Below are 144,179 nucleotides of genomic sequence, written 5' to 3'. Positions count from 1 at the left end.
TGTTTTGTTGGACAGTTGATGTTAGGAATCCAGTTTGCGTGGGTTGTGTTTTTGTCTGTCTTCCTTCCACCACCAGGTGGTGCCTTGTTCTGGTTGGCCTCCTGCGGATGGTTACCTCATTACCGGAGGACTCTTAAGCTGCTGACTGCCACTACCTCGATGCCAGAGTGTTTGCCAGTTCTAGCCAAGCTGAGTTTTGCTGAGTTTTGCTGAGTTTTTGTCTACCTGAGTTTTAACTTTGCTATTTCTGTCTTTGCCTTTCGGCAGGAAGTCATCCTGCAAACTGGGTGTTTTGGACATTTTCCCCCAGAAGGATTCTCTGAGCACCAAATTGAGCTGATGATTCAAGTTTGTGGTTTGGATCTACTTTTCCCCAAAGGGATTGTTTGAGCTTCACACTGAGCAAGGGATTCATCTCCACAAGAAACTGTTCAAGTTCCGCAGGAAATCTAAGTGGCAGTCAGCTCCTCCGTTCACCAAGGAAAAACCGCAATCTGGGTAAACCCTGTCCGCTCCCCAACGAGCAAGACATTCTCTGGAACAACCCACACCTACGGAATTTTACAGGAGACACCTTTTACTGGAAACGTGAGTCCGCAACATAAATTCCCTTCTTCAAATCAAAGATACAAATTTCCCACTGAGCCTGAACTAACCACAGGATCTTCCCCTTCACTTTCCAGCTCCGGTTCGACAGTGTTCAGAGCAGCACTGGACTCATCTCATTAATTCTCAATAAAACCTGTTAAACTTTTCCCTGGTCTCTCTGTTTGGTCTTCTGCATGTGGGTCAGAGCTTTAGATGAAATCATGACAGTTGATACATTTCACCAATTTAATATTAATAACATTATGCCAATGTCAAGAGATCTGTCTGCAGTTATCAAAATGAATGCAAGACCTAGGTAACTTATTATTATGTATTATTTTGTAGTTTCCTGCAAAGTGGATGTGTTTTGCTTTGTAACCGCATCTCTTTTTAGACCCATAAAAGTACCTCTGAATTATTGTGTAGTCTGACTTAAATAGATCTGGGGTTTATCTCACTCAACGCTGCGCAGGCTGTCTTGCAGAAAATCATGTATAACACAGGTATAACCCCCTGTTGTTCACTATCAGCAACAGAAATACACACAAATCCTACATCCCGTCTCTGCACAGGTGGGTTAACTAGATTTACTGTGTTGTTTGACTCTTAACTTTCTGCTTCTGAATGCAGACAAAACAGAAGTTATAGTCTTTGGACCAGAGTCTCTGAAAAAGAAACTGATTAGCCAGTCACTTCATTTGGATGGGATTAAACTGATTTCAGATAATAAAGTAAAAAATCTTGGTGTTATTTTTGATCAGGACCTGTCATTTAAATCCCATATCAAAGAGGTTTCTAGAATATCTTTCTTTCATCTGAGGAACATTGCAAAAATTAGAAATATCCTGTCCAGGGGTGATGCTGAGAAACTAGTCCATGCATTTGTTACTTCAAGGCTGGACTATTGTAATTCTTTACTATCAGGAAGTCCACAAACTGTAGTTAAAAGCCTTCAGCTGATCCAAAATGCTGCAGCCAGAGTTCTAATGAAAATTAAAAAGAAAGATCATATCTCTCCTATCCTGGCTTCTCTTCATTGGCTTCCTGTTAAATCCAGAATAGAATTTAAAATCCTCCTTCTCACATATAAAGCCTTAAATGGCCAAGCTCCATCTGATATCAGAGATCTGATTGTTCCTTATGTTCCTAACAGAGCACTTCGCTCTCAATCTGCAGGTTTACTAGTGGTTCCTAGAATTTCTAAAAGTAGAATGGGAGGCAGATCTTTTAGTCATCAGGCTCCTCTCCTGTGGAACCAACTACCAGTTTTAGTCCGTGAGGCAGACACCCTGTCTACTTTTAAGGCTAGGCTTAAAACTTTCCTTTTTGATAAAGCTTATAGTTAGAGTGGCTCAGGTTATCCTGAGCTATCTCTATAGTTATGCTGCTATAGGCTTAGATTTCTGGAGGACATAGGGACCCCCATTTCATCGTTCTGCTTCATTCTCTCTCTGTTCTCCTATTCTGCAGAATCTGTTAGTTCAATCTCTAACCTTCTGCTCTCTCTGCTTTTCCTCAGAGTAGCTTTGCCTCGTCTGTTCCTGTTTGGCTGTGACGTCATCCTGGAAAGAAACATCAGCTGTGCTGCTTCCATGAACACCCTTGTTTATAGATGTTGGAGATCGGCCTGTTTTCCAGTGTGGTCCTGTTTCTCTGACTGTGACTGAGTGGATGTGCTCTCTTCGTCCTCTGGAATGGGAGTTGGCTCGGAGCTCGTCTGCCTGGCTGTGTGTTTCCTGGACGGGGCCGCCTTTTACAGCTGCTTTTTATGTCTCTGCTTCCGTCTCCTTGAACCCCAGTCGGCCTCGGCAGATGACCGCTCACACTGAGCCTGGTTCTGCTGGAGGTTTCTTCCTGTTAAAAGGGAGTTTTTCCTCTCCACTGTCGCTACAAGCATGCTTAGTGTGAGGGATTGTATTTGAGTCAATGAGTCAATGCAATCAACTGGTTTTGCTTAGAAAGAAAACTTTGTATCAATTTGACTGTATAATCTGGTTGAACTGTAAAGTGCCTTGAGATGACATGTGTTGTGAATTTGGTGCTATGTGAATAAACTGAATTGAAATTGAATTGAATTGTTTTACTCTATTCCTGTGGACAACAATAAAGCAGAGAAGAAGGATTTATTATTCATCAAGACTTAAATTTTTTGTTTAATGAGCATAATCTCCATAAAATATATTTTGCTTCTATATTTTTTGCTTACATTATGTTACGCTCTTATTTTGGCTTTAATTTTGAAATATTAACCCACACTTCTGGACCATCTGTGAACCTCTCTTCGTCTTCAGGCTCTAAGGAAGGAAAACAATTGTCCGTAATTGTTCTGCATGAACAGTTTTGGCACTTGCACAGAATGGAGGCTTGCACCGAACCTCCTACTGCAGCCATAGTACTATGATCCAACTGTTGCTGTCTAACTAATTGGAAAGCTGCCTACATGCGAAGAGCAGCTGTAATTAGTTTAATTATGTTTTTGGTGTGCTCAAGGTACAGAAAGGTCAGAAAAAAAAGTAAATACAAAAATAAAAACCATTAGGACAATGTTCAGGCTCAGAAGGGTCACGGAAAAGGTAAATGGTGTGGTTAATGCATAAAGAAACTGCAAATTCAAAAATGATTTGAAAATGCAAGTGTAAAGGTTGAGTGGAGGTTTTTGAGGACCCAAATGTAGAGATCAGGAGGCAGAGGTGAGTTTTATAGAGCCCAGGTAGCCCAAGGCAACAGAGGCAAAAATCCAAAAATACTGAGAACCAAAATACAGATAACCAAAACGTCAGGGAAAACTCACGTGGGGAACCAGAGATTAGGAAGCCACAAAACAACTAACCAGCCAGGACAGGCTGATCAGCAGATTGGGAGCAGGTGTGGGCAAGACTGACTAGGACAAAGCCAAGGGGAAATGGAACAAGCACAAGGGGGCAACAGAGAGTGACTAAAGAACTCAGCACTGGTAGAAATTACCAACAAAAACACTGAACACAACGAAACTAAAAATAAACCTAAGCAGAGGGCAGAACCCTGACAGCAAGTTGAAAAAAAATGGAATAGGGAATAACAATTTTAAATGTGTGATTAGTTTTCAAATCTTCATTTAGAAGTAGGATTTAAAAATATATTTTTAAATTCCAGTATTTAGTAACGGCTTAATATTCCACTTTAATAATTTTATTAAGAGCAATTAGAAAATGCTTTTCAAATTGAATTTCAAATTGCATGATTTAAATATCAAATTTGAAATGGCTATTTTTCATTTTTAGGTGAGTCTCTAGATCCTCCACAGCTTACAGAACATTTACCAGTAGTTTTCACTACTGATTACTTGTGCCAGCACACCTCTACTATTGAAAGTCTTCTGTTAAATCTAAAGAGATCAAGTCTAAGAAATGCTACTGTTCCCTTTCTTTCTGTAGCATTCTGACAGCGACAGACACCCTGTAGGGCTGCCTGTGATGGCAGCCAACATGATGTGCAGAGCAGTTGGATTGACAGGCACAAGACCCAAGATGCTGATCACATTTGTCAGGCTACAATGGTAAAACTTGGCAGCGACCCATAAATATGTAACCTGCCCAGAGGCCTGTGACCTGCATCGACTATTAGTGGCCTTTCTAGGGAGTCAACTACAGGTGCTGGTCATAAAATTAGAATATCATGAAAAAGTAGATTGATTTCAGTAATTCCATTTAAAAAGTGAAACTTGTATATTATATTCATACATTACATACAAACTCATATATTTCAGATGTTTATTTTGTTTAATTTTGATGATTACAAATGACAACAAATGAAAATCTCAAATTCATCATATCAGAAAATTAGAATATTGTGAAAAGGTTCAAAATTGATGGCCCCTGGTGCCACACTCTAATCAGCTAATTAACTCAAACCACCTGCAAAAGCCTTTAAATGGTCTTTCAGTCTAGTTCTATAGGCTACACAATCATGGGGAAGACTGCTGACTTGACAGTTGTCCAAAAGACGACCATCGACACCTTGCACAAGGAGGGCAAGACACAAAAGGTCATCGCTAAAGAGGCTGGCTGTTCACAGAGCTCAGTGTCCAAGCACATTAATAGAGAGGCGAAGGGAAGGAAAAGATGTGGTCGAAAAAAGTGTACAAGCAAGAGAGATAACCGCACCCTGGAGAGGATTGTGAAACAAAACCCCTTCAAAAATGTGGGGGAGATTCACAAAGAGTGGACTGCAGCTGGAGTGAGTGCTTCAAGAACCACCACACACAGACGTATGAAAGACATGGGTTTCTGCTGTCGCATTCCTTGTGTCAAGCCACTCTTGAACCACAGACAGCGTCAGAAGCGTCTTGCCTGGGCTAAAGAGAAACAGGACTGGACTGCTGGTGAGTGGTCCAAAGTCATGTTCTCTGATGAAAGTAAATTTTGCATTTCCTTTGGAAATCAAGGTCCCAGAGTCTGGAGGAAAAGAAGAGAGGCACTTCATCCACGTTGCTTGAAGTCCAGTGTAAAGTTTCCACAGTCAGTGATGGTTTGGGGTGCCATGTCATCTGCTGGTGTTGGTCCATTGTGTTTTCTGAGGTCCAGGGTCAACGCAGCCACATACCAGGAAGTTTTAGAGCACTTCATGCTTCCTGCAGCTGACCAACTTTTTGGAGATGCAGATTTCATTTTCCAACAGGACTTGGCACCTGCACACAGTGCCAAAGCTACCAGTACCTGGTTGAAGGACCATGGTATCCCTGTTCTTAATTGGCCAGCAAACTCTCCAGACCTTAACCTCATAGAAAATCTATGGGGTATTGTGAAGAAGAAGATGCAATACACCAGACCCAACAATTCAGAAGAGCTAAAAGCCACTATTAGAGCAACCTGGGCTATCATAACACCTGAGCAGTGCCACAGACTGATCGACTCCATGCCACGCCGCATTGCTGCAGTAATACAGGCCAAAGGAGGCCCAACTAAATACTGAGTGCTGTACATGCTCATACTTTTCATGTTCATACTTTTCAGTTGGCCAACATTTCTATAAATCCTTTGTTTTTATTGGTCTTCAGTAATATTCTAATTTTCTGATATGATGAATTTGAGATTTTCATTTGTTGTCATTTGTAATCATCAAAATTAAACAAAATAAACATCTGAAATATATGAGTTTGTATGTAATGTATGAATATAATATACAAGTTTCACTTTTTAAATGGAATTACTGAAATCAATCTACTTTTTCATGATATTCTAATTTTATGACCAGCACCTGTATGTGTGTTTAAGTGTGCATAAGAAAAAAAAAAGGTCAAGTCGGCTGCATTTGATGAAATGTTGCCTATAGTAGGTGGAATAATGTAAAAATAAGTATCTTTTCTCCTCAATTTTTCTCATACATAAATAACCAATTCTAATCCACTGAGGATTTTAAATATATGTTATTTTCAGCAATCTGTGTCCATGATATGGTCACTGTAAACACTCTTGATATAAGAGGAGCTGCAGAAAGAGAAATGCTTTAGGCCTTTAATAACGGGCTGATAAAAATCTGATAAAAAAAGGACATTTTTAAAACAATAAATCCAATTTCAACAATGAACTTTTGCAACCATACTCACAGCTTTTCCCTAATAAACAGAATGACAATTTGTTTAAAAAGATAAAAACTCATCATTCACTCATCACTCTTTCCATTTTGTTATTGATGGTTAGACAAATTTTAAGAATTAAAGCTATAGTGAGTAATTTTCAGCAACATCTAATGGTCAGACAGCGACCGCTCCCAAAGACTGAGATTGTGCTGGTTGGAAGCATAAATATTCCCTGTTTACAGAGGCCAAGTCTTGGCTGTGGATTGGGGGTTATTAGACTAAGAAGAGGGAGAATCTCTACATCACTAGTTTACCAGCTCTGCACTGCTGTAGTGTAAAGATGTCTGCCCCCATAAATGCGAGACACACTCCTATGTCATTATAAATAGCAATCTCTAAGGCAACAAAACATAACGATTGACACGTTCAGTTCGTGGAGGATATAAAATAACATATTTATGGGTAATATATTACATTTCTGTCAGTAAATCCCTGTAATTATTCCACATTGTAGCTTTAAGATTAAAATAAAAATTAACATTTCTATTTTTTATTAACATAATATTTATTAACCTGCAGATGAGCAATTTCGATGGGACAGTTACAATAACAAGTAAACCGAAAATGCACCGAATTTAAAAAAATGTTAACCCCAAAAAAACACTGTCAAAGCAAAGAGTGCGAACCTTTCCACTTCCAGATTTGCAAATGAAATGTGGAAAGCTGCTTCTAATCCTGCCCTAGATTTCAAAATTGAAACATGAAAATAATTTTTAACTGACATCTGTCACACAAATTAACTGCATTTTTCATCTACAGGCTCATTCTTCATCTTCCCTCATCTTTATTTTTTTAGCTTTTTTTTTTTTTTAGCCAGATGGCAAACAACTAATGTTGCATTTATGTCTCCAATTGCTAGGTGCACAATATGGTGGCAATCAACTTTGTGTCACTTGCTTGGAACTTTCTGTTGCTTCCCGGTCCTGCCGACAAACCTGGAATGTTCGCAGAAAAACCTAGCGAGCGGAGACAAAATTAGTTTGTTCAGTGTCAAAAAAAGAAAAGATTTGTCATAAAACGAGACACATGGACCCAGTATTCAAGGTGAGCCAGACAATAGGGAAGTTTCAAAACGTTTAATGACAGAAATGATACAGAATGACCTGAAACGTTGCTGAGGATAAACGGACTGCAATGGCTGCAGGAAAGGGGTGCCCAATCAGTGACACTCTGGAGGGAGAAACACAGGTAAGTGGCAATGATCATCTGACAGGAGAACATTTTCTGAGTGAGTCACTTACCTGGTTCAACAGTTCAGTCCATCATCTCTGAGGAAGGCAAGGTCCAGCTGATGGACTGCCAAACGAGTCCGTCCAAAGCCGTCCAAAGTGTCAATAATGCAGCATTCCCAGTGAGCAGGCAGGACTCCGATTCAGGTCAGAACAGACAGATCCAGGCTTCCACGAATCGTCAGAGAGTGAAGGCAGGGTCAGAGTTCTATGAGTCCAGCAGCATGCTCAGACAGAAATTCTCAGATGGAGACAGGCAGGCTCAGTGGTTGAAGGATAGAGACAAGACATGCTATTTGAATCACTTTAAACTGGTTTCCACATTGGAGCCAGGATTAGGGGAATTAAAACTGACCTAAAACCCTGAGGGCTCCGCAGAATAGGACCAGAACCAGTGCTCTTCCCCCACACTGAGCCAAAGCCCTGAGGGCTCAGCGGAGAAGAGCCGGAACATGATCAGGAGACAGGAGTGTGAATTTAGGATAAAGAGTTGGAATATTCCATTTTATTTAACGTCCTTTGGATGACTGACTGAGGCATTTCAGCACCAGCATAGGGTCTGACAATGGGTGCAAGAATGTCATCCCGATACCTAATGGCAGTCAGGGTGCCGTTGTTCAGCCTGTATAGATATGTCTCCCCACCATCACTGACCCACCACCAAACCGGTCATGCTGAACGATATTACAGGCAGCATAATGTTCTCCCCGGCTTCTCCAGACCCTTTCACGTCTGTCACATGTGCTCAGGGTGAACCTGCTCTTATCTGCGAAAAGCACAGGGCTCCTGTGGCGGACTTGCCAATTCCAGTGTTCTATGGCAAATGCCAGTCGAGCTCCATGGTGCCGGGCAGTGAGCACATGGCCCACTAGATGACGTCGGGTCCTCAGGCCACCCTCGTGAAGTCTGTTGCTGATTGCTTGGTCAGATTTCAAACCAGTGCCCTGCTTGAGGTCATTTTGTAGGTTATGCTAACAGTAGTGACAGTGACCCTAGCCAGATGCAAAACTGGTGGGAAAAGAGCCAGAAAAGATGAGGAGGGGAAAAAATGTCAGTGGCCTCCACCTGTAAAACCATTCCTGTTTTGATGGTTGTCTCGTTGTTGCCCTTCAGTGCACCTGTTGTTAATTTCATTAACACCAAAGCAGCTGAAACTGATTAACCACCCCCTCTGCTACTGACCTGACCCAATCAATATCCCAGAAGTTTAATTAAATTGATCCTATACTCCAATTACAAAGAGTTCCTTTATTTTTTTTGAGTAGTGTATTTCCCCCTCTTCTAAATCAGGGATGAATCTGCTTCTTATCGCACCTGATTCAATTTCCTACATTTCAGCAGGGGCGGATTTAGGAAATTTGGGGCCCTAGGCAAAGACAGCCATGGGGTCCTCTGAATTGAGAAGACAACATATAGAACAGACCCATTATACAGAGTGATAGGGTGCGCCAAGCGTCTGCAGTGTGCTCAGCTGACTTTTCATGCTGTCTCAAAAGGGAAAAGCAAAAAACACAGTCATTTCTTTCACTGTAGACAAGCCAAGATCTGCTTATTTGTTCACCATTTTTCATTTGAATGAAATAATAGTTTGAAGTAAATCTCCGCCCGTCTCCATTTTTTGGAAAGATCCTGTCCTTCACCTGGAGTGGTCCTCTCTGTACTATCGAGCAGCATGCTCGATCAGACAGCTGCTTTGGCCAGCGTGCTGGGTCATCTTCGAGAAGTACAGTGCTTACTAGCTGAGTGGTTGATGCTGGACTCTCTGGTTGAACAACATAATCATGAAAGTCTGGCTGGATAATATTGGAATTCTCTCCATCACAGTCCATCCCCGTCTCATGCTGCAAACAAACACACATAAAACACAGTATAAGCCTTTTACCCAGTGGTTAAATATAAGTATATTTACTCAATTGCTAAAGTAGAAATTTGAGGATGTCATGTTTTTTCAAGTTTGTCTATGTCACTGTAACTCGGAGGAAAGAATCTCTCTCTCATATATATATATATATATATATATATATATATATAAGGTGCATGTCATAGGAAAGACTAGTGATGTTACAAATATGACAATTGCTTAAACTACAGAACAGTAAATTATTTAATCTATAATTAACATGACCCTTAACATCCCCAGCTGTACACAATAACACAGATTAAAGCAATGTTAATACAAAGCTGTAAAGCCGAGTGAGATGTTGGTAATAACTTCCTTATGGTATTTGGATGTATAACTTAAATTATTAAGGACTAAAACACCTAAAACTTATGGGTGATTTTACAACATTTAACACTAGAAGTCCCAGAGAATTTCCGTTTTCCTGCAAGCCCCCCCTCCGCTCTTCAAGTTTGTGTATTCACTCTACCTTCCTAAATGTCCCTATTGTAATGCAAATAACCTATGATATGACCAGCCCTTCTACATGAGACTGGATGAAGGCTGAGGCCCTGTCCACACGAAGCAGAACCCTGGCCTAAACGCACATATTTTTCACCAGACCAGCCTCTCATCCATACGAAGCCTGCGTTTCGGGGGTCTGTAAACGATCTTTTTTTTATTAAGCCTTCAGAGTGGGAAGATTTTGAAACGCCGTTTTCGCGTTTCCATCGTTAAGCTCTAACCGCATTTTTTTTCTTACATGCATGCGTCATGGCGTCACCTCCAAACACGCATGCGCGACACAGTATCACAACAACAATGGCGCCGTCCTGTGTTGAATGGTTGCTGCTCATGCTACTCACCCTGCTGTCGGGCTTACAACAGAATCTTCTTCTTCTGGAATATCTCCAGGAAGAACAGAGCAATATCGACGACATAGTTCAGCACCGGAATTTGACTGAACCACGAAAATGGACCCGCAGGGCAACCATGTATAAATATTAGTGCGCATGCCCAACATTTCTTCGCCTATTTTCTCTTTGGCACCAAAGCGCCACTTACAGGCCTGGCATACATTTTGCAGCGTTTTCATGCATTCGTGTGGACGATCACATTTATTTTACGTCTCCGTCTTTACAACAAACGTTCTGGAAAATATTAGCGTTTCGTGTTCGTTTTGACTTCGTGTGGACGGGGCCTGAAACAAACTGGCATCAGAACAAGAGCATGCTCCAAGCACTCATTACCTTCCCCTGCAACATCAGAACTTTTTGCAGGAATAACTTGATAATTCATATCTAAATCTTTTATTTAGTCAAACCTATGGAACAACCAGGTATCATACGGGCCCTAGTTCCTGAGCTGAGAACAGGTCATAACCATGCTTTTCCAACAAGGCAAGGTAAGACATAGCCTATTTATTGTTGGGAGCTGGAGAAAATACCATTTTTCTCCAGCAGAGTCCGCCGTGGATCCTCTGAGGGAGCCTCCTGCACAGGTGCAGCTCATCAAGACCATCAGAGGATCCACTACTTAAGCTGCCTTCAGACCTTACCTCAACGCCGCAGTGTTGTTCCAGTTGGTCAGCGCTAAAGCCTTGATCTCAGTGATTTTTCCATGTCCTTAATCCCGAGTCAGATTCTAACGTTTGTCTCTGTGCCTCTAGGTGACTCGTGCTTCCTCCGTGAAAGCTCTGGAAGAGCTAACCTGCCGAGCCGACCCTCCGAGCCAAACCCTGAAGATTCTCAGTCAACCTCTAAGCAGCTCTGGGCAAGAGCTAGGAAACCCAAGCCAAGGTCTGTTCTTATAAGACGTGAGACGCTGAAGCAGCTAACGGACTCTGCTAACACATCCTTCTCCAGAACCAACAGTGACTCTCCCAAGGAGAACCTCAAGAACCCTCAAGGTACTATCAGAGCACCATTGGAAACCAAACCCCGTCAACAGTCCTTAACTGTGTTGTCTCTCACGCAGACTCCGGTGAAACCAGATTCCAGGCCCGAACCAGTCTTCTGCATATTATGTGCTTGTGCAAATAAACTTGTTAAACTTTTCATCCTGTGTCCGTCAGTGGTGTTCTGCATCTTTGGGTCTCCATTAGAGAACCGATCATGACAGAACACTGCGGCCAAACTCAAGGCCCAGCAGATCACCTCACCCGTCGTTTGGACGAGCAGGAAGCTCTTCTCCAAGGACAAACCCAAACGCTTCGTGAGTTATACCATCTTGTTGGTTCACATAATCAAATGCTACAGAGTTGCTCTAACTTTCTGAATGGAGCTAACGCTACTTCTGCACAGCAACCATTTCCGGGTCCAGTTCCTCCTCCCAGAAAAATTCTCTGGTAACATGAAAGATTGTAAGGGTTTTTTATTCCAGTGCCGGCTGATTTTTCTGAACTCTCCTAGTTGTTTTTCTTCTGACCACAAGAAGATATCGTTCATTCTCTCTCAGTTAACAGGAAGAGCTTTAGATTGGGCTCAGGCTAGATTTGCCATCGACGACGGTGTAAATTGCCGTTTTTCTGACTTCATTGCTGAATTTTCCCAGGTATTTAACCAGGAGACGGAACCAAACGATCGATTCCAGAGCTCTTTTCAACCTTAAACAAGGAAATTTCTCAATTAACTTCCGGGTTAAAGCGGCAGCTTCCGGATGGAACCAGAGCGCTCTAAAGGGGGCATTTTTCATGGCTCTAAATGAACAAATCAAGGATGAACTTGCTACCCTCGATGAACCAGCTTCCCTTGACGATTTTATTCGTCTCGCCATCAGATTAGATAACAGAATCCGAGCCAGAAACAGCTCCAAGAAGCAAAGTAAATTTTCCTCTGCCACTCATAACATGGCTGTTCTCTCTCCCTCTACAGAGCAGATGCCCACACAGAGTTCTAAGCCACAGACTCTATCGTTGCCTGTTCAGGCCTCTCATTCAGGCGAAAGGGACAATGAGCCTATGCAGGTGGAACACACTAGGCTTTCTCCTGAGGAGAGACAGAGGCGTTTTCTTGGAAAACTTTGCATATACTGTGGTGAGAGTGGTCACTTTATCGCCTCCTGCCCGGCAAAATCAAAAGCCGGGGCCCGCCAGAGGATATGAGGAGTCTGGCGGGCCATATAAATTCAAGTAAATCTCCTCGACTTTTCCTGCCAGCTACTTTGTTCTGTAATAACCAGAGTCTCTCTTTCTCCGCCTTCATCGACTCAGGCTGTGAGCGCAATCTAATCGACTCTGAGCTCGTCCAGCAGCTTCAGATTAAAACCATTCCCCTGTCTCAGCCTCTCAGTGTGTCTGCCATAGACGGAAAGAGACTCCATCGTGTTACCCACCAAACCCAGTCCCTCGAGCTACTTCTGTCAGGTAACCACCGAGAAACTATCACCTTTTTTGTGTTTCCTTCTGCATGTTCCCCCCTGGTCCTCGGATTCGAGTGGTTGGAGAAGCATAACCCTCACATAAATTGGACCAAACGTCTCCTGGAATCTTGGTCTACTACGTGCCACGAAACATGCCTTCGTTCTGCTGCCCCGATGGCGGGGCCTCCTAGAGGTGGGGGGGAGATGGACTCTCCTGACCTTTCTTCCGTTCCCTCTGAGTATCACGACTTAGCCCCCGTTTTCAGTAAGGTCAGTGCGACATCCCTACCTCCACATAGACCCTACGATTGTGCCATAGAACTTTTACCCGGTGCTCCTCTTCCAAGCAGCAGACTGTATAATATTTCCAAACCAGAAAGAGAGACTATGGAGAAATACATCAACGAATCATTGGCTGCTGGAATAATCCGTCCTTCATCCTCTCCTCTGGGCGCCGGTTTTTTCTTCGTGGGCAAGAAGGATGGTTCTCTGAGGCCATGCATTGACTATCGAGGTTTGAACCAAATAACTATTAAAAACAAATACCCACTGCCTCTTCTCGCCTCAGCTTTTGAACCAGTGCAGGGTGCAACTGTCTTTACTAAGCTGGATTTAAGAAATGCTTATCACCTCCTCAGAATTCGAGAGGGTGATGAATGGAAGACAGCCTTTAAGACACCCTTGGGCCAGTTTGAGTACCTGGGGATGCCCTTTGGTTTGACTAACGCCCCAGCCCGTTTCCAAGCCCTTGTGAATGATGTTCTCAGAGATTTCCTCAACGTATTTGTGTTTGTTTACATTGATGACATTCTCATTTATTCCAAGGATCTCCATGAACACAAGAGACACGTCCGTCTCGTTCTACAGAGACTACTGGAGAATAAGCTGTTCGTGAAAGCCGAGAAATGTGAATTTCATCAGTCTTCAGTCACCTTTCTGGGGTTTGTGCTCGAGGGCGGCCAGGTAAAACCTTCAGAGGACAAGATCAAGGCAGTCCTAGATTGGCCAGTACCTGAGAATCGAAAGCAATTACAGAGGTTTTTAGGGTTTGCTAACTTCTATCGCCGCTTCATCAGGAACTATAGCCAAACCACCCTGCCATTAACCTCACTAACTTCTTCCAAACGAGTTTTTCAGTGGACTCCCGAGGCCCAAGCTGCATTCGAGAAATTGAAATCCATGTTTTCCAGAGCACCCGTACTAATTCAACCTGATCCTTCGAGACAATTCATCCTTGAGGTGGACGCTTCAGATTCCGGTGTTGGAGCTGTTCTCTCCCAAAAGGACGACTCAGATCAAAGAATACACCCTTGTGCCTATTTTTCCCGTAAGCTCTCCTCTGCTGAACAAAATTACGATCTGGGTGATCGTGAGCTCCTGGCAATCAAACTGGCGTTGGAGGAATGGAGGCATTGGCTGGAAGGAGCTGAGCATCCGGTCCTTGTGTGGACTGATCACAAAAATCTGGCTCATATCCAGTCAATCAAACAAGCTAACCCTCGCCAATCCAGGTGGTCCATCTTTTTCTCCAGATTCAACCTCATTATCACCTACAGACCCGGATCCAAGAACGTGAAGCCCGATTCTCTCTCTCGTCTCTACTCTGCCGATCATCCAGAGACACCTGAACCTGTCCTCCCAGCCTCATGCACCGTTGGAGTGGTCAACTGGGAAATAACGGACCTAATCAACTCAGCCCTAGCCACCGAACCAGATCCAGGTACCGGTCCGTCTAACCGCACATATGTTCCTTCTTCTGTCAGGTCCCGTCTGATCCAGTGGATGCACGCCGCAAAATTCTCCGCCCATCCAGGAGTGAGTAGGACTGTCGCTCTAATCTCCAGGTGCTTCTGGTGGCCCACGCTCCATCGTGATGTTAGAGAGTATGTGTTGGCCTGTCCCACATGTGCTCGCAACAAGGCTTCACATCAACCTCCTTCTGGTCTCCTTCAACCTCTACCTGTTCCCTCGCGTCCATGGTCCCACATAGCCATTGATTTCGTCACCGGTCTCCCTGTCTCCCGAGGTATGTCCACCATACTAACCATTGTCGACCGTTTCTCTAAGTCTTGCCATCTAGTCCCCCTGAGAAAACTTCCCACGGCCTTCCAGACAGCCCAGCTTCTTATCAAACATGTGTTCCGGCTTCATGGCATTCCCCAGGAGATTCTATCGGACAGAGGTCCCCAATTCATATCCCAGGTATGGAAGGCTTTTTGTTCTGCGCTCGGCTGCAAACCATCTCTCACCTCAGGTTACCATCCCCAAACGAATGGCCAGACCGAGCGTATGAACCAGCATCTGGAATCCACTCTCCGCTGTCTAACGTCCAATAACCCGGTGGATTGGAGCCTATACCTTCCCTGGATAGAGTATGCCCACAACTCTCTCCGTTCTGCATCCACTGGACAGTCGCCCTTCCAGGTCAGTCTTGGATATCAACCACCTCTCTTCCCCGCAGATGAGAGAGAGATATCGGTGCTGTCCGTTAATCATCACATCCGTCGCTGTCGAAGGATTTGGAGGGAGACCATTGCCACACTCAACCAGTCAGCTGAATCAACCAAGCGTTTCGCTGACGCCAAGATACGCCCCGCCCCTGAGTATTCTGTGGGCCAGGAAGTGTGGCTTTCCCCTCAAGGGGATGTCTCGAAAACTTTCCCCGAGATTCATAGGCCCATTCAAAATCTCCCGTGTCATCAACCCATCAGCTGTCTGTCTCCAACTTCCTCCTTCCCTCCGAATCCATCCGACCTTCCATGTCTCCCAGATCAAGCCTGTTTCCTCGAGCCCCCAAGGGGCGGTCGTTGAGGGGGGGGTACTGTTGGGAGCTGGAGAAAATACCATTTTTCTCCAGCAGAGTCCGCCGTGGATCCTCTGAGGGAGCCTCCTGCACAGGTGCAGCTCATCAAGACCATCAGAGGATCCACTACTTAAGCTGCCTTCAGACCTTACCTCAACGCCGCAGTGTTGTTCCAGTTGGTCAGCGCTAAAGCCTTGATCTCAGTGATTTTTCCATGTCCTTAATCCCGAGTCAGATTCTAACGTTTGTCTCTGTGCCTCTAGGTGACTCGTGCTTCCTCCGTGAAAGCTCTGGAAGAGCTAACCTGCCGAGCCGACCCTCCGAGCCAAACCCTGAAGATTCTCAGTCAACCTCTAAGCAGCTCTGGGCAAGAGCTAGGAAACCCAAGCCAAGGTCTGTTCTTATAAGACGTGAGACGCTGAAGCAGTTAACGGACTCTGCTAACACATCCTTCTCCAGAACCAACAGTGACTCTCCCAAGGAGAACCTCAAGAACCCTCAAGGTACTATCAGAGCACCATTGGAAACCAAACCCCGTCAACAGTCCTTAACTGTGTTGTCTCTCACGCAGACTCCGGTGAAACCAGATTCCAGGCCCGAACCAGTGTTCTGCATATTATGTGCTTGTGCAAATAAACTTGTTAAACTTTTCATCCTGTGTCCGTCAGTGGTGTTCTGCATCTTTGGGTCTCCATTAGAGAACCGATCATGACATTTATATTGTCCATTCACCAACAGACTCATTTATATTGCAAAGTTCACTATGTGAAAGAAAGAACAACTTAAAGAATAATTGTATTTTGTCTTGTCTCGCCTTTTCATGTCATTCAACATTTCGACTTAGAGAATGACAAACAGTACTTCAGTATTGGAGTAACATTATTTCACCCAACGAAAAGCACTATATATGAATCTACAATTGTCCCATTTAGCAGTTTGCACAAACCCAAGGTGAGTTCTTCCTGCATTTGAAACAGGTATACTTTGTGCAGTGCACACAGATATCAGAGAGAAGGCACCAAACGCAGTTTAGACGTCATAGTTACCTCAGTCGCTGCCTCAACCTTCCAGAGATAAACCAGTTACTAACCCAACACTATCATCTGTAACCCCAAGTGTGGATGGCTGCAGGCCAGCTGATATTTATCTACAGGATGTTGTGTGAAGTTAGAAAACTTAGTGGGAAGCATTTCTTGCGAGAGATAATGTTCAAATTTATTTAAAATCCTTAGGTGAGACGGAGAGTATGTAAAAGCTCTGACTTAACCATCCTAAACACATACATTTATACTTTTCAGAAATCCCAGCACACTCTCTCTCTCTCCCATGAAACTAAACCCACCTCTGCCCAAAAGAGCTTTGTAACACACTTGAAGAAAAGAAGGAAAACAACTTATATTCACCAAAGACATAAATCTATCCAGATAAACATTTCTAAACAACTGTTTTCCCTTCATGACATCAACTGTCTTGAGCTCACAACAGAAGGAAGATCTGAGAACCTTGAACACATTAAGGACATGTGTTACGCCCACCAACGACACAACATATTTGAGGACACGAGACAAAAATGAGGGTTCAAAAAAAGATATTTTATTAATAAATTCTCTTCGTTTTAGTTGTTCTTGGTTCGGCTTCTTCAGATGTTCTGCGAAGAGAAAAATAGTTAACGGCCCTCAAATCCCGTGCCCCAAAAAAATAAAAAAAGAAACCCAAAGTAACAACAGAAAGTTGGACCTGGCAGGCCGATCAAACAGAATAAAACGGTACAGCAGGGGGCCAACCCTATACAGGGCCGTCGAAGCCCCTACTGGTACCGGACTAAAGGCAAAAAATAACCTAAGCGAAAGAAAAATCGAAAACAGGACTACCGGTCCCGCCAGGCCAAAAACCTCAAGAAAAAAGTAAGAAAAAGTTAACAAAAATACCACATGGCAGGCTGGAACGTCCGCTGCAGGCCGCAGCGACAAGACAAGTGCGCACCGCGCACGATGGAGCAAATGAAGCAGGTGGGAAGTGGCGTCCAAACGAGGTTGGAAAGGAACGCGCAAGGAACGCGCTAACGTGCTGAAGGCCAGCCTATTTATAGGCGGACGACAGCACCACAAATTAACATAATTGATTTACTAAAAGAATCCTAAAATATATTAACAAAAGATCCTTCAACTAAAGTTTATAAGAAAACAAAGAAAAGAAATGAACAAAAATCATAATGTGCCTGGGGCACATAACAACATGTTTATCCTTGTCTAGAGTAGACGGGCAACTGCTTTTTATCACCCCTGCTTCAACTGCCTACATTGCAGCAGAGACTGGAACGTTACTTTTATTTAGGCAAGGAAAACAGTCAAAGAGATGAGATAAAGCTAGAGAGAACATGCAGATTTATGTATTTATTTATTCATTTATTTATCTTTTTTTAAAAGCACATTCCTAGGCAGACACAGCCCAATTTAACCTGACAACAGCCAGATGCATGTCTCGCTCCGCCTAGCTCCACTCACATACATCTGGGAAACCGCCTTAGGAATTGCCTTTACTGAAGGCTGGGCCTTATCAAAACTCCTTGCATATGATTGGATAAGCCACTTGTCTGTCATCTTTATAGACGTGCTATTTCAACCACTGACACCGAAGCTAACCGGGACGCTGTGAGAGCGACGCAGGAAAAAAACAAAACAGAACAGCCGACATCTTGGAGATAGCAACAGTGGAATCAGCGCAATGTCGGTAAATGATCAATGTTGTTTGTGCCATGAAAATGTGCAGATAAAAGGCAACATTGTGCACGCTTCTCCACTACGTCACATCCAGGAAACACCCGCCCTGCGTCCTGATTGGCCAGACCATAAATTTGGTTGGGGAACGTGCTATTTCAACCACTCACAGCGAAGCTAACCGGGACGCTGTGAGAGCGACGCAGGAAAAAAAAAAAAAAAACAGAACAGCCGACATCTTGGATATAGCAACAGTGGAATCAGCGCAATGTCGGCAAATGATCAATGTTGTTTGTGCCATAAAAATGCGCGGATAAAAGGCAACATTGTGAACGCTTCTCCACTACGTCACATCCAGGAAACACCCGCCCTGCGTCCTGATTGGCCAGACCATAAATTTGGTTGGGGAACTCACTTTCAATGAGCGGTGTTGGAAGCCAAACAAATAGAAGGCTGGCTGTTGTCAGGTTAAGCCCAATTAGCCACCCAGAAGAACAAGGGATGGCTATTTGCTTGGAATGATCCTAGTAGGATGGTCCCTTCATGCTGCTTAAATACATTAGCAGTCCAACTACTGATTGCTCTGTTGCAAGCCGACCAAAATGACTAAAGCCGGGCATACACTGTGGGATTTTCGGGGCGATTTTCCAGTCGTGCGAGAATCTTTCGATCGGGCAGACTTTCAGCTTCATCGTGTGTCGTGAGTTGGTAGTGTACAGGGGGTAACGAGGGGCGATAAGCCTCTCACAACCATCAGATCAGGAATCGCGAGGTCAGGGGAAAATCAAACATGTTGGATTTTCTCCCGACCGTCGTGGGCGAATCGCTCAGTGCGCATGCGCAAACATGGATTCTTCTGTAAACACAGAAACATGGCAGGGATGCAATGAGTGAAATGCAGTTATGTCTGTAAAATTGACAGACCATAGTAGCCACGTTTGCTCAGTCATGTCTTTTTCCCAAATATTTCGCCGTCTTTTCTTTTTAGGGCTTTCAGCACAAAATTGCACAATTTGCTAAGGCAGCGCGTTTCACAATGGTGGCCTTCATATTCCCCTTCTATTTGTTTGGCTTCCAGATAGACGAGTCAGAGCAGCTCCATGTCACTGCGGAGCTGAGTCCGACGTGCTTTTTAGTCGTGCAGCATGAGCAGGTAGATCGTATGAGAGGGTCATGCTGCACATACATCGTGAGCTGTGAACTCAGATTGTATTGTTGCTGTCTGATTTAAGCTTGCTTTGTAATTCAGCACTTAGCTTTACTCATTAACAGCTACCCAATCATTTATACTGGAAAATTCATATATGGAATGTTAAGAAGCCTTTTGTGTAATTTTATATTATTTTTAGAGAGATTACTAAAAATAAAACTAATGTAAAGGACCACTCTTTACCTCAAGATGTTAAAAAAATGTTACATCAGTATGAATATTATCTGGATAACTGAAACCAAATTCTCTTCTTGACATAACCCTCTCCTTTTATCTGGGCTTGGGACCAGCACCAGGAGCACATTAGGACTGTGGGCCCCTTGTGGCAGGATTATAGTGTGTGTGTGTGTGTGTGTGTGTGGGGGTATGTGCGTGTGTGTGTATATGAAGTGTAATTGAGGTATGAGTAAAGGTGTTTTGGATTTTATCATCAATAAATGTTTATATTTATAATAAATATATATGTTTTGTATAAATACATTTGAGTGTGACGTAAGAAGACAAAGTAAGGGTGGGCTAGCCGGAGCACCCGGAGAGAACCCACACAGGCACAGGAGAGTATGGCAGCTCCATGCAGAAAGGTCTCCTCCTTCTACAAGGGAACAGCACTGATCACTGCTCCACCGTGCAGCCCCACTCTGTTTACCAGGATCTAATCAATACCAAGGTAGGAATCTACCTCAGAAAAAGACCCTGGTATGGAGGCAGTACTTTTTTATTTAAAGGGAACCATAGAGTTTTATGGAGGGTGAGGGCTAAATATTGTGGACTGGATTATGGATTTAGTGAATGGGTCTGGGGAGTTAAGGGTTAAAGGAAGGGTTAAGGGTAACGGTTATAGGGGAGGGGGGTAATTGTAAAGCATGTAGGTGATAAAGGTTTGAGTTTTAAGTTTGTTTGGAGGACAGTTTCTTGAGGTTTAGCAGAAATTAATTAATTAATTTTAAATATTTTATATTCACTGATTCTGAAAAAAGGTGGAAAATACTTGCTCCATAAATGTTTCGTGACCATCAAAATGCGTCAGTGTTTTTCTATGGGTCAAATAGTTAAGTAAAAGCATTTGGCACAATTGGCACATTTGGAGAGATTTGGAGATGCTGGTGACACCAAAAGTTGAAAGCCCCACAGCTCTGGAACTGTTGTAGCTATAGGTCTGAAATTTTCTGCATTTGTTATTGCCATGATGTAGAACAAATGTAATATAGAGAGACACTCCTATTCTCAAGCCTGTCTTTATTTCTGCTGTTCAAAAAATACCTATTATTTTCGAGAATTAAAAAAACAACTTTGAGTCATCTTTGAACTGATGCAGCTTAGACTGTGTTTTACTCACTCAATTTTCATTTATATTTTAAGCAACTAGAAGGTTTTAGCCTTCAAATCATGTATCACACATGTTATTTGGGCTTACAGTTCCTTAGTTATATGCTTTTCAATTTGGGTACGCAAAATAGGTGAGGATTACTTCAAAATGCCGGCTGCTCAGTGACGCTGTGGGTAGCACTGCTGTCTTGCAGCAAGAAGGTTCTGGGTTTGATTACCAGCCCAGGGTCTTTCTGCATGGAGTTTGCCTCTTCTCCCTGAGCATGCGTGGGTTCTCTCTGGGTACACCGGCTTCCTCCCACAGTCCAAAAACATGACTGTTAGGTTAAATGACTTGTCTAAATTCTCCTTAGGTCTGAATGGTTGTGTGTCTCTGTGTTGCCCTGTGATGGACTGGCGACCTGTCCAGGTTGTACCCTGCCTCTCGTCTATTGACTGCTTGTGATAGGCACCAGCACCCCTCTTGCCTCAGATAATGGATTAATGGATGCTTCGAAATAAGCTTACTTCAAGAAGGTTAGGGTAAATGTCAGGGTTAAGCATAAATGCAATGACAAAAATGTATTGAGTCAATTTAAAGTCTGAGATGGATAGAAATACTAACTAGGTGTGTGTATTTCTTTATGTTGTTATGCAACATACCACAGAGTGGTGTATTTTAAGTTTTCTTTAGTTTTAATTTTATACATACAGGTTGTTTTTTTAAGCCATGCAGTCTCAATGTCATAAACAACCTGCTTTAAAGACGAAAGACAACACAAAAAGAAACAGAAAGAGTCATCCAGTGATGCTTTCTTGACTGACACAAACGTTGACCGAAGCACTCAATTTCCACTGAGCTGCACAGCTATCTTTTGTTGTGGTTGTTTACAAGTAAAATGAGCACTGTAATATACCATTTCCCATTTTTGTGAGTATCAATTGAACACTGAATAAGATAAAGACCTGTCAGTAGAGCCTATAGTTGCTCTGTTTCGATGAATAGTAAAATTCAACAAAATCATGTGTCAAAAATTTCTTCAGCTCAATAAAGACAAAACTAAAGTTATTATTTCTGAGGCAAAGGATGAGTGACCAATAACACAAAGCTTAATTTACTAGAAACACTTATCAGTGTGCAGAGATGGACTAACAGCTAAACCTTCAAAGACACACATGTAGATTAACAATGTTGCCCGTCTGTGGCTGGGAGAACATTTCTGGAGTTTTAAAAAAACAAAAATCTTCACAGTATTTTATAAAACTCATTCATGAATTTAGCTCAGGTAGGATTAATTACCACAACAGTATCTTTGCACGTCTGTCTATAAGCTGGATCAGATCAGCTGCATTTGAGAAAACATGACCCCGGTTTTAGTCTTCCACTGCCTCACTGGATCTCAGATAACAGATTTAAAAATATCTCTGTTAGTCTGTAAATCAATGAATGGCTTAATGCCAAATGACATGACAGACTTGTTGTCACTGTGTCAACCGACCATATCATTTAGGTCTTCTGGTTCAAGTTTACTCTGAAGCAGCATTTAGTTCTTGTGCTCTGATCATCTGAAACATACTCAAAGAAGAAGGTGAAGCACAGATACTTCTAGTCTAAAATCCTGTTTTTAAGAGTTGGCAATGGTTGTTATAAAGATTTTTTTTATTGCAAAAGTTTGTTTCCATTGGTTTGTAATCTTTTATTTGCCTGCCTTTGTTATGCCACCTTAATATATCACTCTTGGTTTTCTTTTCTTATGTTCTGTTCAATTAAGGCCCTTTGCACTGACCAGATACTAATGTGCTATACAAATAAACTCTTTGACCCACTCAGATGACTCATATTAATCTGGAGAAACTTCTTTTAAGCAGCATCTACCCTATGTCATTGTTTAGGACATGACGTCGATTTTGTGACTTTAGATGAGGGTAGGAATGAAGGCCAACCAGTAAATCGAGAGCTTCAACTTGTGTCTCAGCTCTCTTGTCAACACGACAGACAAGTGAAGTGCCTAAATTGTAGTAGAAGCCGCACTTATCTCACTGTCACTGTCATTATACCACTCCATTCTCCTCTGGTTCATCAACAAGACCCCAAGTTATTACTTTATTTAAGGTAGGAATTCCCCTCTGACCCGGAGAGGGCAATCCCCACTTTTCCTGTTGAAAACCATGGCATTATATTTAGTAAACTGACCTTTATCCCCTCCACATAACACTTACCTACTAACCACCCCTGTGTAATGATCTTGGCACCTTTATGCCGGGTTTTCTCCCTGTTGCTCTCCTCTGCTTTGCTCTGCCCTACATTCATTAGCTCTTATTATGTCCGCTGCAGCAGATGAGCAGCCGCATGCAAAACTAATAAACAACCTTTTGAATATGTCACTGACACCCGCAAGACTTTGTATTGTAGGTCTTGGTGAGATGACCAAAGTCTCGGCCAAATGAAACGGCCAAAGTCCAATATGTACCAGGATCTTATGTACCAGGATCTTGTCACAATATTTTACCTAGATGTAAATTGAATATTGTTAGAAATCCAGTTTGTGTGGGTTGTGCTTTTGTTTGTCTTCCCTCCACCACCAGGCGGCATTGGTTCTCGTTGGCCTCCTCACACACCTGCGGATGGTTACGTCATTACTGGAGGACTCTTAAGCTGCTGAACTGCCACTACCTCGATGCGAGAGTGTTTGCCAGTTTTGGGTACTCTATCCAAGCTGAGTTTTGCTAAGTCAAACTGAGTTTTTGTCTATCTGAGTTTTAACCTTGCTTTTTTGTCTTTGCCTCTCGGCAGGAAGTCATCCTGCAAACTTGATGTTTTGGACCTTCTCCCCCCTGGAAGGATTCTCTGAGCATCAAACTGAGTGGATGATTCAAGCTTGTGGTTTGAATCTACTTTTCCCCCAAGGATTGTTTGGGTGTCTCTCTGAGCAGGGGATTCATCTCCACAAGAAACCGTTCAAGTACTGCAGGAAAACTAAGTGGCAGTCAGCTCCTCCGTTCCTCAAGGAAGAACCACAATTTGGGTAAACCCTTTCTGCCCTCCAACGAGCAAGTCATTCACTGGAACAACCCACACTGACCGGATTCAACAACAGACACCTTTTTCTGGAAACTCCAGGTTCGACAGTGTTCAGAGCAGCACTGGTCTCCTCTCCACCTACTCTGAATAAAACCTGTTAAACGTTTCCCTGGTCTCTCTGTTTGGTCTTCTGCATGTGGGTCAGATCTTTTAAAAAATCATGACAAATATAACTATAAAAGCATTGAACTTTTAATCAGCAACTGATATATTACAATATTCTTCTTGTAAAGCCTCTCTTTTAGGTCTAATCTATTTTAAGAAAGCGAGGGGAAGTTTTCCTTGATAAAAAGCAATATCTCTGCATCACCTGCACTTACTGTAATCTGTTCCTGTTCTCATTTACAGTATGATGTGTGAAACTGAGTGAAAAAGTCTCTCACTTTCCATACTGGTATGTGGAGCTGAGAAATACCTCTCAGATAATTTAGCCAAAGCGGGAAACCGCATTTTATCAACACCCCAGAACTGCAGGGAGTTTTCTTCTCAAGCAATTGTAATCTCCCTAAGGTAGGTCTCTAACTGAATGGCAGCACCCATTGGGGGATGGCTTTGTGAAGAGGACTTTTGTTCCTCTACTATCTCTTCAAACACTCTGTCCAGACTGCTGCTAACTTGAGCCATACAAAGCTTTCTGGCAGGGGGCTCCTCCAGATTCTTCTTTTGCTTTCCTGTATCCATACACTGCAGCTCCACCTTTAGCATTTCTGAGGCCTTCATGGCAATGTTGAAGTCTGAGAAAAAATAATCTTTGTAGCCAAAACAGAAAAACACAATAAATTTACTGTTTACAAATAAGCTAGACTTGGAAATTTAGGTCAAAATTAGGACAACATCTCATCAAGTAATTTAAGTTAAGCTTATTGTGTATTATGTTAAATGCAATAAGTGTAATTGCATTATTCTAAATAAAATGTTTAACTATTTTTTAAGGTTTTAGCTTAATTGGTTCTGTTTTGATCATAAAAAAAAAATGGGCAGACTTTTACCTTTGATCCAGTACTGTTGCAATGCAGTAGAGGGGGATCTTTCCCACATCAGTGAAGCGCCTCTTTACAGATGCAGCTAAGGTCAACTTCATTGTTTTGATACCCAGATCTTCAGTTTCTCTGTTAAGGAGTCTCAGAAGCATGGTCATAGCAGAGATAACATCTGATGCCAATGCATCAGAGCAGCTTGCCTTTTTTGTTAGCTCTTCAAATGCAGCCAAAACAGCAAAAAAAGTGCTGACTGGTGAGCGGCAAGAGTCTCTGGAAGCTCGTGTTCTGATCCATATATTCCAAGGGCCTGCCTCTGCTCAGTGTGAGACTGTTACATGTAAAATGTGCTGTTCCAGCAGGTCTGTACATCCTGTTGCAATCGTTTTGGTTGGTTGAGTCACAGCTGAGTTTCTTCCAGCTGGAACTAGTCTAATGTGGAGTTTTTACAATGCCTTACGACTCTCTGATCAAAAGCGACAGCATCAGTTTCAAATTCTCTGGACCATGAGCCCCTTGTTAACCATCAGCTGGAGTGTGTGTATCATGTATCACTACATGAATAAAAGATTTTGGAACCCCTCACTTCTGGAGCATCTCATCAAACACACCAATGAAGGCTTGGCTTGTGTTTGATCCCCAAAACAGTTTTGCATGCAAAACAGCCCTCTGCAGGGGGAAATCTTTGTCAATCCATTGTGCAAATAGGCTAAAGAGTGACACCAGGCTAGCGTTGCTTGTCCAGATATAAGTGGTTAAGTTTATCGCTGAAATATCTTGCAAAAATCTATGAATGTGTCTTTTCTTAGGACTCCAGTCTGTGTGGTCTGTGTGTTTGTCTTCCTTCCTCCACCAGGCAGCGCCTGGTTCTGATTCTCCTCCTCACACAACTGCAAGGGGTTACCTTGTTAATGGAGTGTTCTTAAGCTGCTGACTGCCACTACCTCGACGCCAGAGTGTTTGCCAGTTTTGGGAACTCTAGCCAAGCTGAGTTTTGCTGAGTCAAACTGAGTTTTTTCAACCTGCGTCTTAACATTGCTTTTTGTCTTTGCCTCTCAGCAGTAAGTCATTCTGTAAACTTTATTTTTCGGACCTTCTCTCCCTGGAAGGATCAACTGAGCTGAGGAAACAAACTGGAGGTTTGGATCCACTTTTCCCAGAGGAAACGTTTGAGCTTCACACTGAGCAAGGGATTCATCTGCACAACAGTCCGTTCAAGTACCGCAGGAAATCTGAGTAGCAGTCAGTCTTTCTCCGTTCATCTACAAGCAACCGCATTCTGGGTAACCCTGTCCGCCCTCAACCGTATGAGACAAACACCAGAACACATTCCTCACCTACTGGAGTCTAAGAGTCAACCAATTCTCTGGAAAGTTGAGTCTGTCAACCTTTTCTCCTCTTCAAGTTCAAGAATCTATTCTCCCACTGAACCTGAACTAACCGGAGTGTCTTCCCCTCACCTTTCAGTTCCGGTTGAGCAGTGTTAAGAGCAACACTGGAATCTCCACCAAACTTCTCAATAAACCTGTTAAACTTTTTCCCTTGTCTCTTTGGACTGGGTTATATGCATGTGGGACCGAGCTCTTTATAAAATCATTACATATAGTTTCTGTAACCCCTTGTCAGTGATGTATTGATGACTAGGAATTTCATACCTCTGCTCCAGGACTCTGAGAAGACGACGGCATCCAATATTATCAACAATGGGTAATGGCTTATTATCCAAGGCAATGTGTTGAGTAAGAGCCTCTGTAATCTTCATTGCATGTGGGTTTTCTCTGTACATCTCCCGCTTCTTCAGTGTTTTGGGGTAACATTATTGAATCTTATAATGTTTATGACACAATTTTGAAATTCTTTTGTATATTTTGTAGACCAAAAAGTTATTACCGATGATCATGTAATAATTTGAAGGGTGCTTTTCAAAACATGCTGCATTCAGAGAACACTTGCATGGTTTAGTGAATGAAAGAGAAAGTAGGGGCGAAGTATACAGTAGAAATAGAATGAGTTCAAACAGGGGTTTTGTTATAGCAGCTGAAGTTTTAATGGATACAGCGATGCCTTTCACTTTATATCACAGATTTTTCTTTCCACCCCCATAAGGATTTCTACTGGCTTATTTTAAGTGTCTTAAGGATCCTGAGCTCCATTCAGAGAGGGTGAAGCAGGTCAGCCAAGGTCAGTTGTTTCTTTTTGTTTTTTAAAACTTACGTGAGATGCTGCCTACAGTCATGTTTAAAAATCATGTCAATTCAAATTTAGTACAAATAGTAAATACTATTATATTTTAATCTAAACTAAACTAGGGGGAGTGTTAGCCTAGTGGTTAGAGCAGTGCACTTGTGCTCTGAGAAGGTTGCAAGTACCTGGTTCGATCCAAACAGCCTCCACTCTGGGTCCCTGAGCAAAACCCTTAACCAAACACTGCATCCTGGGAGCCACACAATGGCAACCCACTGCTCCCCAAGAGGACAGTTTAAATGCAGAGGTGAATTTCTCCAAAGTGTGGTCAATAAAGTTCAATTATTATTATTAAAACCTGGTTATACTATCTGTACCAAAGATGTAGCAAGCCTTGTTTCAACATTGTGTGTTTTCTACTTGGGCTGCTGTAGTCATATTAACTGTAACTCACTGGCTCATAGTCTGCCTCTGTAGGCTAGAGGTCCGCTCTGGATGGTTCTGACCTATAAGGAGTGATTCCTCCATATTCCTCAGCATCATTACCCTCTCCTGAGTTTGAATTGGCTGATGGCTGAACAACACAAACCAATTCAATACCAAATGTTCTGGAACATTCAGTGTTTCCATCTATGTCCATTATCACATAATGAACTAGCTTCTGTTAAAGTTTTCCTTTGTTCAGATCCTAACTCTAGGACATTAGTAAATTGCAGAATTCTCTTAAAGGAATAGTACACCCAAAACATGATTAGCCTTCATTTTCTACTCACCCCCATGCTGAACAACACTCTGGAGTACTTTTTTGATATCTCAAATGCATCTGGAGATCTGGGAGGCTTCTTGCTGTCTGCTGACATTCAAATAATGGAGGTCTATGGCGCCCGAGACAGAAAGGTCCATAAAAGTCCACAAAAACATGTCAATATTCCTCCATACTGCTCGTCCAATGTAATCCAAGTGTCCTGAGTGGGTAGCATCCAGAATTTACTCGAAACGAAGTCATTTAGAACGTTTTAGAGCCTAAATAGTAGTGTATAGGATTTCCTAATAGCGCCCCCATGCGCGCTCACGATTCTACGGAAGCCGGCAGACCAAACCGGAAGAAAGTGCGCATTCAACGTCTGCTCTGCCGATAATGCAAGCGTAGAAGAAGAAATGTGCTGTTTACCTGTGCAAAGAAAGAAACAACGAAAGAAAAATGTCTGAGGACTTCAGTGTCGAGGAAGAGCATGAGTTCTTTGCCGAGCTGAATGCGCTGGTTTGGTCTGCCGGCTTCCGTAGAATCGTGAGCGCGCATGGGGGCGCTATTAGGAAATCCTATACACTACTGTTTAGGCTCTAAAACGTTCTAAATGACTTCGTTTCGAGTAAATTCTGGATGCTACCCACTCAGGACACTTGGATTACATTGGACGAGCAGTATGGAGGAATATTGACACGTTTTTGTGGACTTTTATGGACCTTTCTGTCTCGGGCGCCATAGACCTCCATTATTTGAATGTCAGCAGACAGCAAGAAGCCTCCCAGATCTCCAGATGCATTTGAGATATCAAAAAAGTACTCCAGAGTTTTGTTCAGCATGGGGGTGAGTAGAAAATGAAGGCTAATCATGTTTTGGGTGTACTATTCCTTTAAACAAACATATTGATACTTTGGAGCGGACATCGCAGACATTTGAATGTAGCCGGGGCCATATTGAGTGTCAGCTGTGGTCCCCTGCGCATAAAAGATGCCGCCCGTATGCTCTACCATCAGGTGTCACAATAAATAACCTGACTGATATACACTATATTGCCAAAAGTATTTGCTCACCTGCCTTGACTCACATATGAGCTTAAGTGACATCCCGTTCCTAATCCATAGGGTTCAATATGACGTCGGTCCACCCTTTGCAGCTAGAACAGCTTCAACTCTTCTGGGAAGGCTGTCCACAAGGTTTAGGAGTGTGTTTATGGGAATTTTTGACCATTCTTCCAGAAGCGCATTTGTGAGGTCGCACACTGATGTTGGACGAGAAGGCCTGGCTCTCAGTCTCCGCTCTAATTCATCCCAAAGGTGTTCTATCGGGTTGAGGTCAGGACTCTGTGCAGGCCAGTCAAGTTCATCCACACCAGACTCTGTCATCCATGTCTTTATGGACCTTGCTTTGTGCACTGGTGCACAGTCATGTTGGAAGAGGAAGGGGCCAGCTCCAAACTGTTCCCACAAAGTTGGGAGCATGGAATTGTCCAAAATGTCTTGGTATGCTGAAGCATTCAGAGTTCCTTTCACTGGAACTAAGGGGCCAAGCCCAGCTCCTGAAAAACAACCCCACACCATAATCCCCCCTCCACCAAACTTTACACTTGGCACAATGCAGTCAGACAAGTACCGTTCTCCTGGCAACCGCCAAACCCAGACCCGTCCATCAGATTGCCAGATGGAGAAGCGCGATTCGTCACTCCAGAGAACGCGTCTCCACTGCTCTAGAGTCCAGTGGCGGCGTGCTTTACACCACCGCATCCGACGCTTTGCATTGCACTTGGTGATGTATGGCTTGGATGCAGCTGCTCGACCATGGAAACCCATTCCATGAAGCTCTCTGCGCACTGTTCTTGAGCTAATCTGAAGGCCACATGAAGTTTGGAGGTCTGTAGTGATTGACTCTGCAGAAAGTTGGCGACCTCTTCGCACTATGCGCGTCAGCATCCGCTGACCCCGCTCCGTCAGTTTACGTGGCCTACCACTTCGTGGCTGAGTTGCTGTCGTTCCCAAACACTTCCATTTTCTTATAATACAGCTGACAGTTGACTGTGGAATATTTAGGAGCGAGGAAATTTCACGACTGGATTTGTTGCACAGGTGGCATCCTATCACAGTTCCACGCTGGAATTCACTGAGCTCCTGAGAGCGACCCATTCTTTCACAAATGTTTGTAAAAACAGTCTGCATGCCTAGGTGCTTGAATTTATACACCTGTGGCCATGGAAGTGATTGGAACACCTGATTCCAATAATTTGGATGGGTGAGCAAATACTTTTGGCAATATAGTGTATAAAGTTCCACATTAAATCGAGGAACAATCTTCCCCTTCTCAATCTTCCTCTCCTTTGTAGCTGTAGTGCTGTTTCTCTGTCTTTTAAAGACATTCACCTTTTTGTTATTTTGTATTTTTTACATTGCTGCATTAAAATCTCTAGTTCCAGTGCGGTGAAATAGGTGACTTGTCGAATTGTTGCTCCACTGATAATGGCTTTTTATACTTTTTGCACAAGCGCTTAACTCTGAGTGGACATAGTTCAAATTGATTGAACTAATTAATAGCAGCCATTGGGAAACCGAACACTCAGAGTTCCATACTTTCAACTAGATAAATCTAGAGTTGTGGATTTGAATCTGAATTTGTTAAACATGTTTGGTGAAACGGACTCCAGCTGTCTGATGGAGGTGGAGAAGAAGCTGTTTTCGGAATCTGCTGGACCTCCATTGGATGCTGCACAGCCTCTTCCTAGAGGGCGGCAGGGAGAACAGTCCATGTTGGGGGGGTGTGGGGTCATTGATGATGTTACGTGCCCGGAACAGGCAGCTCTAGGATGAAATGTCTTTTATGGAGGAAAAAGGAGCCCAAAGATCTTCTCTGCTGTTATCACCACTCTTCTCACTTTCTTCCACTCTTCCACAGTGAGAAGATAAAACACATCCACACACTGCCTCTTTAGAAGGCAGGCAAAACATGCCTTTTTGTGCCTTTTTTGACCAGTGAGTTGTTGTTTCCAGTCCAGGTGAGATTGTCTGTGATGTGCACCCCGAGGAATTTGGTTCTGCTGACCACCTCTACAGCTGAGCCATTGATGAGCAGTGAAACGTGGTTAGGTTATTCCTGAAGTTGGCGATGATCTCATTCGTCTTCTTTATGTTCAGGATCAGGCCGTTGTCTCTGCACCAGCTCACCAGCTGCTCCACCTCCTCTCTGTAGTCCTGGTTGTTGTCATCTCTGTTGAGGCCCACCACCCTAGTGTCTTCTACAAACTTCACAATGTGATTGGTGGCCCTGAGAGGAGCTTGTGCTTAGGGTGATGACATTAGAGGTGTTCTGTCCGGATTGACTGAGGTCTGTTTGTGAGAAAGTCCAGCAGCCAATTGCAGAGGGGTGTATTAAAGCCCAGCTGTTTCAGTTTTTCCCATCAGATGCTGTGGGATGGTGGTGTTGAAAGCTGAATTGAAGTCCAGGAACAGCATCCGCACGTGGGTGTACGTCCCCCCCAGGTGTGCAAGGATCAGGTTGTCATGAAGCGGGACAGATGGACCCAGTATTAAAGGTGAGACAGCCAGTAGCAAAGTTAGAAACGTTTATTATATAAAAACAAACAAAACTGACACTAAAGTGGAGCTGCTAGGATCTGCGGCTCGCGGATGCTGCAGGAGGGGGCGGGGCGATCTCTGACACTCTGGTTTAACAGTTCAGTCCGTCTCCCTGGAAAGGGGCGCAATCCAGCCGCTGGACTGAAGGCTGACGCAGCGCGCATCACCCAGAGTGTCCCCTGTGCTGCAAGAGAGCTTGCAGGAGGCTGATCCCGGTCAGAGATTCAGAACAGACAGGAACAGCCAGAACAGGCAGGCTCAGAGTCCAAACAGACCCACAATTCAGAAGAAGATGTCGAAATGTCTGAAAGGTCGGACACAGGCGAGAGCGTAACGGGAGATGGAGACCGAGACCAACCAAACCTCCCTCATCCTTGGCTCTATCTCAAAGAACTTTTCAAAATAGTCTAAAAATTGAGCTTTCAGTTCATATAGTGGCATCTAGCAGTTTTTTTTACTTTATACTTTTATACTTTAAGTAGTTTTTGGAGCACATACTTTTTCACTTTTACTTAAGTAAAGAGGTCAAGTTGATACTTCAACTTTTACCAGAGTGTTTTTAAACTGCAGTATCTATACTTCTACTTAAGTAACAAATGTGTGTACGTTTGACACCACTGCAGGCATGTGAGCAAAACTAGCAGCAGCTCAGCGGACAGGATGAATGAATGGTAGCCGGCGCGCGTGGATGACGTCATACACACTCCTGTTTGTTTAAAAAAAATATAAATATAAAAAACATAACAGCGGATGTCTGGGGGACATTGATTCGCCTACATGTAATAATACAATTAATAGATTAATCCCGCCTGTGTCTCTGGCTCTGGCCTTGCACTTATTAAAAACCTCCCTGAGGTCATAGTACTCCTCAGGAACCTTACACAAATCGCGGTAATAGTATTCCTCAGCACTAGTGACCGGGGTTTCTGACTTAGCAGAAGGGGATCCTCCACTTTCTGCTAGTCAGTATGTGGATTGTGCTTCTTTAACCACGGGGACCTGAGGCGAATCTATGATCAGAAAATATATTAGTTCGACATGTTTTCCACCCACACTAGTTAAACAGGTTCCATCATGAGGGAGGATCTGTTTGGTTGATGACCATCCAAGGCTAGATCCTTGTGGGAATCCAGTGAAGGCAGAAGCTTGATGCACAATAGTCTAGTAAAACCTCTGTCAATAAACTCAGTATCTGCCCCAGAGTCTGCAAGGCTGACAGGCTATGACAACCTGAATGATTGGACAATGAGTGCCAGAATAATCTGGCACTGGTGACTGGAAAACAGGCAGCATAAATAGGAGCTGGAAACCTCATGGATCAGACAAGGGGTAATGAGCAACCAGGCAGAGTTAGACAGGTGAATGGTATGAGCAATCAAGCCAGCCACCAGCACCAAGATCATGACAGAGTGGGAGCTATAAAAATGGTTCTGTCATGATTTTATCTAAAGCTCTGACCCACATGCAGAAGACCAAACAGAGAGACCAGGGAAAAGTTTAACAGGTTTTACTGTAGGTTGAGAGGAGTCCAGTGCTGCTCTAAACACTGTTGAACCGGGACTGAAAAGTGAAGGGGAAGATTCTGTGGTTAGTTCAGACTCAGCGGGAAATTAGTGTCTTAAATTTGAAGAAGGGAATTAAGGCAACAGGACTCACATTTCCAGAAAAAGGTGTCCCTTGTTGAATCCAGTCGGTCTGGGTTGTTCCAGTGAATGACTTGCTCGTTGGAGGGCGGACAGGGTTTACCCAGGCTGTGGTTTTTCCTTGAGGAACAGAGGAGCTGACTGCCACTTAGTTTTCCTGCGGTACTTGAACGGTTTTTTGTGGAGATTAAACCCCTGCTCAGAGAGACGCCCAAACAATCCTTGGGGAAAAGTAGATCCAAACCACCAGTTTGAATCCTCAGCTCAGCTTGATGGTCAGAGAATCCTTCCAGGGGGGAGAAGGTCCAAAACATCCAGTTTGCAGGATGACTTCCCAAAACTGGCAAACACTCTGGCGTCGAGGTAGTGGCAGTCAGCAGCTTAAGAGTCCTCTGGTAATGAGGTAACCATCCGCAGGTGTGTGAGGAGGCCAACGAGAACCAGGCGCCGCCTGGTGGTGGAGGGAAGACAAACAAAAGCACAAACCACACAAACTGGAATCCTAACAGGTTCAGCATAGTCTGACCACTACCAATGAATACAATAAATGGAAATGTATAATAGAGATTGTGAAGGTCAGACTTGGATTTTAATACTACAAATAATTCAAACAAAAGTAGTCTGTGCACCAAGACAGCAACAACAACAACAACAAAATTCATGAACATACAGTATGTTGGACAAAATATTAAAGAAAGGGAATATGTAGATTTTTTTTTCTTCAAAACAAAGCAGAGAAACAAGAATACAGAGAACTCTTCTCAAAATACCAGAGCAACACAGTGTTCTTGCCTCCATGTCTCATCTGGTTTATGTACACAGATATGGTGGTTTTAGAGCAGCTGTAAGAAAAAAAAAGAAACTCCATAATTACAGTGGAAACCTTGAAAAGCAAAAGATATGCTGCAAACACTGAAGTAGACAGTAGTACACCCTTGATCTCCAGTTAACGCCCACTCAGCCTGGCAGTATTTGATATAAACATTCATTAGTGTGAGCTCCAGAGCTGTGTGTGTACACTATAGGTTAACTGAAGCGCCCTCACTATCCAGTGGATGTTTAGTTTAAGGCCATCTTACTCATTTTTAAAGGCAAAATCAAAAGCCAAGATGTTACCCAGAATTGAATTTAAACTCAATGTCATCTAAAGGAGCATCCCACAGTAGTATCACCATAGATGACCCAAACACAGAAGAATAAAATCCCTAGGTCAAGGATCAACGGCTCATTTACATCCCAAGAACACTCAAGAAAGCTTGTTTGAAGACTGTAATGTAGACATTCTGGAGAGGGAAGACAGATGGTTTGAGACAGTAAAAACCTAAACATAATAAACAACACTAAACTGATTGGATGGCATCAGATCCTATCTTTCTTAGACCTACTCTGGCTCTGCTTTGCATCCTCTGGTGTGTTTTTTTTTTTTTGGAGCATTTAACACCTTGGGAAACGTGACTAAAACTACTCACATGGCATTACTGATGACATGAGTGTCAAGTAGCAATGACCCAGTGTTCTCATTGACCCATTATTAACATTATTGGCCCATTTGTAGGAATTTTTCTGGCGATCCATAAATAGTTTTTGAAAATTGACCTGTGTGTGGTCGGATTTTGTCCCACTCCAAAAAATGACATTTAAAAGATATTGTAAACCCAGTTTTAAGCGTCTTTTTAACAATCTAAAAATTACAGCTTTTTGCTTTTCAACCAAAATGTAGACGTCATTTGGACATAAATCATGTTGTCTTTTTAATGTCTTTTTTAACCAATTTTTGCTCGGTGGGAACATATTCTCAAGTAAACAAAAAGAAATCTCAGTCTCCCTATGCATAAGCATTTAGTGTTATTATGCATTTGCAGATTTATAATCTGCACCAGCGTAGAATTTAATACATTAAACAATAAAATGGATGGTCAAGATTGTGTATATAGATAGTGTATATTTTTTGGGAATCCATATAAACATGGAATGTCCTCCCCAGGATATAATCTAAAATCAACTGAATGGTTAACTACCTTGTCTTTTTCGAGTTGTTTGAGGTAGTTTTGGTTTTTTTTTTTTTTTTTGCAGGATTGTTTGTTGGATCTGTTTTCAAAGAATCCTACGTGTGGGTGTCACTCAGTAGACTGAGAATTTTGTCCTGGTAGTCCAAAATGTTGAGTACCAGGGTGCTTTGGTTCAGGCTAAGGGATTATATGGCTTTCCTTTTCTGTGGTGTGAGATTGGAAGGAGGTGGTTTGGCGCTGGACAGGTTAGCTGTTACTTTCATTCTGAGCTGCTCTGCCTCTGTTTCAGCCAGCTTGATGGCAGATTCAGTGGCAGTGATCAGCTTTACAATGGGTATTTCTTGTGGAGAAGTTGCAAAATTAAAGCCTTTACTCAGAACATCCATCTCTGGTTTGTCAGCGGTCTGCGAGACAACTTTTTAATACACTTGCCCTGGACACTGATGTTGGTGGCTTCCTCCTGTGGTATGTTGTCTTGTCTGTTATCTTGTTTAAATGCTGCTTTCTGTTTATTGAATTTAGCTTTTTGTCTTTCGTTTTCTGGTGCTGTGAAAGCTGGACCTTATCAACAAACATGACAACTTCTTCAAACAAAGTTTCAGGGAGAAGTTTGGACAGCTTCTGCCTTGCCGGATCAATATGTGAGAGTTTCTATTGTGAAGTGAGTATGTCTTATCTATTCTCAAGCTGTTGGGAAAAAGTTTTTTGCTGTCTACATCTTAAATTGAAATGAAGATTGTAGGAACCATCTTCATTTCAATTTAAAATGTTTGATATTTTACGATATTCATGTGTAAAACAAAGGTAAGTATAAGCGAGGTTCTGCTGATCTTTATGCTTACTTTATTTAAACAGCTAAAAACAACTATAATGTCTGCAGCAAAATCTTTAGATCTTAATATCAAATTATTTTCTCCACAAGGTGTCTAATCAGTGTAATCTAGTTATTTAGGCATCCGAGAAAAAAAGAAAAATGTTAAATACATTAAATCCAGTAGACAGCAGCCTAAGCTAGCTCTCCCAACTTGTTTTGAAACTCACCATATAGGAAATGTACACAGCTCAGACAGCTACTTGCAGTCGGTCCTTCTGATCCCTGACAGCCATGTCTGACAAATGTTCATTCTCTTTTGGAAAGCGGCATAGGCGGATCTACTGGGGTGGCATAGGGTGGCAACTGCCACCCTAAATGACAGCCTTGCCACCCCTGCTGCCACCCCAGTTGGCAGTAGGGGTGGCGAGGCTTATAAATTATGGATCATTTGAGAATTGCGACCGCTAATTTCCAATGTCGGACTGCAGTGAATGCAGCACGAGATGACGCGAGAGCGACTGAGACTGATTGTTTTGAAAACCGATTGGGGCAAAGCGAGGGAGCCAGGGGTGATGGGGAGAGGAGAAACGGGATGAAACAGGTAAAAACTGATTAACTATCTATCGAGAAATGAAATCATAATGAAAGTACAATGTTGCTAGCATAGCTGCAACGCTGATTTTGAGATGATAAAAATCAGGTTGCAGAACGTTATTTCTCTAACTATGATGTTAGTTAGGCCTGACGTCTCAGGCTCATAAAGACATATTTGCGGTCAACTATGACAGAAAAGAGACTATATAGTTTGGTTGCACTCAAATCAAAACGCACAAAGGCATTGGATCTAAATAAAGTTGTGAAGCGTTTTGCTGAGCAACATGGAAATCACTGCATTCAGCTGTTATAGTCATGTTAACTTTATGTTATGCTCTCTGGTGAGCCTTTACAGAGCTGTTACATTTTGTTTTGGCACCTGAGAAAATCTGATATTTCCTTAAATAAAGTCAAAAGTGTTAAAAGTTAAAAATGTGATACTGGTGTGAATCCTGCTTAATATGAAGCAGAGTTGTTGTTTCTTTTTTTGTATATATAATATGAAACTATCCAGAAATGACCTGTATGAACCTACTCACAAGCAAAATGTATTTTTATGTTGCTTCTTTTCAGATTTGTGGAGATTTTGATGTAACATACAGAACCCGCCTTTTTGTTGATTTGTTGATACAGCAGTATGGAGGACCAACTCTGCCATATTTAAAAATAAATACATAAATAAATAAATGCTTAATAAATAAATAAGCATACAATTAATTGCCACCAAAAATACAAACAACAAATAAATGTAAGTAGAAATTAAATTATACAGCTAGTCATAAAGGTATATAACTCTTTTAATTGGCTTCTTTATTTCTTTGCCTTTTTAAAATTTACCTTATTTTTTTTTTTTGTCATTTATTATCTTCAACTTCATTTTTTCATTACTTATATTTTTAAGTGTTTATTTATGTGCATGTTATCATATTTTTGTCTGTTTTATTCTTCCTTTGTATTTTTTTACCCTAGTTATTTCTTGGCCGCTATTTCTTTCTGCCTGCCCTTTTAACATTTCTGCCTGCCATTATAATATAATTTCTAATTACATTTATTTGTTGGTTGTACTTTTGGTGGCAATTAATTGTATGTTTATTTATTTATTGAGCATTTATTTATTTCTGTATTTATTTTTAAATATGGCAGAGTTGGTCCTCCATATCCAGCTCTATCTACAGCATATTTACATGCACGAAATGTCCCTTTCATGTTGCCTTAACTGCTGTATGTCAAGTTACTGAGGGACAAATGGGGTAAATGTGTGTTCAGAGTAAACAATACATAGATGTCCAGTACCTTGTTCGGGTGCCTTGACCCATTTATTTCTACTGTGTAGTTCTGCTCACTTTAGTACAGCTCAGTCCATAGATCTCTGATGGGTAACTTTTTCTTTCTATAGTTTCTTCTTGTGCAAATGCTGCAAAGCTGCCTCTCTGACAGTCAATCTGTCTCATCTGCGACTCAGCACCTGTGTCTTACCTTAATACCTTTCCTGTGATAATGCCCCTCTAGAAGTAGTGTTATCATTCTTCTATCTCCTATTAAGTGAGATCTCATTGTATGATGTATTTCTAATATGAACTGTTTCACATGAAAAACTAGTACTGTACATACTATTCTCACCAAACTGTGATAACTGTGAATAAATTCAGTGTAAACAAATGCCATATGTTGCCACCCCTAAAAAATTCCTGCCCCCCTCTTGCCACCCCATAAATATTTTTCTAGATCCGCCCCTGGAAAGCGGTAAAAAATATATACACTATATTGCCAAAAGTATTTGCTCACCCATCCAAATTATTGGAATCAGGTGTTCCAATCACTTCCATGGCCACAGGTGTATAAATTCAAGCACCTAGGCATGCAGACTGTTTTTACAAACATTTGTGAAAGAATGGGTCGCTCTCAGGAGCTCAGTGAATTCCAGCGTGGAACTGTGATAGGATGCCACCTGTGCAACAAATCCAGTCGTGAAATTTCCTCGCTCCTAAATATTCCACAGTCAACTGTCAGCTGTATTATAAGAAAATGGAAGTGTTTGGGAACGACAGCAACTCAGCCACGAAGTGGTAGGCCACGTAAACTGACGGAGCGGGGTCAGCGGATGCTGACGCGCATAGTGCGAAGAGGTCGCCAACTTTCTGCAGAGTCAATCACTACAGACCTCCAAACTTCATGTGGCCTTCAGATTAGCTCAAGAACAGTGCGCAGAGAGCTTCATGGAATGGGTTTCCATGGGCGAGCAGCTGCATCCAAGCCATACATCACCAAGTGCAATGCAAAGCGTGGGATGCGGTGGTGTAAAGCACGCCGCCACTGGACTCTAGAGCAGTGTAGACGCGTTCTCTGGAGTGACGAATCGCGCTTCTCCATCTGGCAATCTGATGGACGGGTCTGGGTTTGGCGGTTGCCAGGAGAACAGTACTTGTCTGACTGCATTGTGCCAAGTGTAAAGTTTGGTGGAGGGGGGATTATGGTGTGGGGTTGTTTTTCAGGAGCTGGGCTTGGCCCCTTAGTTCCAGTGAAAGGAACTCTGAATGCTTCAGCATACCAAGACATTTTGGACAATTCCATGCTCCCAACTTTGTGGGAACAGTTTGGAGCTGGCCCCTTCCTCTTCCAACATGACTGTGCACCAGTGCACAAAGCAAGGTCCATAAAGACATGGATGACAGAGTCTGGTGTGGATGAACTTGACTGGCCTGCACAGAGTCCTGACCTCAACCCGATAGAACACCTTTGGGATGAATTAGAGCGGAGACTGAGAGCCAGGCCTTCTCGTCCAACATCAGTGTGCGACCTCACAAATGCGCTTCTGGAAGAATGGTCAAGAATTCCCATAAACACACTCCTAAACCTTGTGGACAGCCTTCCCAGAAGAGTTGAAGCTGTTCTAGCTGCAAAGGGTGGACCGACGTCATATTGAACCCTATGGATTAGGAACGGGATGTCACTTAAGCTCATATGTGAGTCAAGGCAGGTGAGCAAATACTTTTGGCAATATAGTGTATGAAGTGTGCTATTGAAGGCCCTTTTACATTTATTAAAAGCACTCCTCTCTTTTGTTCCAGTTGTAGATCACTAAAATACCATTATTCCTGATCAAGAACACACTCCTAGACATAATTGTAATAATATATGTTCTAAATTAAATTTTTGTAGCAGAAACTGAATTTTAGAAAGTAAAAAAAACATAATTATACTAGTAAGAATGAAGTATAATATATATAAATTTTTTTAGACATTTTAATTGCCATTCTGACATTTATAAGCTTGACTGAACATGTATTTATGATATCTAAAAAAACATTTTTCATAGTTAAAATAAGGCAAATGTTGACCAGTAATATTAGGAATAAGGAGAAATTAAATGAATTTATAGACATCCAGAATGTTTATTCTAGATGTGGAGAATGTCATTTAGACAAAGAAAAAAATTTTTTTTTCTGATATCAGTATAACTAGCACATATCAAAGATCAAAGCCCTAGTGTTTTTACCGTGAAAATATTACGAAATATTTTCTGGAACGGTAGTAGATCAATGTATCTATTAAGTTGAAATCTTCTGGCAGGAGGTGAAAAAGTCTAAAAATGTTCTAATATATAGAACCTGTGCATCATCATGTGTTCCTCCTCATGTCGATTCAGTCTTCTTTTACACAGTAAAGTGGCTGTTTGCAGCCGCATATGGCTTCAGGTTGTGCCAGTAGGCTCATTAGGTTGTTATCATCAAGTGAATCCTAATCCTAACGCTAAAGTAATTACTTTTCCCCTGCGGAATTAATTAATCTATTTATGTGTAATCTGAAAATAATTTCAGTAGTTCTTCATGTACTGTAAATATAACTAAATAAGAAAACAATGATCTGCACCACACTCACATTAAACAAACCAAAAACAAGCAATCTCATGCCCTGTCAAATGAGTTGTAGAATCCTCTCCCTATCATATTTAATTCTCTGTGAAAACCTGCAGATCATTCTTAAATAGATCCTCATCAAACGGACATGCAATGTTTGCTTTTAAAACCTAATGTCTGTAACGGAGCTATTGAATGATATATAGATGTATATTTATGCACAAAACTACGACCAAAAACTGACTTAATAAGGAAACAACACATGATTGGCTGTAAGGAGAGTGGAGACAGAGGACACTCTGAGTTTAATGATGAAAACATGCTACAAACCAGGTTAGCTCTGGCGGGGAATGTTACTATAGTGACTAAAACAGTTCAGGAAACAACCGGAAAAGTCAGAGTTTCCCATATTTCAGCTTTAGACAACTTAGAATTTTCAGTAAACCTGCTTTGTGAAACGAACCCCAGAACTGTTAAAAAAAACTCTAAATTATGTCACAGACTCTGCTGACAGTGACAACACCAAACCAAAACACTGCATATTTGCACCATGTTTTTCCCCTCCCATACTGTTTAAATTTGATCACTGCAGCACTTTAAGGAATGATAATGTCATGAAAGCTGTACAAAAACAAAATTTCATTTTGTATACATTCTGTGTATACAAAACGAAATAAATAAAAGTTGTGTAAGTCTCAGTTTAAGATGAGTAAGCAGCATACCAAGGCTGCCTAATAACATTCTCGACAGCGTTCTCACACAGCTGAAGGCCAGGTTGAAGTATCATAAGAAAAACTGGTCTTCTTGCTCTCCTGGACCCCAAAAAGTTTACAGAATATAGAGAAAACTTCCCCAACTAAGAGTTTCAAAGCCTTACTGAAAACTACGAACTGACTTTTGACCTCTGCAGGCTAAATACAGAATGAAAAGTCATGTTCAACTGACACGTAGACAACATATGATTAGCACATGTTTTGCGCACTGTTTGCTCATTGTCAACAGCTGTCTTCGACTTTCAATCTGTCACATGTAGTTGACATGTTGAGAGCACGTTGAGTCAACTACACATTAAGGACACATTAAACACGTCGACTGCAAGTTAATTTCATGTGATTATTAGCCATTCAGCCACTTGTCCAATTTGAGCTGGAAGTCATTGGTCATTTCCCTTTGGCTGCTGAGTGGTACAGTATGGTAGTGGTAGTTTAACACACGTCTCTGCAGCTTCTCTACTGTTACCCACTCTTTACTTCATCCAGTGTCTTGCCCACAAAACAAAATCTATTAAATTAGAAAAGGTAATCTTATTAAAATAAAATAACTCCAATTGGGGAAAAAGTTAAAACGATTAAATATGTTTATTTAACATAAGATCTCTTGCCTCAAGAAGTGACTTAGTTTATGACTTGATTTGTGATAAGATCCTTATGTTGCCTTACAGAAACCTGGCTGCAGGAAGAGGATTATGTGAGCATAAATGAGGCAACTCCTTCAAGCTATTTAAATTTTCACATACCCAGAATTTCTGGGCGAGGAGGAAGAGTAGCAACAATCTTTCAGTCTGACTTACTGATTACTCCAAATGCATTTAATAATTACAACTCTTTTGAAAATTTAACCCTTAGTTTCCCTTGTCCAAATTGCAAAGCAAGAAAACATTTTCTTTTTTTTTCCTTTGTATGGTCCACCAGGTCCTTACTCTATGAATTTTTAGATTAATTTTATGAGTTCGTCTCTTATTTGGTGTTAAATTCTGACAGGGTCATCATAGTGGGGGATTTTAAAATCCATGCTTAAGAGCAGCCTTTAATGCTATCTTAGACGCTATTGGCTTTGTTCAAAATGTGAATAGTCCCACACATTCTCATCTTCATACTTTGGACCTTGTGCAGACTTATGGCATACAATGTGAAGAAATAACACTATTTCCTCACAACCCTGTCCTCTCTGACCACTTTCTAATAACCTTCAGGATTACTTTAACAGAGTTCTCCTCCCCCAAAAGAAGGTTCACTTTAGCAGATCTTTATCAGAGAGTGCAGTTATACATTTTAAACAACCCGTTTCACTCCCTTTCTCCTCTATGTTGCTGAGCAGTGCTGCAGAGTGCAAAAGCTTAGTTTATTCCCCTTCACAGGCTGATGATTTGTTGATGGTTTGCTACTTCTCTGCAGACTATCTTAGACAACACAGCCCCTTTGAAAAATGCAAAACATTAAAATAGAAAACTGGCACTTGGTTTAACACAGACCTGCGCACTCTGAAGCAAAATGCCAGGAAACTGTAGAGAAAATGGTGCTCCTATGGGAATCCTACCTAGTCTGGAAAAATAGTTTACTGCTGTATAAGAGGACCCTTTGCAATGCAAGAGCAGTATATTTCTGCTCATTAATAAAGGAGAATAAGAATAATCCTAGATATCTTTTTAATTCAGTTGCCAAACTCACCCAGAGCCATAGCTCTGTTGAACCGTCCATTCTACCTGCTCTTAGGTGTAATGATTTTATGGGATTCTTTATACATACGATTAATCTTATAAAAAATAAGATAATTAGCACTCCTCTAACTATGATTAGTTTATCTATGGAAAGTGAAACAGCATCTAAGGTAGCCACAGAATCTGAACCAGGTTTAGACTGCTTTGATCCAGTTGAACTTTCAGAGTTAGCAAAAGTATTATCTTCATCTAAGCCTTCAACTTGTATTTTAGCTCCAGTTCCAACCAGTTTATTTAAGTATTTCCTCCGATTTCCTCTTCCATTTTACATGTGATTAATCTATCTCTGTTACAGGGACATGTACCTCCGGCATTTAAAGTTGCTGTAATTAAACCTTTACTGAAGAAACAGTCTCTTGACCCAGATGACTTGGTCAAGTATAGACCTATATCCAATCATCCTTTGTTATCTGAAATTCTTGAGAAAAAGTTGCCAAAGAAGTGTGCGACGACTTACACCATAATGAACCTTTTGAAGAGTTTCAGTCTGACTTTAGTGGATTTAAACCACCGATGTTCCCACTTCCAAATTTCACTATTGGTGCAGTGTTTTTGGTGTGATGTCAGTGCCATTTGACCTCCAAACATGAAGTGTTTTATGGCATCCAATGAGTTCAATTTTGATCTAAATGTTGTGCAGCAAACTTTAAATGAGCTTCAACATGCTTTTTCTACAGCAATGGTGTCTTGCATGGTGAACCTGCATATAGGCCATGGCAGTTAACTGCATTACTTGTTTACTTTGAAACAATTGTACCTGCTAATTCCAGATCTGTCTGAAGCCCACCAAAGGTGGTCTTTGGCTCTTGGACAAGGCTTCTGATAATTCTTTTCAATCTTCTGTCAGAAATCTTGTGAGGAGTACTGTACCTGGTCGGTTTACGGTGAAATCATGTTCTTTCCACCTCTGGATTATGACCCCAACAGTGCTCACTGGAACATTCAAAAGTTTAGAAATCCTTCTGGAACCAATGCCATCATTAAGTTTGCGAAGGTGTTGAGAAAGCTCCTTACTTTTACCCATCATGAGATGTTTCTTGTGTGATACCACAGACACATTTTTAAACGCCTTTACTTGGCACTGAATCAGCTGATATTAATGTATAATGACAAGAGGCAGGATTTCTTTGTAATTACTGAGAGATTTCAATTGGTGCACCTCCCTTTCTTCACCTAATAAATACTTTTTCCCTGTGCCATTTCACATTATTACACCCCAGATGATCACCACCTGTGAACCCTTTACTGTAGGCTACTTAAAGCAAGATACTTCTTGCTTTAGAATAATTATTTCCGATTTGATTAAGTATACAATTTAATGCTGATATTTGTTGTTTATTGTGATTTCCTGCAAACATGAATTAAAAAACATCATCTTGTAGTAGTATTTGTCTGCTTAGTATGAATGTTTAATTGTATACTGCCCCCTTGTTTCCATGAACGTCACTGGCGCAGCAGCGGGTTGATAAATTTATGAAATCTGCAATTATTGAAGGACAATTAAAATTTATTATTCAACATAGGCAACAAAAAGATCCTTCATCATTTAATCTTGACAAACAACTTTATTTCTGATAATGCATCTATACACTGTACATTCAGTCACTGTAGTATATAAGCATGGCTATTTTCAAACATATTTTTCATAAAGTCCTTTACTTTACAATATAGTCCAAGTTGTTAGAGAAGGGAGTGGTGCTGTTGAAGGAGGGGAGAAGATGTCAAAACAAGGTGAAGAAAAGGACATTGATGAATAAGCCAAGCTTTTTTTCACACTATATATTTCTGTGGCATTAATACATGAGTAAGCTTGCTTCTTACATAAAAAATGCTTCTAAAACTGTATATGTATCAGCAGCAGCAGCGCAGAGCTAAAACAATATAGTTGGGGGTGGTCACATGGGGCGAATATATGATGCCTAAAATCTACATGGAGTGATGGAAAACATTCATTCAATAGACTATGTAGTAATAAAAAAAAAGAGGAGAGGTGTTTTTAAAGGTAATATCCTCTGCATCAACTTTTCCTGAAACACTTTCATCCAAACACAACAAAAAAGGAAAGACAAACTGCTGCTGTAAGAAAAGATATTTTTTCGAAAACCGACACAAAAAAAAATGTACATTTATGATACAAACATCGTAAATGAAAAGCAGATATTTACACATGTAATTTTGTATTTCAAATCTTTACCATGACCAGTAGCTGGCCTATTAATAAGGACTGTTATTGCTGCTTTGCTGCCCATTTCTTAGATTAAAAAAAACAATATTTTCCTTTAGAAAACAAGACATCATTAAATTGCTTTTCTTTCCTTTCAAACAGGATAGAAAAAAAGCCGAATATAAGCTCCTCCCCACATCGTAGAAAACCGTAACTCAGATTATGTGAAGTCTGAGGTGTAAAATCGACTAGAAAAATGTACCGACTGAGTTTTGCTGGAGCAGGCGGTGACGTTAGGGGACGCCTGTAATGTTCACCATCCTCTGCTTCCATCAGTCCTTACTCATAGTGACAATTTACCGAAACGAGCGGCTTTTTAACAATCTTTTTAAGTATAAAATGATCCGAGAATAAACATGACTAAGAAAAAAGAAAAATTTCAAGCTTCTTAGCATTTGTTCGATGGCTCCCCACATTTAGGCGTCTGTAAACGGCTGATTCAAGCAAATACTGATTAAAGCGCCGCATATCACAGAAGGGCCTTTTTACTCTGAAGTGAAAACGGAAAATTGATGCCAGCACCACCATCAGCTTTCTGACTCTGGAAACCTTTAGCACAACTTTAGGCACTTAAGGTTGCCCAGCATTGCACTCCTTTTTTTTTTTACTCTTTGAACCCTTTATTTTATTTTTACTGCTCCTGAAGTGTGAAGTTGATTAAAAACCTCATTTGGCTTTCATTTAATACGGTTTTGTTTCTTCTGCTGAGATGACAAGTTGCTATATTGCATAACATAATCAAACTTTTACATGTACAGTATCAATGCCCAACAAGTGACTATACGAATGGCAGACTTTGTCATTTTTCATGCATAAACAAAATATGAGATATCTATTCAAATAAAATGTGAACGTAAGAAACAACAACAAAAGTATCTCCATTTAAGAAAAAGCAACATCAGCGCCTATACTTTTGTTCATGCTGCTGTAACAGGAATATGAGCCACGCCAAACTTCCTGAAACGACTGCGGGACATTTCTCCCATTTGCTTTTATTTACAAAACTCTGCAGAGGGAAAGCAGAGCAGCAGTCGGTTTATCGGCGTGTTTCGACAAAAAGCTGACCTCATTCCGGGGGCGTCTGGCGTGGAAACGACGTGTGACGATACGGGGAGGATAATGCAGGATTTTGTTCTAACAAAGTGCGATACATTACTGTAAAAGTACAAAACAAGAAGAACTGATTCCTATGTACAAACCTTAATTTATTAAACAGACAGTTTGTGGTTATTAAGAAGAGTGTCCGTCCAGCGCAAAGAGACAAGCAGGTGTCGGTCATTAAAATGTTACAAGGCCTCTCTCCCATTGGAGAAACATGGAGGGAAAACGATGGAGGCCAGTGAAGACGTGTTCCAGACTGACCGTTCAACACAAGTGCTCAGTAAAACCAGAAAAGGTGCCTTTAAACGTTCCCTAATCAAAGATTTGTTTGAATGACAGGAAGCTTAAGGAGTCGGCCTCCTGAAGATAAAACCACTCTGGAATCTGTTGCTTCTCATTCGGATTATTTTCCACAAACAGACGATGTCCTGTACATGGCGCTATGTAGTCTCTAAACTAGCTTCCTCTTCCCGCTTTCATGGTCGGATCGATTATACTGTTTAGGGGGGTGGCCCCATCCTCTGGGCTGATCCGCTCTCTAACAACGCTGCAGCTGTAATGTCATACCGCGGCCTCAAAGCCGCTATTAGTGCGGAATGAGAGTCCGCTCTCATTTCCTGCTCAGACGCAGCTGTGCTCTGAGCTCCATCTTCTTGTCTGTTGTTCACTGGGATCCAGTTTGCAGTTCTAAGGGTGTGAAGGGGGTGAGTTTGGTTTAAAGAGGATCTCTCCCCTCATAGGTCTGGATGAGGAAACACTGATCTGGACGTTTTGGGGGGTGGAGCCATGGGTCCGGTTTCTGGTGGGATGAGAGCGATGATGGGGTGGGTGGGGGGGAATAGTTGAGTGCTGAGCTCGTCTCCACGTTACTTGTTAGGAGGGACCTCTTTGTTGTTGGATTTGGGCCAGAGCTGCTGCTGCAGCTCCTTTACCACCCTTTCCAGGTGCTCCCTGGCCTCCCGCTCCTGGAGCAGGTCGGCTCTGAGCTGCTCGCGGTCGGCCTCGGCATGCTGCAGCTTCATCTGGAGGTCCTCAATCTGAAAAACATGACAGGTCAGTTGCAGGAGGACTCGGAAATAAAACTTTGATCGTATTTGAGTTGAAATCAAACAGCTTTAATCAGAAGTTTACTGCAGAAAAGAGACACAACATCCCTGAAGCAGCTTCAGACTTTAGCTAACATCCATCTATTCATCCATTTTCTGGATGCTGGTGCCTATCTCCAGCCATCTGCAGACAAGAGGCAGGGTCCACCCTGGAGTCCAGGGTGGCCATTTCTATAGCACCAAAAAGGAGGACATTGTGCGGCATATCAATAAATTACTAAGGTGTACATAAGAATCGGGTAAAGTCACATTTATAGCACAATTCTTAGTAGTTTAAAGAGGATGCTTGTGTAGCTGAATAGAACAAAATATTAAAGAAATGTAAAAAAGAATTGGTTCCCAGCATTTGTATTTATTTAATACATTGTGGTGTTTAAAAAGTGACCATTTTTTTAACACAATTAATTTGCGCAGAACTCCTGCAATTGATCATAAAGCAGTTGTTTGGAAAAGAAGCTCGAGAAAGAGCTAGAGAATAGGACGATGCAAACTGCAAAAAGTGGCTGGAAAAGAGGAATTCATGACATGGCTGCAGCCTGTCGAGAGTAAAGATGATTTCACCATGTTCTCTATCTATCCATATCTATCTATATATCTATCTATCCATATCTATCTATCTATATATCTATCTATATATATATATATATATATATATATATATATATATATATATATATATATATATATATAAACTTGAGTCATGGAACTGTGCTTACAGCTCCTTATTTCATGTAAACTAATAACTTGTGTACATGATACTTGTTGATGGCATTAAAATTATTTCTAATAGCATTAAAAGAGCATTAAATTAGAGCTCCTCATTCCTGTATAAAACCTGTGAACGCTTAATTGAATCTGACATATTAAAAAAATCCCCATCATCATCCAGCAGATGTTCAGTTTCTGCCCAAATATTTTCTTTCTGTTGTGGATTTTTGTAACAAGGATAACTAGGATCATACATAGTTTGTATGAACTCTGTTTATTCTCTGCTTCCAAACTCATCATCTCTTCATCCATTCCTGCAATAAGAATTTTCTTTTAAAGTTGTGAGATTCACTCTAGAATCTCACAACTTCTTCCTGGTCTGTTGAAGCACCAATAGTCTGCATCCAATTATTTAATTAATTGCTCTTAGTTTTTGGGAATATATACAAACTATGCTCTAATTTCTAGATACCGATCTGTTTTTACTATAATTTAATTTGACAAACCGGGTCTTCTCTACATTCTTTTTTCTGTTTGGTGCGATTGCAATAGCGGGTCTTGATCTGGACGGACCGGAGGGGAGCAAAAAATAGCTCAGCTCCGTATTTTGACGGTGAAGGACGGAGAAGACGTACGTGGGCGGTGACGAGCGGAGGATGTGGAACAGCTCTCATTGATTTACATGACAGACAAGTACTCCGTACGCGAGCGGGGCGGAGCGCTGACGGAGTATGTGGAATCTGGGAGTAAAGGAGGACAAATACACGTCCGGCTGGGTGCAGCGCCGGACGCCGGACAGTGCAATGAAAATCCGGACTGTCCGCCCTAAAGCCGGACATCTGGCCACCCTACCCTGGACAGGTCACCAGTCCATCACAGGGCAACACAGAGACAATAAGGACAAACACCTTGTTTGTCTAAAAACCTCATTTGGCTTTCATTTAAAACAGTTTTGTTTCTTCTGCTAAGTAGACAAGTTGCTATATTGCACAGGGTTCCTACAGCATAAGGCAAGTTAAATTCAAGACTATAATGCCACTTGAAATAAAAATTTAAGACCAAATTCACAAGAAACACAAGAAAAACCTGTTTGCGACAACTTAACGCAAAGGTTTATTTTAACATAAACCACTGCACTAATGTTTCAAATTTTGAAAAGCTTCCCATACAGGAAGAAAGCTAAAAACACACAAATGACAGATATATTTTAGAAATTATTTAACTGAATTCACAAACTTTGTTTTAGCAGGAAACAAAACAAATCAGTTTTAAAGCCACAACATAACCAGTGCTAAGTATTTTTTGCAGCTATTTTTCTTTGTATGGTTTTCTTAGTATGTTTGATTTGGTGATAAGTGGAGGCGTTGCAGAGACAAGGGTGGAACAAAACTGAGAAATACCGGCTGTTTCTCGGTAACTCCATTTTGACGCTTTGTGTTTCGTGTTTCGCATGTGCGACTCCACTGCCTTAATTCCCATCGTTCCGAGCTTTAATCGCTTCTTGCACAAAATCCACTGAGTCTCATGTATGTTCCCTGGTTTTAGTCATGGAGAAAACTCTTGGCTGGAGACAATTTTGGTTACATTTATACATGCTCATATTTTCCAGACAAAAAGTAAATGGCGCATCTCCCAAATGTCCCGCCGAAAAAACGCTTTTATTGGTTCCGCTATCGGGACGGAACCAATAATGGCGAGCCGTTATTTATTTATTGTTTTTATTAAAAAAAACAAAATTGGCAATTTTAACATTTTATTTAGATTACAAAAATAAATCATAATAAAAATAAACCTATTTATGATGTTTTAAAAATTCAGACCTACGAAAGACTAATTTAAGACATTTTAATACCAATTAAGGCCTTAGTTTTATTTTGAAGAATTCAATGCCTTTTAAGGCTTTTTAAGGACCCGCTGGAACCCTGTTGCATAAAATAATCAAGCTTTTACTTGTACAGTATCAATGCCCAACAAGTTACAAGCCAATCACTATAACAGTCACATTTTTGGACTGTGGCAAGGAAGCCGGAGTACCCGGAGAGAACCCACACATGCTCATGGAGAACATGCAAACTCCATGCAGAAAGACCCCAGGCCAGGAATCGAACCCAGAACCTTCTTGCTGCAAGGCAGCAGTGCTACCCACTGCACAGCCAACTTCAGCTAACATAAACCAGACAAATGTCAGAGTGACGCTGAAGTGACACAAAGATCCTGCCAGTGTGTTATTTATGGGAGGAAAAGAGCTTGAATGAAGGTGTTCTTCATAATAGAAGGATGAACGGCTGGACTGTTTAACTGTGCCAAAACAACAGGGCTTTATCATCACATGGACCAAAGCTGCTGCATTTCCTGGATGATGGAAAACAAAGCCGTATGGGTCACATCTCCCAGCTCAGTAGAAAGGTTTCAGCCCCATCAGGCGCTCTTCGCTGCAGCCTCATTAACTCCAACCTAAATATTTAGGAGTTGTGAACTTTGATACAACTGCGTTCCTTCCTATGTTTCAGTGGAACGGTGACCAGGATGAACTCCCTGGCTCCATTTGTGCTGCAGCTCAGATCAAAGACGAAGAGCTTGGGCCTCACTTCCAGCCCAAACATCTTGCTGGTCTAACTTCCTAATCCGCTTCTTTTTCCTGGCTGCAAAGAAATCCTCTCATCTCTGGGACCGCTGCTGTCTCTGCTCTGTTTTGTCTAAAGCTGCCTTAGGGAAGCTGACGTCTCTTCCTGTTTCCTCTTCAAGGAGCAGTGATCTCGCGCTGCGTTCTGGGCTCCACCCGTTTATTTCTGACAGGGAGGAAGAGAAAGATCTTTTCTTGCCTCCCTGTTGCCCTGAAGTGAATCTATTTCACTGCCATTTACAGCATGTTGAGGCACCTTCATTTCTTAGATAAAGGTTTTCCATAGTATCTGCCATCCCAGAAGCTCTGTGAGCGAGCTCTGACTGACCTGTGCGGAATACTTGGCGCGGAGCCGACCGGCCTCGCAGCCTTTGTCGCAGACCCTCAGCTGCCTCGCCTGCTCCAGCTCCCTCTTCAGACGAATGCGGGACTCGTTCGCCTCCTTCATCTTCTTCTCGCTCTCGGCTCGAAGACGTTCGATTTCCTTCCTTAGGCTCCGCTTCGCCTCGGTTGCCTCTCGGAGCTTCTCCTTCTTCGCCACTCTCAAGAACTCCAACTCCTGTGAAGAAGAGATGACAGCGATCAAACAAGAATGCCAGTGCACCTGACAGATAACGGCAAATTCTTCAACCTCGGCTACAAATGAGCTTCCTCAAAAAAAATGAAAATATGAAATAAACCCAATACAACAAGGAAAACACTCAAATTAAACAATAAAAACAAAGAATCCCTGTCCGGAGCAGAACTGCTTCTGTTTCAGGTGGAGGGGCGGCCTCACCAGAATAGACCAATCAAAGGCTTTATCAGAGGAATCAGGTGAGCTGCAGCACATCTGGAGCAATATGACTGATGTTTGATTATTCTCAAACAAATGGCAAAGCCTGTGCATGTTACCAGAGATGGAAGTTCACCAGTTTAAAGTCAAAGGAATAGCACCTGGGCCGCCTGCTGGCCAGAAGAGAAACAACAAACTGCAGTGAGACTTGGTGGCAGCAGGTTCCACAGACAGGACCTAAAGGCCGAGGGGCTGAAATCCAGCATGTGGACAACTACTGAGCCAGAACAAGACAAAACTCACCACCATGAGCCAAATGGGTTAGAGGATTTGCCTTGAGCCATGGATCTAACTGGATCTGCTTAGGTTTTCGTGGTGTGCGTGGGGAGGAAAGAACAAAGTCTCTCCTAAACAGAGTAGCTTCCCCTACAGTGTAGCATGGCAGTGGCCCCATGAGGCACTGAGGCGGCTTTCCTTCAAACCTCACAGGGAACAATTACAAGATGGTTCAATTATGTCCGTCAGGAAGCTTAGAGATGGTTGTACTATTAACTATTGGCAGTAGGGGTGGAACGGTTCACAAAATCCACGGTTCGGTTCGGTATATGTTTATTGTTATACCGAAAAATAAAAAAATTAATATAAATAATAAAAGTCAATGAAAAAATAAAAATTAATGAAATTAATGAAAAAAATCCCAAATAATTAATGAATTGTAATTATTTTTAATGATTCGCGGAAACCCTGCATCATTTCCGCATGTTTTGCTGCTCTGAACTTAATCATCTGGCGCATGCCCTCTACGATCTCCAAGGAACTCAGAGCGGAGCGGACGGGAGCCACAGTGGAGGCTGTAGGCTTTGCTTTGAGCAGGCAGTCGTTAGCATGACATGTTGGTCATGTTGCTGTTAGCATAAACAAAACGTGTTGCACAACGCTTGCACACCACACACTTTTATCCACAGCTTTCTTCCCGCCGTCATCGTAGGTCACTCTAAATGCAAAGTGGTCCCATACAGCAGACCTATAAAGTGCTGCTGGCGCGTCTTCCAACTCCTGTTCTTTCCCACTCGCCATACCCACACAATTCTCCACAACAACTGATTTTTTTCTGCTACACCCGGCTAAGCCTCTTCGCTTCTTCCTCTTGTTTACTACTGGTGGTTGGCTTTGGTCGCAGTACCGCCACCTTCTGCTCTGGAGTGTAATCGCTTCGCCTATGAGAAAAAGGAGCAGCGCATGAACCGAACGCAACACACGCGAATCGAACCGAGACAGTCGAACCGAACGGTTCGGGCGGTTTTCATAAACCGTTCCATCTCTAGTTGACAGCCTAGTAGCGGCGTCAAACAGGACGGGACGATATGCCCACAGCCTCATTCCAAATAGGAAGATATAAAGTTGTTCCCAACGAACATTTTTGCCTTTACTGACATCAAATGGTGCAAAAGGTTGAATTGGAACAGCTTGGTTAAATTCTTCAGTGACTGAAAATGGCAAATGGTAAAAAAAGAGTTCTTAGTTCTGTTTCCATCACATACAATAGAAATAAAGTTTGAAACAACTACCCATAGTTTACAATGCATTCAGCTTTTATTTAGTGAAAGGTTTTTTATATATGTTATACAAAAAAAGAAAAAAAAAGAAAGGTCCGTATGGGCTTGACAGGAGGGCTGTTTTCCACATCGTCACGTCTCTGTGTGCAGCAGGTACACCTACCACTTTATTCCACATATATTTCTGTGTAACACCTATTATTCTTCAATAATAATCATTCTTAAACAATACTGCTCTAGGGCGTTTTGGAAGTGGAACGTCAACTGTTTCTTTTCTTTTTTTTATATATGTTGATCACTGCCCCTCAGTGGTCATTGCAAGTACTGCACCTACATCCACGTCAACTATAAAGCTGTAGAGCGCTTCTATGAGCTTGCGCACGGCATGCACAGACAGACGTGAAAACCTGACACGAGAGTACATATCAGCCTTTAAACTGGAGGCTCGCATTCACAAGGAGGCATGAGAAGAAAGATCATCTTAAACTCTCACTGCTAATATTTATGAAAGGTGATTCTAGTTCCTAGACCCAGGAGAGTAAAGAACTGGACGTCTGGGACTCGAAGAGTCAGGAAGGTTGAAAGGTCACAGTACCAAAGGGAGTTCTAACTTTAAAAGTGTGATTAAGGGAGAGAATATGTTTGACTAGTTAGTTATGTAGAGTTCCTGATTGTGCACATTTTACCCACTGACTAATGATCTCTCCCCCAGTGGGGGTTTAATTGTCTTCACTGCAGTCCCAGCCACCTGAGAGCATGGTGATGAGGTAGGGTGGACGTGTGGGCTGACAGAAGGCTTCCTTCCTCTGAATCATTGACAGAGTGTGAAGGTGTTGATTTAACACACCCATCTCTTCTCATGGGAAACTACAACTGGGACAAAACATCTGTCATCTGGTCTTTGTTGGCTCTGAAGAAAAGACAGAGGAGGAACAAGCTCCACCTCGCCCTTAACAAGAATAACTCTGTCTCCTGTCGGCCTCACGTCCACAGAGGAACTCGGACGAGGATGTGCTGCTATTTTGGTAAAAGTGGGACGAACACAGACTCGACCCGTCAGCATTTTCTTTACCTCTCATGTTAACTCGATGGAAATAAGACTGAAGCTCTACCTGCTGAAGGCTCCGTTTGGCCTGAAGGGCTGTTCCCAGCTTCTCCTCCTGCTTCACTCTCATCTTAACAATCTCGTGCAGAAACTTCTCCTTTGACTCTTTGGAGTCCAATCCGCTGTCCAGCGCCTGTCTGAGGCTCTCCAGCTCCGACTCGAGGCCCAGCTCTGAAGGTGCCGCCATGGCGGCGGGGGTTGCAACAGGCACAGCCGCTGAGGCGGAGCATTCCGCCGATGTGACGGTGCAGACTGGCCCCAGGGTGCCGGGTGAGCTCAGGTCCTTGGCTGAGCTGCTGGAGGAAGTGAAGGACGGCGATGACAGGGACGATATGGACGAATTGACTGTGGACAAGATCAGGAACGTTAATGTCTAGCAGCATTCTGGGACATGTCGGTCATCAGAGATACGGGAAATTCCCCTTACCATCATCGCGACTCTCCACCTCGATCTCCACCTCAGAATCCTTGTCCTCCTCTGGCGGGGGCCTGCAAGCAGTTGCGGGTGGCGGGCAGGGGGCCTCTGGTGCCAGCAGCTCCTCAGTGGCCCTTCTCTTTTGAGGCCTAGAATTGGGTTTGGTGCCCTCTTCTGAAGCTTCAGCCACCCTGAGGTGGGAAGAGGTGGGCACAGATGGGGACATGGGCCCCACCTTCCCCATGGGGAGAGGTGTAAGGGCCACGTTGGGGGCCACGGCATCCTCCAGGCTTTTGTAGTTGTAGAAGCTGAAAGACAATGATTCAGTTGATCTTTAAGTCTCACAGTCATGGACGAAGTACTCATCAGTAGTATTTCAGTAAAAGGATGATACTGATAGTCAATTCTCTACTACAAGTAAAAGTGACTTGGTCAAATATCTACTCAAGTAAAAGAACTGAAGTACTCACTTAAGCATTTAAAAGTAAATGGATTTAAAATGACTCATGTACTCAAAAATACAAATTATTTTTTTTAATATAGAACATTTCTGTACAATTTTCTGAGTAATTTTAAATAACCTTTGAACTTTCAGAAAAGCACTTGATGAATTGATGCATAAAACCACCTGCTCCTCCACCTCCTCCTGATTCTACACCACCTCTAAAGAACTTCAGCATAAAAATGCCACAAATGACTCGATTCTCTTGACACTTTTTCTGTGAAATAGAGGCTTGGGGTTAAATCTAGTACCACAAAGAAACTAAAACTGCTCTGAAAACTCACCATCCTGAACAACCTGGCAAAAACTAACACCTTAATAAAATGCATAAACTACTAATAATATCTGACAGGAGTTTCTCACATTTGTACAATGTCATTCAAATCTGTAAAACAATGGTGTCCAAATTCAGTTCTAATGGCTGCAATCCTGCATCTTTAAATTGGATTTCAAGAAATAAAAACAGCAACAGCAGAATACAAAGCTAAGCTGACCCAAAAGGAACAAATAACTGAAAAACGAAACGTAGTAGAGTACAGTTATAAGTAGCCGACCTCCCATAAAAAAGTACTCAAGTAAGGCAAAGATACTTAAAAATAGTAATTAAGTACAGTAATCGAGTAAATGAACTTTGTTACTTTGCACCACTGAATTCTCCTAATCTCACATGCAGAGTTCTACAGCTGTTCTTAGAGAAACTGGGCCAGATGCAGCAGGTTCAGTCGAACCAAAGCTCGTTCATCTGCCACTTCAAAAGCTTTACTAAAGAGTCCCACATAATTCTGGTACACTGACCCAACATCAAGGCTAAGAGCTGCATTCAGTGCTGGATGTTAAACAGCAGATTCTATCATTTCTCACTCCTGGTCCTGAGCGGGACTCACCTGTCTCTCAGCAGAGCCAGAGGATGGGGCGAAGGTTCTTTATCCCCAGCGGAGATGTGAGGAGACCATGGCCTGAAAGCTGAAGGTCTCTGCCTGGGCTGAAGACAGTTCATCCCCTGAGAGACAAGAATCACGTTTGACTTTAAACCAGAAGCACCATGCAGCTACAGCATCAACAGCACATTAGAGTGAAAGAAGGAAGCAAATACCAGTTCTAGTCGGTGAGGAAATTACCCTGTCTAATTTTAAGGCTAGGCCTAAAACTTTAGTATTTAAAAAAGCTTCTAGTTAGAGTGGCTCAGGTTATCCTGAGCTATCTCTATAGTTATGCTGCTATAGGCTTAGACTGCTGGAGGACATAGGGACCCCCATTTCATCATTCTGCTTCATTCTATCTCTATTCTCCCACTCTGCAGAATCTGTTAGTTCAATGAATCCATCCTGGAGAAAAATATCAGCTGTACTGCTGCCGTCAATACCTTTATTTTATAGATGTTGGAGATTAGCCTGTTTTTCAGTGTAGCCCTGTTTCTCTGCCTGTGACTAACTGGATGTGTGTTTACAGGACGGGGCCGCCTTTTACAGTTGCCTTTTGTGTATCTCTGCTTCTGTCTCCTTGAACCCCAGTCGGCCTCAGCAGATGGCCGCTCACACTGAGCCTGGTTCTGCTGGAGGTTTCTTCCTGTTAAAAGGGAGTTTTTCCTCTCCACTGTCGCTACAAGCATGCTTAGTGTGAGGGATTGCTGAAGAGTCAATGATTCGATGCAATCAACTGGTTTTCCTTAGATAGAAAACTTTGAATCAATCTGACTGGGTGATCTGGTGAACTGTAACGTGCCTTACATGACATGTGTTGTGAATTGGTGCTATAGAAATAAAGTTAATTGAAATAAATTAAAGGGTCATGGTTTGATGTAAACAACCGTCTATCCTTTTGAGGATCGGACTTCCCCATCAGGACTCTATGAACCCCCCTACATCTAAAACTCTAAAACTAAGCAACTTTAATTTAAAAGCTGGAGCTAAAAACTCGACTTTCGTGTCTCACCGACCTTATTAGAGGAGGACAGCGACTGCAGCCAGTCGTGCTGCTTCTCTTTGTCGCCAAGCGGGGTTCTGGATGGGATGTCTTCCAGTTTGGACCTTTTCAAAGGGATGCCATCGGATGCCTAAAAGAAAGGCAGATTGTTTAGGTAATGAACTTGAACCGTAATCCTCATGAATTTCACTTTATCAGGGTTGTTTTCTTTTGGAAAAGCAGAATTCTCTTCGTAGCCCGACTTTTCTTTCCGCTTCACAAAAAAATAACTATTTCAAGAACAAAGGTAAAAAGTAACAGAGAAGAAAAAGTGAAAGAGAAAGGTAGGAGAATAAAATTGATTATAAAGAACACTGCAAGCGTACACGTTTACTGCACTTTGTGCAGAGGATTGCTGTGCGTCACATCCAAAGTGACACGGTCAGTCTTTGGAAAGCAGCTCAAAGCACCAGGTGCAACATTTAAGAAGTAGTCAACGAAAAAATTTGTCTGCTTATTTCCTCAAAGATGCTGCATAATAATAATAGAACGTATTAAGGATCAAGCTCTTGTTCCTCCATTAAGGAAGCTTAAACCGGCTCTTTATGGTCATGTTTTACCTAAACAGCTCAGACTGTTATAGATGGAGGGAATATGGTGACGCCCCTTCCTGATTCTCCAAACCTGATATCAGCCTGACTGCTTTAACTACATTCTATAATAAAGCATACCCTACCAAGGGGAACACATGGGGAGCGCCATTTTGACGCTGATGCTTCTGAACGGAGAGGATCAGCAGGCGCCACACCTTAGAAGCCTGCAGGAACAGTGATATTTCGTACCAAATAAAAGAGGCGCGTTGTTATTTCTGATGCCCTTAAAGTGGAAAGGAAACGTTCAACCAAAATAACTTAATTCACGAGATTGTGTCTTGCTATAATTAATAATTATATAACAAATGTGAAAAATATAAAAGTAAAAGAAAAAACAAAGCTTTGTTTTATACTTTTTTGGTAAGGGCGCCGCCATGTTGCCAGTGACGTCACCGGGTTGGTCAATGATAGCACTAGTAATTGTATCCATTGGTTATACAGGCGATACATCACAACCATAAAACACTTAAAACATTTGGTCAGATGGAAGACGTAGCTGAAAGGACACTGAAGTGTTTAAATCACATCGCTTATGCTTTGGAGCTCATTCTGTGTGTGACTCAAGATGTAGGAAGGAGAGAAGAGGCGGTTTCTGACTACGGCTGAATGATTTAGCCAAAATTCTAAATTGAGATTATTTTTTACCAAAATTGAGATTGCGATTGGAATTCGATTTTCCTTTGCCTTAACCGCAAACTTTAAAAACCCCAGCTTTCTTGCTTGCCCAGAGTCCATTGTTCTAGGACTTTACTGTGGTCCCCCACACAACATTCCCCCCTCCAGCCCTTTAGGTGGCTGGAGGGGGGAATGTTGTGTGTTAACCTCGATAAATGTAGTGTGATTAAAACTGAGTACCATTGTGAGTAGAAAATTGGGTTTTGTTAAATTGCGATTATACCAGTCCTTGAACAGCCACCTTAACGTGGTGGAGGGGTTTCAGTGCCTGGGTGATCCCAGAGGCTATGTTGTCGGGGGCTAAATGCCCCTGGTAGGGTCTCCCAAGGCAAACAGGCTCTGGGTGACAGGTCAGACGAAGAGCGGTTCAAAAACCCTAATGACGAGGACCACATCGAGGCACGTGACGTCGCCCGGTACGGCGGAGCCGGGACCCCATCCTGGAACCAGGCCTGGGGTTGGGGTTCGTCGGCGAGCGCCTGGTGGTCTGGTTCTTCCTCGCGGGACCCGGCGGGGCCCAGCCCAAAGGAGCCATGCGAGGCCATCCCCCAGTGGGCCCACCACCTGCAGGGGGAACCATGAGGGACCGGTGCAAAGAGGATTGGGCGGCAGCCAGAGGCGGAGACCTCGGCGACCTGATCCGCGGGCGCTTAAACTGGCTCTGGGGACGTGGACCTGGACCTGGACGCCTCCCTCGGGAGGTGTTCCAGGCACGTCCCACCAGGAGGCCCAGGGGACGACCCAGGACACGCTGGAGAGACTATGCCTGGGAGTTCCCCCAACAGAGCTGGAGGAGGTGTCAATGAGGAGGGAAGTCTGGGAGTCTCTGCTTAGTCTGGTGCCCCTGGTACCCGGTTCTGGATGAAGCGGGAGACGATTAGTACGAGTACGAGTAAATTGCGATTATATTGCAAATGCAATTAAGTGCCCAGCTCTAGTTTTGACCATCTCTGCTTCCCCACAGAATACCTGCTGTGGAAATTATTTAAAGCAGAAGACTTTTGAGTCAGCCTGAAGCTGCTCTGATTGTTTTTGATTTCACCGTTTATAAGTTGGACTCTACTGACCGGCCATCTTTATGAGAAGACATGTAGCCTTTGTGCGATCCAGCATTTAGCAGGCAGACCTGAAGCCAAAGGCTCAATTATTGGTAGCAAAGTGGGATTTCCAGACACCTGGAACAGTGACTAAGCAGCATTTCTAGAACTTGGTGCACCTTTGTGGAGAATGACGCTCTACCAGAGTCTCTGCAGGTTGGATTCTGCTGATTAATCTACAGTCATATGTCTCTGAATATATAAATGCGTCACTGGCGGCACAGCGGGTCAAAGGTCACTGCACTACATGTCCATTAAGAGCAGTAAACAGCCCCATGTGTTGTCATGGGGGGGTCAGTCTGCTAGCTGTGTGTTGTTGACTGAGTGGATCTTTCTATTTATGGGGAACTTCAGACACACCGCCAGGCTCTGCGTCAACCCAGAGCAGCTAGGGTGTGTTTGCACATGGGCAGCCAAGAGAGAAGGCGAGAGGTGACTGGGTCAGTGTGTACATGTGTGTGTGTCACACACCAATACACCAATGTAGGCAGACAAGCAGGGCTTTGTCACTATGACCTCAGTCTGTCCCAGCTGTGGCTGTCACTAGCTGCCACAGGCACACGCACACACACACCACCCACATTTGTTCTGCTATACGTAGTGAGGACCGTGTGTTGACTTCCATTGATTTTCAGTCATTTCCAACCCTTTCTATGCCCTAAAGCTAACCATAAACCTAACCATTACCAATGCCTAACCCTAACCCAACTGACACCTTAGTTATAAACAGAACCGTTAGCAAATTAGCTTATGAGGACCAGCAAAATGTCCTAACTTGTCCTCATTGTGATGGTGAAATTGGAAAAATGGTCCTCACTCTGTCTGTCTATACAGGTGGACACCCCCACCCACACACACACACACTCAGAGGTGCTGCAGAAACAGAACAGAAAGTGTGCTGCTGTCTAAAATAATAAGAAAGTATTTCTTAAAGGAAGCATTAGCTACATCATGCAATGTTCAATTTATCATCCAAGCATGTTGAAAAGGGACGAAAAGCCAAAACTCTAATCTTCCTTACAGCTCAAAACGTAGAACCGAAAAGTTTCCCATCATGCAGTTCTCAAGGTTTAAAATCTTTAATGAGACTCCAAAAAAAAGACTTTGATTGAGCCGAGTCTTTCCATGGAGAAAGAGGAGGCGTGAGTTTTTTGGTTTAGAAGCTGCATGTCCTGCGCCGCTGTGGAGGCCAGCATGAAAAAAAGCTGCAGTGAAGCGTTTTCAAATGAGACACAGCTGTCCACTAAAAACAAGGCATGACTGTAGAAAAACCCGCAAGCAAACACTTCCTGCCCCCAAAGTAAAGAGAATGTCATCTGTAAAGCACAATTTGAAAAGAATGCAATCTGTCAAATTCAATCTAAAAAAGAGAAATTTAAAAAAATAATAAAAAGTTACTCTAGAAACTATATTAAGTTTCCTTTCTGGATTGCTTTTTATTTCCATTTACGAAAAAGGTGTCCTTTGCTTGCAAAAGTAATGGAATATCTAATAGAATTAGATCCTCATAGCGACATCTGGTAGATTGTTTGAAGGAAAAGTCCCGACAGCACGGAATAATCACTGGATCATTATTTATACCTAAAACTAATACGTTCACGCTGATTTAATGAATTTAGTGTTAATCAGTAGAAAAATAAAAAAAATCATTTTTGTCACGATCACTGAGTCTGGGAGCGGCCATTTTTGCCCAAATATAGTAACCCCTCCCTCCTGCCATCTTCCAGCAGTGATGTCACGGTGCGGTAAGCCTAGCGCCATTCTCCCCGCTTTACAAGCTAAATCAATGGGAACTACTAGACACATCTGCAATCAACAACAATTATTGAAGATTTCCAGAGGACTTCACCATTGAAATTCACCAGAGCTATAGTGAAACTGACAATGCCCACGTGCATGGCAGCTGGATGCTGTAAAAAAAAAACAGTTATTCCCCTTTCTGGTTCCTGATCCTCCACGGACGGGTTGGTCGTTGGATCGCCAACTTGAAGAGGGAGGATTTGCCATCGAACTTCTGGCCAGAGAAAAAACCCGTAATATGTAGCCAACATTTGAAGAAGAATGTTTTCAAGATGACTTGGATAATAGTGCGTTGTGACAAACACCAGATACAGCACTGGGACTTGATCAACAGCCGATACCGCACCGTGACGTCACAAACCAGTAGGTGGCAGTAGTGTTCTTTGACAAACATGGATGCCTCCAGTAAAGCACATTCACATGAAAATTACTCTGAATTAAAAATACTTATAAATTATTGAACAGAATGTAATAATTTCATATTTAAAGAACTTTCAGAAGTTTGAATTCTGAATATGAGCAGACTTTTCCTTTAACACGTTTGCTTATGTCTGCCTTAAAACAGCCACAGTCGGGGGCTAAAACAGTGATGATCAATAGCAGCAGAGATCACTTTTAGTTCTCAGTCTAAGAGGCAATAAATAAAGATTTCAGCTTAATCATTACTGTGTTATTATGTTGTTATTAACCATTGCAGCTCAGCAGGGATGCCTCTGGCTGAAGAGGAGGACTTTATGAAGAGCTGTCAACAGGTGGAGACTTGGAACGGCGAAAGGTCCTCCTCCTGTCTCATGGCCTTGGCACTGCTGTTAGCTTTGCCACTTGTCGCAGTAATCGGAGCTGCTCTGGCAGGGTGCTGGTATGGCTAGACGGGCGAGTAGTCCCAACATGACAGCTGTCCTCGTTCCACTGCACTCCTGGGGCTCAGCGTTATGCCTTCCATTAACTTTCCATTACAGCATCACAGTGCTTCTACAGCTGAGAGAATGTTCTAGCCAATTAGCACGATTTTAGAATATATGTCGAGGTTCAGAGCAGAACCGAAACTTTCGGGGGGTTGAGACTGGGAATAATTTGGGCCTGTTTGTTGAGCTTATTTCATCTGTAAAGTTCTCTGTCAGATTATTAGCATCCAAAACTGAGAGTTTTCTTTGCTTAGAAACTGAAAACGAGAACAGGAGGCTATAGGGACAGGATTTTTTCCACGACCTTGACTGTAGGTAGACTCCTTCACATGTTCCGGCTCGATGTACGACTCCTGAAAGTGGCTGAACAGAGAGAGAGGCTGGAAGACTGGATGGCGGTTTGTGGGTTATCCAGAGAGGAGGAGATGTGTCCTAGATTTGACTGTAGCAAAGCAAGGCTAGAGGCAAGCGACTAGCCCAGAGAGCGGTTGATCTCTCTCTCTCTCAGACACACACACACACACAATCTGTGCCTCTGTGCCACGTGTCAGCCCTTGTCTCGTGGATTTCTGGTTGCCAATATTGCAGCTCTCCAGCAAGATGAGATCCGGTAAAAATCTTGGATGGAGCAGAGGGTTTGGGGGTCAAACTGGCAGCTGAGCCTGTGGAGCTCAACTGTGCTGTGGGGGGGCTCAGAGGAAGGGAGACAAATCTGCATGTTTAAGGAGTGAGACTGAGAAGCATGAGGCCGAAAACAGGGAGAGAGGAGCCGCTTCCCAGAGGCCTCAAATTTGACATGAATCACCTATAAAATCTTCCTGTTTTTAAAGAACGGGGTTCTTTCAAGCAGACCTGCACGACAAAGACCCTGAATGAACCTTTATGGGTGTATTGACCAACAGGAAGCTGCTGCATGTTGAAAAATATAACTGCACACACACATACTCCTGCACTTTGCAGCCCTATACAATCCGCCGAGCCCCATGCAGCATAGACAGGAAGTCACACCTTTGAGATAAGGCCTAAAGATTAGTGGAGGTGTGTTAGACGTGCTCACACTGCACCGTCTGCTGCAACGCCTCACACTGAGAACACCACACCTCCTACTATCAGTGCACCGTCAGTGTTACTAACATACTTCAGTTATGACATTAGCCTTTCACCAGAAATGGGCTATTTGTTTATCTGAAGGCAGCAGAGCTGGATGGGCTGAGCAGTGAAGCACTGTCTGAGGAGCTGTAGACCATTCTGATCATGAACACTGAGCAATGAAGATCTGGTTGATTGGTTTCCAACCTTTGATGTTACATTCTTGTCAAAAGCAAAGACTTTACGCAGGAAAAAAGATATTTCCAAACAAGAAATTTATCTTTAACTATTAAAGCTTTACTAAAGTATTTTAAATTATCCCCTGACCTCATGGAAACTGAACTAAATGGCCATACAACGTCCTGTAAAACGCTCTCCTTTCAGTGTAAACGTACAATGTATACTGCTGTCCATCCAGTGTAAAAGTACTCAGTATACTGCTGTCTTTCCAGTATAAAAGTTCTTGGTATTCCACCCTCCTTCCAGTGTAATGGTTCTTAGTATACTACCCTACTTTTAGTGTAAAACTACTTAGTATACTGCTGTCTTTCCAATATAAAGTACATAGTATACTACTGTCTTTATAGTGTAAAAGAACATAGTATACTGCTGTCCTTCAAGTGTAAAAGTACTTAGTATATTGCTGGCCTTCTACTGTGAAAGTACATAGTATACTGCTGTCTTTCCAATATAAAAGTACATAGTATACTGCTGTCCTTCTAGTGTAAAAGTACTTAGTATTCTAGTGTCATTCTAGTGTGAAAGTACATAGCATACTGCTGTCTTTCCAGTTTAAAAGTACATAGTATACTGCTGTCCTTCCAGTATAAAAGTGCATAGTATACTGCTGTCTTTGTAGTATAAAAGTACATAGTATACTGCTGTCTTTCCGGTATTAAAGTTCTTAGTATACCACCCTCCTTCCAGTGTAAAGGTACTTAGTATACTGCCCTCCTTTTAGTGTGAAACTACTTAGTATACTGTTGTCCTTCCAGTATAAAAGTACATAGTATACTGCTGTCCTTCCAGTATAAAAGTACATAGTATACTGCTGTCTTTACAGTATAAAAGTACATAGTATACTGCTGTCTTTCCAGTATAAAAGTACATAGTATACTGCTGTCTTTCCGGTATTAAAGTTCTTAGTATACCACCCTCCTTCCAGTGTAAAGGTACTTAGTATACTGCCCTCCTTTTAGTGTGAAACTACTTAGTATACTGTTGTCCTTCCAGTATAAAAGTACATAGTATACTACTGTCTTTCCAGTATAAAAGTAGATAGTATACCACTGTCCTTTCAGTATAAAAGTACATAATATAGTGCTGTCCTTCCAGTATAAAAGTACATAATATAGTGCTGTCCTACCAGTATAAAAGTACATAGTATACTGCTGTCCTACCAGTATAAAAGTACATAGTATACTGCTGTCTTTCCGGTATTAAAGTTCTTAGTATACCGCCCTCCTTTTAGTGTGAAACTACATAGTATACTGTTGTCCTTCCAGTGTAAAGGTACTTAGTATACAGTACTGAGTCAGAGTTGGTCTTTGAAACCTTATACTACCTCTGTGAGCTCAGATTACTGCAACATGTTGCTTAATTTCTAATCCAATCACATGGAGTCATGTCTGCTGCAGCGGTGTCTCGTTTCCAAAGCAGACTGCTAACTTTGGTTTCCTGCCAGACTTTCAGTTTAATAGAAAGGATTTCCCCAAATCTGTTTCTTTAATGGAAATACGATCTTGCATGTTTTCAAGCTCACTGGATGGATGGAAGAATCAGCAGAAGTAGCTAGCAGTGAGTTCTGCAGCTCATGTGTGTCAGATGCTAATTTACAGCCCAGTTCTTTCCACATGGCAGTCAGGAATAGCCCCCACATGAGAAACTCGCAGGGCGTTAAGTCATGGGGCAGCATCAGACCCGAGTCAGTTGCTGCAGGGGGTTCTGTGCACGTCTCCGACCCGGGTGTTCACGTCTGTTAGAGAGACTGTTTGCAGCAGAGACAGGATGGGTGGGGTGTTCTCTGCTAAACACTGTCTGTACCTTGTTCTCTTAGTTCCGCTGTCTGCTGTTCCACTGAGACAAGATGCTATTTTTTAAGCAATCTCTAGGCAGTTACGGCACGTCTGATAGCCTTCTGGCAGAGCTTAATTAGCAGTGTCTGGTCCCTGAAGCTGGAATAACAACACTAAATCATTTATTGTTCATGAAGAAAAACATCAACACACTTTAGGTTTGGAAAAAAAAGGATTAAGGAAGTGAAAATCCTAAATGAAACTGACTCAACTCCACTTTCACTGTGCTGACCTTTTAGCAGCTCCGTACTTTGCGATCAATTCATGCACACCCCAGAGCCAACTTCGTTTGTTTCGATCCGCTAAGAAGTCTGAGGTGACAACTATAGAGCACAAACACTGCAGTAAGAATCCCAGCCTTACTGTTACTGTAATAACAACGCTAGTGTTTGTAATATCAACTAATTATAAATCAGAGAAGAACCCAAAAGCGAAAAGCTGCATGTTGGGCGCAAATCTTATGGGGTCTGGCAGCCTAGTGGTTAGGGCAAACGGCTTGGAATCCTGAGGTTGTGAGTTTGAATCCAACTCCCACAGATGCCCACTCTTGGTCTCTAAGGTAGTAAATTTCTTTATTATGAGGTTAATAAAGAAAAAAAATTATATTCTTAATTCAACAAGACCCAGAAAGCAATTATTTGTTTATTTTAAACCTGTAGTACTACATTTGCTCTCATTCATCTCTGGACGTCTTTATGCAGGGTGCAATGCAGCATTCCAATGTTTTCCAGGCCAAGGACCCCAAACTGATGGCAAGATGGAGCGGGGACCCCCTAATTATATATATTGTATGATATCGTGTTATATCACACTTGTCCTATAGTCACTCTATAACAGATGGAGTAATGTAACTAAAGTAATCCCTCCCTGGGATTATTAAAGTATTTCTAATTCCTGGTTAATGGGACAGGTGTTGTGAATGAAACGGTGCCCAGCTTGAAAGAGCTCCTGTGTGTCGCTGAATGTGAGCATTGATGACTGAAAGACATCTTCTGCCTCCATTTATCTGTTTACTACAGTCTGTTGAATTCATGTTAATGTGGATTTAAAGACATTTCAATTAGGGGAAAAGTGGCGGCCTAGTGGTTAGGGCATAGGGCTTTGAATCCTGATATTGTGAGTTCGATCCCCCACTCTGGCTCCCTGAGCAAGACCCTTAACCCCACACTGCTCCCCGGGCGCTGCACAATGGAAGCCCATTGCTCCCCAAGGGAATGGGTTAAATGCAAAGAATTCATTTCGCTGCTCTGTAGTTGTGGCAGTGTAATGAGAATAAAATTTAATTATTTAAATTGCAGGGGGGAATATAAAAAAAGTCTAATCAACCAAAACTATCGCAACCCCCATGCAGTACCTCCCTGGACCCTCTAGGGTTTGCGGACCCCTCGTGAAGACCTTCGAATTGACTGTGGACTGGACTTTTTTTCTTTGCTTGTATGAAGAGATTTCATCCCTTCTTGGGGATCAGTGTCCAGCTGAGTCACCAGTTTGATCAGCTACTGGATAGATGACCTCATGTTTGACTCCAAAATGCAAACTAGTGGATTTAATGATAGGAAGGTGTCGGGGTCTGATAAAGCTAAGTGTTAGACACTATGCATTACAGAACAGCATCTCGATCCTGGTCTCATCTGTCAAAAACACATTAGCGTTTCAAGCCAATCTGCAACTTTTCTTCTAAATCTACTAATAACTTTTCCATGAGATGTTTCATTTCTATTTGTTAATTGTGTTCTAAGGGGACAAACTTTGCTGTGGTTCTGGAAATATAGAAAAAACTGTTTTGAAGGTTTCTCCTGGAACCGTAGGGAAATAAAATCAGAGTGAGATGAAACCAAACAATTTATTTTTTTTTTTTTTGGTTCCAGGCAACTTGTTATGCTGAAAATATGAGGGCGGTTAAATCCTGATCATTCAGAACGGAGCTGCTGCTGATGACAGCCGGGCTTCATTACGGCAAAGCAGATTCTGGCTTCTGATGCAATCTGTCACCTTGGTCAACCGGGCCACCACCTTGTTTTTTTTTGTTTTTTTTTTCACCCCCCCACCCCACCCCACCCCACCCCGCTGTGTTCATCTTTCTGTCTGAGAGCATTTCCTGTGTCACAGATTACAGGATGTCTTCTGGAAACCAGCTGCAGAGTAATGCAAGCAGAAAAAAGCTGCTAAAATCCTCCATTTGTGTTAAAACTCTGAGCCAAACTGTATTGTGCTTAAATATGTAAGCTCAGATAAGTGATGGCTGCCGAGAAAAAACATTCAAACTGAGCAGAAGTGGTTGCAGAATCCAACAGCCCTGCAGACGAGCCCCAGATGAAAGGCCAAACAACCTGTTTTCTTTGCTTTTGTCTTCAGTCAGGAGGCTGAATGGGGCCCCGCCCTGCCTGTGACCTGACTTTGGCCTCTCTGCATGTCTTTCAGAGGGCCCCTGAGCTGTGAAAAGGGTGGGACCCTTCCTGGAAGCTAAGTGTGATTTAAGTTCAACCCTAGTCACAATAAATATATATATATATATATATATATATATATATATATATATATATATATATATATATATATATATATATATATATATATATATATATATATATATATATATATATATATATATATATGAATAAGAAACTAACAAGTGTAAAAAAAAAACCGAGTAAACAAACAGAAACATGCTGAGGTTAGAGCGTATGAGCTGCTGGTCTTGCAGCGAGGAAACCAGATGCGGCGGTGCCTGAGAGTCCGCCCCATGAGATTTGAGACGTTTCTTTTTTACATGCGCCGCAGCCCTCAGAAGTTTTCAGCTCCTACCACCAGCCTGTAAAAATCTAACCTCCTCTCTTTTCTGTAACCTGGTGCATACCTGCGAATGCTGCCCGATGGCCAAACATGGTGTATAAAACTATAAAAAGCAGCCTGCTGCACAGACAATCCTCGAGTGAGTGTTTGTGGGTTGCAGGCGTACACAAAAGAGCTCCAAATTTGGCAACCACTTCATCCCACCATCACCTCCTTGGCTGAGGAGTCGCGCAGAACAATAGAGCTTCTGTCTTCAGTGAAGTAAATAGAAAAAAAAAACACTTGACATAGTTACAGTTAGGCTGCTGCAGCACTAAGCTGAGAAAAAAGGATCCTATCTGTCTTATTATTCAAGAGCCTGCAGACTTGCTGAGATGCAGTTTCATCTTGGGGATGAACCGGTTTGCTGACTAGACTTTAAATTACCTCATCTAATATTCTCTTTAAAGTGCCGCCGAGTAATTTCTCCTGCGCTCAGCACAGAAGTGACTGTATTTGTTCGATAACTTTGGATTTATTAGGAGCAAGTATTCACTTGTTGAGTAAGAAGAATGTGCAAACAGACGGCAGATGTTCAGACTCCCATGTGTACAGTAAAGGGGCCCCAGCAGTACCTGCCTGTACCATCTCCTCTCATATAACCCATCCCTTCCCGCAGCTTCTCCTACTACTGAGAGATGGATTCCAGACGCAGACGACTGTTACTAACATCTCCCGGCTTTTTTCCAAAGCACCGCCCTCCTTCTAGAAATAAGACTTTTCTATTCTTGTTGCACCATCGCGGTTATTTAGAATTAGCTTTTTCTTTCTTTCTTTGTAGTGAATTTGCAGAACTGTTTCAACCCTCCAACTTCCAAGAAGAGCCCAGAGGGACACCAGAAGCAAAAACCGCAGAATCCTCCATGAGCTGCTGATATCAGCTAAAGGGTAAATGCTTCAGAGCTTTTCCTTCAGAAGGAATGCAAAGCAGCATCAAAGGTCAACATTTGTGATGAAACATTTAGGCAAACCTGTGGTATCAGTAAAAGTATGACATTGTCCACAACTTAGCCATGGTGAACTGTGACAAACCAACTCTTTAGACAGAGATGGCAAAAGTACTCCCTTTCCGTACTTGAGTAAAAGTACAGATACTTGTGTTAAAAAATACTCTGGTAAAAGTGGAAGTACAGATTAAACTTCTTCACTCAAGTAAAAGTAACAAAGTACAGGCTTGTAAATTTACTTAAAGTATCAAAGTAAAAGTAGAAACCACTTTTTTCATGCCGTTGCCTACATTTTAAATGGATGTCTGCCAATAGGACTAGATCTCCGTTGTGTTCATTTTCAATCATCTCGTCGTCCATGCTACTATGCTAACGCCACCGCCACCAAGCTGCAATGATTTGCCGCCAATGAATACCGCCGAATCTGACGATTCATCTTGTAGCGGTGCGTCAAATGCGACGTAGATTCCCATCCAATTAGATTGAATTTGGTATTGATGATGTGAAAAATAATAACGGTAACTCCATTGAAATGATTCAAAACTAAAGTAACGAAACAATTTTTTAAATGTAAGGAGTAGAAAGTACAGATATTTGTGTAAAAATGTAAGGAGTAGAAGTAAAAAGTCACCATAAAAATAAGTAGTAAAGTAAAGTAAAAATATCAGAAAAATCTACTTGAGTACAGTAACGAAGTATTTGTACTTCGTTACTTCCCATCTCTGTCAGTAAACTCTTAAAGCAAAGCATACATACTAAATTCCGTAAAAATTCAAAAAATCCACTGGACTTGGTTTTCAAGATTTGAAGACGTTTCGCCACCTCTCCAGGAAGCTTTCTCAATTCAAATGTCTGGATCCGCAGTGAGTTTGAGTCTTATATAGACAACGCCTTGTATCGCTTGGAAACATGCAATGGTAACCGATGAATGGGTCGTTAGTTCCATCGTTAGCCTGTAATATCTGAACCTGTCTATGATTCTAGGGGTCGGTCGTTAAAGGGGGGATTGCCATTAAGGGGGGGATTGTCTCCTGTAATACCTGAAACCTGTCTATGATTGTTAACGATTGTTAACACCAAGGGCACCAAGGGCGCTGGTCGGACTCTGGAAGAATTCCCCTGCTTGCAAACGCGTAAAGTGCGAGGTTTATGTGAATCGGCTCGTAGCTCTACACTGGAAACAAATCAACATCTAAATAAGCAATTTTTTCTTAAAATAAGTGCATTTTGTCTTTAATTCAGGAGGTAAAAGAGACATTTTGTCAATGGAACAAGACAATTTACACTTAAAATAAGAAAACACAATTGCATTGTATAATATCAAGTGCATTTTATCTAATTATCTTATTTTAAGACTAAAAATACTCATTCCATTGGCAAAATATCTAATTTACCTACTCAATTAAGAGTAAATACACTTAGGTTAAGAAATTTTTACTTATTTCTAGATCATTTTTCCAGTGTACTTCAACAAAAGGATTGCCCACCAACACCCTACACTGCAAAAATGATCTCAAAATGAGTAAAAATTTCTTAAATTAAGGGTATTTACCCTTAATTTGAGCAGGTAAATAAGATGATTTGCTAATGGAATTATTATTTTTACTCTTAAAATAAGGTATCTAGATAAAATGCACTTGAAATAAGACAATGCAATTGTTTTTTCTTATTTTAAGTGGAAATTGTCTTGTTCCATTGGCAAAGTGTCTCACTTAAATCCTTAATTCAAGAAAAAATGCACTTATTTTAAGAAGAAATTACTTTTTTAGATTTCATTTTTTTTGCAGTGTATGAGGGCTGACTGAATTTCAAACATGTTTGATTTTCTCCCTACCTTACAGTTCCTGATCAGGAGGTGGTTCTGAGACTAACTACACCATGCAGGACGCACAATGAGACGGAAACTCAGCCCGATCCAAAAAAATTCTTGCATGACTGGAGAATTGGCCCAAAAAGGCCAAAAACTCGTACAATGTGTACCCACCTTAAAGTGCCTTGAGATTACATGTTGTGAAATGAGTTGAATTAAATCAGTTATTTGATTTTAACTGTTTATTTTACTGTGTTACAGATTTTTACATTGCTATTAATATTTTAACGCTTTCAAAATGAATAATTTATTCAATTTATTTCCATCAATCTTCCCTCCAATCACACTAGGCCTCCCTCAGGGAGTGTGCCCCCATCTTTGAAACTAATAGCTATACTAAACAAGGATTGGAGCCTTCGTTTTTCCCTTGGTCCCAAATAGAAAGAAATCAGCTGTGCCGCTTTAAGGCGTTTTGTTTGGCCTGGAACAAAACTGGAAAACTGAAAGAGTAGGAATGATGGAACAGGAAAATAGTCTTCATCTTTAGCAAACTCTACAAAAGAGAGAGATATGAACACAGAATGAAGAAAGAGGAAAAATGGGGGAGGTTTGGGAAGGGGGCAGGGTCTCCATTTCCTCTCACCAAATTTGCTTTGGCTTCTCTTTCTGTGGGAATAGGGAGAGAGCAACTCTCCTTGCTCAGACCTAACAGGGATTGGACGCCTCCAAGTGATGGAAAGCTTGAAGACTGAGTGGGAGGATATGTAAATACAGCTGGTCATTTCAGCAGCTTTCCATCCAGTTCTGGGATGCTGGTTGGTGGAGGATAGAATACAAACAGCGGCGTCGTTAACTTTTGGGTCGACAAAGGTCAGGAAGATTCTGCTCCTGCCCAGAGACAGGGCTCAGAAAGTGTCTCGTATATATTCAAAGTTCATCGCACAGAGACATCCTTAGATTAGTAGTTTAACCCCTTAAGCCCGGCGGGCCCGGTACCGGGCCCAACTGACACCAGCTCATGTTTGTCTATTTATAGAAATGGCCAAAACACAGTCACATGGTGTTTCATCCACACGCCTTTCAAATGGGGTTTCAAAATAAATTTTTTCACAAATACTATTTGTTTTACAGCTGTGTAAACAAACAAAATTAGATTTTAGCCACGCCCCCTAATGGCAGGCATCATTGGAAACTAGAGGCTCAGACTTTTCCGAGAAGGGATCGGAGGTAATTGTGTGACCATTTCAGGTGATGTAACCAGCAGGCGTTACATAAGCTAGCTCTGTTATTCTTATTTTCTATTCAGTTTGGGTATATTATAAATAAATCTCAATGAAAAAACGGCTAAATCTTAGGAGCAAAGGCTAAAGTTGCCTTATGCAGAAGGTCTCCAACAATGTAAATCAGCATATTTGTCTGACCAGACTCCCTTTTATGAGTGGAAAAATGCATTATTGCATTTTTGGCATTGTACCAAAATCACATTTCCGCCTAGCACATTGCTCACTAAAATCTTTGGAACAAACATGCTTCAACTTAGTCCAAATTTGCTTTAGTTATAGTCAAGATGTGATCTATAAACTCTGAGGGTTCATCCAGAGTTTCAAATGGGGTTTCATGGTGTTTTGCAGTGTTTATTTTAGAAAAAAAATTGGCAAGGTTAAATATATTAAATTTTTTTCTTTGTTTAATCCCCTATAAATCAGACATGGTGACATTTAAAATTGTGGTTCCACCTGAAAAATATGAAAAATATTTGTGCCTTTCTGTCACACAAATACAAACAATTGTATTTCCAATTTTGAGTTTGGGAGCTATCAATTTGTTGCTATGGTTACCACAGTTCGTTAAAATCTGAACAACACAGTTAGCTGTTGATTTAAAAAGATGTTCAACAGCTAAAAACAGGGATTAAATAAAGGAGAAACTTAGAAGCTGGTTACAAATGAAGGTATAATTCAATTAAAATAAATACCACTGAGGCATAAATACGGCTGAACGATTTTTCCAAAAAACGAAATTACGATCATTTTCAAACAATATTGCGATAATGATTTTATTTCCGTTTTCCTTTGCTCTAACCACCAGCATGTCGATGCTTTACTCCAGAGTTTTAAGTTTTTTATTTGTCTTGAAAGCTTTCTTGTCCAGAGTCCATTATTGCAGGACTTTACGGTAACCTCTTTGGAAAAGTGCTCACTTCGACATGCATGCATAGATCTGTGCGCTAGCAGGACGTTTGTTTCCTTTCTTGGTGGAAGCAAACCCACTTGAAACTTATTACTGCTCATTAAATTTCTGGAGTAAGAAAAAATGAGTCTCATAGTGTTGTGAAATGTAACATTACCAGAATTGAGTGCCACTGAGATTTGAAAATTAAATTTTCCCAAATTGCGGTTCAATTGCAAATGCAATTAAGTGCCCAGCCCTGCGCATAAAGGACAATGAATGTCCATTGAATGCAAACTGTTGTGGTATCACATACATATAGAGATAATGGCCATTGATCACATAAAAGATCCTGCTTTTAAATGTTTATTCTCCGCCTTAACTCATAAGGTTGCCAAAATAAGCCAAAATGAGCTCCCCAACACTTTTCTAAGGCTTAGCCCAGTCACCCAAAGGAGGTAGCTTGTTTTATCCAGAAATGGGTTTTATTTGCTAGCACAAAACGCCTTCTCTAGACCAGCGCTCAAAAGACACATCCATAAGATGGACGCTGTGATGTCAGGGAAGAGGCTATGAGGTAGAGAGACAAAATGTCAGAAGATGCAGACAATCTGCCTCCATTCTTTTATTAACACCAAACAATGGAAGAGCTGCAGACTCACCTAAGCCAGGTTTGAACGACAATACATGTCTCCCATTGCTTGCAGATGGAAGCTATGTCAGCTACTGCCAACTGCAGCATTTGTCAAAAATCTTCTTTATTTGAGGTCCTTGGTGTCGCATGATTACTGCGATGTAGTGAAAACAGCTCCTTGCGGAACCGTAGTCATGGTTATAACATTGTTTTATCTAGAATGAAGAAACTGTCATGACTCACATTAAACAAACTTAATGGTTAAACTTGCTGAAGCGCCTTTGCAGCTTTTGATGTAGCATGATGTGTTGCATTGTGAGAGCTTTAAATTTTTCTCTTTTCCATCTTTCTACCTCATGTGTTTTATTTCCCAATACAGGGTTTGCATAAATAAAGGATTGCTCCCACTTAAAAACAGCCAAGATGAGAAATTCAAAACATAGAGATAAATTAAATATATAAAAGTCTCCTAAGCAAAGACGTGGGACAGGGCTGGGACTTGAGGGATGTGATTAGCAGCCGGCTTGAGACCTCCAAGACGCAGCATCTCCATGAATAAATGGCTAATGGGACAGTTTCCTGTGACTCAGCAGCTGGAAATGAATCCTGCAGCACATGAGGCGGTGAAGGTGAGGGTTAATGGGAGGTGTGATGCTCAGATGAGCCTCCCTCAGGTGGAGCTCACTCTACTGGATGAATGTGCGTGATTACCCAGCTCAGCTGTGAGCGTCTGCATTTACAGACCCGAATTCAGCAAATACTCTAATGGCAGACGCATACAGAGCTATTCCAGATGTAGTGGGATATGTGTTGGTGCTCTGATGCTAAAAACCAACCCCTTCTTCACAGAGTTTAGATTTGTTGAAAGACGCGGGGAACTCCAGTAGTCAGGGAGGGGAGCAGTAAGGCTAAACTGAAGGATTAACACCAGTAGTGGTCACCAGTCCAGATTCATTCCTCAATGCAGCAATCCAGGACAAACAGTGTAGACGGGACAGAGTGATTGTTTCTACGAGTTGCTCTTGAGATTTCAACAAATAAAAATCCCCCAGCGGCTGTAATTCCTCTCAGCCTGAGACAAAAACACATCCTTCCCAGAAGTAGTGACTGAAAAGAATGTTGCTTAGCGAGCTAGTGCCATCCAGATCATTTTGTTCAATCTTAAACTGATAGTCAGAGTGGAAATTCTGGATCACTCTTTAAAATGCTTGATAATTATCTACAACATCTATTCAAATATACAGAGTGGCACCTCGTCCTATGATGGCGTCGTTCCTTCAATATCTCAGAGAAAAAGTAGCCTGAAGTGACCCAAATCTCATTGGCTCTGTGGTCCTGAATTCGATACGAATCTGATCTTTCCAAATGCGATCTACGCCTGAACGGCCAGGTCGCATTCATCCGACATGAACGCCATTAATACTCAACAAAGGTCACTACTCTGCATCTTGCTACGCAGAAGCGGCAAGAAAAACAACAACCATGGCAGATGACGATGTTTTTAAGGTTGGGAAAGATTGCAAGACGTGCTCCGGCACTACCATCCATGTTTACTTGTGTAAACACAGCACGCCGGCTTGTGACGTCCTTTACTTTGCATGCGGGACACTTGCGTTGTATGACTACAGTTGACACAGGAGATCACATACAAGTCGCATATATTTGGAAATGTGAACGGCAACGCAAAAAAACCCCCCAGAGATTTCACAAAATCACAAAAAAATCGGAATTGAGAATTAAGGCCTGTAGTGTGAACACAGCCTGAGATGTGTTTTCTCTCTTTCTGTCTTTGTGGTGAGATGAGGTCAAACTGTTTCAGCCTCTGCATCTCCACACCAGCGCTGTTCTAACCAGGCCATGACATCAGCATCCTGGGCCCCTCACAACTGAGACCAACCTACAGTTGTTCTTTCTGTGTCTGTTGGAGTGCCGCGTTAAAGTGGGTCAAATGCGGTTTGCAGACATGCCGGGGTGTGAAGAAGCACCGTGCCCATCATCTGACATGGAGGAGCAGGGTTACTGGTTCATGCCTGCCGAGGAGTGAGTCGTGGTCTTCAAGTGTCGCAGAAAACTGACAGGGAAGCCTGGAGGATGCAGAAACCCTCTAAATGGATGTAAAGCCGTGTTTATTAGAATACAGCTCTAATGGAGAAGATTATGCATCAGACCTTTTAGTTAGTATTCAAACATTCTAAATCCATTTCATTTGGGAGTTGCAAAAAAGAAGTAAACCAGAAAAAGTACAATAGCAGGATGCTACTCATGTTCAATTCAGTTTATTTATAAAGCGCCAAATCCCAACATCTCAAGGAACTTTACAGATTGATTCAAAGTTTTCTATCTAAGTGTTATGTGCGTCGGGCACATTAATTATTTATTTATTCATTTTACCTTCTAGTGTTGCATTGACCTTAGTTTAATCACTTATTTTTTAGAGTCTTGATATTATTTTTTTTCTTTTGTAAATCGATTACCTTAATTTGTGTGTGATTATTCCACCTATAAGTAGGCTGGGTTTCCACCTGTTAGTCCCCTCTCTCTCTCTCTCTCTCTCTCTCTCTCTCTCTCCCTTCCAGCCTTCTGAGCGATCCAGAGCGCTCAGAAGCGCGTCTTGACGCGATGCGTACGTCTCCTGTCTTTGTAGGCCGCCGCTGACCTCTCCAGCCTACCATGCGGTATTTTTGTTCCTTAGCCTTTGTTTTTTGCTGATTTTTTGTAACTTCGACCTGGTGGGACCGGTTGTCCTATTTTCGTTTTTTTTTTTTTATTAGAGTTTTAACCGTTAGTTTGTTACTAGAAGAGGCTTCGACGGCCCTGTATAGGGTTTGCCCTCTACTGTAACGTTTTGTTTCTTTGGATCAGCTCACCAGGTCCAACTGTCTGTTCATACTTTGTTTTTGTTTTTTTCTTTTTTCTTTTTAAGAGTTTATTTTTTGGACACGGGGAACTGGGGTAAAATCTGACTCTGTTTTTTTGTCTCTTTGCAGAAAAAACAAAACCCCTGATCTAAAAAGAAGTTCCAGAGATTAAGAATAAAATAATTCTTTTGAACCTCATGTTTGTCTCGTGTTCTCAAATATGTTGTGGCTTGGATGGTCGTAACACTAAGGAAAACCAGTTAACTGCATCGACTCATTGCCTCGAAGGTAATCCCTCACACTAAGCATGCTTGCAGCAAAAGTGGGGAGGAAAAACTCCCTGTTAACAGGAAGAAACCTCCAGCAGAACTAGGCTCAGTGTGAGCGGCCATCTGCTGAGGCCCACTGGGGTTCAAGGAGACAGAAGCAAACAAAGAAAATTAAGCAGAGATACAAAAGGCAACTGTAAAAGGCGGCCCCATCCAGGAAACACACAGCCAGGCAGACGAGCTCCGAGCCAGCTCCCATGTTAGAGGATGAAGAGAGCACATCCAGTTAGTCACAGTTAGAGAAACAGGACCACACTGAAAAACAGGCCGATCTCCAAACATCTATAAACAAAAGCGTTGATAGTAGCAGCACAGCTGATATTTGTGACCTTCATCATCTCTCAGTCGGGTCAGGGGTTAACAGCTACAGCTTTCAAAGTGTGAATTCAGCTGACCACTGCTGGTCTCCAAGCAGTCTGGTGGCATTAGTGCATTACTGCACACGCTTGTCCTGTGGTGCAAATACACAATGTTTGGTCTCACTGCCTGTTTGGAGATTTACTGTATTTACTTCTGCTTTAAACCTTGTGCTGAAATAGAGCCAAAACAAAACCCAGTTTCTAAGGGTTAGCTCTTCTCCTCCTCCATCTGTCAGCTGGTAATTTACTGTTAAAATGGGATGCTTCTTAAATAGGCCGATGCATAATGTGTTTCCTAATGCCTCCACATACATGACTCCAAATCCATGTGAGGAAATCAGCCCTGAAGCAGATAATACCAAACGTGACCCAGTTTTTAAAAAAAATCTGCTCTATTGTATCAAACATTGAGAATATTAATTTTTTTAAAAAGGCTTGATAAACCACTTATACTGCCGCAATCGACAGGAACCTTCCTGGAACCGCCAGTACCTCAGATCACACATTTAGGAAGTGCTTAATATACTGTAATCAAGCTAAAAATCTATAGACAGATTAGTTCTACTTAATGTAGCCATTGGTCTGTTTTAAGCAGAAACGAATCAATTGAATCCAAGCCTGGAGCTTTTTAAACACGGTTTCCTTTAATGGCATTAAAAAAAGACAAGCAACTAAACATTGCCTCTTTCAAAAAAGCACAGCAGACAGGAAGTACGCTGCTGCGCCTCAAGAAAAAGAGAAGTGTTTCAGTGAGAGACATTAGGTCATGTCCTCCAAAGGCTCAACAGTGCATCTAGAAGATCTCAGGGCAGACAACAGCCATGTTCCCGTAACGCTGCAACAGGAAGCCGCAGCTATTACCATCATTAACCGTCAGCCGGAGCTAACACTTGATAGACTCAACCCACAGGGGAGGACGATGGAGAGCGGAGCAAGCTCTGTCTGCCTCTGGATTCATAAACAGGAGGAAGGACCTGGGATTGGCACGAAGACTGCCACACGCTTCCCTTTTCTCCCTGAGGAGAAAGACTCGGTCGGGACGAGGCGGGAGAAACGGCTGCTGGATGCACTGATGCCGCCTCTCAGTGTCTGCGGGGCTCTCAGTCCGTCGGCCTGCTTGGGGAGCACGGGCATAATGGTCTGGGTTGTTAGTGAGCACTCCAGTTGCGCTGTGATGGGAATCTTTTCGACAGCTTTCAGACACTTGGCACTAATGATGTTCTGCTAGCCCCGTAGCCAGCTGGGAGACTTTTTTTCCCTCTTCCAATCAGTCTGTTGAACACTTTTACCAGTAGAAGCACAAACCCATGGAAACAAGCCAGCTCTGCTTCACTTCTGCTGTCTGGGTTTGGAGGTTAAAAAACAGAGATATGCTGTGAAGCACTACGGCCTCACTGATTGGAAGAAGAGGAAGGAATCTTCAGCCAGGAAGTTCATCAGGGCTGTTTTGGGACCAGGTCTGGCGGATAAAAACACTCTTCCATGTTGAAGGTGTTACTGTGTGCGACGGTTTAAAAACTACTTTCAGGATCACCATCAAGTTGAAATCAATCAGAGAAAGCAAAGCAAATGGATGCTTTGAGCGAGAGCAAGACTTCCAGCAGATAACAGGAAGGCTTGAACCTTCTACTGAAATCTTTGCTGCCTTTAGGAAAATCCACAGTTCCATCATGTCCATTTCATGTTGAACTCCTCCTTTGATTAGAGGAGTTTCTCCAGTGAGAGGTGATGTTTTCACAATGATCACCATAACGAGCATTCAAAGCAGGTAGCTGCAAAGTTCTAGCTTGAAGAGGCTCCTTCTGACCAAAGGAGACAAATCTCTTGAAATCCAGCATTAATTTGTCTCCGTGGTGTAGCCTGTGAAAGGTGAAAGCCTTGTTAGAGCCATTCAGAGTGGACAGGAGGAACCAATCAATAAGCACTGGAGGCTCTCTGGGGGCCGCTGCTGCAGAGGGTTATTGCAAATCAATTCTCGGCCAATTAATTTCTATTGATAGCATCAAAATAATGACACACTGTAATAAAATGGTAATTGTGGCTCTTTAGCAGTGGAGAATGGTTTGGCCAACTGGCCTAGCAACATTCTCCATCTAACTCCTGTCTGACTGAAGGACTGGGCATGAGGAGGTCTGTGAGGTCAGGAGGCAGAAGCATGATGCCTAATGAAAAGAATTCATTTTAGGGGAAGTGCTGGCCTAGAAGGTTGCAAATACCCGTTTCGATCCCCACAGGCAGCACCCTAGGTCCCTAAACACCCTTAACCCCACACTGCTCCCTGGGCACCCCACGATGGCAACCCACTGCTCCCCAAGTGGATGGATCAGATGCAGAGGTAAATTTCTCCAAAGTGAGATCATCCACCCATCCTTTTTTTTCCCGTCATGCTTATCCGAAGCTGGGTCATGAGGGGTGCTGGTGCCTATCTCCAGCTGTCAAAGGGCGAGAGGCGGGGTACGCCCTGAACGGGTCGCCAGTCCATCGCAGGGCAACAGAGAGACAAACAGGACAAACAACCATTCATGCACACACTCACACCTAAAGTCCAATTTTGTTGGACTTTGGGAAGAAGACGTAGTACCCGGAGAGAACCCATGCATGCACAGGGAGAACATTCAAACTCCATGCATAAAATCAAACCCAGAACCTTCTTGCAAGGCAGCAGTGCTACCCACTGCCCCACTGTGCCGCCCCAATGTGAGATCAATAAAGGTCAAATATTTTGGGCAGTGGTGGCCTAGTGGCTAGGGGACTGTCCTTGGAATCAAGAGGTTCTGAGTTCGAGCCCCACTCCCACAGACTGACACTCTGGCTCCCTGAGCAAGACCCTTAACCCCAGACTGCTCCCCAGGTGGAGCACAATAGCAGCCCACTGCTCCCCAAGGGGATGGGTTAAATGCAGAGAAAGAATTTTGTTGCTCTGTACTTGTGACAGTGGAATGACAATAAAAAGCTGGAAAAATAAAAGAAAAAGAATCAGATATTTCCATTAAAACAGTCAACACTCAATATTTTGTAACCCTACACTCCACATGTAAAACAAATCCTGAAGAATTGTATATCAGCAACAGAAGCTGTTATGCAAGAGGAGTCAAGCAGGCCAAGAATGAGATGCAAACACATGCGAGTTTAGAGCAGCTGCCTAATAACTGCAGAACCTTAGCAGCTCCTTGCTTCATAACCGGAGAGCTCAGCACTAATGTTAGGCACATCTGTGCATATTAAGTGAATATTGATCTGCTTAAGGTTTACTCAACCCAAATCCTCCTGGTGTCTCTAAAATCAGCCATAAATCAGCTAAACCCAGTTATATGAATTCTGTTCATTTACTCCAAACGGATCCAGTTCATACACAGTTATTCATAAATTTAAATCAAGTTTAAACATACTGGTTCATTCGAATCAAATACATTCAAATTCTGTTGTACACCAAAAATGATAAATACTCCATAAACAATGTAAACTGTTGAATGATTAACTACTTTAGTAATTTGATTAAAAAATTTAAATATCTGTCCACACCAGCGTATTAAGGATGCTCTGACTCCAGCTGTACTTTGCCAGAATCTGAAAGGCTGATCTGGTTTTATTCTTTAATTCATTACCAGTACGTAGATATAAAGTTTAATGATTGGGCCAGATGGTGTATAATATCACATCATCTCAATGGACGACTTGCTAATTGCATTTCCTGGATATTGTATCATCATCCAAACGAATCGATACGACATCTTATCTTGATAAAGCAGCTGATTCACACCAGCTAGCAAACAGACTTCAGAGTAGCGCTGAACAATTGTAACCTGACTCCGCCAGATGGATTTGCTCCGCAACCTTCAACCTTCCGTTGAAGTAATTTTGGGAAGGGACGAAAATACTGGTTAGCTGATTGGCCTATGTTGGTGATAGACGGGCCAAATAAACCAATCAGATCAACGAAGCATATGACGTAACAGAGCGACGACGAAGAGGAGCCAATTGATCAAACTCTTGCCGAAACCAGTCGGGAGAAGAGCAAAAACATCTTTTCCTCTGAGAAAAGCCTCCAGAGCAGTGTTTTGCTCTTCTTTCAGTGAAGAAATACTCTGTAATTCCGATAAAACTTGCTCGATAGCCACGCTAACGCTAGTTTCATCTGCTGAAGCGGCCATGTTCTTTAGACTGAACTGTCGCGCTTCTCGTTGCGTCACACCTCAACCCGCCTCAAAGCCCACGCTGATTGGACGTTCGTTTGGTGAACGGCTCCAAATTTTCTCCAGACTGATCTGCGAGTGAAATCTTGAAAGCTCGCGAGATCAGGATGGTCTCACGAGGCTAGAACAATTGGGCCAAAAATACAAATTGCCATTATTTCTAACTAATCAAGCAATTCTATTTTGATTTTGCTTTGCACTAACCACATGCTTTTAGATGTTTTATTAAAAGGTTTTATTTTTTTCTGACTGAAGTGTAACCTTTGTGTGAGAAAGTGTTGAAAAGTGCATGGATAAGTGTGCTAGCGTCAACTCTCTCTACTTTTCTGTCTGACGGCAAAAACACTGAGCACCTCTGCGATTTAAAAATTGCAGTTTGTTAGACTGTGGTGATATTAAAAATAGGGATGCACGATATAATCACCCCCCTATCGGTATCGGCCTTAAAACTGAATATCGGACATCGGCCACCACACCGATTTAACCCGATATTTGATCAGCTTCTGAGATTCTAAAGTCTAAAAAAAAAAAAATACTACTTCTTCTTCCTTAAAAACTTATTTTTCTACAGACTTAAAAACTTCTAAAGACGAGGGAAAAAATATACATTACAATATCACAGTATCTTCATATGCTGATATATTTCCATTTAAAAACTCCATATCAATCTCTTTTACTAATGAAATATTGCTATATGTCATCGTTATGCTACGAAATCCCCCGAAAATTCACCAAATTTTGCCATATTTTTATATGTTGATATATTGACGCGGTATCGATCTATTTTACTAACAAAATCTCACAAGAATTTGCAAAATATCACGAGAGTTTGTAACAGAACGATGAAATTTCACACGAGATTTTGAAAGTAAAATAGATCGATACCGCGTTTTTAAAAATCTATTTGATATCAGCATATGAAAATATATTTGAGTTTATTATTTTTCAAAGTGTCAGAAATGGATAACAAAACTGCTATTTTCAATGACTACTTACTTTTGTCCAGCTTTAACATCGGTATCGATATCGGTTATCGGCTACATGAGTTTTAAAATATCGGCATATCGGATATCGGCCAAAATCCCAATATCGTGCATCCCTAATTGCAAATGTAATTAATTGCTCAGCCCTACTTCAGAACTTTTTTTTTCTCTGCAAAAAGTCTAGATTTATAATTCTAGATTGGGCCTGTGGGTTCTAGACTAGAGCAAATTAAATCCCTTCAATGGAATATGCAGGTTGTTTAAAGAAATGTACAGAATCGTCGGTACATTTTAGATCTTCTTCAAAAATAACAGGTTTGACAGGTTACCATGGTGATCGAGTTTAGTGAGAGTTATTTATAAATTATTATTCAGCCTCTGAGACAAGAACTAAACTACTGATGGACAAAATAAAGTCCAGTGGTTTGTTTTTTTTTACTTTTTTGAATGTACTGCTGGACAAGCGTCAAAGCAAAGATTAAACTTATCGTTTTCGGTGGAGATTTAATTCATTCCTGTCCTTTAGAAAATAAAGAATAAATAAAATAGGTGGATTAATATTCTTAGAATATAACCTAGAACATAGTAATAAAAAAATTAATCTCAGGATTTTTCTGGACTTCTCAGAATCTGTGTTTAAAGATGTTGAGCAGCTCATCCATCAGGTCTGCAGACGTTAAGTCAACTAATCCAGACTTTTCTCTAGGAAACGGGAAGCTCGGAGCGCAATCCATCCTGCCAGAAACCTGATTGATCAAATGTGCACAATCCAAAGCCAGTGGATGGGGTGCAATAAAGGAAAGGGCTGCAGTCATCCAGAGGACAGCAGCAGGGTGAAGGTAGGGTTGCTTAGTTCGTGTGCTTCAACACCAGACCATAGAGGTGTCTGTTAGAGGAGTTCACCCAGAGGTGAGCAACCAGACCCCTGCCATAAAAAAGTCTGAAGTTTATAGCCACTATTTGAGTTTGTTGTTCTGCTGCATTCTGCGGACAACAGAGACCAGCAGAGAGACCAGGTTGTAAAAAGAAGGGGAGGGGGTTTGGGAAAAAACAAAAGGGGGCTAAATGATGTGGGGTCATTCAGAGAGCAGGTTGGGGTCAAGCTCTGCCGGGTCGGTCCGTCCCGCTGCCACCATGGTTTCATTTTAAGCTTCGACTGAAGATTACAAACGACGACGACTAGCTAAAGAGCAGGGTCTACAGCAGGAAGAGAAAACGGATGACGAGAGGCAGCCGCTCCTCTGTGGGTGTGCGTCTGCGTGTTTGTGTGTTACTTGCTGGGTAGCGCTTCTTTCCTCACTGGAATCTGTCTTAATTAAAATAATTGGTTATGCATTAAGTGTGTGCCTGAGGGGAGCCGGCTGCACTGCAAACATGTTCAGGAGGAAGACGAGGGAAGCAGGGGGGAGCTCGTCTTTTCCCCCCGCAGCCTTATAGGAAACAGTTTTGCACAATCTCTTCTAAGCTCCCCCACCAAAAAAAAAAAAAAAAAAAAAAACATATCCAAGAACATATGAGAGCGCTCCTGGACTCTCAGGCTGACAATGCTTCAGGAACCCTGTAATTTTCCAGCAGCAAAGTGTTATTCGCAGGTGATGAAAGATTAATAAAGAACCAGTTTGAAGGCTGAGAGGAAAGCAGAGCAGTAAACCTTGAGAGGACTTGCAGCTTGTTGTTGTTGCCACAGCAAACTGAAGCGGCCAGCGCCTACATGCAGAGACTGGAGCTGCTTCCAGCTCCTGTCTAAAGGGGCTGGAACGTCGGAGCGGCTGCTCCTCTCATCAGTCAAGGTTTGTTTAGTGGATGTGTTAACCGTCCTCCCCCGTCAGAAGATGTCACACAGACGCATCTGGGCCGCAAGCCATTGGTTCTCATGGTTGTTTTGTCCACAATCGTTCCAAAGAATGCAAATCTGTACCCCGTTGGTCGATTTGATCCAGCTAACTTGCTTTGACCCGAATAGATAATCTCTGATGCTGTATCAGCTGTGCTGCTGCCATCAACACCTTTGTTTCTAGATGTTGGAGATCTGCCTGTTTTCCAGTGTAGTCCTGTTTCTCTGACTGTGACTAACTGGATGTGCTCTCTTCATCCTCTGACATCGGAGCTCTTCTGCCTGGCTGTGTGTTTCCTGGACGGGGCCGCCTGTGGAGCTGGTTGACAGTTGCCTTTTGTATCTATGCTTCTTTCTCTATGTTTGCTTCTGTCTCCTTGAACCCCAGTCGGCCTCAGCAGATGGCCGCTCACACTGAGCCTGGTTCTGCTGGAGGTTCTTCTTGTTAACAGGGAGTTTTTCCTCTCCACTGTCGCTACAAGCATGCTTAGTGTGAGGGATTGTATTTAAGTCAATGAGTCGATGCAATCAACTGGTTTTCCTTAGATAGAAAACTTTGAATCAATCTAACTGTATGATCTGGTTGAACTGTAAAGTGCCTTGAGATGACGTGTTGTGAATTGGCGCTTTAGAAATAAATTGAATTGAATTGCTGTGGATCAAAGCAGCGATGAAGATGGTGGAAGACTCTAGGAAATCTCGGACAAGACATAAATTTGCATCACATGGTGTACATAGACAGGCCACCCTAACAGGAAATAATAAAACACTTAGAGCGTTTAGACGTTTCGTTATGGAGGGGTGTTTAGACATCTTTCTAGTTCAGAATCAAAGTTCAATGTCTTCAAAAAACAAAAAAGTTGGAATTAAAAAAAAGCTACCAATCAAACCAAATGACTGTCCAGCCGGAGGAGAAGAGCATTAATGGTTGCTGGGATGGAGAGCAAAAAAAGGGAGAGAGGAAGCTGGAGTGACAGCTCCTCTGTGACACGTGTCACCAAACACAAACAGATCCACAGAGCAGAGATCACTGCGACCTGCCAGAAACAACATCCACGCCGCTGCTGTGTTTCTGGTCAGCGTGACATCTGTTTGCCCATGAATCTGACCAGATTGTGTGAGTGTGCGTGCAAGTGTGAAAGAGTGGGAGACTCCGAGTGAGTCATCCCGCCTGTTTGCAGACGGCCAACACTCGCTATGAGAAGTGTAAATATATTTGAGTGTTTGCATGCAGCAACGTGCACCTCTGAGTCTCCGTGTGCCAATATGTACCGACTGCATTACCTCTTTGCTCTGCAACTGCGCTCTCCCCTCAGCCAACAAACACACACACATGCAGGAGAGAGAGTGTGTGCGCCGGTGCGGTCTGAGTGTGGGAGTGTTTCTCTGCAGGTGAGCTGCATACCGCTAGCTAAGCCGTGGAAAGATGAGGCGATAGCAGAAGAACAGGTCCAGGCCTACGGATGCACCAACATGAAAAGAAAGGTGTGATGCAGCTGCATTTACAGCTCACCTACAAAACGTCTGGTCCAAACATCTACCTCCACCCCACACACACACACACACACACACACACACAGACAGACTGACACCAATCATGGAAATGGAAGCGCTTGCACTCAGCGTTGACCTTTCCCTCACTTCAGTCTGTTAAATAAAAAGCTCCCCATCAATCCACCTCTGACACGGCTAACACTTCTCATCTCTTCTTCGCCTTGCATACGCAGACACACACACACACACACACACACACACGCTATCAATCACTTGTCAGCAAGTGTTAATGCACCTCATCTTTCATTCATGTAGGGGAAACAGGGATGAGCAGGCAGCCGCTGAGTTCGTGTTGGAATGTGGGGTTTGGTGTTTACAGAAGCGAGCGACGGACCTCGGGGCCAGAGGGAGAGGAGCGCAGGAGCTCGAACCCGAGCCCTCTTCATGTCTCGCTCTTCTGAGGAAGGTACAGGCTGTTACGCATGTTTTTCTATCCTTCAACAAAGCTTAAATCCTCCATAAAGCGGCTGGTTTAGATGTATGAGATCGGCCATTTTTTCAGTGTAGTCCTGTTTCTCTGACTAACTGGATGTGCTCTCTTCATGCTCTGACATGGGAGCTGGCTCGGAGCTCGTCTGCCTGGCTGTGTGTTTCCTGGACAGGGCCGCCTTTTTTGTATATCTGCTTCTTTTTCTATGTCTGCTTCTGTCTCCTTGAAAAAACTGTGGCTGCTCACACAGTTTTTTCTCTCAACTGTCGCTACAAGCATGCTTAGTGAATGCAATCAACTGGATTTCCTTAGATAGAAAACGTTGAATCAATCTGACTGTAAAGTGCCTTGAGATGACGTGTTGTGAATTGTTTGCAACTTTTAAAGACTCTTCTGGGCCTGCTAGCTCTGCTAATGAGCCCGTATAACAGTGCAGCCATTACACCTGAGATTCCGTCTCGGAACGTGTCTGGGCTGCCATCGTGAAGCTGGGTTCTGAACACTTTGCTTCCCCCTTCCTGGTGTTTGGGCTTTCTCCTTGTGAATCCACAGCCTCTGGATTCTTGGAATCATATTTCCACCCCTCCTCCCCCCATCCCTGCACATTTTTCCCTCTCTCATTTTTTTTATTCCCTCTACAACTCGCTGTCTGGCATGGCCCGTGTTTTTCACCATAGAAACCGACATAACAGCCTAACAAAGCGAAGCCTGGGCTCTGGTAACAGAGGCCAAATAAAATCCATCATTTAGTCAGCATGTGCGAAAGCAGCTTTTTTCCTCTTGTTCCCTCCATCTCTGTGAGGTACTCACGCCCAACTTTAGAGCGATTCCAGCTCCACCGCAAGGGTTTTAAAGGCTGCCGGGAGAGCTGAGGGGAAAAAAAAACACTGAGGGTTTCTGCAGGAGAAGCTCTTAGTTATGATTGAAGCAGAAGGTGAGAGATGTTTTTATTCCACTTTAATTAAGATGGAAAATAAGGATCCTCTTCTCGTTACAAAAGCAGAAACAAATATTTCTGTGCTGCTCCAGCTCAGCATAAATAAAAAAAAAAAAAAACTCTCCTAGTTTTCATCCCTTCCTATGAGGTAATCCCCTAAGATGTCAGCTATTTGTTGAAGTTATGTAAGCGCTGGCCCGGTCCAAAGCCTCCTCTGAAGCTGCCAGATGGGACAAATGACGAATCTCAGGAGTTGGATGTTTGCAGGCCAGAGAGCCATGGAGAAAAACTTCCCTAAAACTCTTAAATGAAAGCCACACATGTCCGAGCAGTTCCCAATCTGTGGAAAACAAAGGCAGCCCAAGCAGGCGCTGGCATTCTGTGCTATTATGGTGCTGTGGGGAGTTCTGAGTCGTTCATCCGCCAATCATCTTAGAAAGTGGTCCTGATCCCTTTGTAGAGTCTGTCTTAGAAAGTTCCTCAGAATTTCAGTTTAAGGTGAATTTCTTCCATTTTAAATCCTAATCAGGTGTAAACTGAGCGCCAGAAAGAGTCGGGCTCATAAACGTGACACAAGTGAGGAAAACACACGTCATCTCAAGGCACTTTACAGTTCACTAGATCATATAATCTTATTGATTCAAAGTTTTCTATGGAAGAAAACCAGTTGATTGCATCGACTCATTGACTCTTCAGCAATCCCTCACACTAAGCATGCTTGTAGCGACAGTGGAGAAAAAAAACTCCCTTTGAACAGAAAGAAACCTCCAGCAGAACCAGGCGACCAAGAGAGCACATCCAGCCAGTCACAGTCAGAGAAACAGGACTACATTGAAAAACAAGCCGATCTCAAACATCTATTAAAAAAGGTGTGACCTTTGAAGATGGTATTGAAAGTTGTTTGATCAACACCAATATAAAAAGAAAAGGGAACGTAAAACCATTATCCTTAAAGATCATAAGCTTCATTAACTTAACCGCGAGAAGATTCTATTCACCATATGTAGGGTGGGGTCATTACGATGCTGAACTTCAAATTCGTTACCCAGAAAAGATACTTGATACCGCTGGTAAAGATTCTCAGTCATCCAGATCATTGTCTTTCCAAAAAAGTAAAAAAAAAAAAAACAATCCACTGGACTTTTTTCCCAAGAGGAAACACCAAATTTACCCAAATTTAACACAACTTCACCATATTTTAGGTTGTCATTATTTGTTTAATGTGCAAAGAATCTAGAAATCTAGAATAAAAATGGCGAAAATTTGCAAACAACATTTGATCCATCAGCTGCATAAGAATCAGTCTATTGACATGAAAGAGATCTAAAAAAAAAAAAAAAATCAGTTAAAAGTTTTTGTTGCAGGTAGGGAAAAAATCCCAACTGAATTATCCTGAAATAGAGCTGAAACGATTAATCTGATTAATCATGATTAATCAACTATTGAAGTAATAATCAAATAAGTTAGTAATTAGCTAATTAACTGGAGTATAGAGACTCTAAAACACGCCTTCATTTGACAGAGCAACCTACTTAGACTAGTAATTATACCAAGATTTTAAAAATATATAAACATTTTGCATTTCAGATTAAAATAAAAACTTTTTCATCTATCAATCTGCCCTCTTCATAAATGTTTCACCTGGTTTAATTCCATAAAGTCTTCTTTAAAGAATCTTTGGCTATCCAATAATAACTAATTGATCAAAAAAATAATTGACACATTAATTGATTTGCAAAATAATTATAGTTGCAGTCCTATCCTGAAATAAATAATTCTTTTAAGGACAACAATATAATAATAATCCACCCACGCCTGCTGGTTTTGTTCATGCACAGCAGTGAGGACTTAAGGTGAACTCCAGCAGAAGAAAGCTATTTCGCTATTTTGGCTCGCTACGCACTGACTAGAAGTTCTGCGTTCCAGACGTTCCATCTTTCTGAGCATCCAAGGACAGATGCAGCCTTTCTATCATTGCTGGAACGCTCCAAACAGAACCGTCCGGTTAGGCCACAGCGTTAACCTCTGTGAGCACATCTTCGCATCTGAAGAACAGTCAGGCAACATCATGAGCTCTCTTTGCTGATTGGGTTGTTGGAACAGAACAAGCCGGTGTTAACCAACTTGGGAGCCGATTAAATGGGAAAAAAAACTCCCTCAATGCAAACACTTAAAGAGCTCTCATAATTAATGAGCTGTTCTTCCTCAGAGACGCACAGATTCATCAAGAAGTGCATCCTTTATGAATACAGTTACCATCGGCTGACAGTGAGCAGCGCCAGCCACGACGGCCGGCCGCCTGTCGCTGCAGACAACCGGCCCGCAGGCCTGAGCCGGCCCAGCGACCCTCTGGGAGAGCAGAGAGGCAGAGGAAGGGAGGGAGCACTGATGGAGGCTGTGGGAAACGTCTACGTGACACCGAGGCGAGAGCCAGGGAGACAGATTCTGGCAGAGGACGTCAAAGAGCTCCTATCAGCTGTCTCTGCACAATGTCAGCTGTCCATCAGCTGCCCTCTTCCTCCATCTTTACATTTCTTTAAGCTGAAGAGCGACCTCTCTGTCACTCCTGACACTGACTGCTTCAGACCACAGGAGCTGAATTAAACACCGACTGACATTATTTCTCCTTTCTAAACCAGTCAGAGCTTTTTCCTCCATGTTTATCTTGTTTCTTTCCTCTGCAGCCAGGACGCCTTACGTAACTATTTTACAAACTATGCACTCCCCCCTCACACTGGTGTTATGTCTGAGATTTCCAGACAGACAGATCAGGGTGTTTAGAAGCGGCGGATCACGGTCGGTTTCTCCTCGATCCAGACGTAAAGCCTTGGTCGGCTGCTGGTATGACAGAGCGCCTCCAGATAAGGATTTCTCAGCAGATCCGGTCATGTAAGAATCTTCTTTCTGCTTTCACTATAATCTGGCATGGATCAAGTCCTTTAACTAAACTTGAAGAATGTTTTTCTTTACAAAAATAAAATTCTGGATGGTCTGGATGTTTCTCACTAGCAATCATCTCACCCTGAAAATCTTGTCTTCCAAAACGAGACATGGTCCAAAGTCCAAAGGAGAAAACAGCCTCTTCCTGGATCCCCAACGCTTCCTCACATCATGGCATCAGATTATAGGACGAGGCAGGAAGAGCGCAAACACAGAGCTGAACCGCTACCCACAAGGAGAGCAAAAGCTAACGTTAGCGGGTCGGAAGGCGGACCACAGGCCTAGCTGGCATCTTTAAAAACTGACATTGATTAGAGGAAACCAGAGGGAGGTCGGGGTACTATCTTTAGGCTCTTTAAGGCGATTAAATGGTTGAACTACAGCTGTGATCCCATCCCTCCCTCTGGAGGTTTAGGCCCGATGATTTATTCAGCTCCAAATGATCCACAAAACAATAGTAATGCTTTTCTTCTCCATTATTTGTCCACATGGAGCTTTGCAGACATAGCGTTCTTTGGGTCTTCAACCCTTCTAAGTACTTTACATTAGCTTTAAACCAGAACTGACCTGGATCACCAAGCTTGGGCAGAAACAGAGAATTTCAGAGAATCAATAAAGACATCTTGGCTCTAAAAAAACGTATGAATGAATAGAAGAGATAAATACAGAAGAGGATTAGGGCCACTGGGAAAAATAAGCTAACTTTTCTCACAATTCTGACTTTAATCTCATGCCATGTCTGGTTTAAAGACTAAACTAGCTCTTGTTTTAATCACCTTCTGTTTTTCCATTAATGATATAGCATCACCGGGGACCCCTAGGGCACATAAAAAGTTCCCTAATTCTGTCATTTATCACCAATGTGTTACTGGCCCTCCTAAACAACTCACATCATTGTCAGTGAAGCTGAGTGATCCACATCTCCACTTTAAGATCCAAAATCCTGAGCTTAAAGTCAGAATTCTGACAAAAAAAGTCAGAATTCTTACTTTTTTCTCAGATTATACTGAAATAAGATTTAAAAAAGTTTGAAAAAGTTAGGGTCCTGCCCTTATTAAATGTGACAAAACTATTTTTTTTTTTTGTTGCACTTATAATGCATTGCAATCCTAACCATACAAAGTCCAAAACTATCAATGTTTAGATTGATTACAATTTCTTACAGATATCAGGCTCAGGTAAAACCAAACTGCTGATATTGATATAGTTTCTCTAAAGATAGATGCTTTGATCAGAAAAAAATGTCTTTCGTGGCTTTAAACCCCAATGAAATCCAATCAGTTAAGTTTGAGGAAATAATTGATAAACATCGCTTTTATCACAAGCTTTTAAAAAGTGTTTCTGGGCCATAAATAGGGTACAGAAAAATCACTGTGATCATGACCATCCAACCTCAGCCAGGTAGTGAGGGAGGGGCGAGGACACGCTGATCAATCACAGAAGGAAAAGGACTGAAAACGAACGAAGAATCAGAGCCTACATGTATTTCTCGTTTCGACCAAATCCAAGAGCCTGAACCTTTCCTCTCGCTGGCTGGTGATAGCGAGGGTTTCAGTGGGCAACCCAATACCAGCCAGTCAGCCCAGGGATCGATTCAGTGCATTGATTCGATTTAGGCAGAGTGCTGGGCTGGAGCTGATGGTTCTCTGAGTGGGAAGGTTGGCAATCATCAGGCGCCTGGTTGGTCCGCTTGGAGAAACAGCCCAGCAGCTGTTTGTGTTTCAGAGAAGATTAGGACCAGGTTCCACTATAAACAATGAGCTCATTCTCTCTGCTTGCGGACGGCGCAACACCCCTCATGTGTTTTGGAAGAAGCACATCTCTTTCAAGCCCTACAGCAAGTATGTGAGTCACATCTAGGTTTTCTACAATATGTACAGACTGATGTTAAAGGTATAGATATACCTGTCAGGATGGGGAATATTAATGCGGCAGTAACACATTTAGATTGGTTTTGTGAGTGTTTCTTCATCTGAGCAGACAAAGAGTCTGCACTGCGTAAAATGAGAAAAGGTTAAAGGTAGCACTACTGTAGAGTAGGGGTGTAAATAATCATTGTTTAGTATCGATGCATCGATACGTCTGCAAGAGTATTGATTTATGTTTTTATTTTCTCTGGTCTAGTTTTATGCATTTGCTCCTGGGCGTAATTCTCCCTCCTGTGCTGCGGTGGCGCTAAACCTATTTTGCCCTCCTACCTCGCTTCCTGGTTATACTCTTACAGCAGTGTGTTGCAGTGAGCTTGATACAGACATTTTTGATTTATGCTCTATATTGAAGCGTGGTCTGTGCTACACGCTGTGGGTCTAGATACGGCCGAGGCGGCGAGGAAGTGGCGGCGAGTTTAGTCCGACGACGGAGGGACATGAGGGCCAAAAAGGGCAGAGATCCAGGTGGAAAAAGGGTTCCAGCGTTCTCGCGCACCTCGCTCTTCTAGCAGGTCGAACTTCACCAGTTGTTTTCCGCAATTTCAATCATAAAAACAAAACAAGCCGGCCTCCTGTCTGCGGTCAACTACAATTAGGGAGAGGAGCAGCGGAGCGTCTGTGGAGGGGGCGGGACGTCTGGAGCCGAGGTATTGCATTGCACTCATTGCACTGATTTTGTGCAGTATTTTTTGATGCAAAGCCTTTCAGAATCTGTAACGCAGGGGTATTATTATTTTTCAGTGAATGAGGTTTTAATAAGAATAGATGGAGTGCAACTTTTCTACTTCTGTTATTTGCTGTTGTTTTTCAAATAAAATGCATAACAATATTACAGCTTTCATTGATTTATTTCAAATTTGAAACATTGTCTAGCCTGTAAGGTGTAAAAAAAAAAATGAACCAATTAATCTAATCGAATCGTATCGCGGTGCATTCTTGAGTATCGAAATAATCGAATCATAGGGTCAGGAAGTCGATACTGAATCGAATCGCCATGATGGATGTGATTTACACCCCTACTGTAGAGTCTGTAGCTAATATTCACCAAACGCTGAAACCTCAAACCTGAAACCTTCAGGTAAACATTTTTTTCAATATTTTTGTAGTCACTAGTCAACTAATTTAGTAATTGATAAATTGAAGTATATAGACTCTAAAACGTGTGACCCACTAATAGCAGTAATTATACCAAAATTGTAAAAAAAAAAAAAAAAAATGCATAAAAAAAAAAAAAAAACCTTTGTCGTCTGAAAAAATCTGCTCTATCCAGAACTCCTCAAGTGGAAAAGTTTAAGTTTCACCTGGTTTCATTTCTTAAAATGTCTTCTTTAAGGAACCTTTTGTTATCTGATTATTAATTAATCTTTTGGAAAAAATAATTGCCAGATTAATTGATTTGCAAACTGATGGTTAATTGCAGCCCCTAGTCGCCACAATTACTTAAACTAAAAGAACAAAAACAGTAAGAACAGGTTTGATGCCATTGAACTGAAGTGAGCTCCCCCATGCCTGTCAGTGAGGCAGTTTGGGTCTGCGCCTGAGCGTCAAACAGACATGAGGACCAGGTGGCTCAGGGGAGGGTGCTGCCGGGCTGGTGGGAGGCGACTGGTGACTGGTGCCCTTTCACGATCCTCGTGCCATCTGCCTCGGTCGGCAGAGACTGCATCCCGGTGACACAGGAGGCAGCAGAGGAAGTGGGTTTTTCTGGTGTTATATATTTATGAAAGCTTAAACCCTTTGGCCAGCAGCGCTGACGTGAGCCTCTGTTTCACGGTACGCTGGGAGCACTGGTCCTGCCTCCTCTGAGACTCCATGTCACACTCTGCCAATCCAATTTGGCAAACCAATTTAAGGAATACTTAATTGCAACGCTGCTCTATTTAACAGTCAAATGAGCTTTGGAAGACGTCCTCTGTCTCACGACCTCAGAAAATGTCACAGTTTTTAAAAGTGAGCTGAGAACAGCCGTCCGCTGCGTCCTGCACGATACTAGATGTTCTGTCCGATTTCTCTCCTGCTGGATGAAGCGGATGGTTTTCAGTGTGAAGTCTGACGGCAGCTAATGTTTATGAGCATCTGCTAAACCTAACGCTCTTCCCATTAAAAAAAGGGAATAAAACAGGCCCTTTCAGCCAAGCTTAAGTCTCTCATTTCTTCATCAGCATGCCATCAGAAATAGAAGGGGGGGGGGGTTATAAAGAAGGTCGTACAGAAAGGGCATGGCAAGGAGCCAGTGGTCTCTCCTCCTCTTCCTCCTCCTCTTTCCTTCCTCCTCCTCTTTCTACACACTTTTATTTTTGGACTACACTGTAAAGATTATCTAGAAATAATTTAAAAAATGTCTCAAATTATGAGTATTTACCCTTAATTTAAGGTTAATATGATTTGTCAATGGAATGAGTATTTTTACTCTTAAAATAAGATATTTAGATATTATGCTCTTAAAATAAAACATTGCAGTTGTTTTTTCTTATTTTAAATTTATATTGTCTTGTTCAATTGGCAAAGTATCTCACTTAGTATTCTACTCTGCGGAATCTGTTAGTTCTATCTCTAACCTTCTGCTCTCTGCTTTTTCTCACATCAGCTGTGCTGCTGCCATCAACACCTTTGTTTATAGATGTTGGAGATCGGCCTGTTTTCCAGTGTAGTCCTGTTTCTCTGACTGTGACTAACTGGATGTGCTCTCTTCATACTCTGACATGGGAGCTGGCTCGGAGCTCGTCTGCCTGGCTGTGTGTTTCCTGGACGGCGTCGCCTTTTACAGCTGCTTTTTGTATCTCTGCTTCTGTCTCTTTGAACCCCAGTCGGGATCAGCAGATGGCCGCTCACACTGAGTGAGGAGGTTTCTTCCTGTTAAAAGAGATTTTTTTCCTCCCCACTGTCGCCACAAGCATGCTTAGTGTGAGGGATTGCCTTGAGTCGATGCAACTGGTTTTTCCTTAGATAGAAAACTTTGAATCAATTTGACTGGATGATCTGTTGAACTGTAAAGTGCCTAGAGATGACATGTTGTGAATTTGGCGCTATAGAAATAAACTGAATTTACCTGCTGAAGTCGAGAAAAATCTACTTAAATTAAGAAAAACTGACTTATTTAGATTTTAATTTGTTGTATTATAATGCAGATTTTCTTCTGCGGCTGGTGTCAATGACTCCATCGATAGAATCGCCCACCTTTTCAGAAACTAAGCATGCTTTATTTCACAGGACGTTTTTTAAAAACACAGGAGGCTGCATTGTAGGTGGATGAAGGTCAACATTAAAACGCTCGTTCTGACTGCTCCATGCAGCTGTGCCAAACTGTAAGGTCAAATTTAGTCGTATGAGAGGATCCCAGAGCTGCTAATTAAGGATGCTCTGAGCACTTTATGCAAAGACAGGCTGAATTCATCATTATTCCAGTTTCTAGCGGTGTATGATATAAACTCGTGTTTCCGTTAGAAGATCATGGAAATAAATGTTGCTTTGAGGATCAATTTATTCTATCGAAAAGGGAGCAGATAATCTGAATTTTGATGAATCTGAAACATCCCAGACTTCAGTGAACCTGTAACGATCGGTCGTCCTCCCTGCCAGGCTGCAGGGCCGCCAGCTGAGGGTCGGTTTGGGTGTGAAATGCGCTCTAGGATTTTCCAACCGGCACATAGAGCCCAAGCATCACCGCTGCTGCAGCAAAGCGAGAGAAGCCTCGCCTTTGATGTTTAATTTAAGGAGAGAAGGAGGGGTCTGCTGGATGGTGGAAGTGGAGTGAAAAATTCTCTGTTTTCCATCAAAGGCTTCAGGTTTCCTTTCCCCTTATTCACCGACAGCAAAAGGTGAGGATGGAGGCAGCAGCAGGGAGAGGAGGCGGGAGAGGAGGAGCAGGCGGCTGGGATGGTAAAAAGGACTTTCATGGAGGAGGTAAAGAGGGGAGAAAATCTGGCTGCTGGAAGCAGCTTCTTTTCCAACCATTTCCGCTCTCCCATTCATTTCCTGCCTCCTTATCTCTCCCCCTTCTCGTCTTCTCCATCTCTCCTTCCCCTCTCCTCTGCTGGAGAAGTCCTTCCTCCTCCTTCCTGCTCACTGAGTGAAAAGGGGAGCTGTGTATCAGGCAGAGGAAGCAATTAAAAATTAATGGAAGCTGAATGATAGAGAAACCTGCTAGGGTTTGCCGCCTGCCGTACACACACACACACACGTGTGCCGAGTGTTTCCCTGCCTCCGCCATCAGCTCGCCATCAGACCGTGGGGCCCTGAAGGCACCGCAGGGCGAGGGGGGGGACAGACATGCCGGTCTTCTCAGCTCTGGTCCTTTTGACTTAACATCAAACCAATTCTGTTCTTCTGAGGAACATCAGGAGTGGTGCCCAGAAATGATGAGAATCACCACGGTAACAGGGATTCAGCAGATTTGGGCTTTTTTTCCCCATGACTCAGCAGCTTCTTCTGCTGCCCCAATAAAACTTCCCAAACTGCGACTCTTCTGTCATATTTGCTTAAAACTTACTGAACTGAAAACAAAGCATACTGACACACTCATTGTGATCATTACATGTTGGAGATCGACCTGTTTTTCAGTGTAGTCCTGTTTCTCTGACTGTGACTGGCTGGATGTGCTCTCTTCATCTTCCTACATAGGAACTGGCTTGGAGCTTGTCAGCGTGGCTGTGGGACGGGGCCGCCTGTGGAGCTACTTTACAGTTGCCTTTTGTATCTATGCTTCTTTTTCTATGTCTGCTTCTGTTTCCTTGAACCCCAGTCGGCCTCAGCAGATGCTGGAGGTTTCCCTGTTAAAAGGGAGCTTTTCCTCTCCACTGTCGCTACAAGCATGCTTAGTGTGAGGGATTGCCGTCAAGTCAATGAGTCGATGCAATTAATAGGTTGTGAATCAACTTGACTGCATGATCTGGTGAACTGTGCCTTGATATGACATGTTGTGAAATATAGAAATACAATAGAAATTAACTGAATTGAATAATGATAAGAGTCTAAATAACAGGGAATGTCGTAACCGACTCTATTTTGAAAAATGCCGCGACTCTGGGTAGCATCCAGAATTTACTCGAAACGAAGTCATTTAGAATGTTTTTAGAGCATAAACAGTAGTGTATAGGATTTCCTGAAAGCGCGCACATGCGCGTTCACAACGCTACGGAAGCCGGCAGACCAAACCAGATGAAAGTGCGCATTCAGCTCGGCAAAGAACTCATGCTCTTCCTCAACACTGAAGTCCTCAGACATTTTTCTTTCGTTGTTTCTTTCTTTGCACAGGTAAACAGCACATTTCTTCTTCTACGCTTGCATTATTGGCAGAGCAGACGCTGAATGCGCACTTTCATCTGGTTTGGTCTGCCGGCTTCCGTAGCGTCGTGAGCGCGCAGGTGCGCGCTTTCAGGAAATCCTATACACTACTGTTTATGCTCTAAAAACATTCTAAATGACTTCGTTTCGAGTAAATTCTGGATGCTACCCACTCAGGACACTTGGAATACATTGGACGAGCAGTATGGAAGAATATTGACACGTTTTTTGTGGACTTTTATGGACCTTTCTGTCTCGGTCACCATAGACCTCCATTATTTGAATGTCAGCAGACAGCAAGAAGCCTCCAAGATCCCCAGATGCATTGGAGATATCAAAAAGTACTCCAGAGTGTTGTTCAGCATGGGGGTGAGTAGAAAATGAAGGCTAATCATGTTTTGGGTGTACTATTCCTTTAAAACTAAATATCGGACATCGGCCACCCCACCGATATTTAACCCGATATTTGATCAGTTTCTGAGTTTCTAAAGTCTAAAAAAAAAAAAAATACTACTTCTTTTTCTTCCTCAAAAAATATGCTGATATATTGCCATTTAAAAACACCATATCAATCTCTTTTACTAATGAAATATTGCTATATGTCATCGTTATGCTACGAAATCCCCCAAAAATTCACGAAATTTTGCCATATTTTTATATGTTGATATATTGACGCGGTATCTATCTATTTTACTAACAAAATCTCACAAGAATTTGCAAAATATCACGAGAGTTTGTAACAGAACGATGAAATTTCACGAGATTTGAAAGTAAAATAGATCGATACCGCATTTTTAAAAATCAATTTGATATCAGCATATGAAAATATATTTGAGTTTATTATTTTTCAAAGTGTCAGAAATGGATAACAAAACTGCTATTTTCAATGACTACTTATTTTTGTCCAGCTTTAACATCGGTATCGATATCGGTTATCAGCTACATGAGTTTCAAAATATCGGCATATCGGATATCGGCCAAAATCCCAATATCGTGCATCCCTAGGATAAACGTGTATTGACTATGGGTATGCTGGTCTCACAGGTTATGCTCATCCTGAGTGTCTCCCTACTTTCTACATCTGTCTCACAGACATAGAAAGAGCTGCCGTTAATGTCTCCCTGCTAACGGTCTCAGTCTTTCTCCCTGGTTCCATGTGAGTTGGCCTGACCGGCCTCCATCCCTCCGTACGTTGTCGGCTCCCGGTCACACCGTCCCGTCACACACGACAAGGTGTTTCCCTCTGTTTCTCTTATTTTATTATCTCACATTATTTAAGACGACCATGACTTGACATCAGGTATTTTAGGTGTGAAACCCAAATATAAATGGAGAAATCTTGTGAGCGTTTGAACGTAGCACAGGTTTCTCTCCCATGACCCATCACAAGAGAGATCAGCTGCTTCTGCTTTTAGAGAAGCAGCAGTTTCGATGCTGGCTGATGTCAAAGAGAGATTAAAACCACCTCAGCTAAACCAGTTAAGAACATTTGATCAGAGATTTGCTCGGTTTATTGCATCCAAACCTGCAGGTTTATTTGCAGGCCCTTGGTTTTCCCTGTTTAGCTCCCTTCATTCCAGCTTCTGATTCGGACTGATGAAGCTCGGCACTGTTTGTTAGCTTTGGAAGCTCAGTCATGACAGCAGCTGGCTGGGTTTTTTTAATCTCTACAGAATCTGATTTGGAGAGGCCGGGTGAAGGGCATGACCTCTTAACCCTGTCCCAGACCAAACACCCAAACCCAAAGACCTGGAGGTGCTCTGACGCGGCCTTCAGAGACCATTTGCATTGAGCAGATCAGGACGTCGACCCTGCTGTGCAAAACACACCCTGACCCTTGACCCTATGGCCGTTGTCCCCCTCCCCCTCTGACCCAGCCCTCCCCGCACCCCTTCTACAGATGAGTTGACAGATTCCCCCGAGGCTGGACAAGCAACGCTTTTGTTCTGGCAGAAGGTCCCTCCGTGGACAGAAGCATGTCTGGCTCTTTTGTTGAAGCCGGACATTTTGAAAGACAGAATCTAAATTTAGGAAAAAGTAATGAACTTCAGCACAGGAAGGAAATTATGAAGTACAGAAAACCTCATCCACCCACCAATATATATATATATCTATATATATATATATATATATATATAGATATATATATATAGATATATATATCTATATATATATATATAGTTTTTTTTTCCCGGTTTGTGACGTATGGAAGCAAATTGTTACCATATTTAAAATGAAAAAGCATTTCCAGAAATGCTTTTTCATTTTAAGAATGTGGCTGCATTGTTTGACTCATAAATGAAATAAGTAATCAATCATCCTGTTTGCATTTTCATTTTCTTCTTCAACACTGCTCAGCCTTTTACTTAATTAAAATTAAAAAGACATTTGAGATTTATTTTTTAAAATGTACCCCAGCAAATACATACCAAAATTCAATTTGAAATGTAAAATTTGAAAAGCATTTCCAGAAAGGCGTTTTCATTTTTTTAAGAATGTGGCTGCATTGTTTTAAATTAGCGGATCAGGTTCCCACCCGCTGTCTAATCCAGACCCAACCTGATTTAAAACATTTATAAATTACTGCATGTTTTTAGATAAAAGTGTCTAAACGTCACTTGCGGAGCGGATGAGAAGACAATGAGAAAAAGAGAGCAGAGAAAGTGTGGACCGCTGGAAGAAGCGTGGTGAACTGGTGACAGAAAAGTGAAATTGCTCAAAGATGACCCTGCACATTTGGCTCAGCCTGCTGTGAAGCAGGATTCCCCACCATGAACATAATCAAATCATTGCAAAAATATGCAAAATATATGAATTTCTTTGTACAACTTTGGCATAATTTCTGCTCAGAGTTGAGTTTCTCTTCAAGCAAATTATATTTTGCATGTTTTAGAGTTTTTAATAAATAATCTCTTGTTGCAGTTAATTAATTAGATGTAATCAATTTGTCGTTTTAGGCTCAACTGATCCAGAACCAAAAGATCTTGTTGATCTAAGGTTCTTCATGAAGGCCAACGTTCTGCTGAAATGATCCAGAAAGCCATCAGTGGCTCTGGGTTGAGATTTCCTTCAGTATCTGTTGATTCTGTGGTTGTATGAACTTTCACCCACTGCTTCAGTGTGAGCAGACGGATTGCTTTCTCTCCAGCAGCGGCAGCTAAAATGGAGATTATTCAAGCAGATAACAAAAGAGTAGAGAGCAGAAACTCTGTTTTAGGCAGGAGCTGTCTGCAGAGCGCTGTGGTTTACAGGCATTCAGTGTGATGCAAACCGAAAGTCAGCGGCAGGCACCTTTTGAAAAAAGGCAAACAGAAAAAAAAGCTTGTAAGACAAAGGGCAGGATCAGGCGAAGCCTTGTATAGCGCACTCCGAATGGTTTGTAGCAGCTGCATGTGCTGCTGCAGCTCAGAACATAGCAAAGGCATGTGGTTACACCCAGCTCCATCTCACAAAGGCCTGTGGTGGGCGGCCATTTTGGTTAAACCCATGTTGGTCTGCACTTGGGGTTTCACTACCGCACCCTTCCCCTCCCCGAGCTTCTGCGCCTTTTCCTCCCAAAACAACCGAAGAAATCTCAGTTTACATCGTCTGATGCTGACAGAAAACAAGAATAAAGCCTCAACCGACAGGCGAGGGGTGGGCGCATCTACTGTCCCACCGGCTGAGTTAGAGCCATGTGACGGCCCCTGCTCCGTCACACAATGAGAGAGAGGAGAAGAAGAACAGAAAATGACACTTACCTATAGGTGAAAACAGCAGCAGGACCCAGCAGGGAGCCATGCAAAATGAGAAAAAAAGGAAACACAGTTAGTCCAAAAACGGTGTCAGCCACAACCTGCAAACTAGTCAAAAACATCCGTGAGCAGTTATACTTGTTAGAGGCTTAAAGGAAGAACTGCTGTCCCCTGTGCTCCTGCCTCCAGGAAGGGTAGGTAAGCTAAGGACATCATTTCAGTTCAGTTTATTTCTATGGCGCCTTTTCGCAACACATGTCACCTCAAGGCACTTTACAGTTCAACCAGATCATACAGTCAGATTGATTCTATCTAAGGAAAACCAGTAGATTGCATCGACTCATTGACTCGAAGGAAATCCCTCACACTACACTGGAAAAACGACCTAGAAATAAGTAAACATTTCTTCAATTGAGTGTATTTACCCTTAATTTGAGTAGGTAAATGAGATAGTTTGCCAATGGAATGAGTATTTTTACTCTTAAAATAAGATAATTATATTAAATGCACTTGAAATTAGACAATGCAATTGTGTTTTCTTAATCTAAGTGTAAATTCTTGGTTCATTGGCAAAATGTCTCTTTTACCTCCTCAATCAAAGAACAAATGCACTTATTTTAAGAAAAAATAACTTATATAGATCTTAAATTTTTCCAGTGTAAGCATGCTTGTAGCGACAGTGGAGAGGAAAAACTCCCTTTTAACAGGAAGAAACCTCCAATAGAACCAGGCTCAGTGTGAGCGGCCATCTGCTGAGGCCGACTGGGGTTAAAGGAGACAGAAGCAGAGATGCAAAAGGCAACTTGTGAACCATAGGCCGCCTCGTCCAGGAAACACACAGCCAGGCAGACAAGCTCTGAGCCAGCTCCCATGTCAGAGGGGAAAGAGAGAACCTTCAGCCAGTCACAGTTAGACATGCAGGTTCAGAACCAACAAGAACCCTTAAAATCAAATCTGAACTCTTGAAATGTTCAGAAAAAGACGCCTGTGTTCTGAAGCACTGCAGGAAAAACAAGTGAAGCTCAGCGAACACCAAATATAAATATTAGAAGAAGAATAGTGCCTGATCTTTTTAACCCATGGCCCCCACTAACACACAGCCATTAATCCTAATAAGAGGTTCAGTAGAATCAGTTTGGATCAGCACAGAGGGTTTTATCCCTGCTCCTCAGTGCCTACTGTCCAACACCAATGATTTGATTCAGGTGCCCAGCACCAGAGACAACATAAACACACAGGACGGTGAGACCAGAGGACCAGGGTAAAAGACCTCTGGGTTAGAAGAGCAAGATCACATTAAATTAAAGCTATTCCAGAAACTTCTTCCCCTAACCCTACAGATAAACAGTACAGGTTAAACTCCTTATAGGCATTTTAACAAGTGTTTGCTCTAATAGGGCGTTCTAAAAGGCAGTTCAGGGTTAAGGTAAGGATACTTTTCATAAAAAACATTTCTCTAAATAAAGGGCATAGGGAGGGATTAATGTATGGCTTGGAAGTGTTTAAGGACAAATTTGGTGTTTTTTCACTATTTAACTGAAGCTGGATATGATGAACCTAAAAAAAAAGGAAGAAAGAGCAGTACCTGCTTCTGTTGGCTGGAATATACCCCCTACCAAATGAACGAAAAACATGTTTAGACCCAAGAACAATCTGCTTTAGTAGCAATGGCAACAGCTCACTGATGCGTGTCTACCCAGGTCAAACGGACGTCAACACAACACGCCAGTTGGTTCTGATCTAACAAGCCGAAACAACTCTGTTTACATGCGATAAACACGGAGCAGCTCTGGTGAGAGAAATTCAAACAGATAAAAGAGAGAAGTAATCCTTACATGTTGCTTTCCATTGTTTACTTCCCTGATTTGTCACCATTGGCAAGGGAGCCAAATGCCGATTGATATCGGGTCAACCTATGTTTGAAGAACCGGTTAATCCCACTATTTTCAGTTGGAAAGAGGCTATAGTGAAAGTAGCAGGAAGTCTTATGAGAAATCGATCCCACTCCGATTCTTTACCCACCGTATTGTTGGGGGGGGGGGGGGGGGGGGGGGGGGGGGTAGTGTCATCCCAGACTTCAGACCACCTATTGTTTGGAGTAACAGCAGCTGATGATTAGATGCTGAAGCCCTGTTTCATCCTGGTGGGGCAGCATCTGACAGTTTAGGGTTCAGACTTCCTCCCGTCCTTTAAAGCGGATTCAAACTGAGGTTTGAGCCGCTCACAGATCGGCTTTTTCAGCCTGCATGAAGCAGGAGGGTTGTTGTTGTGGTTTCAGCGTCCTAAACTGTCTTTTTAATGCCGACTTGTACCCACACACAAGCACAGACCCACACGCTGTAAGCAGGAGTGATTAATCATGAAGAGTGAGAGGAAGCACCCACACAGATTAGCCACCGACACGTCCGTCCACAGAGCTCAATCTGTAGGACTTGATGTTTTCTGAGCAGAGGCTTTGACCCCCAGCGCTGGGAGGCCGGCTCTCCTCTGATTTGTCTTTTCTGTCAGGCACGGCATTCCTGACATCCATCTCGCTGCATAGGAAACCCCACAGGCCCACAATGCAGCGGGTTATTAATCCCAGCTTCAACCGCTGAGCTAACGATGGCCAAACTCTTCCAGATCTGTTTGTTTTTCACACTCAGTCCTGTTAATTGCTTTCCCCTGAAACTCTGAAGCTCTTGTGATGATTGGGTTGACTGACTGACTCCCCCCCCCCCTGCGATGGCTCATCTGAGCTGCTCGATTCTGACGGATCATTTTGAAGAGGAAACGTTTTAACTAAGAAAGCTATTTCTCAACTAATGAGAGAGAAAATGTTTCTCTGGGGGCAAAGAGGAAAAATACAGTTGAGATTTTGAGGTGGAGAAACCCCTCCTTGCTGGGTTTCACTTTCACATGGTGATTAATCACTTAAGAAGATTGTGCCACCCACCCCGGCACTCCCCAGGCTCTGATGCTCATAACAGGATTGGTCTGGCTAATGTCTCGGCGCTTAACATATTTCAGGCCCTGGCTGCAAATGGCACGTTTTCATCTGAAAAGACAAATGGATCACAAAGACAAAAGGCACATGATAAGTCCTGACTTTCTCTTCTCTCTGAAATGGCAAACTCCCCAACAACCCCCAACACTGCTTCGCTCTCCTCACGCCTGTAGCTTTTTCTGTGTATTCAGACCGAGCCAGCGGGGGTTCCCACTTTCCCTGCAGCTAAAGGGATTAGCTGTAATTGGGACAAAAGCACTGTCCTCCACCTACTTTTGCCTGGGCCTCCTTCTTAGTGGGCTCCTAAACACCGTCAGCTTCTCTGCAGGCATCGGTTCTGACTCGGGGTGGGCTGGCCGGCCAGGGGAGCATATGATAATCTGTCTGCGGTTGAATCACAATCCCCAATCTGAATTACAATTCTCCTCCCCACCAATATGCAAATGATGCACCCTGAAAAAGTCTGCAAGGTTTCTTTGATTTGATCTTGAAAGTTCTGACCCGTAAAGAGGACCTTGAAACTAACCGACCCCCTGCCGCTACATGTGATTTAATTAACGATTATTTTTGCAAATCGATTCATGTATTCATTATTTTTTCAATTACTCTGGAAAAAATCAAAAATCTAGAAAAGTAATTTTTCCTTAAAACAAGTGCATTTGTTCTTGGATTGAGGATTTAAAAGAGACATTTTGCCAATGGTAAAAGACAATTTACGCTTAAAATAAGAAAACACAATTGCATTGTCTTATTTCAAGCGCATATTATCCAATTATCTTATTTTAAGAGTAAAAATACTCATTCCATTGGCAAAATACCTCATTTACCTGCTCAAACACTTAATTTAAGACACTTTTACTTATTTCGAGATAATTTTTCCAGTGTAATCGATTAATAATCGGATAGCAAATGGTTCCTTAAACAAACCTTTTTACAAAATTAAACCAGGTGAAATGGAGCATATTTACAGATGAACACTTTTTTTCTCATCTTAAATGCAAAATGTTTACAAATTTCTTTTAGAGTTTTGGTATAATAGCTGTCAGTGATAATTTCAATAATCGATCAATCACTATTAATCAGACTAATTGTTTCAGCTCTATATTTATTGGAGTCATAAATCCAAATATCCTCACAGCAGATTTTGAGCGGATCAGTTGAGAAAATAACAGAATTGACTCACATAAACTCCCTAAAAAAAAATCACTCATTTGTGGTTTTTGGGATTTGAAAAAAAAGGGTCGATGCTCAAAATGGGAGAAGGAAACAGTTTTAACAAAAACTTTTACTCCCATGACTGATGTCTTTGCCGTCGGCAGTCATTATGCATGTAAACATGGCTGGAAGCAGCATCGCCATTACTGACTGACATGATAACGAAAGAACAACTTCCCTGCTCTCAGAGCATTCATTGAAACTTTCCTCCATTTGTCATCCATCTGGGGTCATTCCTAGTCCTACTTCCTGTTTACTGCAGCATTATTGGCATGGGTATTGCAATATGATACGTGTCACAATACTTGGGTCACAATACGATATTACTGAAATATTTCAATATCACTAAATATTGCAATATTTTTCCCAGCTATCAAAATTTTATGTATAGATAAACAAATCGAGTGCTGTACATATTCATCAGAAGATATTGATCATTTAGTTATTTTGGTATCCAGGTTGTTTGGGGTTTGAGTCCGTCAACGTCTTCCACTGTGACTGCCTCAACTACAGATATGGCGCTACAGATAGCGCCATATCTGTAGTTGTATCTACCAGAGTGGCGGTGCAGAGGTAGCCCATTTTCCTTGTTTGTTTTAGGTAAAAATTTTCCGTTTTTTTTTTCATCGATATTAGGAACTGAAAGTTCGATTTTATATCACGCAGTCGAAAATCAAGATATATTGCCAAATCGGTTTTTGCCCACACCCCTAAAAGCCATGCGTGACGATGTAACGTGGACGATGAAGTACACCTTTGTGGTTCTTGGTTAATTCGCTTCAAACCACATGGAAACACCACAAATTTGTATTTCCTTCTTTCCTAATTTAAAGGGGAGACACCATTTTTTTTTGCCAGTTGGAAGGGAGCCAAATGCCGACTGTTAGCGGGTTGACCCATGTTTGAAAAAGACCCGTTGACAGGGTATTCTCAGAGGGAAAGATGCTCTATTATCTAGTATCACCTGGACACAGGCTTCTACTATGCTTATTTTATTCTACGTTGAATAATCGTCATAAACGGAGCAGCAGGATATGCTGTTGTGTTTGTTTCCCTGCAAATCACTTCATTTCAGGCCGTGGGGCCACTTCAGAAAGTAAAGACCTTGCCCCCGTTGAGATTCAACGCAATTGTATTGGAAAATGAATAAAACCGTGTTGAACTGACTCAACCTGAAGCGACTGGGCTAATAAGGAAAGAGGGTCATTTCAGTGACACCAACAACATCCTGCCCTGGTTCTCAAATAGGGTAATATTCAAATAATTATCAAATATTGTTTATAGTAATATTTAAATTAATTGTAAAGTTTATGTAATTCATCCTCTGGTTAACAGAACTAATCAATCTCAGTAGTTTCAGGTCTTCTTGCAGCTGGATGATTATGAGCCATCATGAAACGTTGATTCTTGGATTTTAAAGAAAAGGTGATTGTATTAATCATTTTTATTACCAAGCTTTTAGAAATAGCATCACATCTGCAAACTACCCACAATCAAATCCTTTATGATGGCTTTTTTTTTTTACAAGGGGGTCACCAAACGCTCAGCGGCTAGAATCGTAAGAACATGGAAGATGTTGACAAGTGTGAATCCAAACAGACACTTTTAGTCAAATCCTTTAAGCAACACAGTGCTCCTTTTACGCCTCTTCACTGTTGCCAAGGCTTGTTTACAGAGCAAAAAAGGGAAAACTAAATGTGCAATGAATATTACAGTAACATCCTCCCTGCAACCTTCAACATGCACTCTTCTGTAGGCACTCAATGAATGATGAAGGAGGGTTTGCCATTTGGCAGCTTACTACATTAGGACTTAAGTCAAAGGAGGTGAAAAAGCCTCAGTCTTTTTTTTTAGCAGCAGCTGAAGAAAGTCGTTTCAGGTCAAGCAGCTTTTAAAGATGAACTTCTGACCCTTCTGCTATGAGGAAGAATTAAAGTAAAGTCTTGGGGAAAAGGTGAAGGTTCTATATTTCTCCTGCATTGGAGTGAACAGAGGTTTTATGACAGCCAGATGGCATTAGAGGGGCTGCCGCTGCCTGTGAACTGGCCTCTACCCCTGAGCAACAACGGCCCGTTGACCCTGGGAATGCATAAACGTGATGTCGAAGACAGCGAGGCTCCAACCATGTCCCTTTGGTGGGGTCACCTGAGGAGGCTGACTCAGAATATTAATTATCCACAAAAATAATCTCTTCTGTCTGCTTGAGTTGGTCCTGCTGCTTTAGCCGCTGCACTGTGGCTACAGCGAATCACTGAGGTGGAAGTGTACTTTGACAGAGGCTCCAACTTCATCAACTATTCAGAAGTGTTTTTTAGGCAGAATAGCTCTAAGGGTTCTTTGCTAGGTGTCATAAAAGGTTCACGACCCTTTTTGACCTCTCTAAGAAGCAGCCAAAGCCACCTCTTGTGTGACTTTATGGTCTGGCCCACTGTAAAAACAGAAAGAAAAAAAGGGGGGATGGTTTAGAGTTTTTGCCGTCTAGCCTGTAGAAATGCAGTCTCACTCTGCAACACTATCTTGAGAAGTAATCAAGGGAGGGACACTTAGAGGCTTAATAGCACCAAATGTCCACTAATGACAAGGAGCCACAGCCCTTTCTCTGACCGTTGAGTTTTAACGGCCAAAGATCCCAAGCCAGCCAGAGGTTACAGAGAGGTCAGGTTGAATAATAGTTCACCTGAGTGTTTGACTAGCGTCCAGAGCTGCTCACACCTGTCCATCACATATGGCAACAGGATTAGGGATTACAAAGTATACACAGGGAGGCTTTAAATCCAGCAGAGATAAAACTGTATTTTTGTGCAAGTTTCGAATAATTAAAAACAACTCTTCCTAAAAGTTATGGTGACCACCAGAGACTGAAACAGTGCATCTCACTTGTTCCTCCTCATCTCCCTCCTTTCCTCTAGCATCTGGAAAGCAGAATTGGTTTTCCCTACCAGTCCCCAAGCACACACACACACACAGGCTGACGTCATGCAAATTGCTCGGCCTGATGGGAAGCATATGAGCTGAAAAAAGAACAGTGGAGGAAGGGGGTGTTGTCCCCAGAACACAGAAGCTATGTGCCAGAAACCTTCTAAAACTCACTTCTTCCATTGCTTTTTTTTATCCCCTTTACCAAGCAGGGTTGCAATGCCTTTCAAACAACCAGAAAACAAAGTCTTCCTTTACTTTAAATCCTATCTCAACCACTAAACCAGATAAGGCTTTCTTTGGTTGGTCTAAATGAATACATCTGTTGCTGTGCATGAATGCCAAGTTTGAAGCTTATACAATTGGTACATCCTGTTGTGTTTTATTCATAGCGATGCAGAAACACAGAAATAGCTGGGTTTGCATGTGAAACTTTCTAACAGGTTATGATGCAACACAGTGCTAAGCCAGCATTATAACTTCTCTTGGCCCCATGATGGCGACGGCTTGCCTGGGTAACATCTCACCATAGCTGCATCAAATTGCCCAAACGACCCGATCTCCGTTTAGGTGTTTACCACTAAAGCCTGGTTTATGCTCAGAAACCAGGTTGTCTGCGTGTGTGTGTCGCAATTAACTCAGATATGCCGCCACTTTTGCAGACACTCTGGCGCACCTCCCCAAAATTGTAGGTGACCACAGACAGTGCCGCAGACAGGAGGCCTCTGATTGGCCAATTCTACGTCCGCTCTACAGTTTGCATATTTCCTGTTTAGTACCTAATGGCAGAAACTCTGGCTGTAGTGCCGTCCATAATGCCTGACACGCCTCGGACTCTATTCCAGACACCGTGCAGGATAGAGGTGAGTATTGGCATGAGTGTTGCGATTCGATACATGTCGCGATACTTTGGTCAAGATATGATATTATCACGATATTGCAGTATCACTATATATTGCCATATTTTCCCCAGCTATCAAAATCAAATGATGACATAAAACAGCAAGTGCTGTATATTTTCATCAGAAAATATTGATTAGGTATTATTATCCATGTTGTTTGGGGTTTTCTTCCACTGTGATTGCCTCAAATACAGATTTGGTGCTGCACACACAGTTAAAGGGCTCCACAGCGCTTTCTGCCAGAGTGGTGGTGCAGAGGTAGCCCATTTTCCCATCAATGTTTTATGTAACCATTTATTTTTTTTAAATCGATACTAAGAAGTGAAAGATCGATAATATATTGGGCAGCCGAATATCACGATATATCGCCAAAACGATTATTTCCCACACCCCTAGTGCAGGACACTAGTTTGTAGCTATGTGCGACGGTCTGTTGGTTTGCTCCCGGAGCTAAAATACCCAGCGCCAAGGCCAATCTTTGGGGAACTGTGTGTCATCTAGGGTTGGATGAGGGGTTGTAGACGGTGAACAAGCTCTTCAAACTGACACATGGACACCTACAATCATAGCTAGGTTGTGATTGTCCCTCTTGCATTGTGGCGTGGAATAACATAGCTCAGACCATGCTTCAAAATTGGGCATAAATCAAAAATATCTACGTTATACCTGCGACAAGCTAACAGCAACGCACTGCTGCGGGAGGATAACCAGCCCTTAACATTACCATTGTTTCTTCTCCAGTAGCAAAAGAAGGGCCAATCATAGAGCAATGAGGGCACATTAGAACCATTGTACACTGGTAGGGCACAACGGGAGGTCTTCTTGGATGTAGGACTCCATTGAGGCGTTTGGAAATGTCAAGTAGAGAAGGCTGCTCCTCCTTAATATAAAGACACACTGCTGGTCAGCTGGCTGCAAGAGGGCTCTAACATTTACAGCAGGACACTAATTATGGAGTGAAAACCAAAGGAGCACCACTATTCTCCGACCAATATTAAACACATCAACTGGAAAGCTCCCACTGAATTACAAAAGCAGTTTACATGTCTGCATCAAAATTAAACAACATATCTTATAGATAGGAAAAAGTATTTAAGATTTAGCTTGCAGCACTAAAACTAATGGTTTACTATGTCTAATGGAGACAAAAAATGGAGAATTTAAGGCTTTTTCAGAGAGTTATACCAAAGTAAAGGAACATTTTAAGATACTGTAGAGGTAACCTCTTCTTTCCGATACCTGTGCAGCGTTTTAATACTCTGCTCTGCTGTGGGTGTGTTTGGTTTACTCTGTGCACATTGACACCACACTGCAATCACCTGGAAGAAGCTGGGAGGGATTAAAGGGTAAGTGGTAAACAAGAACACCCACGCTCCAAGCAGTGAGAACTAAACAGCAAAAACAAGAAGCCGATTAGAGTGCTGAGCAGAGTTAGGTGGCACTGGAAAATGAATTGTGGGTACTTTGCATTCGGCATATAAGCCTGTACGTGCTGAGGGGTGATTACCTAGTTTGCAGCGCTGGTAATCTGAAAAGCAGCTTGGAGAGTTTTTTAAAGACACAGCAGTGGCAGCCTGTCCTCTCTCCGCTGTAACCAGCATAGACCTATGAAGGCTGAAGGACTACAGAGAGGTTGGAAAACCTCCAACAGAATTATAATGCCTACAGGGTCATTACAGAGTCATCGCTGTTCAGTCTTTATTCCTAACTTCCAGTCTGTCCTAGGCTCAGATTTCTAGCTGTTTAGACAACTGAGAAACATGAAGATACTTGATGCTTATTTATCTGCATGTTGGACAGATTGGGAAAACACAATGAGGACTTTAAGGCAGGCATACGCTGTACAATTTTTTTGCCCTTCTCGCATCGATTCTCCAGTTGTGCGAGAATTTTTCGATCGGGCCGAATTTCAGCCTGATGGTGATGATCCCTGTTCCCATCCCTAAAAAGTGATGATCCCTGTTGTTAAAAGCCATCAGATATTGGCATCTATCCTGCAGCAAATGATCACCCACATTCAGGCTCATGGAATAAATGTGAAAACATAATGAGCATCTCAACTTCTTGGGAGCTGGTTTGTGCAACCCTGCAAAAAACACCAAGTTCTACTTTATTGTACAGGCTGCTGACGTTGGACAACAAAGATCAGATGAAATCGGGATCTCTTTAAGATGCCTTTGAATCTCAAAACAGTTACAGTAAGGGTGGCTCAGGTTATCCTGAGCTATCTCTACAGTTATGCTGCTATAGGCTTAGACTGCTGGAGGACATAGGGACCCCTTTTTCATCATTCTGCTTCATTCTATCTCTATTCTCCCACTCTGCTGAATCTGTTAGTTCAATCTCTAACGTTCTGCTCTCTCTGCTTTTTCTCAGAGTAGCTCCATCTGGTCTGTTCCTGTTTGGCTGTGACTCCATCCTGGAGAGAAACATCAGCTGTGCTGCTGCCATCAACACCTTTGTTTATAGATGTTGGAGATCGGCCTGTTTTTCAGTGTAGTCCTGTTTCTCTGACTGTGACTGGCGGGCAGCTTCTTGTTTTAATTCAAACTTGTCTACAAAAACGTTACAAAGGCATAATTGTTGCTCAAGTTACTGTAGAGCATAACTGAGACAAATTAATTCTCCTTGACTCTAACTTGGTCCTATTGGGGCTCTACCATTCTATTACCTCATCCAAAATAGTTAGGTTAGTCTGAGCTATTTTCTGCATTTGTTCTACTGGCGGATATAGGGAGCCTTTTTCCTCATTCTGCTTCAAACTATCTCTAATCTCCCGCTAACAAAGTTATCTCTGCTTTTTCCTCCTCATGGTAGCTTCATCTGGTCTGTTCCTGTTTGGCTGTGACTCCATCCTGGAGAGAAATATCAGCTGTGCTGCTGCCATCAACATCTCTCTTTATAGATATTGGAGCTTGGCCTGTTTTTATTGTAGTCCTTTTTCTTTTACTGTGACTAACAGATCTGGATCATCCAGGAGGAGAATGTCAGGCCAGTCATTGACTGGATGTAATGAACTGATTTTCCTAACCAGTCTGATATTACTGTATCTGTAAAGCGCCTTGAGATGACATGTGATTTGGTGCTATATAAATAAACTGAAATGAAAATTTAACTGAGTACTAATTTTTTTAGCAAAAATCAAACAACCTACTATAAATCATGAAAATGACAACAGATCTTAGGACGTTTTTATAGATTTAATTCAGTTTATCATCCATAGAGGAAAAGGTAAGTACAATCTTCTAACCACAACATCATTAGCCTCCCATCTACACATAGTTGGAAACAATCCCAGGGATGCTGATGCTGCTTATTTGATGCTATTGTTCCACTAATAAGATCACGATGAAATGAAGCAGCTTCATGAGGTGAGTTTTAACAGACAAACTCTGAGGTGAAAGAAGATGGGACTATAATTCTGCACGATTTCTCGGAATTATGAAGTAAAAGACAATTACCTTCAATATTGAAGGAGCAGCTTTTCAACTTTCCAAGTAAAAAATGGCATCAATAACCAAAACACTGCCTTTAACCAGATGGTAAAAAACGACCATCTTGTAAAGGAAGACAAACACTGGGTCATCCCTCATAACACCTTAAAAACAGTGACAGGGTGAGGTCAGAGCGGGGGTCTAGCGTAAACTCTACCCTGGGGAGTTTGTCAGAAGACCTTAGAAAGAAGCACTGGACTCTATTTGATCTTTTAGCTGTTGGGTTTGATTAGTGGATTCAGCAAGACTGGGGCTACATGAAAGTAGGTAAACAACAGTATCGTTTACATCTCCTGGTCACGTCCTGCCTCTCGTCTGAGTGAGTGTGTACGTCTGCTGAAAATCTACTACCACAGGCACAACTACCTATTCCCCACTAAAAGGCGAAACCCAACCCCTGAGGCACGCCCTGCACCCCTGGCTGCAGGGAATAGCTGCTCCTCATGGTGACACATGAAAAAGCTTCTCCCGCTAGGAGGCAAAACATTTTAGCTTTGATAAAATAGTTTCTGATTCAGGGAGATATGGCCAGACATGTAACCTGGAAGAAGAAGCCGGCTCCAAGCCAGAGGTGTAGATTTTCACTATCAAGTTGGAACAAGGGGAAATCTGATGCTGCCCACATTGCTTCGTCCGAGGGAATTTTTTTTTTCTCTTCAGCTTTCTAAGCTAAACATGCTGGTGAACCACGCTACCAAGCAAGTATGCAATGAGAAAGCTCTGCAGCAAGAGCAGTGAGGCAGACTGTAATGTAGAGAAGAAAAGAGAGCAAGAGAAGAATAGTGGAAACGAGGGATAGATGGATGGAGAAGAGGAGGAAAGAACTAACACAGATCCTCTGGTCAGGCACGCAATGCTTGGTTGGAATCAGGTCAGGCCCACATGAGGCCTCCCTCGCACACAGACTCCACAGAAAGAATCTATACAGCAGCGGAGAGCACTTGTACATGCTTGTACTACATTACGCTGCCCTATAGACAACCACTTTGAGGATCAGAACAATATTCAGAGCTCAGAAGTGAAGCATTTCAGTACGAGTGCTCATTATGCCTCTCCACAACTTAAACAGGGAGTATTTCCTCACTCAAACACTGTATAAATACTTGACAAACATTTTAGAAAATAAGCATTACAGTAACACAGACCAGACTTCCCTAAAACCTGATTTACGCAGTTGATCTGTAAAAAAAGTTATGAGTTTAGTTTGGATCTAGTTCCTTTTTTAAGAAAAGATCCAGCCTAAATAAACAGATTCTTTGCTCAGCCAATCGCAACACAGTCTTTTGTAAAGATGAGGACGTCTTTATAAAGATAACTCCCTTTTTTCCATAGTCTTACGGAACATGAAAGATTATCCCATCAACAATACATAGAGTTTCACTGAATGAAGGCAAAAAAAAAGCTGGAAATTGAACCAATTAAGTCAGTTTTCCGTAGATAGAAACCTTTTTACGGATCTGATGTATGATTTGAAGAGATGATGTGTTGCATATGCATTACTTTATGCATTGCATAAAGTAGAAAACAAAATATTATATAGAGTCCAATGGTGATAAGTGAAGCCACAATTCCTGAAGAATAACCGGATGAAATTAGCATTTAAATCCGAACACTTTTGTTGTTTTTTATAAATAAATATTAGTAATTCAAACTGTGTTACTATTACCAATTACAATATCAACGTAAAGTTGGCAGTTAAACACCACCATCTGACAAAAAGATTGTTACATAGCATCCTGTGCAGCCATAGGCCCGTATTAAAGAAGAAGTTCGGTCATATTCAGAATTCAAACTTTTCAAAGTTCTTTAAATCTGAAATTATTCCATCCTGTTCAATAAATGATTTGTTTGATGTTTTTAATTCAGAGTAATTTTCATTTGAATGTGCTTTACTGGAGGCATCCATTTTTGTCAAAGAACACTACCGCCACCTACTGGTTTGTGACATCATGGTGCGGTATCGGCTGTTGATCAAGTCCCAGTGATGTATCTCACGGTGGCCCTGAATTGCAAACTGCAACTACAAATCTTTATGTAGTTGCAATTTCCTTAATGTAGTTGTGCTTTTAGATTTGTAGTTGCAGTTTGCACTTCAGGGCCACCGTAGTTTCTGGTGTTTGTCACAATGCGCTATTATCCAAGTCATCTTGAAAACATTCTTCTTCCAAATGTTGGCTACATATTACGGGTTTTTTCTCTCGCCAGAAGTTCGATGGCAAATCCTCCGTCTTCAAGTTGGCGATCCAACGACCAACCCGTCCGTGGAGGATCAGGAATCAGAAAGGTGGAATAAATCTGGAAATCTTCAATAATTGTTGTTGATTGCAGATGTGTCTAGTAGTTCCCATTGATTTTGCTTGTAAAGCGGGGAGAATGGCGCTAGGCTTACCGCACCGTGACGTCACTGCCGGAAGATGGCAGGAGGGAGGGGTTACTATATTTGGGTAAAAATGGCCGCTCCCAGACTCAGTGATAATTGAAATCTTAAATCTTTTTACGCTTAACTGCTAAATTCATTAAATCACTGCAAACATATTAGTTTTAGGTAAAGAAAATGATCCATTGATCATTCCTTGCTGACCAGACTTCCCCTTTAAATGGAGAAAAAGGATAAGCTGCAGCCAAACTTAAAAATATGCACATTAAGTTGAAAATGGGACAGGATTAAGTTTGCGACAGAAGGTAGAAGACTCCCTGCTGCAAGTTGGAAGGTTATATTCGGCCTTTATGACTCCTTGGAAGTCTGACTGCAAAGCTGAATCCTTAACCTCTTTACTGCTAGCCCTCCTCCAGCCGGCTCCTCTGTCTCACTCGTCCACAGAACGATGACTGGGACCCACAGTCTCACCTTACCAGAAACCCAAGCTGGCAGTTAGCCCACTGAAAAGCAACCAGAGAAGATGAGTGGACCACACTCAAATCTAACAGTAAAAACATATAAGGCCATACTTTGACAGAGACCTTAACCCCTAATTAAAGCCTTAATTACTTAACTGTAAGAATATCATTTTATGACTACACATTATTTTTTTCAACATTTGAATAGTAAAGGTTGTTTCAGGCCATCCTTCACTTGGATCTAGGTTCTAGTTCTGTTGGGATTTCCTCTAATTAAAGGTGAGTTTTTCCTCAGTATTGCTGCAACATACATTGAGATTTATACGGCAATTTCACTGAGCCTTTAAGAGCTGCAGGACAGTTACTAATAGAGCTGCTTTGAGTGAATCACCTGAAAGCCCTTGTTGTGGTCTGCCACTGTTGGATGATTCATTAAACTCTGCACCAGTCATGCTCTGTCTATAGGCTGCAATCACTGTTCCAGCTGGCTCTCTGCTTTATTAATAAGACATCTGCAAAAGGAAAAAAACACTTGCAGCCTGTCCATAGTTCACCTCTATGAACTACCCCTACAAGGATAAGCAGAATAGACAGTGTCTGGATGGGGAGCACCCACACCTGTGCTGATTCTGCAGGAAGGTGCCAGCCTGATGAGCAGTAGGACTAATGGAGGAGGAGAACTCTGGTTTCTATGCTGCGTTCCTGAAACAGATGTGCAGCAGACTGATGTGTTTAATCGCTGGAGTACGCTGAAAAAAATAAAAGCAATCCAACATCTATTTGAAGTTTCCTGAATAAAACTCCCTGGCGCTCGGGAAACTTGATACTTCTGGTTGAAATGTGGTTTGACTGCACAAGGTTTGAGAAATCTAAATTTATCCTTGATAATAAGCAGTCAGACGAGATGGAGATGAATTTGCTGCCACAGACCAGACACACTGGTGAGCGTAGTTAGTACAGCAGCAGCCGCAGCACCAGAGACAGATCCACCAGCCAGGAAGTAGTCTTGCTCATTGCAATTTAGTCCAGGAAGAAGACATTTGCTTAGCAACCCCACTGCAGCTCCAATCACAGCGGCGGCAGCAGCATTTGGGATAATGCAGGCCCACAGAGCCGTGTGGAGGCGGTGCATTAGCCTCAAAAAGCACACTTACTCGTCTGATTCCTGCCTCACTTAATGTTCTTCCTGCTGCTGTTGTCCAACAGCGTGAGGGGGAGAGGAAGAGCTTTTCTCTCTGAATACTTGAGCTACTGCCTTCTAGAGAAGAAGGGAGTCAAACGAAACGTCTGGCACCTTGAAAAGCCGCACTAAAATAAAGCCATTATTGTTGTTACCCTCCCTGTTTAGGCCACAGAGGTGTCTGCTGTCTGCCTCAGTCTCCCCTCCCATCAGACAAACACTAAAATAGATTTATCTTCAGTCGCTGCTGTTGATGCTGGCTTAGCTCTATATACTGGATCCAAAACACACTTCTAAGCCTAGGCTTTCCTCATCATGCTACTTTTGCAGTGAACCACCGGACGCCGTCCTTGAGCCGAGCCAATCTAACACTTGAAGAGAGACTTTGTCCGGCACACCCTGAACTCATCAAGCAGTAAACAGTAAAGTCATGTTTGTGTAGAGGTGTATGATGAAGGTGTTGTAAAGGTGAGGGTAATCAGGTCACAGAAGCACCTGCATTATTAGGGATAGGCGTGATTTTACTATCACAGCTGATGGTAAGGACTTAAGACACAGATTCAAAGTTCATTTGCATTACTGTTTAGAAACGCCCACCGATAGAAAGGGACAAGCTTCAATGAGACTGGATCACCTGTTGGTAACAACAGTCCCACTGCATTCTTCAACCTACTGCCTACTTTAAACTCTGGATCCAGTTTATATTTGATCAACCGATCCCAGTTTTTATCTCACTGAGGACAAAGAGTCTCCTATTCTAATCAAAAAAACAATTGTTTCAAGCACATTGGAGCTTATAAATGTAAAAGGAATTGGGGAAAACTAAACTCCACCATCCTACTAAGTCTGAAAAGGATCCAGCGTGCTACCACTATGGGGATTTCCAAATAACTGCAGCAAGTATTTCTGATACCCCTTTCCCACTGGCCGTAAAACCTGTTTAAACCGGAACAATCAGCTTTTAGTAGCAGTGGTTCAAACGACTCGGCAAGCGATCTGCATTAAAATCTGGCATGCTGTGGGAACACCGGAGCTGGGTTGACACGCTAAATTACATGATACCATTGAACACAACGTACGGACGTCAACACACCACGGCGAAACAACTGTTTACATTCGTTAAACAAGGAGCAGCTTTGGTGAGAGGTATTCGGACAGATAAAAGAGCGAAACAATAAAGCACACTGACTACGCCCTGGCTTCCTTAAATTTGCTCTCCATTGTTTACTTGCCTGATTTCTGTCGCAACGCTAACCCAGCGTTATGGAGTCACCAGACACACATTGGCGGGGGGACAGAGGCCACGCAGCTGCCAATGAGGGGTTAGACCAGCTTTTATTGCCAATGGGAAGGAAGCCAAATGCCGATTGTTAGTGGGCCGACCCATGTTTGAAAACACACGTAACTGGTATTTCAGTGGGATGGTTCGACATAATCAGGAACTATTTCAGTTCAACTAAAACTGTTTGAATTAACCAGAGATTAAGTCGCTGAGCATAAAGAGGTGAACCTTACTTGACCCATCTGTGTTTTCATTGTGTGTAATAGTGAGACCGGTTTTGGGATGTGTCACTATTTTTAGAAAAATGCATCTAATACAAACTGAAATAGGTTTTGTCATTAAAGCAGAGCTTTAGAAATGATTCACCGAAAAACCAGCAACAGCTGCACATGACAAAAATACTATTGACGTGTGGTAATATTACCTTTGGGAGGGAGTCAAAAGTTACTCAACATGATTTCAATCATCCAAGATTTAAACATTTCAACTGAGGTAAGTTTTCATGTCCATTTTTAACGTCCCGTTATCTTTGTTTAATCATTTACAATAGAGAAATTCATACTAATAAAGATACCAGAAGGGCAGTAAAGGTTAGTAGCAGTCATCTATTGCTGTTTGACATAATCTGCAATAGAAATGGCTGACTGGAGTATGGACTTCCCATGTGGTGTACCCCCGCAGAATGGACCTTGGTGAGGAATGTAGAAGCTGACAGAGTGCAACACTTACAAAGCTTGGAGTAATTGCAGAGCAGTCCTGGTTTAGTACATAAAGGGAAGGAATAACGGGAAGCAAGCCTCGTGGGGCCCAAACAGGTCAAATGGGAAACTTCCTTCCTCTGTTTTCTCTGGTTTATCCACCCGATATTTTTGGAACCAGCTCCTTTGCTTGGATAGGGTTGCAGGCATATCCCTGACCAATACGCTGCTGTTGGTTTTGTTTTTAGAAAGAGTTTTTTTTTTTCTTCTTTTTTTTCCCTGCTGCTCGGGTATATCTTTGTAAGGCCAGAACACAAAGAGGCCCTTTGGTTCAGGGCAGGACACTGGGCAGCGTCGTAACCGAGCCGAGCGTACATGCTGGTGTTTTCCACTCTGGGGTCGGACATTTTGTTCCACTGCTGAACTCTGGGATAAGCTGATCTAGTAAAGGGGAGAGTGAGAGGCTTGACAGTGGAGCCAGATCACGTAATTTTTCCAGTGGAGAGGAAGGACGGCTGGAAGTGAGGGGGAGGATCTGGAAATCTGGTTCCGGTATCCGCATATTGTATGCAAAGGGGTCTCTCAAGCCAAAATCTGCTGGTAGCCAGAATATAACTACTTTTTTTCTATTTCTGCCTCTTCATAAAAACAATTTCCTGAACTGGGACGGAGGGAGCAAATTCATCTGGATCAATCACACTTTGCAAGACCTAAAATAAGCCATCTTTCCCCAATGCACCCCACCCCTAGATCTGGATTATGCCCTTGCCTTTAATTTAGGGGAGCTGTGGGTCCAAGATGTCCCTAAAAATCTGGATTGCCCTTTTAAAAGCAGATATTTGATAAGCTTTGGGAGTTTCCTTTCAGGTGTTTTTTTTCAGAGGAAGATCCATATGCTGTCCCTGCATATGCTTCACACTGACAAAGGGCACTATTTCTCCAAATGCTTTTAAGGAAGGTCAACCATGATATCAAATAGGATAAATCACAGCAACATCAATCTAGACATGACAATACCGGTTGTAACCAAACAAGAAATAATCTGGAGACAGAAATCCATCTCAGCTTAAATGGCAAATGAAATCAAATCTACAAATAGTAGAGATATCATCGAGAAGAGAACAAATCGGGAACACATTTTTCTAGCCAAAAATCTGAATAAACCTTTTCAGTATTTTAACTCAGAACTAAATATTTGGAAGGTAATGTAGCGCAGACATCTACATGCCCACAGGCAGCTGTAAAGCGACGCTGGACAACAATGGACGCCATTATTTTCCAACTATTTATCAGCAGAAGTGGAAGAGGAAGACTTCTTTTGAGGTATATATATATATATATATTTATTGAATTATATTTATATTTTAATTCTAACAAGAAACTAAACTAAATAAAAATCAACACCATCATTACCTTAAAGTGTGGGAGAAAAAAATAGGACTTTAAAAGGGAAATAAGTTATATAGATTCACATAAATAGCAAAAAAGACACTATTACTTTATTTAGAGCCCCATAAAAAAAACTGAGATATAAAGGCCAATATATAACATAAAAGGATCCCATATTTTAATAAAACAGATTTTCTATTGTGTCGTCAAGCCTTTCACTTTGTGGGGGTTATCAATATTTAATAAATAACGTCAGCTTCGGTTTATATTATGAGCACCGTCGTACTTAAGTGGCCCTCAGGAAGGTGGACTTGTACAGCAAAATCTGAATTTTAGGGGCGGTGATGTTAAGACTGCAAAAACAGAGAGCTAGAGTGTGTTAGCTGCCGGTCATCATTTCATACTTTGGACATTTGATAACCAAGAGATGAAAACTTAACTCTAAATCTTATCTTTTTCTACAAAATGGTTTTTAAAAAATCTGTTTATTATGGAAATTACCGGTATAGGTACCAGATCTGGTTGGGGCCCTGCCCTTTCAATATATGGCAACTCCACTCAGACAAATTGTAATGCAGCCTCTTAAGGATTAAATTTCTTTTGCGTTCTCAAAGTATTATCAACTGTATTTGCAATTATTGTACATTTCATTGGCGATCTAAAGTAGCCAAAAGTAGAAAACAATCATTGTCAGTCTTGAAGGAAGGTTCTGCATCCTGCCATTTAACAAGGTGACCAAAAAGTCTCAGCTTATTTTTATTCTTTTTATTAAGGGCAGAGGAGGACAAATGGAACAGCTCAAAAATGATTTTCATAGATTTTTTTACACGAATAAAACAAAAGTGATTCTACTTGTACAAGTGAAGATAAGGAGTTTATCTTCTCTGTGGAATACAGCTAATGTTTAGAGAAAGTACTGCTGGTACTAGCTGATATGGGATGCTAAGGATGAAGCAAAATGTCATCTTTAAATACTGTTATCTAAGTCTCAATAAGTTAAACAATGTTTTAGGGTAAATAGTCTTACAGATACACACCTAATTATATGAATAATGTCTCCCATGGATGGTTAAAAGGAAATGCTGGTCATTATTGTCCTTGGAAAAACTAGATGCTAAATATCTGCCACTGATTTCTGCACTGTAATATCCAAATAGCTCCAAGTTACATAGATCACAGTAGTAGTCATTCAAAATGTCCTATGGGCCCTTGGCTGTTCCCCTATAATTTCTTTTTAAACACCAATATTTGCAATAAAATATTCTTTCTGTCATGATTTGTGGATATTAAGATCTAAAGAGAAGCGTCATCTCCTGGTCAGACCCTGTAATTTAGTGAAAGGGTGGAGTTAAAAATTCCATGTCCAGGAGAAGGCCAGTGCCTGGAAGTTTGAGGGGATTTGGCTGGGAGTTGCAGGGAAGTAGGCAGCAATTCAGCTGGCGTTTGACTGGCAAGGGCCATTTTGAATGGCTGCTACTGCAATATGGAAAGGCAGCATGCTAAAGACGTCTCACTGCACACTTTCCTTCCGACATGTTTTTTCATTTGCTTTTGTTTAATTTTTCTTGAGTTTCATCCAAAAAAAAACCTTCCAGGACAGCTGAGATATTTTTTTTTTATTAAACCAAATGTTCCCTTTAAAAAATAGTTCAGTGCAGGTAGTATTTTCTCTCTTCTGATCTGAGACAGTCAATGGAAGACTTAAAGTCAACCACCTGCAGAGCTTTGCTGGAGACAGTCGGAGGAAGGAGAACAGTTTATAATGAAACGGTGAATGTTTGTGAGACTGTTGCATCAAGCAGCTTCTGTCAGCAGGGTGGAGTCCCAAAACGCAGCCAGTGTAGTGTTGAAACCAGAAGTGTATGGGTCTGTGCCTGCCACAGCTCTGCGGTAGACATTTGGGCTGACAGCCTGCTCGGGTTGTAGTGGCGACAGCCAACACTCTGCTCATCCGGGCTGTACTGAGAAAAGGGGAAGTGGGAGGGGATTGAGTGCAGCACAAGGTCATGTGATGCTGCTCGGGTTCAGTTGTGTGAACGGCTGCTATGTTGGGGCGGTAGTGGCTGCTGTCCCCCTGAAAAGTCCCCCCGCTCTGGATCACATGATGAGGTGGTTGCTTTCATGGAAGAAAACTCTGGTATCAGCAACCTCTCTGACCCAGCTCTGATGAAACGTACAGCAAGCCGGGAACAAGAGAAACAGACAGTAGACAACATTTGCACAACCGCAGAGATGGTCCGTGTTTGTGCAGGGGTCAGATGGAGCTACTGACTCAACACCGATTCTATTCTGGACGGCCCAGAAAGCTCTCTACGTTCAAAGGGTTGAAAAAAGTCCAGGTCCACCGTGGCATTAGTCGGGTTTCTTCAATCCCATCTCTCTGCACATGAGCAGCACAAACAGAAATCTGAAAAAGTGAAATTAACCAAACAGCAGTGGTGTCATTTCCTGCTCTCTATCCTCTGCTATCTTCCCCCCCAGCCAGGTTGGTCTTTCCTCGGAGGAAGGAAGAGTTAATGGACACATTAGCTTCTCCCAGCGCGACGATTAGGTGACAGTGAGGTCATTCCTTCGTTCTCCTCTCATCCACATCAGGGATTTATCATTTCATTATTGCTGTTAAGGGTAGAAGAGGAGGAGGAGGAGGAGACATCAGGTCTCCTCATGTCTGCTGTCAATGTCTTTCGGTGTTGCTCAAATTTAAGAGCCACAGCTAAACCATGAAGTGCCATCAGATAGAACAGGAGCTTTGATTTTCTCAGAGAGGTTTTTTTTCCAGCTAGAACATTTGGAAGTTGGGAGTTTAAAGGCCAAGTATGAGCATGATTGACCGGCCTCCAAATCTCTGAGGTCAAGGAGCCTTTTTTCACTTGTCTTTACACCAATTGCCTGAAAACTGAATCCAACCCTGCTGCTGGATGTTGCTCTAAATAAAGCCCATTTTCTGATGTTTACAGCAGCAGTTCACACCATGTGTGTGTGCGTGTGTGTGCGTGCGTGCACTGACTGAGCGTCCCAGCTGGACGTAAGATGTATTGATCGATGCAGGAAGTGGAAGCTGATGTTTCAGAGTGCTTCCTGAGTTAGAGAGTTGCGCCACTGACGGTGAAAGCTGCGAGCGGCGGGGTTCTGGTCAGGAGGAGGAAGAGACTTGACACGGGAAGTAACCGGATTTAGAAAAATAGCAAGAACAAAGGGGAAAAGCTTGGAGGAAGAGAAGGAGTGCAAAGACAGACACAGCTCCGGCTATGTCCTTGGGCCGAGACCAACGCCTCTCCTTCGTTTTTTTCAAAGAGAGCAGACTGCTAGTGCTGCTGCATGGAAAAATCAATTGCTATCCTGTGTTTCAGCTGCCTGATGCCCTAAAATATGAGATTCAAAAACAGCCTAAGTGTGTGTGTAGGTGTGTGGTTGTGTGTGTGTGTAGTCAGATGTGTTGGACCTTATCTGCAGTCAGCGTTTCAGAGATGGGGGGAAAAAAATCCTCTCCAGATTTTTCCACTGATAGCTGTTGACGCCATCATCAACTGAAGATCCAATTTAGTCCCAGTGTAAAGGCCGAGGAGAGGAAGCATGTGCTGTCAAACACTGAACCAAAACCTCTACATCTCTAACAACAGAATGGAGCAAATAAAGAAATCTAATCACACCATTCTAATGAACTAATGAACAAAATGCATTCAGATTCAGACACGTTTATACAGAGATGAAAAACGTTACAAGGTTTAAAGGCGGCTTTATTGGTTGATACTCATCCAGACTTTGTTGATGCCTTGAGCCTGACCCACAAACAACGTGCAGAAACATGGTACAGCCTGTGTGCTACAACCTGCAGCAGATTAAAGGCAGACCAAGGAGAGGTTTTTGGCCTAAATCCAAACCCAGAAGGGTTTTTTTTTTTAAACCACAGACAGTATCTTAATGTGAATCTCTAACTGTGCCGACCGGTTTGGCTTTGATCAAACCACCTGTTTCACATTTGATGACAATATCTTTGTGTGATGCAACTGCCTCCTTTGGGTGATGCAGCCAGATGGAGGAGATGTGGAGGACGTTTGATTAGGATCTTCAGAAATCTGTCAGCTGTGTTCAGCAGATTGGTGGAATGATGGAAATCTTTAAACATCTATTCAGAAGAACTGTATTGTGGGTAAAATCCTCTCAGAGATTGTGAGGAGAATGATTGTGACTCTGCTTTTTTCATCACAGTATTACAGCAGAGCACCAGTTCATGGTTCCCATTTTATGTACCAAAATTCCAAAACACTTTGAGAATTGTTACACATATTTATCCGCTGTTTTATCTCAATGTTTAATGAACTACAAGTCAACAGGAAACTGAAGCTGGCCTCTGATTCAGCAGCACAGCGAAGGACTATTTTACTCCTTTATGGCATGTAAACAAACATAGATCATATTTGTTCATCAATCTCTAGGCATTAAAAAGGCATTAAATTCTGGACAACATTAGTTTACTATAAAATCAACTTCAAAGCTCAGCTAGTGATGTGTGACACATTTATTTTCTAACTCTGTTTGCTTAGGGTCTAAACCAAAGCCAGTTTAGAAACCAGGATCAAAGCAGATCAAGAGTGTGTAAAAACCAGTGAGACGGTTCGTTCTGTAACCAATTAATAGAAAAATGTAGCTGGAAACTGAAAACTCAGGATTCTACTTTTCAAATTTGACCAGAAACACCAATCCGTTCCCGGACTGTTTTCTAGGGATGGAACGGTTTATGAAAACTGTCCGAACCATGCGGTTCGATTGACGTGTGTTTCGTTCGGTTCATGCGCTGCTCCTTTTTCTCATAGGCGAAGCGTTTACACTCCAGAGCAGAAGGTGGCGGTACTGCGACCAAAGCCAACCACCAGTAATAAACAAGAAGAAGCGAAGCAGCGTAGCAGAAAAAAATCAGTTGTTGTGGAGAATTGTGTGGGTATGGCGAGTGGGAAAGAACAGGAGTTGGAAGACGCGCCCGCAGCACTTTAGAGGTCTGCTGTATGGGACCACTTTGCATTTAGAGTGACCTACGATGACGGCGGAAAGAAAGTTGTGGATAAAAGTGCAACAGTGTGCAAGCATTGTGCAACACATGTTGTTTATGCTAACAGCAACATGACCAACATGTCAGCTCACCTGCGGAGACATCATCCCAGTGAGACAGTTGGCAAATTGTTTGCCAAACAAATGAAGCACATGTTGGAACTAGCACTGTCTCCTCTTTTGCAATGCCAGAATCTCACCTACTTTTAACCTAAGACTGTCACCATGATGTATCAAATGTCAGACTGCATTTTACTTTCAATTTTAACCTGACTATACAAGACATAATAGATTTTCCTAACAATCAACATATACCGAACCGAAAAAACCGTGATCACGAAACCGTGAACCAAACCGAACCGTGGATTTTGTGAACCGTTCCACCCCCTACTGTTTTCACTTCTCCATCCTTATCCAGAACTGAGGAGCTCACTATCGCCAAGACATCAGGTGTTGAACACAACATAGCCTAAGCCTTGAGTTAAAATAGAGAGAGATATGAGATTCATTTCATCCTCTATGCCACAAGATGAGGTCGGAGACACTTTTGATTTCAACAAAAGTACGACCAAAAACAAACAAGTTTCAGTCAGAAACACTTAGAAACACAGATCTGTTTTCTGAGGTACTTTCTGTAGTACCACCTGAAGTCAGCATATCAGGCAAACAGGTTGACAGAGGCCCCCCTGCACAACTCAGGGTTAAAGAGTTGTTCAACACCATCTGAATGACATCCTCCACCAGCGTCCACCAGTCAGTGTCCAACTTCTGGATTCTGGCTGTATTCTGGCTCTATTCCTTGCTGTCTGCACTGACATTGCTATTAAAACTACTTCTGATAGTCAGTAGTCATGCATGAAAAGATAGCATGGGGGTTTCAGCTCAGACCTATCAGCATGTGAGCATGTTTCTGTGCGAGGAGATAATCGAGACGGGCAGACAGAGGAGCCCGGGGAGAGAGCCAGGGGTCACACAGCACAGCTGAGTCAGCCGCCGTTTCTCCACAAGGGAAACTGCTAAGGATGAGTTTTGTGTGAGGCAAGGCGCGAAGAATGCCCTCTGTTTGCTTGGAGGCAGCTACACACTCCACACATTACCTTGTCTTGGAGATCTACAATTAAAATAATTATAAGAGGAGGGATTTCAGAGCCCTATTGTCTGCTCTGGAGCGGATTGAGTGTGTGGCACGTGACTGAGGGTATTAAGACAAAGAGGATGCCTGCACAGTCATGCAGTAAGAGGTGAGGTGGGCGTAGAGGGGGGGTTAAGATGGGAAAATTATTGAACAAAAAGAAACGGCAAGAAAGGGCAAGTTGGGGCAATATTGTTTCCTGAAGCTGGAGGGTTCTGCTTTCTGCTGCTGCTTGATCTGCTTCGTATGCTGAGGCTTTATTGGACCACGTTGATCAGGGGGACCCAACCTGAAATTTGGTGCTATGCCAATAACTAACATTCAGTTTGTGGAAATCAAATGTTTGCTCCAATGGAGTCCCAGCACCAATTACAACTAGGTCTTTCATAGATTAGTGAGTCAGAACCTAAAGCATAAAGAGGTAAGTATGTCATTTTAATGCCAATTAGTGAAATCTCTGTTGTTTGTTCCTTATATAAAACATGTTTGATTTTCTCCCGACCTTACGATACCTGATCAGGAGATGGTCGTTGGAGGCTGATCGCCCCTCGTAAATTCCTGTACACTACACAACTCACGACGCCAGATCAGGCTGAAAGTTTGCCCGATCGGAAAATTCTCTCACGACTGGAAAATCGCACAGTGTACGCCGGGCTTAACTGGACCTTTGCAACCTTGGCGAGGTAAGTCATAACAACCGGACTGGGACTAGTTGGAAAAAGGCAGCCAAATTCTCCCTCAAGGTAGGATCCACAGAGCAAGTACTAGACCATCAGAGTAGAGGCATAGCCATTATTCTGATAGTCAGCAACTCAGCAGAGCAGCTAAAAGCGTTTGGCTTGTTCTCCACTTGTATTATGGGGTTCCTATTTAGCTAATCTGTACAGCGATAACTTGATTCATTTAGACATATATGGCCTCTGTAAGGCTACACAGAGCCTGAGATGAACACTCAAACCTACTGATAACATGAAGTCTTAAACATTTACGTTGCGGCTTTGAGGCAAGGGCCGACTCCAGAGCAAGTCCTGTAAATAAAGCAGTGAGACAATGTCCCAACACAGTTCTGTCACCTTTTCCTTTGTTTATCCTGGACAGGAGGAGGCAGGACATTTCCAGGAAATCTGACCAAAGGCAGCTGGAGGACGGAGGAGGGAGGGAGACAAACAATAAGCATTGGTCCATGACTCAGGCTCTTTGGACACACCAATCATCCAGCAGTGAAGGGGAGGTAAAGGAGGTGGGGGATCACCAATATCTTTCCCACCATCACAGATCAACATCTGATACCCAATGCAAGATGGGGACAATGGCTTGCCAGAGGAACCCCCACTTCCCCCTCCGCCAGCACTAATATCATCACTCTCTAGTCTCACAACAATAGTGCAGACCAAGCCACTGGGAGCTTCCTTTCCACATGGAAGAGGTCAAGCCAACGTGACCCCTCCCCCGTTCCTGGAAGAATGGAAACAGCAGAAAGAGGAGCCCAACAAAGGCCTTCATTGAAGACATCAGAGAATACACCCTGAGGATGTCCAAACTCTGCTCTCACAGCATATTATTGGATGTTTTAATCATGGAAACACCAAATTATTATTGCCACCTCACCATATGGCTGAGACAAATATGGTTCATAAATGCTTCATGGTGCCATTTATAAATCACTGAAGCCTTAATGGGCTGAGTTTGTGGAAATATTGATCGAATATTCATTCTTCTCCTGGTTTAGGTAACATTTCATTGGTTGGTTTTGTTCTCTGGCTCTCAGTTCTATTTCCTTCAGATCCATTTGAGCTACTAGTCTTAGTGAAAACTGCCTGGTGGCCGACGCTATGAACCTGAACGGAGACTGGTCAAGGATGTGCTAAGCATTCCTTCCACCAAAGAAACTTTGACTAAACTCTTTACACAGATTTATTTAAAGAAATACCAGCATAAAGAAAGCTTAACAGTTTGTCTTTTAGAGAAACGCCAGTGCTTTTAGCTCCAGGTCCGTCAGACCAAAACAGACCTCCCAACCGAGTGCTGGACAACCAACTCCAAACTAGTTTCCAATTTCTCCAATTGCAGCTGACAACACACATCCTGACTCAGATCCTTCTCCTTTTCCATTCATGAAGATACCATGATGCATTGTGGGGGCTGTGTGGACATCTGAGCACATGTGTATGTGTGTGTGGTTGCATGGCTTTGTGTGTGTGATGGGGGGTGGGGCAGGATCACTGTGGGAGAAGGGCAGATTGGGATAGAGTGTAGGCAGAGAGTTCATGCTAATCTCCTCCTACAGCTGATCCACACACACTGACACGTGTGACCCTGCAAATAAAACCCTGGATCGACTCCAGTCAGAATGAAGCAGGTATGTCATCTAAACAAAACAAAAAAAACAACCACAGATTTAAACCTTTAAAAATCAAGACCCATAATTCTTTAACTTTAGGTTTAGTTTAGAATGATTATTCTTAAGAACAATTAAATACTAAAGTAGCTGATAATCATCTCAATGATTGATTGATCAGTCTGAACCCAATTAACTGTTTCAGCCATAGAGTCGAAACTTCTAAACGTTAATGTTAGACATTTAACGGCTTCATCAGGCCATTCTCCCGGCGGAGGTTACTTTGCAGCAGAAAGGGGAGGCTGAGGGGGGGTGGGTCATGTCTTTATTTGAGGAGGGAAAAGGTCATGTGCTTCTAGCTGATTTTCAAACTGATGGGGGTGGGGGGGGTGGGGGAAGGGTTGGTCTCATAGTCCCAGGCTGACACAGCATAAACCCCCCAGAACCAATCAGTCAGGGAAACCTCCTCAGCTCTGAGACCACATTTATCAACTTATTACTGGGAACACTGACAGCTGCTCCAATTTTTCTGACCTATAGCCTCAGATGCAGACTTTCAAAATAAAAGCACAACACAGAACTAAGCATGTTTGTTTTTTCAGAAGGACTTTGACCCAGTAACTCACGAGAAACCTAGACCAACATTAAACTAACAAAGTTTTATGTTAAGAAGCAGTTCATTAGTATTTTAATCTGTTTTTTCCTTTTAAACTGAGTATAGAGTATCCAAATCCGGCTACAAGACTTATATCTAAATGCTTTTATTACAACAGTAAAAGGCTTTACTCTCCGTCTCTAACCGTAGCTTTAGGTTCACAGCGACTCTAGAAGGCTTCTTATAGCTTGTGGTGAAAATGGCATAAGCTCCTCTGCATGTCAAGAGCCGCAGGTCAGATGCGGAGGGACCCAAAGGTGTACAGATGGAGCCCAGGAATGTGGCGTTCTGGCTGGAGCTTGATCCCACAGAGCCATGTGGGATGATGAATATTTCAAAGTCCCTTTCATTAAATAAACACGGTAGACCTCTCTTCCTACAGCAACTTATCATAAATATTGAAAGGCCACAAAAACCTGAGCAGGTTGTTTTGCAGCCCACAGTTCAGCAAAGACGACGCGCTCACCACGCAACACCTGGAGGCGGCTAAGAATAGCCAGGGCAAGCTGAGGGCACTTGTAAGATCACACTTTGCTGCAAAGCTATGAATATTCTGACAGTTATTTCTTCACCTGCTGTTGCCTCTTTAAGCCTCTAGAATAGCTAACAGCAACACGCTTAGGGGCTGGGATGCAGGCTTTCCTACACGTTCTCTGAATGGGGTGATAGACTGACAGGTCGGGGGTAGTCCCACACCCCCAACCCACCACCACCACTCCTTCTCTGTTCAGACTTACTGCCGTCAGTCCCAGGCAGGGTATCATTAACTCTCAGGAAGGGAGTCAATTGGCCGCTCCGTCCATTTATTAAGTAATGCCAACGATGGATGGGGGGATGAAGCTGGGAGGCAATGGCCACACAATGAGGGCTTGTAATCAAACCTCAGTAACCTTTGCATGGATGTTCCAAGGTTCTATTGCATCCCTAACTTCCTTAAGCCATGTTTGGGTTCCCAGCAGCCAGAACTTCCTGCAACCTTCAGCGTGATCCTCATTAGGAGTCCTCCAGGCCTTCTGGGGGCTTTCAAACCAGATCTCCTCTGAGTCCGAACATTTTTTACCCTTTTTACAGGAGTTTTACTTTGGATCGTTGAACTCTAACCTATTGGTCCCACTGGCAGTACTCCTTTTTAAAGCCGGGCGTACACTGTGTGATTTTTTTTTTATCGTTGCACCTTCTGCTGCTCACACTGTACGACTAATCGCAGGGTTTAGTCGTACAGTGTGAGCAGCAGCTCACGATTTATGTTCGGCCCGACGCTCTGAAGCGATCTACCTGCTCACACCGTATGACTAAAAACCACGTTGGACTGAGCTCCGCACTGCTCTGACTCGTCTATCTGGAAGCCAAACAAATAGAAGAGGAATATTAAGCTCACTATAGTGAAACGTGCTGCCTTGGCAATTTGTGCAATTTTGTGCTGAAAGTCCTAGAAAGAAAAAGCGACAACGTATTTGGAAAAAGGACATGGCTGGGCAGGCCAATTTTGCAGACGAAGCTGCATTTCACTCATTGCATCCCTGCCATTCTGCTGTGTTTACATCTGAGAGGAGGAATAAAAAGAAGAATCCTCGTTTGCGCCCTGAGCGATTTGTCCACGACGCTCGGGAGAAAATCAATCATGTTTGATATTCTCCCGACCTCACGATTCCTGATCAGGCGGTGGTCGTTAGAGGCTGATCGCCGCTCGTAACCCCCCTTCCACTACACGACTCACGACGCACGATCAGGCTGAAAGTTAGCCCGATCGGAAAATTCTCTCAAGACTGGAAAATCGCACAGCGTACGCCAGGCTTAACTGAACCTTTGTAACCTTGGCGAGGTAAGTCATTACAAACGGACTGGGAAGGATTGGAAAAAGGAAGCTGAAGTCCAAAAGAAATGCAAGAAGTTGTGGAGAACAATTGATGGAGACCACTTCAAGACCTCAGAAGAAACTGAAGCTGCGAGGGATTAAAATCTAAAAAGTTTAGGGATGGTTTAAAACTTTTGGATTTGAGTGAGGTTGCAGATATTCGGTATTTTCAGGGTTCACTCTATAGCAATACCTTCTGATAAAATACAGAATTTGCTTCTTTTTTATTGATACATTTCATTTTGATAGCTCAGTAGAATACCGCAATATATATTGGTATTGCAATCATGATAATATCGTATTGTGACCCAAGTATCCTGACACGTATAATATCCCAACACACATGCCCATACTCACCACTAATGTTTAATGTTTTATTTTATTAAATAAGAAGGAAACAAGGTGAGAGTGCGTGTTTCTGTCAATACCACCTCATAAACAACAGGTTGTTTGGTAGATGTGGAAAATTAGAATTTAGACAATGGCAATGAAGGAAATTAGAGTGTAAAGATAACAAAGGTATGTGCAGATCTGGGTCAGATGGTGGGGGGGGGCTCATGTAGATTTACATTACGTTTTATATTCTTTTAGTTAATTCACAAATCGGCACGTTTTCCAATTAATGGAGGGGAACCCAACAGGTAGATGCACCATGTCCTCCATTTGGCTTTATTTTTTTTATATTTAGGCCACTTTATTTACTTTTTATATTTTATATCCAAATTTTTATCTTAAGTGTATATATTAGTCTATTTTATTGCATGCCTTATACCCACAGTTTTTAGATATTTTTATAATTTTATTTACCTATTCCATATTATGTTTCATGTTGCACGATTGTACCACAAAAAATTCCTAGTTTGTGAACTCCTTCACTGACAATGGCAATAAACCTGATTCTGATTCTGATTTTTACCTCAAAGATTAATCATTTGATCAATTTCCTGACCCGGTGCCGCTCTTGAATGTAACTCTCTGCAAAATATTCTTAAACTGGATAGACTAATTTCAATTTCAACCTTCATCCTTGTTCACTGATACTCACGTTTTAATGACTTGCCTTTTTAAAATAAAGGTATAATAATATAGGGCTCCATGAACTGGATTGTTAGTACCTGCAAGGGCTTAAAGGAACCTGAATGTTGCGATGCTACAATGACAGGGTGGGAATCTTTAATAGATTATTGCAGCCCTACAAGAGGATCACAGCAGAATTCATTGACATAAACAGTGTTTGCTCAGAGCCTTCATGCCTTGCACATGATTTAGCCTCAATGGGGAAAATCCCTTTTTGTTCTCACAACTTTAAAGGCTTCAGAAATAAACAGCTTCTGGCAGGAAGAAGCACCTTAGCAGAAGAATTGCTGCTCTGACTTCATTTTCCACTCAGTGGCCGCCTCTCAAAACATTTGTTTCCAGACTAATCAGAGAAGCCATGCAGGCGGCGACGTTCTGCTGCCACCTGATAGACAGACTCTTAAAGGTAAGTATGGTTTCAATCTAACCGAGCTCCACCAGCTTCACACTAAGAGCAGAGCTCTAGACTAACTTCCTGCTCTGGTTGCACTGGTGCACCACAGAGGTTAACTGCACCCAAATCTCCTTTAACACAGCAGCTTTTAAAATCATCAGACAATAGTTATTTGAAGCCAAATTCCATAAGAACCTAGTAAGGAATTGTGAAAAACTTAAACTTATAGCATCTCCAAAAAACAGGAGTAAATAGACACTGCAAAAACTTTCTGAAAATGAGAAAACATTTCTTAAAATAAATGTATTTACTCTTAATTTGAGCAGGAAAATTAGACGATCTACCAATGGAACGAGGATTTTACACTTAAAACATAATAGTTAGATATTATGCACTTGAAATAAGTGCAAAATAATTATTTTAAATGTAAATTGTCTTGTTCCATTGACAAAGTGTCTCACTTACATCCTCAATTTAAGATTAATTGCACTTATTTTAAGAATACTTGACTTACTTAGATTAAAAACAGAATTAGTGCTTCAAACTGAACACTTTCCTCCATAGCACTATATGTGAATTTTATTGCACGTTTAAGACAATCTTTTTTAAAAGTAGCAATAAAAACACAAAAGCATAAAAACAAAATATAGTTCTAGTACGTTTGAGTGATTGTCAAGGTAACAATAAGCAAACATGTATAGATTTCAACTCATTAGGATTGAGATTATAATCCTAATCTCTAGCCTTAGATATAATAGAGGATTTCTATTACATTAGCGCCATAAGGATATGACAGATCCAGAAAATGTAGTGGGATTATATCGTGAAAAACAAAATAAAACCTATAAGGACTTAGTGATAAAAAGAAAAGAACGTTTAAAGTACTGCACAAAACATTTGTTTACAAGATAAGGCTTTTATCTAAAGCTCGTCTCTCATCTCTGCTGGGTTTTACTTCCTGTGCCACTGATAACCACGGAGATCGAAGCTCTGAGAGGAGCAGCTTGTTTCATTTTAGGGAAAGAATATTAGTGATCATGCAAACTGTTGAAAAAATACGGTAAAATTAGCGCATACTGGGTGGGAGAGACACTCAAAGCTAAAAACGTTTTTAAAAACTGCTTTTTCACTTTTACAAAAAATGGTAAATGTGCTAAAAAACAGGACGAGCTGAGATGTTATCAGTTAAGTCCAACTTGTCCGACAGTAACGCATTTCTGAAAACCTCGCCCCGCACTGGCCTGTGGTCCGCGCCAGCTTCCCTCTACTTCCTGTCCATTACCGCCACGCGTAGCATCAACACATGACCACAGTGACCTAAACCAGCGGAAAGCTGTCCAAGATGCAGTTTCTTTTTTGTTTGATTTTAAAAGTTAATTAGGGCTGAAACAATGAATCAGATTAATTGTGATTAATGGATTATTGAAATAATCGTCAATTGTTTTAATTTGATCCATAAGTGGAAAAATTTTAGTTTCACCCGGTTTAATTCCGATAAAAATTATCTTTAGGGAACTTTTGGCTATCTGATTATTAATCGATCAATAGAAAAAATAATCCACATTTTAATCAATTTCTTGGAAAAACGTTTAAAAGATACATATTAGGTTTTATTTTTTTTCTCAACTGCAGAGTTTCCTATAATTACAATTAGTGCAATCTGATGGTGGTGACACAGTTATTGTCTGGCAACTCCCACCAACTACAGGGAGACTTTCAGACTTTCCTTCTCTAGTTTGTATGGAAGAGGATTAGGGCCACTGGAAAATAAAAAAAAGTTAACTGATTTTTTTATTTTATTCAGTTTGACATGGGGGAAAAAAGTCAGAATTCTGACTTTAATCTCAGAATTCTGACTTTTTTCTCAGAATTCTGACTTTAATCTCAGAATTCTGACTTTTTTCTCAGAATTCTGACATTAATCTCAGAATTCTGACTTTAATCACTTTAAAAAAGTCAGAATTCTGAGGAAAAAATCAGAATTCTGACTTTTTTTCAGAATTCTGACTTTAATCTCAGAATTCTGACTTCTTTCCTCAGAATTCTGACTTTAATCTCAGAATTCTGACTTTTATCTCAGAATTCTGACATTAATCTCAGAATTCTGACTTTTTTCCTCAGAATTCTGACTTTTTTCTCAGAATTCTTACTTTAATCTCAGAATTCTGACTTTAATCTCAGAATTCTGACTTTTTTCCTCAGAATTCTGACTTTTTTCTCAGAATTCTTACTTTAATCTCAGAATTCTGACTTTAATCTCAGAATTCTGACTTTTTTCCTCAGAATTCTGACTTTTTTCTCAGAATTCTGACTTTAATCACTTTAAAAAAGTCAGAATTCTGACTTTTTTTCAGAATTCTGACTTAAATCTCAGAATTCTGACTTCTTTCCTCAGAATTCTGACTTTAATCTCAGAATTCTGACTTTTATCTCAGAATTCTGACATTAATCTCAGAATTCTGACTTTTTTCCTCAGAATTCTGACTTTTTTCTCAGAATTCTTACTTTAATCTCAGAATTCTGACTTTAATCTCAGAATTCTGACTTTTTTCCTCAGAATTCTGACTTTTTTCTCAGAATTCTGACTTTAATCTCAGAATTCTGACTTTAATCTCAGAATTCTGACATTAATCTCAGAATTCTGACTTTTTTCCTCAGAATTCTGACTTTTTTCTCAGAATTCTTACTTTAATCTCAGAATTCTGACTTTAATCTCAGAATTCTGACTTTTTTCCTCAGAATTCTGACTTTTTTCTCAGAATTCTGACTTTAATCTCAGAATTCTGACTTTTTTCTCAGAATTCTGACATTAATCTCAGAATTCTGACTTTAATCACTTTAAAAAAGTCAGAATTCTGACTTTTTTTCAGAATTCTGACTTTAATCTCAGAATTCTGACTTCTTTCCTCAGAATTCTGACTTTAATCTCAGAATTCTGACTTTTATCTCAGAATTCTGACATTAATCTCAGAATTCTGACTTTTTTCCTCAGAATTCTGACTTTTTTCTCAGAATTCTTACTTTAATCTCAGAATTCTGACTTTAATCTCAGAATTCTGACTTTAATCTCAGAATTCTGACTTTTTTCCTCAGAATTCTGACTTTTTTCTCAGAATTCTTACTTTAATCTCAGAATTCTGACTTTTTTCTCAGAATTCTGACTTTAATCTCAGAATTCTGACTTTTTTCTCAGAATTCTGACATTAATCTCAGAATTCTGACTTTAATCACTTTAAAAAAAGTCAGAATTCTGAGGAAAAAATCAGAATTCTGACTTTTTTTCAGAATTCTGACTTTAATCTCAGAATTCTGACTTCTTTCCTCAGAATTCTGACTTTAATCTCAGAATTCTGACTTTTATCTCAGAATTCTGACATTAATCTCAGAATTCTGACTTTTTTCCTCAGAATTCTGACTTTTTTCTCAGAATTCTTACTTTAATCTCAGAATTCTGACTTTAATCTCAGAATTCTGACTTTTTTCTCAGAATTCTGACTTTTTTCTCAGAATTCTGACATTAATCTCAGAATTCTGACATTAATCTCAGAATTCTGACTTTAATCACTTTAAAAAAGTCAGAATTCTGACTTTTTTTCAGAATTCTGACTTAAATCTCAGAATTCTGACTTCTTTCCTCAGAATTCTGACTTTAATCTCAGAATTCTGACTTTTATCTCAGAATTCTGACATTAATCTCAGAATTCTGACTTTTTTCCTCAGAATTCTGACTTTTTTCTCAGAATTCTTACTTTAATCTCAGAATTCTGACTTTAATCTCAGAATTCTGACTTTTTTCCTCAGAATTCTGACTTTTTTCTCAGAATTCTGACTTTAATCTCAGAATTCTGACTTTAATCTCAGAATTCTGACATTAATCTCAGAATTCTGACTTTTTTCCTCAGAATTCTGACTTTTTTCTCAGAATTCTTACTTTAATCTCAGAATTCTGACATTAATCTCAGAATTCTGACATTAATCTCAGAATTCTGACTTTAATCACTTTAAAAAAGTCAGAATTCTGACTTTTTTTCAGAATTCTGACTTAAATCTCAGAATTCTGACTTCTTTCCTCAGAATTCTGACTTTAATCTCAGAATTCTGACTTTTATCTCAGAATTCTGACATTAATCTCAGAATTCTGACTTTTTTCCTCAGAACTCTGACTTTTTTCTCAGAATTCTTACTTTAATCTCAGAATTCTGACTTTAATCTCAGAATTCTGACTTTTTTTCCTCAGAATTCTGACTTTTTTCTCAGAATTCTGACTTTAATCTCAGAATTCTGACTTTAATCTCAGAATTCTGACATTAATCTCAGAATTCTGACTTTTTTCCTCAGAATTCTGACTTTTTTCTCAGAATTCTTACTTTAATCTCAGAATTCTGACTTTAATCTCAGAATTCTGACTTTTTTCCTCAGAATTCTGACTTTTTTCTCAGAATTCTGACTTTAATCTCAGAATTCTGACTTTTTTCTCAGAATTCTGACATTAATCTCAGAATTCTGACTTTAATCACTTTAAAAAAGTCAGAATTCTGACTTTTTTTCAGAATTCTGACTTTAATCTCAGAATTCTGACTTCTTTCCTCAGAATTCTGACTTTAATCTCAGAATTCTGACTTTTATCTCAGAATTCTGACATTAATCTCAGAATTCTGACTTTTTTCCTCAGAATTCTGACTTTTTTTCAGAATTCTGACTTTAATCTCAGAATTCTGACTTCTTTCCTCAGAATTTTTACTTTAATCTCAGAATTCTGACTTTAATCTCAGAATTCTGACTTTTTTCCTCAGAATTCTGACTTTTTTTCTCAGAATTCTTACTTTAATCTCAGAATTCTGACTTTTTTCTCAGAATTCTGACTTTTTTAAAGTGATTAATATTAAACTGAAATAAAATTAAAAAATCAGTTAACTTTTTTTTTCCAGTGGCCCTAATCCTCTTCCGTAAGTTGGACCTGCTGGTTGAACTGGTCCCATCTTTTTTTTTTTTTTTGTCATGTCACTAGGAAACTAGATGGCATTTGTGAACAGAGCACCAAACCTCCCATCTGTAGTGAAACTGGAGAGCTTTAGAAAGCTCAGAGTTAAGGAGAGGATCCCCACTGCTTATAAAATAACAGTAAAACCCATTTTCCTTCCAGATAGAGAAACCTTCTAATCACATAATTATGTTCAGATGATGGAGGCTGCAAAAAAAAAATGTTTAAGTTATATTTTAAATACTCCAAATAAAGACAGTGAGGTCTTGGGAACAAAAAGACGAACAAAGCTTAGCTCTGTCAGCTGGGTCAAAAGCAGAAAACCCTGCGTGAAAATCTTCACCCCCGCGCAGTCAGAACCACATGCAGATTCCTGAGAACCATCCTGAAGAGCTGCGTTCCCAGCTGTGGTCCCGTCCTCTGGGCGCACATGGCTGGCAGTCAGCTAGCTTTTTTCCAGCTCTGCGCCTCGCATAAGAAACAGGACATGGCCTTCTACCCCCACTGGGAGTTCACTTCCTCTGAGCCCCAAACCACCACAAACCCCTCCTCCGCCTGAAACAAGCGGCCCCTTCAGCTGGAGGCCAGATATCCTGAGCTGTAGCCGGGGGTGGGGGGTGGGGGAGCGCTTCTGGAGGTAAAAACTGGAAGTTTGAGCATCTGAATGGTTAAAAGCGTCTCCGCAGCTGTGGACTAAAATGCATCGACCACAAACAGCATCTATTTGGAGGAGATAACAGCTCGATACGACCGCATGAGTCGGCTTCAGTTTCAGGCCTTCTTTTCTCACAGCGACGTCCAGGACAAACACGCCGAGACACGCAGAACCAGCCGCCAAACTCGCCAGGTTCCTGGGCCCACTTTTAATCCCACCGCCGATCACGTTTCACATCTTCTGATGAAAAACGGGCCTCGTTACATAAGCAGGAAACCTCATTTCCCTTCATGTTTGCAGCAGAGTCATGCTTGGCTGGAGAGGCGTCAGTCGTCCAGTCTTGGGTTTTGCTCCGACAGTCTGTGCAGCTCAGAGGGCGCGGTGGGTGAGGAATGTAAGCACAGACAGGTGTTGTCTGTGTGCAGAACTGAAGGCAGTGTTTAAAACATAAACTAAGTCTGCACAGGATTCAAACAGAGCCCAGCCGTCTGCAGAAAGGGCCTCCTCTGCACTCTCCTATCTCCTCCAAACAGTCAGCCTGCAGAGAAATCACTTCCATCTTGAGGGCGAATTATAAACTTAGAAACACGCTAAATCTGCAGCCACAATTCTTATCTAAACATCCTGATGCGGAAAGCCACTGATTATGCGCACCACCCACACGTGCAGCAGCCAGAAAGCGACAGGACTCACAGCCAAGGCCTGGCATCAGAGTTCCACACCCAGCAGAACCCCTTCCACCTTCCCACCGTCCCTCTGCACACGCAGCTCGCTGCTGTTTAGCAGCAAAGCATGAAAAGTCAAAGTCTCCCTCGGTTTGAGAGAACGGCTGCAGAAAACAAGACGAACCCCGTGTGATTCAGACATGGGCGCACCTTAAAATGAAGCTTTCAAAAGAGCGTCTGCAAGGAGGGAAGTGTGGCAATATCACTTCCTGCGTCTGTCTGTGTACGAGACTGCTGCTCACACTTCTGTAACAGCCTGCTTAATATTGGCAGCGGATGCTGAGCTCCTGACACCCTGGCCTCGTCTCTCAAGGCTCGCAGATGTGCTCCGGCACCTCTGTCCCGCCGCATCCACAGGTGTGAGGTGAGAAGTTTGGACAGAAACGGGGGAACTGCGCTGCTGATGCTTCAGGCAGCAACCACTCCTTCCAAAGTTGTTTATGAAACAGGAGGGAAATGAGGAGTGGGATTAGAAAAAGCAAATAGAGGAATCTCAAACAGGGTCACCACCCCTTCGTCTGAACTTCTGCATAACACAAGATACCCGGCCGCCCTCCCCCCCGCTGCCATGAGTGGAGGCCTTCGTGTTGTGCCCACTCCAGCCTGAATGCAAGCGTGTTTGCCAATAGAGCCGTATTCAACACGCATTGCAGGACTCTGGCACTCTCCTGGATTTCAAGGGCTTTCACTGATTCCTCTTTCTTCTGGGTGGAGGAGAGCTGCTGCTTGTAAACACTCTGAGCTCCGTCAACAAGGAGCCCAGCACAACTTCAATCAGGTGCGTCGACGGGGAGGGAAAGCCAAACAGAAGGTGGAGTAGAGAGGGTGGGGATGGGTGGTCTGATCTGTTTACTGAATGCTCCCCTTTGTTGGGATCGCATTATGTTTCCCCCACAATACCTCTAAATCCTGCTTCATCAGCTCCATGATGTCAAACAGTTCATGCAAATGGCCCTGTGCTACTGATGGGGGGGGGGGGGGATTAAAACAGCCAACCAGTCGTGGCAAACTGGTCTTCACTGGGAAAAAAAATCTAAATCTAGATAAGTCATTTTTTCTTAGAATAAGTGCATTTGTTCTCTGATTGAGGAGGTAAAAGAGACATTTTGCCAATGGAACAAGACAATTTACGCTTAAAGTAAGAAAAAAACAATTACATTGTCTTATTTCAAATGCATATTATCTAATTATCTTATTTTAAGAGAAAAAATACTAATTCCATTGGCAAAACTATCTCATTTACCTACTCAAATTAAGGTTAAATACACCTAATTTAAGAAATTTTTACTTATTTTTAGATGGTTTTTCCAGTGCAGATGCACTGCACTCGAAAAACTATTTAGAAATAATTAATAATATCTAAAATTAAGTATATTTACCCATATTTTGATAAGGTTAATGAGATAGTTTGCCAAGAGAATTAATATTTTTACTCTTAAAATAAGATAATTAGATAATATACACTTAAAATAAAACAATGCTATTGTGTTTTCTTTTTTTAAGTTTAAATTATCTTGTTCCATTGGCAAAAATGTCTCTTTTACCTCAATCCAAGAACAAATGCACTTATTCTAAGAAAAAAATACTTATCTAGATTTCTATTTTTTCCATTGTGCAAAATTGTTCAGAAAAAAAAGTGTATTTACTCTTAATTTGAGTAGGAAAATAAGATGATCTGCCAATGGAATGGATTTTTTACTCTTAAAATGAGAAAATTCGATTTTATGCACATGAAATAAAAGACTGCAGTTGTTTCTTATTCTAAGTGTAAATTGTCTTATTCCATTAGTAAAGTGTCTCACTTATCTGCTCAATTCAAGAAAGAATTCACTTATATTCAGAAATAATGACTTAACTTAGATGCACATTTTTCTTTCCATCCAGTTTCCTTCTCAGTGTCAAATAACCTCAATTTTTAAAGTCAGAGACAAAAAAAAACACACAAATGCAAGCAAATAAGTGGGAAATCTAGATAGATCCCACCTAGAAAGGTTCACTTCGTCTCCATAAGCGGAGCTACAGCCAGACCTTCAGTTGAAATGATGTGAGGCTCATGTTGTAACCCTGTTATTACACCTGGGAAGGAGAAACAGACCACTTTCCAGGTTCAGTTCCCTCCTACTCATTGTTTACGCCCCCCCCCCACTGAGCCATTTGTTGCTAGATTAGGCAGCATTTACTGTACAGACCTATAAAGGAGGCTCTGAGAGGAGTTTCACCATCCCAGTAATGACTTTATTGCCACCAGAGGCGTTTAGTTGTCAGCATTAGATGAGGCCTAATTAGTGTCCATATGACAAAGGTGGCCAAATAGTGAGGGGGGGTCTGGAAGCCCTTATCAAACAGGAAACTTTTTCTTTGGCTGAGACAGAAGCTTCCTGTGGTCCTGCAGCTGGAGGAGCTGCAGAGCATCTTCAGCTCCAGCTTAGCAGCAATTGAACAGAGAAGTTTTGGTGCAAAGCATCCTATGAACTCACCCTGGATGAAGCTTTCCTCTTGTACTTGTTGGCGAAGTCAAATTTCTCCTTGATCTCGTCCAGAAGCTGCTCCAGGCGCGCCTTCTCCTCTTTGCCCGTGTAATCCTGACCCAGGAGGATGTACGCCCTCCAGTTTGCAGAGTCGAAGCCCCAGTGGCAAGTCCTGTTTTCCTGCGCCTTGTGGCTGTGCACCACGAACTTGTGCGTCGGGTACATGAGTCTGCAGTCCATGCACTGGATGCACGCTGCGTTGGGGCTGCTGTACAGCTCCGGGACGAACAAGCCCTTGCACTTGCCGAAGCACTCGTGGTAGATCTTGAAGCTCCTGTCGGTGAGCTGCAGCTCCAGGGAGCCGGTGCCCAGCTCCTTCTTGTAGCGCGGCGGGTATGCGCCTCCGTAGATCAGGGCGTTGCAGAGCCGCTCGGCGTCCGTTTTGGTGATGAGGCCGCAGGAGGGCGCGGAGAAGGGCAGGATCCCCATGACTTTGAGGATGTCCAGCTGGTCCGCCGTGCAGCGGGAGCAGTAGATGTGCAGCTCGTCGCACACGGAGTTGATCTGCTGCAGGGAGAAGTCCCGCAGCACCGTGTTGAGGATCTGCGGCAGGCACAGGCGCTTCTCCCCGCCGACCACGAAGCAGGAGATGGTCTCCCCCTCCAGCACCGTCTCGCACCTCTCCGTGGAGCGGTCTGACGGGATGAACAGCGGGCCGGGCATCACGGGCGGCGGCAAATGCTGCAGGACCGGTTCGGGCTCCTTCCCCTCCTTCTTGAAGAGGAGCTCATGCTGCCACCGAGCAGAGAAAGCCGCCGGGCCGCCCAGGGAGTTAATAGCGCTGAGGTGGAACTGCTTCAGAGTTTGTTGCAGTCCCGGATGAGGCTGGAAGCTCTGCCGACTCACAGTCTCCATGTTTTTCCTCCAAACTTGGAAGCGTAAATCCGGGAATCACAAGGATCAATCCGTTCCCAGAGCTGGTAAATCCACAGAGTCCCAGAACTGAAGAAACCTGCGAAGCGCTTCATCAAACATCCAGAGAGGCTCGTTTCTAAAGAGCCGAGCGGACTTTCTACACTTTATTCCTGCTCTTCGAACAGACGCTCCGCGCAGCAGGGCTCACACTGTCCATTTCCAACAGACCCACAGGAAGAGCGGCGTGGAAATCTCCTAAAAGTTCCAAAGCAAAGTGGGAGAAAAACAAAAAAACCTCGGCGAGAGAAATCCTTCTAAGCTGGAGGTTTGTTTCCGCTGTCTAGGAGCGCAGAGATCCGCTCGCTCTGCCCCCGCAGTTCAATCTGACTGGATGGAGATGAGGTCTGAGAGGCAGCCTGCCGTGCCCGTGCGCGCGCGCGCTCCCTGCCTGCCTGCCTCGCGCTCCGTCTAGCTCTCTCTTTGACGCGCCCCTCCCTCCCTCCCTCTCTCTCAGTGTCTGGCTCAGTCAGTGAATCCCAGCCAGGAATGTGAGTGACTCTGCAGGCAGGCCGGGCTCTTCCAGGAACGGGCCGCCACCCCCTCTGACGCGCGCGCACGCGCGTTCACAGCATGCTTCGCTCCACGCGCACAAACGCGCGGAACCCTGCAAAGACAGACTGCCAAAAAGCGCCTGAGGCGAGGAAAAAGAAACCAAGAAAACTGGTGCTGCTTTCAAGAAATGTGGGAATAAAGTTGAAGACATGCTAACGAAAGTAGAAATGAAGTAAAGAGTTCCGTGCTGGTGAAGACTCTCAGTCAGCCAGCTCACAGTCAATCCAAAAAAGTTAAAAAAAAAAAAACAATCCACTGAACTTTGTCTCCAAGTTTGAAGACATTTCGTTTCCCATCCAGGAAACTTTCTCAGCTCTAAATGCCAACAATAGCGTTGATTTCAAGGTTTTATACAGTAGCCCAACAAAGCCTTGTTTATGTTTAGAAAACATGCAAATTCAACCAGATGAAGGACCCCCATTCCAAAGGGGTGGACCCGTTCATTCGGTCAATTTGCATGATTTCTAAGCCAAAAATAGGCTTTGTTTTTTGCTCCACCCTATAAAGCAGAGGTCACGGATTAGCGGACCGCGGTCTGGATCCAGACCCACCTGCTGGCTAATCCAGACCCAACCTCATTTAAAACATTTATAAATGGCCGCATGTGGTTTGACAACAGTTTCTAAAGTACAGTGAAGCAATAAACGATTAACCTGACTCCGCCAGATGGATTTGCTCCGCATATCCATCTGGAAACCTTCCGTTGAAGTAATTTTGGGAAGGGGCGAAAATACTGGTTAGCTGATTGGCCTATGTTGGTGATAGACGGGCCAAATAAACCAATCAGATCAACGAAGCATATGACGTACTAACAGAGCGACGACGAAGAGGAGCCAATTGAGAGATCAAACTCTTGCCGAAACCAGTCGGGAGAAGAGCAAAAACATCTTTTCCTCTGAGAAAAGCCTCCAGAGCAGTTTTGCTCTTCTTTCAGTGAAGAAATACTCTGTAATTCCGATAAAACTTGCTCGATAGCCACGCTAACGCTAGTTTCATCGGCTGAAGCCGCCATGTTCTTTAGACTGAACTGTCACGCTTCTCGTTGCGTCACACCTCAACCCGCCTCAAAGCCAACGCTGATTGGACGTTCGTTTGGTGAACGGCTCCAAATTTTCTTCAACGGAGAGTCTCCAGACTGATTAGCGAGTGAAACCTTGAAAGCTCGCGAGGTCAGGATGGTCTCACGAGGCTAATAAACGATGGTTGTTCTTTACTTAATAAACACTTTACATTTTTAAATGTAAAAAAAATCTTCTATTTTTTATATATATTTTTATTTAAAAAGTTTATAACATACATAAACGCCTCATTTATTTCAGTGTTAAATAAACTGGTTGTTGGTTTTCTTTATTCGGACCCTGCTGATTGGCTATAAAGCCTGGAACTCAACGCTATTTCTTAAAATTTTTAATTGAAAAAGCTTCCTGGATGAGAAACGTCTTAAAACTTAGAAACACAGACTACTGGATTGTTTTTTTTAACCTTTATGTAATAAAGAGTTCCATATTTACTTTATTTTTATTTATTTTTTTTAGATTTTGTGTTTTTCAACCTTTTTCATGACAAGAGAAATGAAAGGTTTTACCATTTAAGCTTTTTGAATACCCCATGCAGAAGTTTATAGGGTCTGCCCAGTTCAGCAAAACACTCAG

General features: G+C 42.1%; 2 protein-coding genes across 2 annotated transcripts; one reads left to right on the top strand and one right to left on the bottom strand.

Annotated features, from left to right (window-relative positions):
- Window positions 1-11,953: 11,953 nt before the first annotated feature.
- Window positions 11,954-14,351, top strand: LOC119772565. Its single transcript, XM_038269021.1, has 4 exons — window positions 11,954-12,348; window positions 12,525-12,654; window positions 13,958-14,042; window positions 14,292-14,351. The coding sequence occupies exons 1-4, from the start codon at window positions 12,006-12,008 to the stop codon at window positions 14,349-14,351; spliced, it is 618 nt and encodes a 205-aa protein (XP_038124949.1). The 5' UTR covers window positions 11,954-12,005.
- A 29,903-nt stretch (window positions 14,352-44,254) lies between these two features.
- On the bottom strand, window positions 44,255-142,323 carry skia (v-ski avian sarcoma viral oncogene homolog a). The gene is made up of 7 exons (XM_038269028.1): window positions 141,010-142,323; window positions 56,761-56,877; window positions 55,709-55,824; window positions 54,335-54,630; window positions 53,915-54,252; window positions 50,800-51,030; window positions 44,255-47,071 (listed from the first exon to the last, which is right to left on the bottom strand). The coding sequence occupies exons 1-7, from the start codon at window positions 141,913-141,915 to the stop codon at window positions 46,901-46,903; spliced, it is 2,175 nt and encodes a 724-aa protein (XP_038124956.1). The 5' UTR covers window positions 141,916-142,323; the 3' UTR covers window positions 44,255-46,900.
- Between the last annotated feature and the right edge of the window lie 1,856 nt (window positions 142,324-144,179).

This window comes from Cyprinodon tularosa, unplaced genomic scaffold (genome assembly GCF_016077235.1).
Source record: "Cyprinodon tularosa strain WSP-4 unplaced genomic scaffold, ASM1607723v1 ctg716, whole genome shotgun sequence".
Lineage (NCBI taxonomy): Eukaryota > Metazoa > Chordata > Actinopteri > Cyprinodontiformes > Cyprinodontidae > Cyprinodon > Cyprinodon tularosa.
The sequence above is the reverse complement of the archived record's forward strand: the minus strand, read 5'-3'. Positions and strand labels throughout refer to the sequence as shown.

Bases quoted from the DNA above. Each gene is read 5' to 3' on its own strand.
- LOC119772565 (XM_038269021.1), top strand. From the start codon at position 12,006: ATGGCTCTAAATGAACAAATCAAGGATGAACTTGCTACCCTCGATGAA. The intron at 12,655-13,957 runs GTCCCTCGAGCT...CTCTCCCAAAAG, and splicing joins CGTGTTACCCACCAAACCCA to GACGACTCAGATCAAAGAAT. The intron at 14,043-14,291 runs GTGAGCTCCTGG...CCGATCATCCAG, and splicing joins AAATTACGATCTGGGTGATC to AGACACCTGAACCTGTCCTC.
- skia (XM_038269028.1), bottom strand. From the start codon at position 141,915: ATGGAGACTGTGAGTCGGCAGAGCTTCCAGCCTCATCCGGGACTGCAA. The intron at 56,878-141,009 runs GTGAGTTCATAG...CCTTTCTTTTAG, and splicing joins AGAGGAAAGCTTCATCCAGG to GCATCCGATGGCATCCCTTT. The intron at 51,031-53,914 runs GTAGAGCTTCAG...TCTTCTTCACAG, and splicing joins CCAAACGGAGCCTTCAGCAG to GAGTTGGAGTTCTTGAGAGT.